The sequence below is a fragment of the Aedes albopictus genome, chromosome 3 (assembly GCF_035046485.1).
Source record: "Aedes albopictus strain Foshan chromosome 3, AalbF5, whole genome shotgun sequence".
Classification (NCBI taxonomy): domain Eukaryota; kingdom Metazoa; phylum Arthropoda; class Insecta; order Diptera; family Culicidae; genus Aedes; species Aedes albopictus.
In genome coordinates, this window is record NC_085138.1 from 168,805,902 (window position 1) to 168,950,080 (window position 144,179).

The 144,179-nt window shown below is 39.0% G+C and overlaps 2 protein-coding genes across 2 annotated transcripts; both read left to right on the top strand.

The window, feature by feature from the left end:
• Nucleotides 1-5,607: 5,607 nt before the first annotated feature.
• On the top strand, nt 5,608-118,944 carry LOC109402816 (uncharacterized). The gene is made up of 8 exons (XM_062860634.1): nt 5,608-5,626; nt 73,291-73,363; nt 78,676-79,990; nt 87,367-87,540; nt 87,664-87,844; nt 97,327-98,035; nt 114,372-114,576; nt 114,765-118,944. The coding sequence occupies exons 3-8, from the start codon at nt 78,692-78,694 to the stop codon at nt 114,801-114,803; spliced, it is 2,607 nt and encodes an 868-aa protein (XP_062716618.1). The 5' UTR covers nt 5,608-5,626; nt 73,291-73,363; nt 78,676-78,691; the 3' UTR covers nt 114,804-118,944.
• Nucleotides 118,945-139,471: 20,527 nt separating this feature from the next.
• On the top strand, nt 139,472-141,812 carry LOC109422595 (rabankyrin-5). Its single transcript, XM_062860638.1, has 3 exons — nt 139,472-139,652; nt 140,762-141,079; nt 141,146-141,812. The coding sequence occupies exons 1-3, from the start codon at nt 139,649-139,651 to the stop codon at nt 141,682-141,684; spliced, it is 861 nt and encodes a 286-aa protein (XP_062716622.1). The 5' UTR covers nt 139,472-139,648; the 3' UTR covers nt 141,685-141,812.
• The last annotated feature ends 2,367 nt before the right edge of the window (nt 141,813-144,179 follow it).

Here is a 144,179-nt window from a genome sequence, read left to right on the forward strand (position 1 = left end):
GAACCCTCTAAGCAGAATACCCTCTTCGAATGAGTGTAATCAGTTTTGTACCTTTTAAGTCCGCCCTATGTTGCTTATCCTTTGACAGATACGCGTATTTCGACTACCACTTGTAATCTTCCTCAGTGTCAGTTATCCACATGGATAACTGGATAACTGACACTGAGGAAGATTACAAGTGGTAGTCGAAATACGCGTATCTGTCAAAGGATAAGCAACAAAGGGCGGAATTAAAAGGTACGAAACTGATTACACTCATTCGAAAAATCCTAGAGTTTATTCAAAAAGAAATGTTTGGAAGAATTTGAGATGAATTTCCTGGAGGAATTCCTGGTGCAATTTTCAGAGCAATTTCGGGATGAATACATGGGAGAATTCTGAAAGAGTCTTCCCTGAGTGATTCCCTGGAGAAATGTATGAAAGCATTTTTAGCATGTAAGTACTTAGAGGTTTAAAGTAAGTCACTGTGACTTCTGCATAACCCAAAACCTGCCCTGCCATGACTCTTTTGTGGCATGTGTGTTGCTTGGAAGATTCCCTGGAGGACTAATAGTATCGCTTATTAAATGAATTATTAATGGAATCACTGAGTAAACTTGATTGATTTATCTTTTTTGAGAGACTTTCAGCTCTTGGCTGAGGCCTGAGTAAACTTCTGAAGAAACTGCTGGAGGGATTACTGAAAGAATCCTCGGATAATTTTCTGGTTCTTGTATGAATCTTTATTAAATTATCTTCCAACACTATTCGCTGGATAAATTCCTCCAGAAATTGTTGAAATAATAAAAAAAAAAAAACGATCAGGTAATCCTAGAGAAATTCCAGAGTACATCCCTGGAGAAGATGACTGATGGATTTCTGAAATTTCTGAAGGAACTTCTATATGTAAATACATTTAGAAAAGAACATGAGAGGAATTTCTGAAGATATCACTTGTAGAATTCCTAGAGCAATCCCTGGAAGAATTCCAGGAAAATCGCGTAAGAATTTCCGAAGTAATCCCTGGAATATTATTTTAAAGTATACCAAAAAGAATTATTGGATAAACTCTGGGAGGAGTCCCTCGAGAAACTTGTGAAGAAATCTCTTGAGGAATTCCTAGAAGAAATCCTAGATAAATTTCTGGAGGGTACCTTGGAGTATTTCGGCATCAACATTTCAAAAGGGCGTAACTGCTTTTACAACCAATTACTTCTCACAGAGCTGTGCATCGTATATCATTCATCTTACGCAATTCACATCCATTAAACAAAAGAGGAGGATTTTACCTTTCTATTTGTGCTAGTGGATTGCTCGGTAGGGATGAGATACGGTCCACAGCTTTATGAGAAGGCATTGGTTGCAAAAGCAGTTACGCCCTTTTGAAATGTTGGTGCCGAATTTCTTAAAAAAATCCTGGAGGAATTCTGGGAGGGATCCCTACAAAAGTTTTTGAAGAAATCTCTTGAGGAATTCCTAGACAAAGTCATGGAGAAATTACTGAAGGAACCTCAGAAGAAATTCTTGGAGTAATCCGTGAAGGAGTTCCTGGAGGAATCCCTGAAACAATTTCTGAAAATCTCTAGAGAGAATCCTGAAGGAATGCCTGGGGCAACTTTTAAATGAATTCCTGGCTCAACCCCTGGAGGAATTCTTGGATGAGACCCAGTAGCAATTCCTGGATAAACCTGGTGCAACTCTTGGAGCAACTCCTGGTGAAATCTCCAGAGGAATTCTGGAAGGAATTTCTGGAGAAATTTCTAGAAAAATCCCTTGAGGAATTTCCTGGAAGAATCCTTGGAGGAATTTCTGGAGGATTTCCTGGATGGATCTTAGAAGGATTTTCTGGAGAAATTTTCGAAGAATTTCCAGGAAGAATCTCTGAAATTTGTCAGAAATCCCAGGAGGAATTCCTGAAGCAACTTCTAGAGGAATCTATAGAGGAATTCTTGAAAGTATCCCTGGAAAAAATCCAGGACGGATTTCTGAAGAAATCCCTAGAAGATTCTTAGAGGAATTTCTGGAGGATTTCCTGGATGAATCTTTGAAGTATTTCCTGGAGGAATCTTTGAAGGATTTCTACAGAAACGCCCTGGAGAAATTCCAGGAGGAATCATTGAAATAATCTGTGGAGTTATTCATGAAGAAATGCCTGAAGGAATTTCTAAAAAAAATCCTGAAGGTATTCCTGGAGAATTTTCTGGAGAAATTGCTGAATTTTTGAAGAATGCCCAGGAGCAATTTTTATATCAACTCCTGAAGAAATTCCTGGAGATTTTCCTGCAGGAGTTCCTAGAGAAATTCCTGGACTAAATCCTAGAGGAATTCCTGGAGATATTTCTGTGAGAATTTCTGGAGGACTTCTCGTGCGGTTCCTTTGAAAATTTAAGTATCTACGGATTTCCTCAAAAATTCCCCTAGGAATTTGTTCACGGATAGATTCAAAAAAATCTCAAATGATTCATTTGAAAATTTTCTTCAAGGATTTTTTGAAAAATTTCTCAAAAATAACCCTATATATTCATTCAAATCTTATATTCCCTTAGACATTCTGGAAGATTACCAATTATTGGATGAATTTTTGGAGGAATCTCTAGAGGAACTCTGGAAATCACCGTAGAATTTCCTGGATGAATTCTCTTTACAGAATTCCTGAGGGAATCGCTGCAGCAATTGCTGGAGGAAAATCTGGAAGAATTCCTGAAGGAATCCCTGGAAAAATTCCAAAGGGTATTCCTAGGGATAATCTTGGAAGAATTTTTGAAGGAATCCCTGAAGGATTTCTTGGAGAAATTCTTGTATGACAGAATTAATAGAGGAATTTCTAGGTCAAATCCTGGTTAATTTTCTGGAGGAATCAATAAAGAAATTTCTTAGGTAATTTCTAGGAGACCCTACAGAAATTCCTGGATGAAATCCTATCCTTGAGGCATGCCTGCATGAATTCCTGGAGGAATATCTGAAGGGATTCCTGAAGTAATCGGTGAAAAGAATCCTGGAAAAATTTCTTCATGAATCCAAGTTGGAATCCCTGGAATATCCCTGAATAAATTCCTTGAAGAATGCCGAGGAGAATTCGTAGTGGAATTCTTGGAGGAACCCATGAATAAATTCCTAGAGAAATCTTTGGAGGAATTCCTGTGGAAGTATCTGGAAAAACCCTTGGAGGAATCCCTTGTAGAATTCCTGAAAAAAACCTGTAGGAATTCCTAGGGAAAATCCTGGTGGAATTCATGGAGGAATCCCTATAGCAGTTCCTGAAAAAATTCCTAGAGGAATTTCTGAAATATCCCAAGGAATTCCCAAGGGAATCCCTAAACAGTTCCATCACACCAGGTCCTAGGCATAACTTAGGAAATCTCAGGAAAGTTTTCTCAACAATTCAAGAAACAATTTCTGTAGGAATGCCTAGAAAAAAATATGAAGGAATCCTTGTTCCCAGGGCTCTGCAAATTTATTCCTATGTACACGTGATTGCTTTGAAACAATATAACACAAGGATTGTTACGATGAATGTAAAGTTCAAACCGAACATACAAAATTTCTGTATTATACTTAATTTTGTGAAGATTTTGTAGTTTTGATGGTTCACACTTGTCACAAATGCTTTGAAAAAGTTTTCCTATGTGCAATTGATTGTTTTCAAGCAATAAACACAAGGGTTGTCGCGATGGACGTGAAGTTCAAACTGAAAATACAAATTTTCTGTATTATACGTGATTTTGTGAAAATGTTGTAGTTCCTGAGATACACACTTTTCACAATCGTTCGGAGAAAGTTTTTTCATGTACACATGATTGTTTTCAAGCAATAAAACACAGGGGTTGTCGCGATGAACGTAAAGTTCAAACCGAATATACATTTTTTTTTGTATTATACGTAGTTCTGTGAAGAATTTGTAATTTTTATGATTCACACTTGTCCCCATTTATCTGTAACTGTATTCTTATGTACACGTGGATGTTTTCAAGCAATATAACATGGGGATTGTCGCGATGAACGTAAAGTTCAAACTGAAAATACTAATTTCCTGTATTATACGTGATTTTATGAAAAAAAAAGTTTCTAAGATTCACACTTTTCACAATCGTTTGGGAAAAGCTTCCTCATGGGCACGGGATTATTTTCAAGCAATAAAACACAGGGGTTGTCGCGATGAATACAAAGTTCAAACCGAATATACAAATTTTCTGTATTATACGTAATTTTGTGAAGATTTTATAGTCTTTAATATTGAGTATCTCTATATATTTCTTTGCAATAATTTTGCTTTATTATTATGGGCAATTCAACATTAAAATATGCGTGGAAACTACTTTACATTCGGAATGGCTCCAGAAAAACAGCATTTTTTAAGATACTTGCTCCGAGTTTTTGAGTACTCAAAAATAGAACCTTGGTCAAATCCATAGTTTGAAAATTTTATATTCATCTAGAAGGCTGGGAAAATTCATAGCTTCAAAAGTTTTGCAAATCGGATGAAAAACGGCTGAGATATTAGCAGTTGAAAAATACCGTTCCCACTGTTTTGAGGCATGGCAGTTGGTGTAAGTGATTTATAGCATGGCAGTGGGAGTGTTAACGAGATTTTTAGCTCTAGGCTAGTTCATCTCGGGACCCACGCTTTACTTCCCTTCCGAAGGAAGAACTCACATTTTGTGAGTTTGTTGGGAGTGGGATTCGATCCCAGGTCCTCGGCGTGATAGTCAAATGTTCTAACCATCACACCAACCTTTCGAAAATAGATGATAGAAGTCGTTATTGCCTTTCCAACATTAAAGCAAGTTTGCCTTGTTAGTAATTCGATGGATGTTCTATTTTGCAGACATTTTTCGGCAATTCAAATCTTCGCCATGTTTCGATTCTTGTTGGATCATTCTGCCGGGCATCTTTTTCTTCAAAGAAGTGCATAAGTCAAAATATACTAGGGTATTCGTTCGCTTTTTAAGCATGTGGCTCCCATTTTCATCCTACGAAAAACAAAGGATTGAAGTGCTGTTTGTTTTGTCTCTTATTTTTGTATTTTTTGTTAGAAGTGAGCACCCATGAAAACAAAAAGAACGGAATCGGTGCCGTAATCGCTTGTTTTCGAATAGGATGAATATGGGAGCATGAGATTACTGATGGTACACATATTCTATGTATTACATATTTTTATTCAACTTTATTGAATTGATCATTAAAATCACAAATGCTTACTTCATACAGGAAACATGATACAAACATCCGTGATTTGATGATTTAAATCGATCATGTAATAAGACCCTGGTACCATTAGTAATCCTATGATTCAAAATTCATCATATTCGAATTACGTTGTTTTTGTTATCATACGTGCTAACTTCTGACAAAAAAAAAAGACAAAAATAGGAAACACAACAAACAGTGCTTCAATTCTGTTCCCAGTGAAACTGGGACCATCCCCTGCTCAACATTTGGAACAGTCTGCCTAGTATGCTTTGAAATTTTCCGCTTCAAACTATGTAGGTCAAGTTTTGTTTTTAAATGATTCCGAAGGCTCTTCATTTTTCGGAATTCTTGAATCTGCAATGATTTTAACTAACATTTTACTTTTATTTTCACTTTCAGGTAAGAAAATTTCTCGAAACACCATCAATTGTGGAACTAGTAAAGTCGTTGAAAAATGGTAAGACAGGTTTGTACATATAAGTGTTAAATTACTTTTCTCGAAAATGAAAAGCATCACTGCATAATAGATACAATCCTGTATTCAGCTCATAAACATATAGTTTTGGTGATGTTATTCAACCTTTAGCTGATTTAATCAGTAATAAATAAATATCAATTGAGTAAAAATAAAATTCAAACACTTTCGTGAGCCTATTTTTACCATTAGCTGCGTCTATTTCCAGAAGAGATGTTTTTGAATGTATAAATTAATCTGTGGGAAAACTGGGTATTGAACTCCTCCTGATTTATAGTCCCCCACTTTAGTACCTACACCACAGACAATTGTATACATATCATCGTGAACAAGAGCATTACTTGTTGTGTCTGAATAGTATAGTTAGTGCTCAACTTCCGAGCCGATCAGACGCGCTTTGCGTATCGTGCACATCGTCTGTGGAAGTCAGCCGTCGATTTCTATCGATTATTCGTTCGGTTTTCTGAAAAAGCGCCGTGAGTGAATCGATCGCCGAGTTTTGCCACGATTTTCGTTGGCATCGTGTTCCGATGGCCGCGAAAACCCGTCGCGAAAACACATTCCGTATCGATTACGGAAATGTGCCGAAAAAACCGTCCTCCGAAGAGGTCCACCAATTTGTCGGTGGCACGCTTGGCCTGAGGCGAGACGAAGTGTTGCGAATCCAATATAGTCGCAACCTCGGTACCGCCTTCGTCAAAACCGCTTGCCTCGAAGCAGCACAAAAGGTTGTCGAAGGAAACGACAACAAACACGAGCTCACAGTGGATGGGAAGCAATACAAACTACGCATAGTGATGGAGGACGGAGCGGTGGAAGTCAAACTCTTCAACCTCTCTGAGGACGTGTCGAACAGCAAAATCGCAAGATTCCTCATGTCGTATGGAGAGTTGCTCTCAATTCGAGAGGAAGTCTGGGACGAAAAGCACCTCTTCGCTGGTCTCCCGACGGGCGTCCGAGTCGTACGGATGATAGTTCGCAAAAACATTCCATCCTACGTGACAATAGACTCTGAAACCACGCTAGTGTCCTACTATGGGCAGCAGCAAAGTTGCCGTCATTGCGGGGAGTCCATCCACAACGGTGTCTCGTGTATACAGAATAAAAAGTTGATGGTACAAAAACTGGCAACAGGCAGCGCCTCGTACGCTGAGGCCGCCAAAAACCCACAACCCTCACGAGCAGCAGTCGAGACGAAACAACAGCGCACGAAGCTGGCTATCCCGAAGCCGGTACCTGCGAAAACGTCACCGTCAACGAACACGGCTTCATCGATCAGCACAACCATGCCCCCTCCAGCAAGAGTGATCCAAATTGATCTCGATCCTACCGAAAACACGACACAACAGCCCGACCAACAAGATACCGATACCGAACCGTGGACCAGAGTAACGCGCCGATCGGCAAAGACGTGTGATGGTAACGAAACCGACACCTCTACTTCCAGCCGATCCTCTCAAAAGCGCCCGCTCGGCAAAAAAATGCGTCATGACAACAACGAAACCTCTCACGTCTCAGACACCATCCCCTAGTCAACCTCTTCACCAGCTACAATTTTGCTACCATCAACATAAACACGATCACGAACAACAACAAAGTCAACGCGCTCAGATCATTCGTCCAAGCAATGCAGCTGGACATCGTTTTCATGCAAGAAGTAGAAAACGAGCAACTCACTCTCCCTGGCTTCAACGTCATCGCCAACGTTGACCATTCCAGAAGAGGCACGGCAATAGCACTGAAGGATCACATCCAATTTTCACATGTTGAGCGAAGCTTGGATGGCCGTCTAATTACAGCTCGGGTCAATAATACGACTCTTTGCTGTATCTACGCTCCGTCCGGAACCGCATTCCGCGCCCAGCGAGAACGTTTCTTCAACGATACAATTGCTTACTATCTCCGACACCGTACAGAGCATATTGTACTAGCAGGGGACTTTAACTGCGTTCTGCGACCATGTGACGCCACCGGCTACAATGCTAGTCCCGCTCTACAAGCAACTGTACAGCAGTTGCAGCTGCACGATGTGTGGCTAAAACTACGCTCTAGGGAAGCAGGGCACACATACGTAACGGCGACTTCTTCCTCTCGATTAGACCGTATCTATATCAGCGGCGGTTTGCGCGAGCAGCTGCGCACGGTAGAAACACACGTCTGCTCATTTAGCGATCATATGGCAGTTACCCTTCGAATGTGTCTACCTGATCTCGGTCGGCCTCAGGGCCGGGGGTTTTGGTCCCTTCGTCCTCACCTGCTCACCGAAGATAATATTGCAGAGCTCCAGCTACGCTGGCAATTTTGGACGCGGCAGCGACGACATTTCCGCAGCTGGATGGATTGGTGGTTGGAGTTTGCTAAAACAAAAATCACCAGCTTTTTCCGCTGGAAATCCAAACAAGCATATGATGAATACCGTTTTGCACATCAACATCTCTACAACCAGCTGAAGCGCGCATACGATGGGTACTATCAAAATCCGGGGATGCTGGCGACGATAAACCGGCTCAAGGGTGAGTTACTGGCACTGCAACGTCGTTTCACTCATACCTTCACTCGGATAAATGAGCCAATACTGGCGGGAGAGCCTCTCTCGATTTTTCAACTAGGCGACAGAAGAAGGAAGCGGACAACTATAGCACAAATCGACGATGACCAGGGTGGGGTAATTAACGACTCGCAAGCCATTCAACGTCAAATGTTCGGATATTTTTCCGAGCTGTACAGAGAGCAAAACGTAGAAGCCGAACTCCTCAACGAATTCCAGTGCAACCAGATCATCCCAGAAAACGACCCAACCAACGAAGCTTGTATGGAAGAAATCACCACTGCTGATATTTGGAGCGCAATTAAATCCAGTGCATCGAAGAAATCACCCGGCCCGGATGGCTTACCCAAAGAATTTTATCTTCGGGCATTTGACGTCATCCATCGTGAAATCAACCTCATTTTGAATGAAGCACTACAGTCAAATTTTCCTGCCAAGTTTGTCGAAGGTGTCATCGTGCTCGTTAAAAAGAAGGGAACTGGCGACACTGTTGCTTCATACAGACCCATTTCCCTTCTAAACTTCGACTATAAACTACTCTCCCGCATACTGAAAACACGCTTGGATAGTCTGATGAAATCGCACCACATACTAAGTGATGCCCAGAAGTGTTCAAATGGGCATAACAATATCTTTCAAGCCAGCCTGGCTCTGAAGGATAGAATCGCACAGTTGTCGGCGACGAAACAAGTGGGGAAACTCGTGAGCTACGACCTGGACCATGCGTTCGATCGGGTGAGACACTCATTCCTGTTCGGAAACATGCGGTCCCTCGGCATCCATCCCCAACTCGTGGACCTACTCTCAAGAATCTCGGCTCTCTCATCATCCCGCCTGCTGATAAACGGCTACCTAACAACAGCGTTCCCCATCCAACGATCCGTGAGGCAGGGGGACCCTATCTCCATGCACCTGTTTGTACTATATTTACATCCTCTCGTGGCCTCTCTTGAACGGGTATGTGGTACCGATCTGATCGTCGCGTATGCCGATGATATAAGTGTGATCACCACATCAGCGCAGAAAATCCATGCAATGCGGGACATATTCCATCGCTTCGGAAGAGTTTCGGGGGCTGTACTCAACCTTCGGAAGACAACATCCATTGATGTCGGCTTTATAAACAACGCTCCACTCAATATAGACTGGTTGCAAACCAACAACCAAATCAAGATTTTGGGAGTTGTGTTTGTAAATTCAATACGGCGAATGATTACCATTAATTGGGATGGAATAGTGGGAAAAATTGCACAACAAATTTGGCAAAATTCGCTGCGCACAATTACCTTGCATCAGAAGATTCTACTTGTCAACACCTTCGTTTCTTTCCGTGCACGCAGCCAAGACCACAGCAACCGTTGGAACATTCTTGTGGAGAGGACATCCTGCACGTGTGCCAATAATCCAGCTAGCAAGACCTAGGGATGAAGGGGGGCTGAAGCTCCAGTTAATAGCCTTGAAAGGGAAATCCTTGCTTATCAACCGTCATCTTCGAGAGATCGGTTCCATTCCATTTTATCATTCCGTAATCTCCCAAGTTCATCCCAATGTCCCCCCTGATGTTCCTTGCCTAAGAAATATCCTGCAGGCACGACAAAACCTGCCGCCTCAAATCTTACAAAATCCTTCCTCCGATCAAATCCATCGGTTTTATATCGAGCAAACCGACCAGCCACGGATCGTGCTGCGATACCCTGCGGTGAACTGGAAGCGAGTTTGGCTGAACATCGGAAGCAGAAAACTTACTTCGGAGCAGCGCAGTCAGTGGTACCTGCTAGTCAACGAGAAAGTGGAGCACAGACAGCTATGGTGTACAATTCGTCGAGTGAACAACGACCAGTGTGTTCACTGCAATACAGCGGTTGAAACCCTGAGACATAAGTTTCACGAGTGTCCTCGAGTGGCTGCGGCATGGGACCATTTGAGAAGCAAGCTGATGCGTATTGTGAATGGACGAAGACTCTCTTTTGAACAATTGATACACCCAGAGTTGTACAACACAAACAGAACACAAAGAACACTAATCATGAAACACTTTATCAATTACGTCACTTTTGTCAACAAGTGTGATAACAGAATAGACGTAGATGAACTAGAGTTTTACTTAAACGTTGAATTATAATTGATTGCATTGTAATTAATTTTTAAGAAAATCAGCTGAATAAACTATATTTTATAAAAAAAAAAAAAAAAAAAATAGTCAAGAACATAAATTGAACTAAGTCTGTATTTAAACTGAAGAAGCGATTTGGACTTCACGAAAACCATGCTTGGGCCAGCTGTCAAAATATATTTGAATAAAGGTTGAACAATAGGTAATTAATTCTGCATGTTGGTGTATGTTCTAAAACTGGTTACCCAGATGAATAATATTCTACTCAACTTGATATTCAGCCATCTATGCATTGCTGATTAAAGAGGTTAAACCATAGGTTGAACGAGCCATACTTCAGACCAATATTCAGCTGTCATTGTGTTCAGCCAATGACACCATTAACCAGCTATTGTTCAGCTAATACTCTCACTGTTCAGCATTCATTGTTACTTGGGTGGTTCGCGTTTTGGAACCGAACCAATAATTATTCTACATTTTGACCCTCCAGAGGTATAGAAATCATACACTTTTTTGGTACATAATTTGTTTTTTTTTTACAAAAGTTCTCATGTAGGGGAATTGGGGGTAATATGAACACCCTAAGCGTTTGTGGTCGTTTCCAGTAGAAATATGACAAAATCTTTATTTTTCGCCCCTTAATATCGTAGATGGCAGTATATTCAAAGAGCTCTTTAAGTTTAATAAAAAAATACAGTTTTCTTACATTATTTTCGATTACAAGACATGCAAGAAGACAGAGTTATGAAAAATAGTGTGGGTAAAATGAACATTCAATGGGGGTTAAATGAACATGTCTTCAAAAACAAGTTTAAATGTATAATTTTGATATATTCAAGTGTCGACCAACAAATTTAATACAAACTTTATATGCTACACTTTTAGAACTTTTGATATATAATTTGGAATGTGCTGGAATAATTATTTGTAAAAAATGTAGTAAAACAAGCAATTTTTCGAATAAAAATCTTATTTTATGAGCGCAAAATACTTTTTTTCTTAACTTTATGCACTAGTTGTGTCAAAATATGTGCTATAGATTCCAATATACCGAGTTTGCACAAAATTAAAAAAAATGGGTAAAGTTGGAACCAGCTGTTCATTTTACCCCCAAGTCATTCTGATTTTAAAGTTGTTCTAAAAATTGTATTGAAAGCGTAACCTAATTTATTTTTTCAACTGAATATTATCTTTTGGAAGTACATTATTGGAATATGGGATCACACATGTCATAATTTGCGAAAAATATACGAATTGACCTTAATTCAGATAAGCTCAATTTTACATCAGAGCATATTTTTTGTGCGGTTTTTGATATTTTCGTCATAATCAAGTGGTTTATTCAATTTTTAAGTTCAAGATCAGCAGACAATGGTTCGACAATGGTTTTTCATCAGGGCCATTGTCGATTTCTTCATTGATCCTCTCTTTGTATTAATACAGAATGTGTGTTAAGTTTTCCAAAGATTTTTTGTAACAATACTATGGACGACTGTATCTTGCTACAGAAACAATAAGAAATGTGATTTGTTTTGATCCAAGTTTTTGGCGAATGAGAGAGTCGACGGAGAAAAATCGATCAAGTCAGTTAAGCCCTAATGAAAAATCATTGTAGAATTGTCAATTAAAATAAAGATCTCAAATGATACATTTAGATTTTTAATGACTTCTTCTAATCCTTTGCAAAACCTAAACTAACAATAATTGACAATTCTCAGGTCATTTGTTGTCTTTATTTTTCATGTGTGTGATGTGATATGTCAAAATGACCTGTTGATTGTGAAGCACTTTGAGGTTAGGTTTCATGGTGTAACGAAAAAAAAAATATGATATTCAGGCAGTACTGTTACTTTTATGCAAAGGTTTACCGAAAAACCTTCTGAAATGGCCAAAATTTAGTGTAAGTGGTTCATGAACAGCCCCTAGGTGATTTAAAAAAAAACATTACAAATTTATTAAAGGTATCCAAAATAAAGTACTACAAATCTGAAAAATATTATTGAGGCTCCGAAAAAGAAGAAAAAGATGATTTTCTGTATAAAGTTTAAAAATTATTGAATTTTTCAAAATCATATACGCAATATGTAACCAAAAATCTCTGAAAATTTCACTATAATAATAAAAAAATCCAATATTTTTTTTGTGAATACTTATAGATTGGATTTCAAAGGAAATCACAGAAAGTTTTTGATGAATCCATAGAACCTTCATGAAGGAGCAGTGAAGAGAATTGTCAGACAAAAGAGGCTCGAAACAAGCAACAAAGAAGGTGCGACGATTAGTCCTTATCCATACTGGTGACAGATAATGACATGATCTCGAAATTTTTTGTTGCAGACAAAACGGATGCTGAATTTGTTGCGTACTTTTCAACTCGTGAATAATCAATTATTACTAACCCAAAGTCGAAACTGTTTGATAGTAGCGCTTCACCAGAGTTGCAGTGTTTACCGACTCGAAGTTACCGTTCGAAAATCGCAATGCAAGGCTTAAAAGTCTCTAAATTCGTGGTGTACGATGTTAATCCCATTATTTTCAAGTTGGGACAAACTTATGTCGCATGGGTTGTTTTGTCGCAACAAATACAGGTTGCGACATTGTCATTATTGTTGCGCGATGGTTGAATTTTGATTCACCGTGAAGGAGTGCCGTCAGAAGTGCTTGTTGAATTCAATTTTAATTTTTCAATTGGGTCAAAATTGATTAACAAATTATCTCTGAAGCCTAGAGTATTTATTTTAGAATTTTAGAAAATGCTTCAGGAGCAGCTTGCTCCACTTTATTACTTCTCTGTGACTCGACGTTCCCACTGCAACTTGACTTATCTTTTATCTTCAACTCTTGATGCGATGTTCTTTGAATACTTCCACAGTAATTTGCTTTCTTTGCCTAACATTCCATCAACTTGTATATCTATTTTGAGGCAAGGACAATGATACACTATGCCCCGGGAAGTCGAGAAAATTTCCCGACCAGAACTGAAATCGATCTCGTTTTCTCCGGATTGTCGATCAGAGAAGTCGTATCCACAAGACTAACTTGTGATCCCGCGTTTAAAACTACTCGATCAAAAGGAAGAAGTACACGTGTTTTTTTTTTAACTTTTTTCCAGAAATCTGACAAAATTTCACTTATTAATTTATAAACAAATATCAAGGCATACCACCAAAAGTTTATCTCAAAAGTTCGTTTTCAATTTGTTTAACAGTTTCTAGTAGAATTCTGTTGCAAAAAAAAAATACAGTTTTTTTAAATAGGGTACGTGCACTGGCCTAAAGGAAATTATTAAAAAAAAAACATCCATTCTATGGAAACTAACAATGTGTTGAATGAAAATTTACAATCTCTATTTTGTAGGACAAATTCAGAACTTAGCAAAATTATAGATTATGCATTAAAATGTGCACTGGTCAAAATAAAAGCACTGCGTCAATTTTGGCCATATTGCTTACTTTGATTTCTTTTTGGCAAATCACGTGTATTTTTATGGAAGTGGCCAAATTGAAAGCACCCTGGCCGCAATAGACATATTAGAGCCGTTTTTTTTTCAAAAGAAAGTTTTTTCTTCCTAAAGTTTTCTCACAAAATTATGGTTTTCTCAGCTGCAATCATCATATTAGGGTCCACTAATCAAAAAAATACATATATGCTCATGTATATCACCACATATCACCACAGACTGAATAATGCGCTATAGCCAAAACTGATGCTTTCTTTCGCCCTATAGATTTAAATCTCTACAAATTGTTCATCAGACAGAAAATCCGGTGGCAAAAATCATTCCAGATCTATGTATTCCACCACTATGGCAACCCTTTTGTAACACTTTTAATTTTTTTTTTATTTTGAAATTTTTTTTTTTTTATATTTTTTTTTCAAATAAGGCAGAGTTTATAAATAACGTAGCTATTTTTCCGATTTTTGACACTTTTTTGTACTTTTTGATCTCATTTTTCGTCATCTAAAATCGATTCAAACATGTTTTGGAAGTTGATCCTTTGTAACGCGCGATTTTGTAAATGTTGGTTTTTGATTTTTCTAATGTTTTCGCCAAAACATACTCTGATCGCACAAAAACAATTCGGTTAGAAAAGAAGTTGACTCAATATCTTCGCATTGAATTGAATCAATTGTTTCACTGCACCTTATTTAAATTTCAAGTGCTGCATTTTGCTGGTGCATAAAATACTGGATCAGGCTATTCTCTCTCCTGCCCTGAATAGCCACACTGACTGTTAGTTGCTGTTACCTTTTTCAAGGGATCTACACTGCAAGGCTGATTGTTTTTGCAATACCCCCGGGTGAGGTCGCACTATCGCAATCCGGATCAAGGCGTAGATCCCCACCGACCGACAACACGACGCGACGACCACAAGAATTGAATAATTCATATGGGTATGTACGCCGGTCACCCGATAGGGGACATTCTGCCAGAGGCCAGCACAGTTGACCAACCGCGGCGTAACATACGACGATGCAAGCCACTCATCCTAGTAATAGCTGTTCCTCCAGTTGAGAGGATTGTCACGGTCAGTCAGCCTGTAGGAGTGCAGTCGCATATCACCGTCGCCCATCTGGAGGATATTGTTCGTTTTCATCCATGTAAAAGGGGTGGGTTTGAAATCATTTCAGTTGGAGTAAGCGGAATATGCAATCAACATTAACGCGATGAAAAGCAGAGTTTTCCGCGCGGAAGTGTGTTTTGTTAGCACTTTTGTGACATCAGCGAAGGATGTCCTATGATAAACCGCGGAAAAGCTGTGGAACAATACTAGTTTCAAGCATTACAATAAGGAGACGGTTTACTTAGAGTATCAGTTTTGACCTAAAAACTTCTACCTACATGAAATCTTTACTGACATTCACATACTTACTGTGGAAATATGAGAGCTTTAACGTAGGCTGGTTATCTATTAAATTATGTAGGGGCCACTCACAAGCGCTTGATGCATTGTACAACCTCGACGATCAACTTCACAACTTTATGATTTTATTAATTCTTTTGGAACGGTCATGCGCGTAATTGTATCAAAAGTTGTTGAATAAACCATTTCATAACAACTTCATCATCGCCAGCATCAAGAATGTGTTATCGGACATGTCCAGCCCAATTTCCGGCCATCAGCCTCACTGACTGCATTCATATTTGAAAGTCAATTTTCATCAACTCACGTGGCATGGCTAACATCGCCTACTGATATGTACTCCTCCTAGCCGTGCCGTATCTTAAACTGATCAGTTATTTATAGGACTATATAGCTGAACAGGACAAGTTAATGGTAATGCAATATGCAACAGCCGTAATTGCCATCAGTCAGTAGGTAGTGGATTCCCCGTGTTGCCTCGCGGATCCGGCTAAACGAGGCGAATCTTCAACCAAAGGCGAAGTGGTGTGAATCATGGTTGTTATTACGTTGGAATGAAGTTATGATTTTCCCACCACATTGCAGTGCTTCACGGTTCGTCCTAGGTTCCACCAGCAAATAAAACATAAATTCTATACAAGTAGGTAAGCATCATTCCGTGTCGGCCAGCTGGGCCAAAATATTCATTTTCAGACACTGTAACTACACGTTTTAGCCAAAATTGGTCATCACGCTATTTCACACTGTTGCTTACTCACAGTTGCTGGTTCAACGGGAACCGTAAACCGAGAGCAAATTGATCAGCGAGGGAATGTTTATCAGCTTGATATTTCTTATGAGATAGTCATACACTTTTCAACTTTTCAGTAACGTTTTCATGACCTCTTAGTTATGCAGAGGTTTTGAGAACCGTCATAAAATCTAAAACATTTTATTATGAATTTAAGAAGCTCTTCTTCTTTATTGGATTAGAAAAACTCTTCTAGTTTATTAGACTCAAATGTCACTTGGACGGTGCAGGAAATGCCCTTCTTGACTTCCTTGGGCATAGAGTATCTTTGTTTCTGATATACGATATACACATGCAGAATCATCATTGGAAGAGAAAGTTCACAGTTAATATCTATGAAAGTGCTCTTAAGTAGATGTTTTGAAATTTTCTATGTTCTAAATTTTAAGTTTTACTACTTAAAAAACTGTGGCCGTTATAAATTTCATTCTATTTTTACGTAAAACTTTAAATGTATTGCGATGTATAATTGTTTTTTTTTTACGCTCAAGTGTGATTTATTTGTGTTATTTTTCATCACTCAAAGTACTGCAATATAGTTACAAAACTAAATATAGTTTGTTATTTTAAATTTGTCGCATTTTATGATTTTTGTGGAGCGGACCTGGTGTGGTGGTTAGAACACTTGACTATCATGCGGAGGACCTGGGATCGAATCTCACTTTCGACATACTCACAAAATGTGGGGTCTTCCTTCGGAAGGGAAGTACAACGTGGGTCCCGAGATGAACTAGCCTAGGGTTGAAAATCTCGTTAATACAGACAAAAAAAATATTATGATTTTAAAATATGTAATTGAGGAAGAGACTCGTAGAACTTTGTTGTTTGTTTTTAAAACGAAGAACTAAAATATACTGCAATGAACATTGTTGATATTATCTATCTATATCCTCCAGGAGTTCCCTCAGCAAGTCCTTCAGAAATTACTCCAGAAATCCCTGCAGGAAGCCCTCCAGAAATTGCTCTAGGATTACTCTTAAAACTCCCCCAAGAACTGCTTCAGGTTTTCCAGGATTCATTTTTCATGAATTCCTTCAGGAATTTCTCCATGAAACCTAGCATGAAATCCTCCAAAAATAACTCCTCGGATTACTCCAGGCATTCCTCCGTAAATTCCTTCAGGAATTATTCTAGGAATTCCTCCAGGGATTCGTCCGGAACTTCCTCCACAGATTCCATCCAGAATTCCTCTTAGGATTTCTCCAGGAATTCCTCCATAAAGTGTTCCAGAGATTCCTCCAGGAATTCCTTCAGGGATTCATCAAGCAGTTTCTCCAGGAGTTCCTCTTGAGATTCTTACAGGACTTCCTCCAGCTATTTCTTCAAGAATCCTAGAGGAATCTCTGAAGTTATTGACGCAAAAAATCCGTTCCGATATACGTACACTCCCAGTCACGGCAACGGGAACAAACGGGAACTATGCATAGCAACGATAACAACAATAAGAAATGTACACCGTGAACTAGATGTCACGGTATCGAGAACGCCCATATTGACAGCTGGAACTAGTTCCAGTTCACGGTGTATATTTGCTTGTTCTCATATTCGCGATTGTTTGTTCACGTTTATCAGAACGGGTTTCTGAGCGTGTTCTTTAAGAAATTTCTGTACCTGAGATAATTCCGGCAGTAATTTCGGGAGTTATCCTGAAGGAATTTCTGGAGTAAATCCATAGAGGTAATATTGTGGGCATTCCTGGAGGAATTCCTGTACAGTTTCTGGGAGGACTTCTTGAAGGCTTTTCTGGAGTAATTCCTGGAGGAATATATGCAGGAATCTCTGGAGCAGATCCTGGAGGAATACCTGGAGTAGATTATGGAGGAATATTTGCAGGAATCCCCGGAGCAGATCCTGGAGGAATACCTGGAGTAAATCGTGGAGAAATCCCTTGAGTATTTCGTGGAAGAATTCCTCGAGGAATTTCGTGAGAAATTCATGGTGGAATTTCTGGAGGAATTCCTTTAGAAATTTCTGGAGGACATCCTGGAGTAGTTGCTGGAGGAGTTCTTGGAGTTGTCCCTGGAGGAATTCTTGGAGTAACTCCTTCAAAAATACTTCCAGAAAGTCTTCCAGGAAATATCTCAAGGAAATACTCCAGGAATGTGTCCAGGAATAATTCCAAGAATTCCTCCAGCAACTTCTCCGGAATGTCCTCCAGAAATTTCTCGAGGAGTTTTTTTTCCAGATAAGTATCACGGAAAGCCTTGAAGAATTCTTCCCAGAAACTATCCAGGAGTTTCTCTAGGAATTCTCACAGGAGTTCCTACAGGAATTTCCACAACATTTCCTCCTGGGATTATTCCAGAAATTCCTCCAGGAATTCTTAAGGATTTCCTCCCAGAATTTCCTTTAGGAATATCCCAAGGAAATCCTCCAAGAACTTCTCCAGGAGTTCTTCAAATCATTTAGGAATTCCTTTACGAATTGCTTCAGGACTTCTACCAGGAATTACTTCAGGAATATCTCTAGGAATTTCCACTAAAAATTCTGCAGGATTTTTTTCCTGAGTATACTGGAGTAATTTCTGGAGGACTTCCTAGGGGAATTTCTAAAGAAGTTTATTTATGAATTTTTGGATGAATTCCTGAAAAAAAAATCCTTAAGGATTTCCTGGAGGAACTTCTGTGGTAATTCTTTGAGAAATCCATGAATAAATTTCATGAAAAGTCTCTATAAGACTTCCTGGACGAATTCTTCAAATTCCTGTAAAAATTTGGAAGAACTCTAGGAGGATTCCTGGAAGGATTCATGGAGGAGTTCTCGACAGAAGTCTTGGAGTGATTCCTGGAAAAATACTTGTGAAATTCCTGTAGGAATTCTTAAAGAAATTTCTCAAAAAAAATCCTGATGAAATTTTTCGTGGAATGAAGGTATTATTAAAGGAATTTCTTGAATAATTTCTTAAGGAATTTCTGGAGGAATTTATCAATGAATTACTGGATTTATTTCTGGAGGGTTTTTTGACGATATTCCTGAACAAATTTTCGGAGGAATTCCTGGAGGAGTTCCGGGAGAAATCCCTGTAGCAGTTCTCGGAGGAATCCCTGGGATAATTACAGGAGATTTTTTAAAGAATTTCTGGAGATTTTTTCAAAGAAGGATCCTGGAGGTATTTATGAAAGAATTTCGTGAGGAATTCTTAAAAAATCTTTGAAAATTCCCGCAGAAATTCCTGAAATAATTCCTCAAGGAATTCCTGAAGAAGTTATTTTTGTAGGAATTCCTTAAGAAATTTTTGGAGGAATTTGTAGAGAAATGCCTGGACAAATCCTTGGAGTAATGTCAGGAGTAATTTTTTGAGGAGTCTCTGAAAGATTTCTTGTAGGTTTCTGGAGGAATTGTTCGTTTGTCCTGAAGGAATCTCTTGCAAAATCTCTTAAGGATTTCCTGGAAGAATCCTTTGAAAAAATTCTGCAAAAATTCCTGGAGGGACTGCCGGAAGAATTATTGGCGAAAGTCTTAAAAGAATTCCTGGAGCGATTCTTGGAGAAACTTTTGGATGATTTTTTTGGACGAAAATCTCTAAGATTTCTTTTAAGAATTCTATTCGAAATTAATGGAGGGATGCTTGGAAGAATTCTTGAAAAATGTCATGAAGGGGTTCCTGGAGAAATTCTTGGGAAAATTTTGAAAATTCTGAAAATTTTGACGAAACTCCTGAAGTATTTTTTGTCAAAAGTCTTTAAGAAATTGCTGGACAAATTTTTGGAAAAAATCCTAGAGAAGTTTTTTATAGTATCCTTGGAGAAATTTCTGGAGGAATTCTTGGTGGAATTCTTGGAAATTTCCTCAAGAATCCCTCTAGAATTTTCACCAGGAATTAGATTTTTTTACAATTTCCTTTAGAATTTGTGCATGATTTTTTCCAAAAACTCTACCATAGATCCCTCCAGGAATTTCTTCATATGTTCCACCGATTTCTTGGTTCCTGGATTCATACGAACTCCATCAGGTATTGCAGGAAAAAAATTGGAGGAATTTCTTATAACATTCCTGGAGGACTTCCTGTAGAAATTACTGGAGAAATTCATGGAGGAAGCTGAGTAGTAATTTTCGGAAAAATTTTCGGAGGAATTCCTGGAAAAAATCAAGGAAAAAATACCGCAAAATTTCTGGAGAAATTCCTGGAGAAATTGCTGGAGAAATCCTTGGAGGAATTCCTGAAGAAATTTTTGAAGAAATTCCTTGAGTGTTGAGAAATTCTTGGAGGATTTTTTTGAGGAGAACCTGGAGGAAATTCTGGAAGATTATCTCGAGAAGTTCCTGTAGAAATTGTTGGAAAAATCCTGGAGAACTCCTGAAGGAATTCTTGGAAGAACTCTTGAAGGAGTTGTTGGAGGAATTCGTGAAGGAATTCTTGGAAGAATTCATTGAGGGAAACATGGAGGAATTTCTGTAGGATTTCCTGGAGGAATTCCAAGAGAAATTTTCGTAGAAATCCATGGAGAAATTCATAGTGGAATACCTAGAAAAAACTGAAGGAATTTCTGAAGGAGATTCTGTAGAGATCCCTGGAGGATTTTTCGGAGAAATTCCTAGATGAATTCTTAGAGTAACTCCTGGAGGAATTGTTTGAGAAATTCTTGGAGGAATGTCTTCAGGGATTCTTGGAAAAAAATTATGGAGGATTTCCTGGAGGAAATCCTAGAGCAATTTCTGAAAAACAAAATCTGGAGAAATTTCTAGAGGAATCCCTTGAGTAATTCCTGGAGTATTTGTTTAGGAGTTCCTGTAGTTATTCTTGAATCTGGAAGAATTTCTGGAAAATTTCCTGGAAAAAATCCTAATTAATTCCTGAACGACTATCTGGAAGAATTGCTGTAGTCCCTAGTGGAGACTACAGGAGGAATTAGTTAAGTTATCCCTGGAGGCAGCCAAAGGAATCTTGGGTGAAATTCTGGAGGAATTCTCGGAAAAATTTCTAGAGGATTTCCTCGAAGAATCCCTGGAGGAATACATGAAGCAAAATCGGAAGGATTTTCTTAACCCTTTATAAGGCCGAGAAAACTAGAAGAGTTGTCAACGCATACTATCATGGAAATAGTTATATACATGATTACATGTAACAATTTTTGTTTGAAAGAAACTCTCAAAAATCTAGGTGTCAATATACAGGGGATAGACAAAATGATCGGGACAGGCAAAATTTTCACTTTTCAAAAAGTGTTCAACAAGCTGTAACTTATCGAAAAATGCATCAAATATTCTCAAATGTTTACTGTAAGTTCATCAACTAGATGTGTATCAGTGGTCCAAAATTAGAAAATATAGGGCTATTCTCCACGATGTTATAAAGATTCTTGAAAAAGATAAAATTATACGATAGCCAACTTTAAGCTGTTATATCTCCGGATTCAATGAACCGATTCAAATGAAATTTTGACCATTTATGACTTATATAATGAGCTATGAAAAACCATTGACTTAACTTAATATTTTTAACACGGAAGAAAATTATAATGATTAGATTATGTTTCTTAATTTTTTTCAAATTTTCTAAAATATCAACATTGTTTCAAAATTCAAGATGCAAATTATAGTTCATTCAATTTCCCTCTAATTGACTATATATGAATGTGTTTTGAAGGAAAGTAACAACATAGCCACCAATAAATTGGGTTTTTAAATTTTGAAAAATATATTGATTTTTTGATTTTATACGAAAGAGCACCTTTTTCTGAGCCACTATGATTTTTTTCAGATTTTTAGAACCTTATTTTGATATCTAAAATCTATTCCAAAGAAATTTTTTGAAATCACCTTTTGACAGCTGGGCAACTGTTTGACAGCTCCGCCCAGTACAAATTGCGACGAGGGGTGATTCGACAAATCGCTCCCATACAAACTTCAAATTGATTTTTGAATAGGTTCCCGGGCTCCAAAATTCATGAAAATTTGGATTTCGGCTCAGTTTGACATGCAGATTCAGAATATCGAATTATCTCAACACCGTTAAAGAAGCCAATTGAAAAAGTTTAAGAATGCATATTAAAAATGGACCAATTTACTAAAAAATCGTGAAAAAATTAAAATCGCTATAATTTTGTCTCTTGTTAAAAATTTCAAGTTAAGTGAAATGTTTTCCAGAGTACATTATATAAGTCATAAATGGTCAAAATTTTATTTCAATCGATTTATTGAATCCGGAGATATAACAGCTCAAAGTTGGCTATGGTATAATTTTACCTTTTTTAAGAATCTTTATAACTTCGTGGAGAATGGGCCGATCTTTTTCAAATTTGAACCACTGATGCACAACTAGTTGATGCACTCACAGTAAAAAATTGAGAATATTTGATGCACTTTTCGAAAAGTTACAGCTAGTTGAACATTTTTTTGAAAAGTGAAAATTTTGCTTGTCCCGATCATTTTGTCTATCCCCTGTAGTTGCCACTGCCCGTTAACCTCAAAAACGAGCTTTTGAGGTGGAAATATTCTTGCCACTACCCGTTAAGGGTACTTTTCTTCTTTTGACTTCGACAAAAAGCCGGAAAAGAGATTTTAGAGTGGATTAGGGCTTAACCCATAATATAAACTGTGTTGTTCAGCTCATGTCAACCCATAATTTGATTATTTCTTAAAATATTTATCAAATCTAAAAATGTTCAATAAGTTTGAGCTTATTTTCTACACTCGGTCAAATTTAGCCATTTTTTGAGAATACAAATGGCTCCCAAATTGTTGTTAAAGCTTTGTTTAGCACCAAAAAAGTACCAGGCGTTGTTGGTAATCCCAATTTTGCGTAAACCAAAAAAAAGTTCGAAATAAATTGTTACAACACATTTAAAAATACAAACAGTAGGTGGTAATATAGTTGCCACTGCCTTATAAAGGGTTAAGGAATCGCTGGAGGAATTCCTAGAAAATCATTGGGTAATTCATCGGGGAAGCCTTGGAATTTGTGGAGGAATCTCTGAAGAAATTCCTGAGTAAATAGATGATATATTCTTTTAAAAATAAAACCTGGATAGAAAAATACCTTGTAGAATTGCAGAAGACACTTTGAAACAATTGGAGGGATTTTTTTTAAGAAAATAGAGGGAGAATTCCTAACAAAATTGCCGATGAAACTTCTGATGAATTTCTCTTAAGAATTGCTGAAGAACTGCTGAAAGAGTCCTGTTCCGTCGTGGAACGGGGATTTTCGGGGTGAACGTATTCGGGATCGGTAGCTCGCTTGGAAGGTGGACTGTAACACCTTGTGGTGACTTTCACTGATGGAGAAAAACGCGGATTGTTCACTTAACTAAACTAAACTAGGATTGTATTTCGAATATTCGGATTGTTTGTACAGGTCGGGGTCGAATCAACTGTTTTCGTTCGTGGTTGACAATGGACTCTTGTGAGGTGGCGGTGTGGAGCGCACTCAACATACTGAATGAGATAAAAGGAGATGGATGCATAACGGTGACGGCTTTGGTGATGGAGGAAAATTCCTTGCATATAGGGTAAAAGGGTATAATACGCCCCACCGGGGCAAAACGCCCCCCTTCATTTTCTAGCGATTTAAGCGCCTTTCGCATGCGTGATCGATAAGAAATCCTAAACATTGAAGAATAATTTCCATCAAGCTAGTCCGTTAGTTGGTTGGAACAGAAAAGCAATAAAAATATCAAAAAGTCTGAAATCAAGGCTTTTGGCGTAATATTTTACCTCTTGTGAGCTGACTTCATTGTAAACCAAGCTAGTTCTGTTCGTTTCTTGGATGACTGATTTTGGTGGGACTTCTAATGGTTTCGGCTTGCAGTCACAGAAATAAGCGTTGGTTCTCCCTTTCTTCGACGGTGAAACATCCGTTTAAAGTGCAATTCCGGACAGTGTAGAAAAACCCCAGTAATTAATTTTCCCATTAATTTAGCAAGGGTACAAAATTGTTAATGAGGCCATTCCACCAAAATCCCGACATACCTCCGTGCAAACACGGCATTTCACAAGTTGGTTAACTTCGAGCCCTGAAGAAGATCCAAACCCGAGGATCGAAACGTCGGCGATGAAATAACAGAACCAACGCTTATTTCTGTGACTGCAAGCCGAAACCATTAGAAGTGTAGTTCTGTTCGGTTGTGTTATTTTGCAACTTTTATGCAGTTAACCACTTGTTAAAAGACTCTCCTAGGATAAGCAGGTGGTGGAATTATCCCCTGGGGCATTTTTATCACGGGGCTCGACGTTTTTCTTTTGATGGGGCGTATTGCCCCGTTTGTTTTGAAAAGACAAATTTTGGAACGTTTTCGAAAAACGTTTCAAAGCTTCCATAGCCGCCCTTCCAAAGGCAAAATTGGCATGCAACACTTCACTGACTTTAGGAACAACGATTTGCAGTGGACAATAGATGGAATAAGGTGACAGTTTTAGATATATTGCCATTTCTGCTTAAGGCGAAACTGGAAGCATTTCCTCACTTTTTGGTTTTTGATTTTTTATTAAATAACGAAGTATTATTTTCAAAATCGGTTTTCGTGCACATGTTGAGTATGAATCAAGGTATCTTCTGAATTTTTTTTGTAGTGGAAAATGTTTTTCGTTTTTGCAGAAACCATTTTTGAACAAAATTTCACTAAAAAATGGTTTCTGCAAAAATGGAAAAACTTTTCCACCTCAAAAAAAATCAGAAGATACATTGATCCATACTCCACATGTGCACGAAAACCGATTTTGAAAATATTGCTCCGTTATTTAATAAAAAATCAAAACCCGAAAAAATGAGAAAATCCTTCCAGTTTCGCCTTAAGGGGGGCATATTATACCTGTTTACCCTAAGATGCTGATTAGTTCGGGCGTTGATGATGATGGTTGCTGCTGACACATAGATCACGAGGACGGTTGATGGTTTCGGGCAGGATCAATCATGTTCGGCGGGAAGAGATGGTTGAATGGACAGTCGGACGACGTGGCAGGTTGTAAAGAAAATTGGGGCTAACACATTCGCGGTTACTACTTCGCGTTGGCGCGAACAAGTCCCTAGAAGAATTAATGAATGAATTCCAAGAGACATTGCCATAAAAATTGCTTAACATGCGGAAAATTCATGTTCAATTAGCTGAATTTCCAGAAGTTTTAAAATAATTGGAAAAATTATCAGAATTGTTTGAAACTTTCATCAGTAAAAACGCAAAGCTAAAAAGTGTACTTGGCGCACTACTAAAGCAATTATTACAAACCCTCAGCACAATTTATAATGACACAAACGGAAATGCGCAATTATTGCAGTTTCTGGTGAATGTCTTCCAAACTTATCTTTCAAAACCTCATCTCTCACAGAGCGTTCATGATTAACAAAAATTTTAATCATGATTAATCATTGGTGATTAAAATTCCAATTTTGGTGATTAGGTATTGATTATGATTAATGATTAATTTGATTTTTAGGATGATTAAAGATTATGATTAATGATTAAAATTGGTTTTATCTGTGATTAATGATTATGATTAATGATTAAAAACGGCTCATTGATTAAAAATCATGATTAATCATGATTAATCAATCACAAAAAACTGGAAATGATTAAAATATATTTATTGTTTAAAATGTTTTTGAAGTTTCAAAAGTAAAGGGTAACTCTGTCCGGGAGATTTTTGTAAAAAGAATTATAAATTATATTATTTGAAACAGCATTTGAACCAATTTAAATTGGATTATATATTTTATATGATGAATCATTTTTGGTGATGAATGATTAATGATTGATTAATATTTTTTCTTATGATTATGATTACTGATTAATGATTAGATTGCAAAAACAGTGTGATTAAGATTAATGATTAATGATTAAATGAGATTTTTTTGTGATTATGATTAATGATTTTGATTAATCTCAATCATTAATCATTAATCATGATTAAATTTATGATTAATCATTAACGCTCTGATCTCTCATTATATTGACCGTCCAGTTCCAAACTGTTCCCGACCGTTCGAAACAGTCGCCGTTTCAAACCGTCGGTGAGTCGGTGACGGATTTGATAGCAGAAATGAGCGAGAAAGATTTCGCGCGCAAACGCGTTTTCAAAAACATTCAATTGGTGGAACAAGGACAGCTAACCGGCACTGCTAACGACACTGCCCTGTTGCCGTAGTGCGAACGCTTCCATACATTTTGTATGGAAGAAATTCGAAACATAGCCCGGACGGGCCCCGGCGGAGGCCCGGACCCGGTCCCAGCCCGTTGGTGTGAATAGCCCTTAAGTTGTCACGACCTTGGTCAGGCTTAAATTTTTCATGCAGACAAAAAAAATTCAGATTTTCTTTAAAACGTTTCTCACTCACGCTATTCTGGAGGAAAAGTGAGCATCCCTGAAAACATGAATTTTGTATAAAATAAAAGTAGAATAGTTGAGTAAAAGATCCCTGAAAGAAAATTGAAAATCGGGGAAACTGGCGGCTGAGAACGAGCTGCTTAAACTTTTAGTTTCCACTTTTTTCCTATCACGGTATTCTGAGTGTGAAGTGTGAATTTCTACATAAGTTATCTACATAACTTGTTTCAAAGTGATCAATTTGACTCCGGATTACGGTAGCAAATTAATGTAAGTAAAAATGATTATTTAGATCTTACCACTTGTATGGAGTCCCTTGATTTGGAGGAACTCAGCGGGATTTTTATTTTGTTTCTTGTGGCGCTTGTCCTTTTTGTTTTTGGTACTCGATGTATCTTCCAGCGCAGAGCTGCAATTGTCATTAGCTGAGGTGGTTTGGTCAATCCAATTTTGTATGTTCGCTTCCAGTGTTGGGTTGGAAGCGGCCGCGAAGAAATCTATCGAATCTTGCGCTACCAGGATCTCTTCCTGAAAATCCACAATCGAAGATAGCCGGTGGAACTATTTCTTCTTGAACAAGAAAAAGTTTCAGTTATTAAATTGGCAATGATTTTGTCCTTGGATTCGATAGTCGTTTGCAGCTTTTGAACCGTGGCGATCTGAACCTGCTTAATTAGTTCCATGCCATGCCATGTTCCCGGACCATGGCAAGGCACTGCCATTTCAACATCCTTCATTTTGACGTTTTGCTGGAGCATCTGACAAATGATTGCCTTGAGACTCTCTATCTCTGCGTCATTACTGATAGCGACTACTCCTGAGAAAGCCGCGGTGCTGATGCTAGAGTTCTAGCGTACTCACGACGGGCTTGAGGGTAGGAGATGACACAGTGTATCTACCTCATTAAAATAGACAGGCCACTATCGGTTACATACGGGATGACCGTCGGTTTCTTGCAGAAAAACAATTCTGAACAAGGAAGTCTGTTCGTCCCCTGACTATTACTAGGGGAACCTCCACATTTACTTTCGTTTTCCGTTGCAGCAGGTGCTTGATCCTCAGGATGAAGAATCCTACAACAACGAACACTGTTACGTTGTGGTTCGCTGCACCACCGTTTGCCAATATGCTGGAAGCTCCGGAAGCACAGCATCGATGATGGGTAGTACTAGTGCCTCGTTTTGAACCTTGTCTACCCAAGTCCACGTGCTCTGGAACAACAGCGCCACTGATTGTAAGAATGATCGTCGGTGTGTTAATGAACGATCCATCAGGTAAACGGCGCCTGATTCGGGTTTCAAATAACCGTCGTGGAGACCAACCATGTCTTGGTTAGATACGACGCACTGCCTTTTATTAAGCTGAAAATCTCAAGTTCTCCTCATCGCCGTCAGATTTCTAACTTCTTACCGACTCATAGTAACAATCTGTGAAAGAAATGTACACGTTATTAGAAAAATGGGTGTGGGAGGAATCAATTATGTTTCGATGGCGCTGATCGCCATTTTTCCAAATCACATTCAGCCAGACCGAACCAAGTCCACAGTATTTTAGAATTAATTTATTCTCAACAATACGAAAACCAACTGGTTTTTAATACCAGCGTTATATCGATACACCTCATACAGGTAATTGAACACAGGAGCCGTCATTGAACAACAAGCCTAATTAGATTAATAAAGCTTGGAAAAAATCAAACACTTGGTTCGCTTTGGCTGATCGAAAAATGGCGTTTTCACGAAAACCATCCTTGAGAAGAATGTTTAGAACTTGATTCAGACTTAACGACTGACCTTCAGCAAGGTAATATGACCTAGAGGTAACGCGCTTGGTTATCACTCAGATGATCCAAGTTCAAATCTATTTCATATTTTTGAAAACTTTTTTGTACTTAGTGCACTTTGGCATGGTTTTCTTCGACCAGCATAAATTTGAAGTACACAAATTGCTCCACATTCACATCTCAGGACCTCAGGGTATGCAAGGACATCGTTTGACATAATCACTCTTGCTCTGTGCCTCGACATGCACCGCTTATGAAGAATAAGCATGGGTGGGAAAAGCTGAGCTGGGAGGGCTTCCGTCGTTCATATTTCAAACTATTTTGAGACCTTCGTGCTACCATACTATACGCGTCCTTTTTGATTCATGTAAAGGATTGTGAGTGATATCGATTTCAACTTGATAGGCGATGAAAAATCGAGATTTTTTTCTCTGTCCAACTGGTTTTACCTGAAACAAAAAATCACATTCAGCCAAACTGAACTATAAACCATTTTCTAATGTTTTTGATCAGCCAGAGTGAACTGAGTGCAAAGTACCAAGAAATAAAATGTAATTATATCAATGATTCCAAATAATTTACATGTATTCTTAATTTCTGATGGTTAATGAAGGCTTGTAAGTTACATGTGTGCGGAAAAGTTTCAAATAATCTCCGCTGTTGTTTATTTGTGAGTGGTTGAACTTTAAGCTTAATTATCTCGGAATTATCTTTTTGGCGCTTAGTTCGGTTTAGCAGAACCCCGGCCAAGTGGTAGTCGAAATGCGCGTATCTGTCAAAGGATAAGCAACATAGGCCGGAATTAAAAAGTACGAAACTGATTACACTCATTTGAAGAGGGTATTCTGCTTAGAGGGTTCGAAAAGTACAAGACGGTACAAGTCATTGGATCGACACGCGATGAAGGCAACCTTGCAGGTAGCAATAAAAAACTGGACAGATATCCACCAAATGTGTGCATAACAGTATCACCGGTAATGCAGAGCCTCTCTAGTGAGGCCCTTTTCGACTTGAACATTACTATAAGGTGAAGATATGACGCAGCCACAGCCAGAATTTTCAAGAGCACAAATCTGACGAACCACAGAACGGTTTGCTCTGAAAAATTGATTAATTCGTCACCACCAGCGGGTAACCAATCGATCAACTTTTCAGCGCAAGCCAGCATTTGGTTCTTCAGATTTGTGCTCTTGAAAATTCTGGCTGTGGCTTCATCATATATTCACGTGTATAGTTTTGCAGCATATAACTATACAGTACTATGATGGTTACATGGGTCAATTTCCTTGTTCATCTCATCTAGCGTTAGTAAGCATACAAGAGCTTGCCCATCATGGCACTATAGTATAGTATAGTATACTATATATATAGTATACCTATAGGTATACCTTTCTATGCATTCAGCTAAATCTCTAAATGGTCTATATACCCGGCAGCTGCCATAGATTTATCAGTCGGCAAGTAATCTTCACGGTCATTGAACATGACGGGAGATGGCGCACGCCATTGATAGCTTCTTAAAAAGTCTGCATATCATTATGTTCCATACTGTTTCGCTCCTCAGTAATGGTATTCTCCCTTGATTTTTCTTTCACCAGTGTATTCTTTTCACGTCTACTGTTGCTTCCTTGTGCCGATATCAGTTATCAACATTCAGTTTCTGGTAACGATATTTTCATTCGTCACCTTGCCTGCGCGCACCACTTCGTTGGCTGAATTCCTTAGATTATTGAGGTTGCCATCTTTGTTGATACCTGTTGATCAAGCTTCTGGTGGTGCTCATATGTAACACCTTCTGCTGAAAAAATCTGGATTTGGTGTCGCAATGATCAAGAACTCTTGAGTTTGCCTTGGTTGTGACCCGTGTACAAATTTTACTGACAATGAGATAGTAATGATCAGAATCGATGTTTAGCACTCTACATGTCCCCACGTCGATGATATACTTAGGATTTGTTTGATTTGCCGGTTTGAAATTGACAATTTTAAAACGCCACTATTTCACGGTAACCATGTTGAATGGTTTACAGTTGAGGTTGACCAACAACAACGGCAAGTCTCGTCGCGTCTACAGCAAGCCCAATTATAGGAAACGGCTCTGCCCCTCGTGAGGGAAAACTGAAAACACGAACCCCTACCTAACATGGATGCACTCGCCGAACCACCAAATGCGCTCGAACTCGAAGATGACTGACTGGCAAGCGTGGAAAATTCGTGCCCAGTCAGCAGGTTTCCTTTTTTCGCACCTTTCGGGAAATTGCCATTTATAAGTGGCAGTGGAATTTATTACACACTACTGACTAGTTGGTTGGTACCTCTGCTGGTGCCTGGTTGGTGGGCATGGCCTCTCGCCACGATTGTGGTGGCATCAATATTCATTTCGAGTGTTTCGAGTTGCTCTTTTGCCGTTGTTGGTCGCTGACAGGCAGCAGTCGCCTATCTATTACAGTTCAACGAGTGACGGTGCCTTCAGGCCTTTTACTGACGGTGCTTATCAATATTTATTTATTCAGATTGTCTTGCCTTTATATAACTGGAGATCGTGGCATCATTATTAGCCTCGATGGATGGATGCGATGACTTATATGAGGAAAGGCAGAATGGCAGAATATGCGCATAAACATGCTTTTCTAATGGAAATCAAAAGATGGATTCTCGATTCGTTTTCTTGTTAAGCTTGAACCGCTCAGAAAGGTTTTCAATTAAATTTAATGGATGGGAATATTCAATTAGATAAGTACAAATAACGGCAGCACTTTTTTTGTACCAGTAAAACTACAAAAACGATCCTTAAACAAATACGAAACGATCCATAACATATATTTGCATGTTCCACAGAATTGAACTGAAAATCCCTAAAAAAGCAGTAATGATCCATACAAAAGTGCAATACGATCCATAGTTTATGCGAAAAGAGCAATAAAATTGCTTACAAGACCCCATGAAATGATATTTTTTATGGATCGTTGCGCATTTGTTTATGGATCATTTGGTTTGTTTTAAATGCAAAAGGATGTTTTCCCACAAATAACATAAATGCGACTTGCAAAATCGAATTTCAATTGAAAGCGTTGAGTGCCAAGTCTCATACAGCAATCAACTTTGGAGTGAATGTATCATGGAATGTGTACAGATTGGGTCATCGTAATTTTCTCAGAGCCAAGCTTTTTCAGCTCCATTTTGGCTCTTTTACCCACGATTGGTTGCGTATATGCTTTGCCCATTGTAATAGGGCACCATCGGTGAAGTACTAGAATTGTAGTAATGAGCTGAATTTTTGTATGGTGAGAAGGTCAGTTCTCCGTTTCTGCGCAGAAGTGGTGCAAAAAGCGTGGGTATTATGATTCTTTGTCTAATTTGATGCTGTTTGAGCAAAACATTGGAAAACTGTGTTGTTGAAGAGGCAAGAAATTGAGAAAACAACAACACAGTTTTCCAATGTTTTGCTCAAACAGTATCAAATTAGACAAGGAATCATAATACCCACGCTTTTTGCACCACTTCTGCGCAGAAACGGAGAACTGACCTTCTCACCATACAAAAATTCAGCTCATTACTACAATTCTAGTACTTCACCGATGGTGCCCTATTGAAATTTGTGTTGGATTCTATATGGGTAAACCTACTTTATTTCTCGTAGGTGGCTAAAATTTGTCTGAAGCTATGTAACCAATGATGTAAAATTAAGTTAAAAATAATGTATCGCAAAATGTATTCAGTGAATAGATCTGTTCCCATAGCATTAAACAAAAACAAAACATTGAATAAAAATGAACCTTAAGAACCTTAACTTATCGGAGTGGTCTGAGTTCACTTTGTTGTCAGAAATCTGATAAAACCTGTTATCCACATGGAACAAACTTGTTTCCCCTAAAAGAGCAAGTTTCCCATAAACTTAACGTGCTCAGTTATCCGATTGCAATGCTTCTGGCCGAGGCTCCAAATTGCAACGCTGCACTGGTTGTCCTCTGAGAGTGCTTACCGACCCGGCTCCGTATAAGATTGCCAGAATCGAATAAACTCCTCGGTGAAACAATTTTCGCTGTGTTCCCTTGCTCGTTGAATACATTTTACACCGGGAAACATCGACGACCGGTCCTGCCAAAACAGGACCGAAAGCAGATTTAGTATCGAGTCGTGCACACACACGCTCTGCACACTGTCGCAATCTAAGTTTTGATAATCCATGGTTTGCACCGGTGCATAAGGTACAAAGATCCTGAAATAGTAGCCACCAGACGGTACAGTGCACACCCTACTGTGATATCTTTCCAGATATCAACTGCTCGAGTCTACTGTTGAATAAAAACTGTCTTTATTTCATTCTTACAAGTTTACAAATCACTTAATTCTACATACATGGATTTGTTCTCTACACAATGCTTATCCTAGTGGGAGGTGCTTGGAGTTACTTTTCATTTAGGCAAACCAATCAGGGATCAATAAGAGGTTTGCAACAAGGATGGAATAATGAAGAAGGAAGAGAGAGAGAGAGTAACAGCGAATAAGGCATCAACGCTTGGTGCGTGATGCACTTGGCAGCAGTCTAAGTCATTTATATGTATGCAAGTATTATTGCCTGGGAACGGAGTGCTATGCTGAAGGAGTCGAGTTACGGTTCATGTGGGTTTTGCATTTGAAGTGATTTCTGAAGTGCCAATGACATGGGTCATTGCTATGTGACATTTGAGAATACATGAGAACATGTGGTGAAGAAGTCAGGTGATTTATGATATGATGTAACTAAATACTCTACACTACCCTGTGTAACAGAAGCGACGGAGTTTTATCGTCACGCTTCACAGCTGGTTGAACTCTTGCGACGATAGAGAAAGTTGTAATCCAGACATGAATTTGTGGGAATTTGCGATAAATGGCCACCGGCGATAGCATGTCCAAAAATAGGGACAAATCAATAAAGTTAAGCGTCACAAATTTAAGGCTTGCTTAAGGTGTCTGAACCAGGACACAAGCCATGAGACTGCAAAGGCACTGGCAGCAGCAAGCTGTGTGGGTGATGTGGCGGTGAAGGCCACAAGGACAAGGCTTCACGATCACGAGCCCACCCAAGTGTTTGATTTATTCCGGAACGTGACCAGCAAGCACCCAATAACGGGAGGTACATTCATTAATTTATTTATTTGGCATTACATTACTGTTAGGACGATTTGCCGCGGAACTAAAACCACCCATCGACAGCAACTTCTATTTTGAGCAGCTTCAATACTGAAAATTTATTAAACTATTATTACATGAATTCATATTACTTATTTTATCTTACAATGTAGTATTTGCTCTCGCGACAGACGTAGCTCCTAACCGAAGTGCAGGTCCTACTTCGTTCACGGACTAAACGACACTGCCGAGTCGTAAAATCATAGGCAACGTCGGCCTTCGCGCCATCGCATATGCATTTTACTCTTGCTTCTTTGTCACCAGTTCAACTCAGCAACAAGCGTACTGAAACTGTACGCAACAATTACAATCATAATAAAACTGAATCAACACTCCGTTCGTGGCTACAGTCCTCCATCCTTGGATGCGTCCCTGCTGTACTGACGTAGTCATTTCTCCAGCGGCCTTGATTATCCATGTTTGTGCTCTCTGCACCATTCAGGTGTTCGTCGTAGTGCCTGTTCCACCTTTCGCTCACCTCACGTCTGCCAGTCAAGATGCTCCCGTTCGTATATCTGCACATTTCGGCTCGCGGCACAAATCCATTGCGATATTCGGTGAGCTTCCGTTAGAACTTTCGTGTTTCTTGTGAACGGCATAGCAGTTCCATTTGTTCACATTCCGCTTCTTTCGGCGGCACTTATTCTCCCGGAAGAGACGGGTTCTGCCGGGTCCACTGAATCAAAAGTTTAAGATCGTGACGTCGTGTTTTGGGCAGATATCGTACTCACATTGAAACAGCTCGTAGAATATGTCCTTGTCATCATCAGTGCTTGCGAAGAGCGGGCTGTGTATGTTTATTATGAATTTCCGCAGCTCTGGTAGATGGTATGGTTACCTATAAACGTACGCATCGTTGATCCTGTCCAACACACCTCCTGCAACGCTACAATGCCGAACCCGGCCCAAGTAACAATGGTAGCTGAACAGTGAGAATCATAGCTGAACAATGTTTGGTTAATGGTGTCAATAGCTGAATGAGCTGGAAGCTGAATATCAAGTTGAATAGTAGTTTGTTGAGTGTATAACGTATCTCTTGTACAGCCTATCATCGTATGCTGAATATGATACTCAATAAAAGATTATCCATCCACTCTACATTTCGTTATTCAGCTTATCTTCAATATTGAAGGTTTAGCATTAAATAAAGTAAATATAAAAAACAACAGAAATGGCACTTAGTACCATACTAGAGGAATGTGGAAGTGTTATTTTCGAAAAACATAGAAAAAGGATTTTGTCCTCTCCGATCATCGATCGCTGGATTTCATAACTGCAGCAGAAGCCACCATATCGAGAAGCAAGCTGCACGGAATATGCAAATGATACAGAATCGCTTATTTAAATATTTTTATTTGAATAATTGTAAGGCATCAGTGATACCCCTAGTGTTAAACAGTTACTAGGGGAAAGAGAATCTGCAGGTTCCAGTTCCGTGGGCAGTGAAGGTGGTGGTTCGTGATGCGCAACTTGATGGGCCAGCGGAAGAGGAAATCGATTGTTTGTCAGAAGTACTCGGCCCTTAATCAAAATTCTACAATGAACCAACAAGAGAAGCATAGAAATTGCCAATTGAACATAATATTGGGCATCAAGCTTTAAAAGATCTCTTACGGATTAAAAAACACCAATACCGAGATGACGATAGAGATGTGGGTTTTTCATGTCGAAACTGCCAGCGATTCTTAAAAATAGAAAAAAAACATGTATTATCCACGCCTTAGTAGTATTTTAAGGATATTTTCCGGTATTTTTTATTTATTTTGCGTGACTTTACCAGAGAATCACGATTATCAAAATCGAGAAGCACTGAATTGTAAACAAAACAATGATGTTCTGACAGCTAATGAATGCTTTCATATTTAGAACTTGCTCTATCTCGACGCACGGTTGGTCTTCTATTCCGGTTCTTCTATGAAATCTTCACAATATAGTTAAGTTTAGAACAGCTTGAAGAAATTTGGCAAATGTTTAATATTATTGAAAATATGGGTCTATGAGTATACCACACAAAATAACAATCTGTACAAACAATTTTTATTTTATTTTTTTTAACGTTTCAAACATTTGTAACGAAAAAAAATTTGTACGGAGAAAAATTTGGAAAATAATGATTATAACTAGCAGTTATGTACACATAACATATCACTCAAAACCGACTTTTAAAATTCTTATTTTGGATAGAAAAACCTCCAACATTAAGAATATGGTCTATCCCAAAAAACACCTACTTTTTGGTCGAACTTTGACGCTCTGTTTTAAATATCTTTAGAGGTTATAAAATTCCGTTCTCTGAAAAAACTACCTCTTCAATAGATTTAAATGCATACTCAATCGAAAAAAATGCAAATTTTCAACTTTATGTTTTTTTTATTTGCGTAATCGTTCTTTGAAGACGCATAAAAAAAGAGTTGCTCGAAAAATGGCATTTTTTCATTATTAAGAATTGCCCTAAACTGCGGAGGGGATTTTTCTTGATAAAAATAATTTTCCTATATCATGAGCATTCTGGAAAAGAATATATTTGCGCAAAAATAAGAGAAAAAAATTGAATATTTTCCCACAGTTTTCGCAATTTCAATTTTTTGGGAAGTGCCCAAAATTTTAAAAACATTTGTGCAATCTTTGAGATCAAAGTCCAAGTTAAATGATTATTTTTTGAAAATCAGAACTGCCATTCTTTATTTAAGGGCGGACGGGACGGTCGAGGAAATATCCGCCATTGCTCTGTTTCTTCTAAGATGGTAATCTCAGATTCTACTTCATATAATGGAACAAAAATCTCTCATTGTGTATGCTCACTTGCAGTGCATATGCTGATTGTTTTTCAGCCTCATCTGTGCGATAGAAATCGAGATTACCATCTTCAAAATCGCGAGTTGAGGCGAACCAACCAAGGGTTGAAAACCTCATTAATAAAGACAATAATAATAATAATAATAATAATAATAATAAAATCGCGAGGCAAATTGTTAGAAAGAGAGGGAAGATAGGAAAAATAACACAGCGTCCCGATTGACCTTAAGAGATTTCCATAGTATCTCCAAAAATAAAATTATGTTTATTTCGAACAGATAATTTTTCAGTTTGAATGTTTATAGTTAATTTCCGATACAGTCCTTATATAAAACTTGTTCTCCCACGAATCACTAAGCCCGTACCATTCCAGGTGGAGCAGATGCTAAGGTTAGTGACTATGAATCAATGCACCCAAGTTCGATTCTCAATTATAATAAATATTTATATATTTCTCTTTCAGCCACTATGAACTATATCCTACATCTACGCCTACAAGAATCTAATGGTAATTCTGGCTAGAACTCTGTGGGACAAGTTTTTTTTTGTTAGTGGTAAATTTCACAGTCAACGTAAACAAAAGTTTATTTTCACACATACAAGTATAAGTAATGACTGAATTATTGAAACAATCTGAAACAATACATCATATAAAACAAAGTCTAAGCAGATGGAAAAAATATGCAAAACTGTTTCCGCTCAACAGCACAATTGTGTTGGTTCATCACGAAAGGGATAAGTGATGATTAATTCCTGAATAGGAGATGATCAAGCGACTCCAATGCTTCAACTGATCCTTAGCTGTTCTATAAATAGAATAATAAATTATTCCTATTCTGGATATAAGCGCTTCTTCAGCCTTAATTCAGCCACCCGAAGAATTTAAATCAACTTATGGCTGAATAAAATCACCCAAATTGGATGTTTAAGAGCTGAACAAACGATTACAGTTCTTTTATACAGCTTTTGTTCAAATGAAGGCTGATTTTCACAAGCTACAGAAGCGCTTAATCAACATCAAATTGTTACCTGGGCGGTTCTTCAGTACATGGGCAAGCATTTATGCGGGAGCTCCAGAACAAATTGAAGTATCTACAGTTCCATGTACCTTGCTTACAATCACAATTTCTTTTAGTTCGCTGGGATCGTTGCCGTTCGTCCCGGTTCGTATTGTCTTGTTGATTTTTGGTGCTTGGTTTTTTTTTACGGTCGGCTCGCAGGGTCTGGCAACCAGCAAGGGCTTGACAGTTGTTTGGAGGGATCCAGTAAGTTTGCCGAAGCAAAACTCCTCGTCCCTGTTAGCATACGACCAAAGTTTCCACCGGGGTTCCCGGTCGGTGCCACTCGGAGGTAGGGATCGGAGTTGCATGTCAAGCGGCTGAATGAACCAAAGTTTATCTGAGATCTGAATCGCATTGTTAGCCTTTACCGTGCCACCCAACGGGAGGTCCAAGGTGCCAGGGCTTCAGAAGAGCTGACAAACCACAGTGACAAAGACGCGGCCCAGAAACTGCTTTATCAGGCAGTTTCTGAATGGGGGGACGAATATCGGCATCATATCGGACCCCTTCCGAGTACCCGCTGTCAACGACAATTAGGTTGCGGATGGGTCCAGAAAAACGGCGGGGATATGGACACCGGGTAAATATCCCGTCCAGGAGTTGGTGTCTACTACCTATTAGCCTGGTACACGGTTTATATGGGAAAATACAAAAAATGGAAAAACTCAAGTTCCTGTATACTTTTTGAGTTCCATTTTGGTCGCATATCAGCTGTGCAAAATTTCAGATCGATCGAAAAAACTATATTTTAGCGCCCGCCATTCTTAGTTTTTCATACGATTTACTATGGGGAAATTTTACTCCCGCAAAGAAAAATCGCTAGGAGTCACCCCTAGATCCCTAAAAATAAGTCGACGAATGATTTCTGTAGAATACTTTACTAGGAATCAGACCTCCGAAGACAGCAAATCGATGCGACGTTCGTGGAAAAAGTTATAGGGCCTCACCCTGATAAAATAACGAGATTTTATTATTTATTGTTATTCCTTACATGTTAAACAGCGTTTGCATGCCATTCGGTTTTCAGTCAATAACTTTTTCCACATGCCTCAGATCGCTTTGCGGTCTTCACAGAAATCATTCATCGATTTATTTTTAGGGGTTAAGGGGCAACCTGTGGCGATTTTTTTTTTGAATAAGTGATTTTCCCCATACTAAATCGTATGAAAACTTAAAATGGCTGGCGCTAAAATATAGTTTCTCCGATCGATCTGAAATTTTGTACAGTTGATATAGGACCAAAATGGAACTCAAAAAGTGTACAGGAGTAAAATGTCTTTTTGTGTCCCACGCTACTACCTATGAGGGCTTCGTCACAGTAAACGGGATCTTCTTCTGTAGCTGTTATGCGTCTTCGCGGTGATCGATCGAGCAGTTTCCGCAAATGCTGGACTGCATGACGATCGTGCTGACAGGGTGAAGACCGGTGGCGATAGTGGGTGACTTCAACGTCTGGGCCGTGAAATGGGGAAGCCATTTTACGAATCAGCGGGGTCAGATCATGTTAGAGACACTTGCCATACTTGCTATGTCGATCTGGCCAATATCGATATCAAAAGTACCTTTAGTCGAAACGGAGAGGAGTCGATTATCGACGTTACTTTTTGTAGCCATGACCTAACCAGTGGTTCTTCAAACTTGAGGGTAGACGATGGTTACACTCACAGCGATAACCAGGTGGTCCGATACAGTATCGACTACAACAACAGGTGGCAGCGGGCAGAGATAGAGGCGACTAGGCTAAGGCCAAGCCCTCGTAGGTGGAAGACACTATACGAGGTAATTAGGGAGAGCGTACGTGACATGCGCCCATGCCTAGACAAGTCCGCCCTATAAATGAAAGACCATCTGTTCACTGATGGACTCAACTTTCGGACCTGCGCCGCGCCTGCATACGGGCTAGGTGGCGGATGCAGAGAGCACGGAATGATAAAGAGCAAAATGAACGGCGGGTACTGTTCGCCGCTGCCAAAATCGCGCTGAAGACTGAGATAAGGGTAAGCACAAATGTCACAAATGGTGGATAACGTGCCTCTGGAGACGGCCTTCTGATACCCGGAGATAAGGACAAGCCTGCTTTGAGGGTCTCTGTCAGAGTGCCCGTGCGAATCCGTGGGGTGATGCCTCTGACAAGAGGTGATGGCTCCTGCAGAACAGTCTCCAGAGATGTTGTAGGGGATCATCGAGAGATCTTACTCCTTTTCCTCCATTCGTAAGACAGCTGGGAATTGTGGCTGGCGATAAGGAGAAAGTCACCGATGAGGAACTTGTGGTGATAGCAAAGTTCCTTAGTGTTGGTAAGGCCCCAGACCCGGACGGAGTTTCGAACTTGGCTTTGAAAGTATCTATTGCAGAGTCTCCCGGCAAATGAGTAACACGAAAAGCTGCCAGATTTACCTTCATGGTCAAATAGCAGCGCGTGGGACAGTTCCACCAAAGAAAGATGGACCCACGACGCCACAGGGAAGTAACATTCAGCCTGACCCAGGTCCTTTCAGGCCATGGACACAACTCCTGACAATCGTCTGGGTCCGAGGCCCAATGTCGACACATCCTTCTGGGCGCTGGCTGATAGGGCCTTACTTGTGGGAAGGTCAAATCGCTGTGTACGCGATATCGCTGTACTTGCTGTGCAGTTGGCAGCAGGTGTGGTGTCGACTCTGCTTGCCTTCCCGGGGCAAAGGGAGTGATACTGATAAGGACGGGAAACCGACTAAGCGCCAGCATGCTATCTTGGTGGACTCTAGAAAGTGTGTCATCGATATTCGTTGCAACAAGTTGCGCAGCTAGCCTTGAGGGTGCGACGTGCACTAGGCCCTCTCTGAAGCAATGCCTTCTTGGGGGGTTCGTAGGGTTTGGCGGCAATGGGAATGTTGATTAGTAGAACAGAGAAATAATATTCCTGGCTTTTACTTTGGTTGTAGAACACGGTCCCTACCCCACACTACCTGGACCTCTTTTCAGGTGTCTGTTGAGTGGTAAAAAAAGCATCACAAATTTCATTTTGCAAGATTTAACTAAGATTAGGGTTGCCAATCTTGTAGCTAAATATTGTTAAATTCCTTTACAAGGTGGAAGGTACCAAAACATTGAATGATAGGATTAATAAGTTTTGATTTTAGCATTCATAAATTAAGAAAAAAAACATTTTTCAATCATCTTACGAATTAACCAGAACCAGCAAACAATGTATAGCAAGTAAAGTATTGGAACAATCTGCTAAACTATTTTTGGTTTATTAGCATTTTTCTTACACAGTTCATAATCGAACTCATCGCTATCTAATGCTCACTTTAAACCATTGATGTGATTCCAACCCCACACCGGTAATACCGATACTTCCTTCGATCTCTAATTATTCACATCGGTGGTGTGGTGCCCGGTCGATTGCAGCTGAACGTAAACATACTGTTATCAGGAATAGCACCGGTTGTGTTTAGAAGCTGCGTATGCAAATAGCCTCCAAACATGTGTCCACTCTGTGGTTAAGTCGAACAAATCAAGCTTGTAACTACCTATACCGCAACGCTGCTGTTTCTCCTCCTGGGGCTAGGCGCCCCAACTCGACGACAGACAGACGACGGCAGAACCATGCGTAGACGTCGTCGACGGGGCGCTCTCCACTTGGCGTTCGACGCCCATATTGATTTAAATGCTTACCGATGCAAAATTATCATAATCGACCGCAACAAATTGGTTAAATACGTGCAATTAATTTCCATTTTACAAATATTTTCCGTTACACTTTGGTTTCTGCTGAAGAGCCTTCCGCTGCGCTGCTGCTCGACTGCGCTGCTACAATGCCAATGGCAGATTATGACAGGGCTGGTATGGGGTCATATGTAGTCGCTTTGACAAAGCGAGAACTTATTGTATACCTAATTATGACCAGATCTTAATGTACAAATTAATTATGAGAAACGATCTGTACTTTGAAAACTTAAAAAAAACACTTTATTTTATGTGATTTACCACAGCCCTGTTATTGATGCACTCTTCAATTACAGACAAACTTACGTAGCACTGGCCTAATTTCCATCGACCACGCATTTAACGATCATTTTGAATTACATCTGTTTGTCTGAGCCACAAAATCGTTATTGTCGTCGGAAGGATGCTAGGACGGCTACAGAGTATAACGGAAATTCTCATGCAGTATACCTTACAATTATAAACACATGTTTTTGGCAGGTGATAGGGCAGAACTTGCCAAACACAAGAACATCAGTGAGAATGCAAATATGTAGCTGTAATATTTGCTGAGTGTGGTGCATGCCCCCATCGACTACAAAGTTCTACCGGAACCTCAGCCAAACCATGCGTAACACTGAGCATTCATTTTACCCACAGTGCCTAACCGACCGATCCATCGATTAATGCTGATGTATGGTCCATCAAGCGCACTGAATCCCAGCCCCATCATCTGTCCATTCAAAGCGTTACCGTTATCGCCGCAACTACTGATGGCGACCATCCTCGCCAACGAATACTTTCTACCCTATATCCTGGCAACCGATTTCCACGAAGTTCGTTCGCAATCCTTTGATCATAATATGCCTACGTACCTACCTACATTCCGGGCTTCGATAACCGTGGTAATTGAGCGTACACCGACGACATGAATGTAAGTTTGATTTTCCATGTGAAAGCGACCGACGACGACGGGGTTGCACTCTGCGAGACGACGACTGGACATCATTTCTAGCTTGAAGAGCGATAGCAGGGATGTTGTTTTAGTTCCCCAGTGGTTTCCAACCTTATTTTTCTATCTGTGACAAGGTCGGGTCAGTGGCAGAACAAGATCGGGCTACTGCATCTGCTTACAAAGCAGCTATTTACTTACTTACTTACTTACTTACTTACTTACTTACTTACTTACTTACTTACTTACTTACTTACTTACTTACTTACTTACTTACTTACTTACTTACTTACTTACTTACTTACTTACTTACTTACTTACTTACTTACTTACTTACTTACTTACTTACTTACTTACTTACTTACTTACTTACTTACTTACTTACTTACTTACTTACTTACTTACTTACTTACTTACTTACTTACTTACTTACTTACTTACTTACTTACTTACTTACTTACTTACTTACTTACTTACTTACTTACTTACTTACTTACTTACTTACTTACTTACTTACTTACTTACTTACTTACTTACTTACTTACTTACTTACTTACTTACTTACTTACTTACTTACTTACTTACTTACTTACTTACTTACTTACTTACTTACTTACTTACTTACTTACTTACTTACTTACTTACTTACTTACTTACTTACTTACTTACTTACTTACTTACTTACTTACTTACTTACTTACTTACTTACTTACTTACTTACTTACTTACTTACTTACTTACTTACTTACTTACTTACTTACTTACTTACTTACTTACTTACTTACTTACTTACTTACTTACTTACTTACTTACTTACTTACTTACTTACTTACTTACTTACTTACTTACTTACTTACTTACTTACTTACTTACTTACTTACTTACTTACTTACTTACTTACTTACTTACTTACTTACTTACTTACTTACTTACTTACTTACTTACTTACTTACTTACTTACTTACTTACTTACTTACTTACTTACTTACTTACTTACTTACTTACTTACTTACTTACTTACTTACTTACTTACTTACTTACTTACTTACTTACTTACTTACTTACTTACTTACTTACTTACTTACTTACTTACTTACTTACTTACTTACTTACTTACTTACTTACTTACTTACTTACTTACTTACTTACTTACTTACTTACTTACTTACTTACTTACTTACTTACTTACTTACTTACTTACTTACTTACTTACTTACTTACTTACTTACTTACTTACTTACTTACTTACTTACTTACTTACTTACTTACTTACTTACTTACTTACTTACTTACTTACTTACTTACTTACTTACTTACTTACTTACTTACTTACTTACTTACTTACTTACTTACTTACTTACTTACTTACTTACTTACTTACTTACTTACTTACTTACTTACTTACTTACTTACTTACTTACTTACTTACTTACTTACTTACTTACTTACTTACTTACTTACTTACTTACTTACTTACTTACTTACTTACTTACTTACTTACTTACTTACTTACTTACTTACTTACTTACTTACTTACTTACTTACTTACTTACTTACTTACTTACTTACTTACTTACTTACTTACTTACTTACTTACTTACTTACTTACTTACTTACTTACTTACTTACTTACTTACTTACTTACTTACTTACTTACTTACTTACTTACTTACTTACTTACTTACTTACTTACACACTGATGCGAGAATTTAAGTTGGTAGAAATTCTACCTGCAGAGTTACGGATACGATTAGCGTACCCATTCATCTGTCGGGTACGTGATTCTACAACTTTTTCACCCCCTCCCCCAAAAAGTCTACGTAGTTTATGAACGGCCTCTGGCTATTTGAAAGGAAGCCTTGACTCCTCTAATGGGGCTCAAGACATACTGCCTAACAAAACCGGAAACTCAGAGATGTTTACCACGATTGGCGGCACCCGTTGCTTTTTAGCATGAATTGAAGTACTTGGGCGTTTCATAGGTATTACATTGGAACCTTTTTTGCCTTTCTCGTACACTAAGTGTACTGGAAAGGCTATATGTTCACTCCGAAAATGACTTTTTGATAGAAGGTCCGGAGGGACGAGTCACATATACCAATCAACTCAGCTCGGCGAATTGAGGTGATGTCTGTGTGTGTATGTGTGTATGTGTGTGTGTGTGTGTGTGTGTGTGTGTGTGTGTGTGTGTGTGTGTGTGTGCGTGTGTGTGTATGTGTGTGTACAAAAAATTCACATCACTTTTTGGTAGTAAACCTCAACCGATTTTAATGACCGATGGTTCATTCGACGCGGCATATAGTCCCATTGTTTCCTATTGAAAATGGTTCGGATCGGTCCAGCCGTTCCGGAGTTATGGCCATTTAGGTGTTCCGGACCGGTACCCTTGGGAGGGGCCAGACATGAAAATGCAACAAACCCATGCATGCGGCACATCAAACAGCAGCATTTCCGATAACCTGATGAACGGTTAGCAGGAAAACAGTATCAGACCATATCTGAACCGGTAGTGTTCCGGAACCGGTTCCGGGGGGTCCCGACGGAAGTGGCCAAATATAAAAGAGAACCAAACCCATGCATGCGACACATCAAACAGCGGCGTTTCCGATAACATGACGAACGGTTAGCAGGAAAACAGTATCAGACCATATCTGAACCGGTAATGTTCCGGAACCGGTTCCGGGGGTCCCGACGGAAGTGGTCAAATATAAAAGGAACCAAACCAATGCATGCGACACATCAAACAGTGGCATTTCCGATAACCTAATGAAAGGATAGCAGGAAAACAGTATCAGACCATATCTGAACCGGTAGTGTTCCGGAACCGGTTCCGGGGGTCCCGCCGGAAGTGGCCAGATATAAAAGTGAACCAAACCTATGCATGCGACACATCAAATCACGGCTTTTCCAATACCCTGATGGCCGGTTATTAAGGAAGTAGGCTCAGACCACATTGGAGACTGCCAGTTCTATTGCGGAACCAGTTCTGGGTGACTCGTTGGAAATCGCCTTTATATAACCCATACATACGACACATCAGAGCGCGGCTTTTTTGATAACCCAATGAAAGGTTAGCAAGAAACTAGTCTCCGACCATATCTGAACCGGTAGTGATCCGGAACCGGTTCCGGATGTCCCACTGGAAGTGTCCAAATATAATAGTGAACCAAACCCATGCATGCGACACATCAAACAGCGGCTTTTTCGATAACCTGATGAACGGTTAGCAAAAAAAATATTCGCAGACCAAATTTGGGACAACAGGTCCTGTCCGGGAACCGATTTTGGGTGTCTCATCATAAGTGGTAAAATATAAAAGTGAACCGAACCTATGCATGCGACACACCAATTCGCGGCTTTTTCAATAACCTAATTGACAGTTTGTCAGCAAAAAGTCTCAGACGCACATTTGGAAGAACCGGTAGTGTTGATGAACAGGTTACGAGGTTAAAATATGGAAGTAAACCAAAATCATGCATAAAACCATCCATTAAGTACGTCACGATCCTAGGGGGAGAGGAGGTTGTAAAAGTGTGACAAGCTATTTTAACCCTCGAGCAGTCGCGTCTTCAGCCACCCTTAGCGACACTACGCACACGCTTTGTACTACAAGTGAGCTTTTTTCATGGTGCGTGTACTCAGTACACGACGCGACCGCTCCCGGGTTAAGTATAGGAAAACCCCGTACGAAGAGGGGAGGGGGAGCTTCGAAAATTCCCAATTTCGGCGTGACGTACTTAATGGATGCTCCCATGGAACACATCAATTCGCGGCTTTTTAGGCAGCCTGATAACCAGTTGACAAAAAAATAGCCATATACAATATTTGGGACAACCAGTAGTGCCATGGAATCGATTCCAGGTGTCCGCCGGAAATGGTCAAAGGTAAAATTGAACCAAACCCAAGCATGCGGCACTTAAAATAGTGGAATTATGAAAGTGAACAAAACCAATGTTAGCAATAAATGAAATCGTGACTTTTTGATAGCCTGGTAAACGTTGGGTAAGATTAAAAGTGAAGAAATAGTCAAAGTTTTCATATATGTACAAGAGAATAAAATCGTAACAAAAGTAATCTCATCAAACCACTCCATTTCAAATTACTGTGGTGTTAATATAAAGTAGGATGGGCAAATCATAATTTGATCGCATCAACACTGAATAAAGTTTTTCCAAACTTCTTTTGCGTCTAAAATTACTGTATACAATTTGATTCATAAGGAGGTCAAATTTTACATGAATCGTATTAAGCGTATAAGTGTTCTCAGGATCGGCTTACGTCGACGTAAAGATCATGACTACATATTCGACGAGAAAGGCACTATCACCACTAGGTGGATTAATCTGGGTTTTTATGTACATGGCTTTAATGGGGGAATCCAGTTCGCGTGAACAGGTCTTGCACCTGGGCATTAAATATGGGGTCAACGGGATTTACAGAACGTTCCTAGAGAGCTCAAAAAAGGGAGGTCCAAGAGGCTTCAGAGGTGTTTCAAGGGGTTGTTTCAGAGATTTTCAGCAGCCTTTTAAAGGCGTTCTGTCAGGTTTTGTTCGCATTTTAACGGGATTACGGGGAATTCAGGGGTATTTCAATAGTATTAATGGAGTATTTAGGGATGTTTCAAGAGGCTTTAAGAAAAATCAGAGGATCTCAGGAGCCTTTTAAGGGCGTTACAAGGGGTTTGGGGGCGTTTCAAGACATTTCAGAGAGTTTCAAGAGGTTTCAGGAATATTCGAAGGGACTTCCTAAAGGGTTTTAATGCGTTGCCTGGGTATCCAGGCGTTCATAAGGGTATCAGAGGCATTTCAAATTGATTATGATGATTTCAATGGGATTTCGCTGGTTTCATGGGCGTTTCGAGGCATTTCAGTTTAGGACCGTATGAGAGGGTTTCAAAAACACGCTTAAATCAAAGGGCATTTCAGGGGTGTTTCAAAAAATATTCCTGAAACGCCTCCTAAATCCCCTTAAAACCCACATGAACCTCATGTAACGTACCTGAGACACTCCGAAACCACCGAAATTGCCTCCGTTACACCTCTGAAACCTGCTGAAAACGCTCTGAAGCTTCCAGAAAGGACTCCGAAATCCTCCTCTCCCCTCTCCATCCAATGTAACGCATCCGAGACCCTGTGATACCTCAAAAACGCCTGCGAGACCCACCAAAAACCCTCTGAAGCTATCTTAAATGCCTCTAAAATCCCCCTAAGACCCCCTCGGACCGCAGGTAACGTACCTGATTGTATCAGGCTGATACCCTCCGAAACCCACAACAACGCCTCCGCATTACCTCTGAATCCCACCGAAAATGCTCTAAAACTTCCTAAAATGCCTAAAAGATCCCTTGGGCTCGGACCTCATGTAACACACCTGAGACGCTTCGAAGCCCTCGAGAACTACACCGTAACGCATCTGAATCCCGCCGAAAATGCTTTGAAACTTCCTGAAATGCCTCCAAAATCTGACGATGACCCCAAACTTTTGGTCGATGACATCAAGAGTTAATTTACTCAATAACTTTTTTTCTAGATTGTTTGGCCAAGTTCGGCAAAAAGCAGTTGAAAGCTAATAGAAAATAGGTTATATTACCGCTCTCATCATAAAATTTGGTCGACCCAATTTCCAGCGACACTGCCGCAAGTTTATATTCATTTTTTTAGAAAATTTGGCAAGTTTGAGTTAAGTTTGCATACAAATATTTTTGTAAAAGTTTCACATATATCATGTTCATAGTTACTTTGACTTATTATCTTTTGAATGAAACCTAGGATTTTGAAATCGGACGCAAATTGCAAATACAATAGATTCGAGCAAAATTACCTATAAATAGTTTACTGATGTACCTACAATTAGGTACATATAGTCGGGTAAATGAAACAGAAGATTTATACCTGAGCGACGTATAAAATGCACAGCTCTCTGGATGATCATCATCATACGTATTCTTGAAAGTGAACCTTTAAATTGTCCTAGTGAAGCCATAACAGTAATTCTACAATGTTTGTGTAATAAGTGAATAAAAACTGTTGCAGTTATTTTCGAAATCGTCCCGCTGATCGAATACAGCAAAGGGTATGTGGATTGTGTAAAAAGTGATGTTGACTGATTTGGAACAGATCATATACGTACCTACATCGGGTACAAACAGTCGGGAAGATATGATGGTAGCAGGCCTACCTAAGTGGTGTATAAAATGCAAAGGAGCCGACTGATTATCCATCAGATGTGTTTTTAAAGTGAAGCTTGAAGTTGATCTTCTGAAGTCATAGTAAGACTTTTGTAATAAGTGATTTCTCCTTGATTCCAAACCCGCGTTGATCATTGTGGTGAATCATCTTAATAAGTGAATCGTAGTCTCACTGGTTGAGCAAAGGTTGTGCCACAAAAAAATAGGAAAATGTTCAGTTTGCATTTAAATCAAGAGTTCTAGAACGGACTGCAGGTACAAATGTTTCAGATGAACACAAAAACACATGTTGCCTGATTTGCAACAGTTCATAAACGTACCTACAAACTTAGGTACTGTTGTGGTAGCAGGCCTACCTAAGTGGTGTATAAAATGCAAAGTATCCGACTGATTATTATCATATGTGTTACTAGAAGTGAAGCGTTAAGTTGTTATAGTGAAGTGTTTATCGTGTATCTAGAAACTGATGCAGCTACATTGCAAATTCAATGGAAAAAGGTGCAGATATCCTTGCTCAAGGATCAGTGGAGTTTCAATGCAAAGTGTCTCAGGAGTGAAGGTAAGAATCTAGTTTCCGCGCAAAAGTCACAGTTGTAGTTTCTGTAAATTACAAGTCATGGTTCTAAATGTCATATTTTTTGTTCTACTCGTTACAGGTTTAATAAAAAGCATAGGCTGGATACCAAAAATGCAGAGGGAAAGCTGATACCACTTTCTGACCGGCGGACAAACGACAACTTTCCGATGGGCAGGTGAGATTTTTCCTAAATCCTTCAGCCACATGTTTCGTTTGCTGACTCGTCCTAAAAAGTGCAAAGGCGTATGGGACTGCGGTCGACCATAGTTTTGTGAGACCAAACCTTACCTCACAAGTACGAAGATCTAGGTAAGGCTAGTCTCAGGGCATCTCATTTATCTATTCACAGCATAAGACTATTTCCACCGTAAGTTAATTTAAAATTCCCTTTCTGTTATTATTGCGAAGGCATCAAACCGTTGTTCAAAAAAATACCAGCAGTTTTTTAATTTCACATAATTACTATAAGCATTACAAATTTGAGTTTTAAATTATGTCTTAATAATGAAACTATGTTTTAAAAATGTCTTTTTATTGCAAAGCTATTTTGTCTTATAACAAAACACTCTTGTCGAACCGTGATATTATCACTACGGAATATTATTTTTCCAGGTTTCTTTTTCAAATTCTATTTTAACTTTCTTTACAATGCAAATTGATAAACCAAATTTCTCTAATCAGGAAGGATAACCAACGACACTGTAATTTCACAATATTACAATATGCATTACAAATTTATGGAGTGTTTCTTTATGGATTATCCAAGATGCAGCAACCACTGAAATTTCACAATATTACAATATGCATTACAAATTTCTGAAGTGATTCTTTATGGATTATCCAAGATACGACAACCAACCACTGAAATTTCACAATATTACAATATGCATTACAAATGCATGAAGTGATTCTTTATGGATTATCCAAGATACAACAACCAACCACTGAAATTTCACAATATTACAATATGCATTACAAATTTATGAAGTGATCCTTTATGGTTTATCCAAGATACAACAACCAACCACTGAAATTTCACAATATTACAATATGCATTACAAATGCATGCAGTGATTCTTTATGGATTATCCAAGATACAACAACCAACCACTGAAATTTCACAATATTACAATATGCATTACAAATTTATGAAGTGATCCTTTATGGTTTATCCAAGATACAACAACCAACCACTGAAATTTCACAATATTACAATATGCATTACAAATGCATGAAGTGATTCTTTATGGATTATCCAAGATACAACAACCAACCACTGAAATTTCACAATATTACAATATGCATTACAAATTTATGGAGTGTTTCTTTATGGATTATCCAAGATACAACAACCAACCACTGAAATTTCACAATATTACAATATGCATTACAAATTTATGAAGTGATTCTCTATGGATAATCCAAGATACAACAACCAACCATTGAAATTTCACAATATTACAATATGCATTACAAATTTATGAAGTGATTCTTTATGGATTATCCAAGATACAACAATCAACCACTGAAATTTCACAATATTACAATATACATTACAAATTTATGAAGTGATTCTCTATGGATAATCCAAGATACAACAACCAACCATTGAAATTTCACAATATTACAATATGCATTACAAATTTATGAAGTGATTCTTTATGGATTATCCAAGATACAACAACCAACCACTGAAATTTCACAATATTACAATATGCATTACTAATTTATGGAGTGTTTCTCTATGGTTTATCCAAGTTACAACAACCAACCACTGAAATTTCACAATATTACAATATGCATTACTAATTTATGGGGTGATTCTTTATGGTTTATCTAAGATACAACAATCAACCACTGAAATTTCACAATATTACAATATGCATTACAAATGTATGAAGTGATTCTTTATGGATTATCCAAGCTACAATAACCAACCACTGAAATTTCACAATATTACAATATGCATTACAAATTTATGAAGTGATTCTTTATGGTTTATCCAAGATCCAACCACTGAAATTTCACAATATTACAATATGCATTACAAATTTATGAAGTGATTCTTTATGGATTATCCAAGCTACAATAACCAACCACTGAAATTTCACAATATTACAATATGCATTACACATTTATGGGGTGATTCATTATGGATTATCCAAGATACAACAACCAACCACTGAAATTTCACAATATTACAATATGCATTACAAATGCATGAAGTGATTCTTTATGGATTATCCAAGATACAACAACCAGCCACTGAAATTTCACAATATTACAATATGCATTACTAATTTATGAAGTGATCCTTAATGGTTTATCCAAGATACAACAACCAACCACTGAAATTTCACAATATTACAATATGCATCACAAATGTATGAAGTGATTCTTTATGGATTATCCAAGCTACAATAACCAACTACTGAAATTTCACAATATTACAATATACATTACAAATTTATGAAGTGATTCTTTATGGATAATCCAAGATACAACAACCAACCACTGAAATTTCACAATATTACAATATGCATTACAAATTTATGAAGTGATTTTTAATGGATTATCAAATATACAACAACCAACCACTGAAATTTCACAATATTACAATATGCATTACAAATTTATGAAGTGATTCTTTATGGATTATCCAAGTTGCAACAACCACTGAAATTTCACAATATTACAATATGCATTACAAATTTATGGAGTGTTTCTTCATGGATTATCCAAGATTTAGCAACGAACCACTGAAATTTCACAATATTACAATGTGCATTACAAATTTCTTAAGTGATTCTTTATGGATTATCCAAGTTGCAACAACCACTGAAATTTCACAATATTACAATATGCATTACAAATGTATGAATTGATTCTTTATAGATTATCCAAGATACAACAACCAACAACTGAAATTTCACAATTTTACAATATGCATTACTAATTTATGGAGTGTTTCTTTATGGATTATCCAAGGTAGAACAACCAACCACTGAAATTTCACAATATTACAATATGCATTACTAATTTATGGAGTGTTTCTTTATGGATTATCCAAGATACAATAACCAACCACTGAAATTTCACAATATTACAATATGCATTACTAATTTATGGAGTGTTTCTTTATGGATTATCCAAGATGCAACAACCACTGAAATTTCACAATATTACAATATGTATTACAAATTTATGGGATGATTCTTCATGGATTATCCAAGATACAACAACCAACCACTGAAATTTCACAATATTACAATATGCATTACAAATTTATGGAGTGTTCTTTATGGTTTATTCATGATAAAACAACCAACCACTGAAATTTCACAATATTACAATATGCATTACTTATGTATGAAGTGATTCTTTATAGATTATCCAAGATACAATAACCAACCACTGAAATTTCACAATATTACAATATGCATTACTAATTTATGGAGTGTTTCTTTATGGATTATCCAAGATGCTACAACCACTGAAATTTCACAATATTACAATATGCATTACAAATGTATGAAGTGATTCTTTATAGATTATTCAAGATACAATAACCAACCACTGAAGCTTTACGTTCATTTGTTTTATCACTACACTAGTACGCTTATACGCTAATATTAAATGCTAATGTTCCTCTGTATAGGCTTGTCTCTCAAAGTTTTTATTGCATCTTCGTCAATTGTTTTTCGATTTCTCCAATTTGGAAACTTTCTATCAGCACTATATGAAGGCCCAGGATGGTTTTCTGAGACATGCAGAACTCTCCCCTTCCTTATAGTAATTGATTGATTCATCTTGCTATCCAAAGTCTTCTTCTTTGATCCAGAAATGACCAATACTGCAATCTTTACAGCTGGTCTTTTTATCATTTCTCTGGAAGTTTTGATCTCCACTGATCGAACTTTCCTATCTGAAGAAGTATGAGCCTTTTCAACGCGACCTTTCAACCAAGTATTCGGTGCCGAATTGTCTTCTTTACAATATGCATTACAAGTTTATGAAGTGATTCCTTATGGGCTATCCAAGATACAACAACCAACCACTGAAATTTCACAATATTACAATATGCATTACTATTTTAAGGAGTGTTTCTGTGTGGGTTATCCAAGATGCAACAATCACTGAAATTTCACAATATTACAATATGCATTACAATTTTATGAAGTGATTCTTTATGGATTATCCAAGATACAACAACCAACCACTGAAATTTCACAATATTACAATATGCATTACAAATGTATGAAGTGATTCTTTATAGATTATCCAAGATAGAACAACCAACCACTGAAATTTCACAATATTACAATATGCATTACTATTTTAAGGAGTGTTTCTGTATGGGTTATCCAAGATGCAACAATCACTGAAATTTCACAATATTACAATATGCAATACAATTTTATGAAGTGATTCTTTATGGATTATCCAAGACACAACAACCACTGTTATTTCACAATATTACAATATGCATAACAAATGTATGAAGGGTGTGATATTCTGGCCGAGAGTAACGACACGATGCCGTCTATCTTAACTCTATTTACAATATCTTACAGCTATTTATGCGAAACATAAATAAATATCCGTGAACATTTATCTATCGATGAGATTAATTTTACCCTCAAAATAATGTTCAGGTACTATTACTTCACAGCGCAGCCTTATTTGAGAATTAATGCATTTGGTGACACGCACCAAAGCATCTTCGCATTCCGACCCTATCATGAACATACATTTTCTTAACCTTACGCTAAACTTTAGCTCAGTCGTCAACAACAACGAAGTTTAATTTTTGTGATAATATTTCTTGCGATTACCACTCTTTGAGTCACTACCCGGAAAACACTTATGTTCCTCTCTGGAGCCACCATAAACATTTTTGCCTTTTCTGCAAAATTATACCTATCAATGTTTTCCCGATTACCCTCAAGAATTTCTTTTCAACAAAATGAACTCAACCAAATTTTGATGATCGCTCTTTATTTCTTATCTCTTACTAACAATTAATAGATTTGAGTGTTCAAATGTCTTAGATACCTCACTGTAATTTCTTTCAAATTCTATTTCAATTTTCTTACTGCGAGAACTTATACTCCAAGCTTTAAGTTCATTTGTTTTATAACTACACTAGTACGCTTATACGCTAACATTAAATGCTAATGTAGCTCTGTATAGGCTTGTCTCTCAAAGTTTTTATTGTATCTTCGTCAATAGTTTTTCGTTTTCTGCAATTTGGAAACTTTCTATCTGCACTATATGAAGGTCCGGGATGGTATTCTGAGACATGCAGAACTCTCTCGTTTTTTATTGTAATTGATTAATTCATCTTGCTATTCAAAGTCTTCTTCTTTGATCCAGAAACGTCCAATACTGCTATCTTTACAGCTGGTCTTTTTATCATTCCTCTGGAAGTTTTGATCTCCGCTGATCGAACTTGCCTATCTGAAGAAGTGTGAGCCTTTTCAACGCGACCTTTCAACCAAGTATTCGGTGCCGAATTGTCTTCTTTACAATATGCATTACAAGTTTATGAAATGATTCTTTATGGGCTATCCAAGATACAACAACCAACCACTGAAATTTCACAATATTACAATATGCATTACTATTTTAAGGAGTGTTTCTGTATGGGTTATCCAAGATGCAGCAATCACTGAAATTTCACAATATTACAATATGCATTACAAATTCGAGTTTCATTTGAAGTTTTGGCGAAGATACGATGATGAAAAATATGTCTTTTGTTCGAAACCATACCAGCGATTCTTCTTTAATTTCACAACATTACAATATGCATCACAAGAGTTTCATTTAAGTCTTGTTGAATAAACGATGGAAAAGATAAATATTTCCTTGAAATCTGAAGATATTTCGTCTTGCAAATAAAAGAGTCTTATTCAACTGTTGATTATTGTTCGGACTTCATCTGCAAACAATCCTTGTTTCTTGATCCTAAGTTGCTGCGTCTAGTCGGGCGTTACCGGTCTGACGAATCCTTTGTTGTTTCCCGCTTTGGGTTATTACGTCTGTGGAGACGGTATACTGTCCGCCGAAAGTAGTAAAAATACACTAATGTTCTAAGCAACTCTAAAAATTCTTTCAAATTCGTTTAAAATTGTCTTATTCTATTTTAACCCTTGTTATTTAAAGCAAAAAAAAACGATTGTATATAGATTGTAAGCTAGGTTTAAGAAATAAAAAAAGACAAACCAAGTAAAACTATTTCCTGTTTTATTGAAGAAAAAAATATCACAAAATCCCTTGATAGACTTATAAATCAACGTGTCATAGGTTGTCCACTTTGTGTCTAGAGGCTGACTTATTCCAAAATTGCCAATGGATGAATTTCCGGAGCGCTGTCTCTCCCACATCGTAGACTTTCGTTCAAACATTTTTTTTTTTCAAAATTGTATATAGCGTAGACTTTGGCCAAACCATGCCCCAAGAATTTTTCAAGGATTTCTACCTAACGGAATTTCTGGAGGAATTCCTGGAGAAAGTTCTGGGGTAATTCCTGGAACGGTTATTGGTGGAATCCCTGGAGGAATGCATGGAAGAAGTCCTGAAGGAAGTCCTACAGGAATGCCTAGAAGAATTCCTGGAGAAATACCCGAACTAATTACAAGGGTAATTCGCGGAGAAATTCTAGGAGGAATCCCTGGGGAACTCCTGGAGGACTATGTTAGCGCAATTCCCGGAGGAATTTCTTGAAAAATCACTGGAGTACTTCCTGAAGGAATCTCTGGAGGGGTTCCTGAAGGATGCTTTGTGGAATCTCTAGAGGAGTTCCTGGAGGAATCCATGCAAGAATTCACGGAGGAACCCCCGGAAGAATTCCTGGAGGAATCTTTGCTGGAATTTCTAGAGGAATCCCTGAAGGAATTTTTGAAAGGATCCCGGAAGAATTTTTGGAAGAATCCTTGGAGGAGTTCCTGGAGGAATCCTTGGAAGAATTCCTGTAAAAATCCATTGAAGAATCCCAATGTGAATCTATGGAGGCATTTTCTGGATCCTTTGATACCGGCGGGTAACATTTGCCGTAAAATATTAGTTTAATGAGTGCGGGAATTTAGGGAAACTAATGTAAAGGTGGCGCAAACTCCAACGGTCGTTTTGTTTTCCGCGCCTGGGCGGTGATGCGCACGCGTATGGGGATATCCCGCCTGAGTACGGTGGGTGGCTGTCTCCACTGAACCGCAACTGGGTGGTGGCGGAAAAGGAGGACCCGAGAGAGTGAGCGCACCTTCGGAGGCGGAGATAGACTTGGCGAGGAAAATAGTCGTCAGTTGTTAGACAGCAGTAAAAGAAAGCGGTAAAAGATATCGGACACTATAACCCTCAAGTAATCCTGCCGCGTTTTGGTGAGGAAAAAGTGTGAGTTGGCCAAGCGAAGCAAAAAGTAGGCCAGTTGCAAGGCTGTGAAGAGTGGAATTTGCCTCGCGGGACCTCCGTGGACACCCTTAGATCACGATCGGGCGTGAGCCCGACACTCCATCGTATTACGGCCCAGTGCGAAACCTCGTGGCCTGGGATCACGGCCCGCCAGTCGTCAATCGTATAGTTGTGCTCATCGAAGGCCGTGCCCCTCCTTTCCATTTTCGGCGCTCGTATCACCCTCGCGGCCAGCCATCTTCCGGCCGGTTCGGATCACCTTCGCAGCCAGCCGATCGAGGCTCGGTCGGCGCAAGTCGTCCAACTCGGACTGAAGCTCTATTCCACGTGCCCGAAGCAATCGCCATCCCGGCCATTCGTTCAGTGCCCGGCCGTCGAAAGCCGGCCCTTTTGGTCCCAAGCCCCGGCAGTTCCACGTGTCCGAAGCCCCACCACCGGCCTGGTCACCTGCTATCGGTCACGCCAAAAACATTTCCTCCGGTCGCCGCCATCACCCAACGTTTCACGCCCGGCCGTCGACAGCCGGCCAATTCACGCGCCCGATGGTCTGCCTCCCCGATCCCGGCAACCCCAGTTGGATCACCTCGGGCCGAAGCCATCACCGGACCAAGCGCTCGATACTGGAAACCCAGACTGCTCCCCACCGTTGCCACCACCACTGCTCCAAGCTGCCACCGTCGTCGCCCCGCCGCCCGCCACCGAAGTCATCCGCATTGTCAGAGAAGCGTGTCTGCCCAGGATCGGCGTTTATACAGATCTACAATAAACCGTTTAACTGTGAGTATTGCTATTATTTAGGATCTTGCACTCCGAAAACTCCCCCTTCGTCCGTTCGCCCTGAGACCCGGTTCCAGAAGAGGCCGTGAGAGCACACCCCAGAGGCTGCCGCCGGCTCAGACCAGCAGCCTGGGGTTTTGGGCCGGTTTCCCTCTGAAACCGAGCCGAGAGGTTCCGGGGCCAAAAATAAGGGTCTTATACCTTGAAGAGTTCCCAGGAATAATCCCTGAAGAATTCCCAGAAAGAATTCCTGAAGAAATCCCAAGAAAAAGTAATGAAGAAATCACAGAAAGAATTCTTGAAAAAATCCTTAAGGAATCTGATGCGTCTTCGATATAAGGTCACTGGATTTTACCAACCAGTGCACTATGCTGTGATAATGCACTACGGAACATATAGTTATTTGGGGTCTTCTTTGAACCGATAAACGTTGCACAGCGATTAAGCGAAACACGACTGCTAATGAGCACACTTATTCGATACTGAAGTGGTTTATATTGAACACGATCCATGAGACATCGTATCTATCCCGCTTACGGAGTATTTTTGCTTTCGCTACCTCGGATACTGAGAGAGTGAGTTCTAGGTACATCTTCATTGAGGATGGAGAATGTCGTAGGGTGGGCGTGGTAACGTAATTGATTATAATAAATTGAACTATTTTACAGAATCCTTAGAAAACTTCGTGGAGAAACTCCTAGATGAACCTCTGTAGCAGTTCCTGAAGGAATCCCTGTAGAATTCATGTAGAATTCCCAGGAGGAATCTCAGTAGCAATCTGAAGGTGAATTCCTGAAAAGAATTCCTGGAACCGTCCCAAGAAGAGTTCCTGCCGGAATCCTTGGAAGAGTTTTTAAGTTTATCCCTGGAGTTGTTCCTGAAATAATCCCAGAAGGAATTCCGAAGTGAATCCCCTGAGCAATTCCTGAGAGAACCCTTCAATGGAGTTCGTGAAGGAATTCATGAGACGGGCTTGGTGGTCTAGTGGCTATCGCTTCTGATTCGTATGCAGAAGGTCATGGGTTCAATCCCTGGCTCGTCCCTTTGATCCTACTTTGTATCTTTCTAGCCACTTTCGCTCTCTCTCTCTCTTCTCTACATATACAACTCATGTATATTCATATGTTCATAGCCATCGCTAGAGCCAGAAACCAATTGCAAAAATTCGTTTCCCCTTTCTTTAAACTTCCACAGCACAGTGTATATAACGACTACGAGTTATGCAATCAAAGCGAACTGTGCCGCTTGTCCTTCATAGTAATCACCACACAATCTATGTATCACCTTACGAAAATCCCCAATCCATGGATCACATCACCGACCGTGACGGTGGCTCCCAGATCTCCCATCCTCTTCTTCTAACAAATACCACAGTCCGTGATGGTTGTGGGGATGCAGAGGTGCTCTCGGTCTTTAGTAGCAACAACAAGCACACTCTAACATTCCTTTCAGTTCCCAACTGACTGCAAGGACGTGGCCGGCGCCGTTATTGATCAAAAATGTATGAGCTGCTTAAATTGCACTTTGAGAATAAGTGGAGTGTCCCAGCCCTTATTCATTTGGATCTCAGTGCAATTGGTACCAGCTCAGATCAATCACGGAGGAGCAACCATTGACATGTATAGTCAGATTTGATTGTTTTTTGATCGTTGATCTTTTGCTAGCTGTACCCGGCAAACTTTGTCTTGCCTACTGCGTTTTTTGACGTTTCAAGTTTCTATCCAAGTTCAAGTCCCCGGTCACAAAATGTATGGAAGATCGATTTTCAAAAACTCTCAATTTTTCCTTGTTTTTTACCACATGTCCATATAGATATGTTTTGAAAGAAAGTAGCAACTTGGGCGGCAATTCATTGAAAAAGTAATTGGATGCATATTAAAAATAGACCAATTTACTAAAAAATCGTAAAGTTAATGAAACCGCTATAACTTTTTCTCTCGTTAATAATTTCAAGTTAAGTCAAACGTTTTGCAGAGCTCGTTATATAAGTCATAAATGGACAAAGTTTCATTGCATTCGGTTCATTGAATCCGGAGATATAACAGCTCAAATTTGGCTATCAAATAGTTCCACCTTTTTCTAAAATGCTTATAACTTCGTGCAGAATAGCCTGATCTTTTTCAAATGTTGTCCACTGATACACAAATAGTTAATCAACTTATAGTGAAAATTTGAGAATATTTGATGCGCTTTCCGAAAAGTTACAGCTAATTGGACATTTTGTGAAAAGTGAAAATGTTGCCTGTTCCGATCATTTTGTCTATCCCCTATAAGTAGTGAATTCCTTCGTTGATTGGGAATTCCTGCAGGGTTTCGTCCCGGGACTCCTTCCGGGATTTCTTTTAGGAATTCTACCGTGACTCCTTCAGAGATAATTGCCGACATTACATCAGGAGTTTCTTTCGGGAATGTTTCCTAAATACATCCCTCGAAATTTCACTAAATACATCCAGCAGAAATTTCTCCAGGTTCCCTTCTGGGTTTTCTCCCGTGATTCCTTTTTGGATTTCATCAGAGTTTTTTCCCTAATTTTATTTTGAGATTCCTTCAACAATTTCTTTGGAGGATTTTTTTTCGATGACTCCTTGAAGGATTTCTGCTGCGATTCCATCAGGGATTCCTCCAGGATTCTCCCAGTACAGACGATTTTTTTTTAATTCTTTCTCGGATTTCTCCAGGATCTTTCGCCAAGGATACTAATAAGACGGGCTTGGTGGTCTTCTGGCTACCGCTTCTGATTCCTATGCAGAAGGTTGTATCTTTCTGTATACTTTCTTCTTCCTCTCTACATATACAACTCATGTATATTCACACACACAGCACAGTGTTAATCTATCGAATATATATAATGCCTACGAGTTAAGCAATCAAGCGAACTGTGCCGCATTATCTTCCGAGTAATAAACACACTAATCTATCACCTTGCGTGTGGCATCCACACACACCAATATGTGAACCCATTGCAAACCATGAATTTGTGCAGACACAGAGGTATATTCGGTCTACTGTGGTTCATTCGCCTTCTCCAAGTCTCGTCTTCCATCTGCACTCCGCTTTAGATGATAAAGCCTGTATCCGCAATAATCGGGACACAGAAATACAGCTATAACTCTGTAATATCTACATTAAAATTGCACAAATTTGGCCGAATAATATCTTAAGATGTGTTCATTTCTCCTACAAAATTTCATGTGAATCGGAGTAGTACTTTTGGTTGTAACAATGAAAGAGTAGAATGTGCGCCAATGAATTTTGTACAGCCCCTAGTTTTGCTTGTTCGCGCTGTAACTTTTGAATTTTGCAATGGAAATGGCTGAAATTTTGAACACAAACGTCTCAATCCACATTTGTTGCATAGGCAAAATTTCAAAAAAAATGATGCACTATCAACAATTTTATAGTCGAAACATGTATTGGGACTGAACGTGATTTTAGCCCCTCCGAAAGCAATTAGTCAGCACCCTTCATTGTTTTGATTGTACTATTGAAAGTACTATACCAATAATTTTACAATTTCGCAGGCAAAATATACACATAATCAGCTACCTTCTGTCAAAATTTCATAAAAATTAGCAGAGAAATTCAAAAGTTATGAATAGGCAAACATCGCACATGAAAAACACGAAAAATTTTCCCTAACACTCACACCTATCAAAAGCAGTAGCTTTTATACCAATTGATCAAAGTTGATGAAATTTTGTAAGAAAGTGTATCTATAAGTATCATAACTGCTAACGAAATTTCATAATTATCATCATAGAACTTTAAACTTTAGCTTAAAAGAACCATCTATTATGCGAATTAAAATTGGTCATGTTTGTACAAAATGCTTAAAACCACGTCTGTTTGTTTTTCATCTACAGTTGAAAGTAATGCATCAATTTTGATGAAATTTGGCACAAATAATAAACATACACTAAAGAGTTCTCAGTCAATTATTTGGCCAATTTCACTGATTCATTGCAGAGCTACAGCCATACTTTTGTGTCCCGATTATTGCGGATACAGGCTTTACGCAACACCTTCCGTTCGAAAACTCCAAGGTCGCGTTGGTCCTCTGCACGTAGGGTCCATGTTTTGTGCCCATAGAGGACTACCGTCTAATCAGCATTTTGTAGATAGTTAACTTCGTGTTACGGCGAACTTTATTCGATCGTAGAGTTTTGCGGAGTCTAAAGTAAGTACGATTTCCTGCCACAATGCGCCTCTGAATTTCTCTGCTGGTGTCGTTGTCGGCGGTCACCAGTGAGCCGTACACGAATTCTTCAACCGCCTCGATTTCATCACCGTCGATATAAATTCGGGGTGGCGGGCGCGGTGATTCCTCCCTGGAGCCCTTTGCCATCATGTACTTTGTCTTCGACACATTAATGACTAATCCGATTTGCCTGGCTTCACTCTTTAGTCGGACGTACGTTTCCGCCATCGTCTCAAATTTACAAACTATAATATCAATATCATCAGCGAAACCAAGCAGCTGAACGGACTTCGTGAAAATCGTACCACTCGTGTTAATCCCCGCTCTCCTTATTGCACCCTCTAACGCAATGTTGAACAGCAAACACGAAAGACCATCACCTTGCCGTAACCCTCTGCGAGATTCAAAGGGACTCGAGAGAGTCCTTGATACTCGAACTACGCACATCACTCGATCCATCGTCGCCTTGATCAATCGTATCAGTTTATCCGGTAATCCGTATTCGTGCATAATCTGCCATAACTGTTCTCGATCGATTGTAGCATACGCAGATTTGAAATCGATGAACAAGTGATGTGTGGGCACGTTGTATTCGCGGAATTTCTGCAACACCTGGCGGATGGCATCTGAGCCGTTGTAGACCTTTCACCCATGAATCCAGCCTGATATTGGCCCACGAACTCTCTTGCAATCGGTGATAGACGGCGGCATAAAATTTGAGAGAGTGCCTTGTAGACGGCGCTCAGTAGTGTGATCGCGCTATAGTTCCCGCCATCCAACTTATCGCCCTTTTTGTAGAAGGGACACACGATATCTTCCATCCATTCCTCCGGTAAAACTTCCTTCTCCCAAATCTTGGAAATGACCCAGTGTAGTGCTCTCACCAGTGCTTCTCCACCGTGTTTTAGTAACTCGCTTGGTAGTTGATCTGCTCCAGCGGCTTTGTTGTTTTTCAACCGGCATACCTCCTCCACAATCTCTTGGAGGTTAGGAGCTGGAAATCTTTCGTCCTGTGCACGTACTCCTAGATTTGTTACCGCGCCACCTTCGGTGCTTGCAACGTCGCCATTGAGGTGCTCATCATAATGCTGCCGCCACCTCTCGACCACCTCACGCTCGATCGTGAAAATATTCCCGTGATTATCTCGGCACATGTCAGCTTGTGGCACAAAGCCTCTGCGCGAGTGGTTAAGCTTCTCGTAGAACCTTCGTGTGTCCTTAGCCCGGTACAGCTCTTCCATCGCTTAGCGCGATCTCGTTCTTCCTGCTGGCGCTTCTTCATTCGGAAGACTGAGTTCTGCCTGTTCCGCGCCTGTCTGTAACGTGCCTCATTCGCTCTCGTACGGTGTTGCAGCATTCTCGCCCATGCTGCATTCTTCTCGTTTTCCAACTGTTCACATTTGCCGTCGTACCAGTCGTTTCTGTGATTCGGAGTCGCGAAGCCTAGTGCTGTTGCCGAGGTACTACCTATGGCGAATCGGATGTCCCTCCAGCCATCTTCAAGTGTAGCTAAGCCAAGCTGCTCTTCCGTTGGTAAGGCCACTGCTAACTGCTGCGCGTACTCGGGACGTACCTCCTCAATCTATTTAGCTGAAGTCAGAAGGACAACAGTGCCCAGACTGCACTACCAGCTAAGCACACAACACTTAGCTGGCGGTCTTTGTCATCGCTTGACCCGAGGAAGCATTAGGTAGGAAATTGTTAGGACCAGAGCTTTGTTGGACGCTCGCCTTATCGACTCACCGTTTTGCAGCCCATGCTTAGTCTCCGGCAGATATCTTATTGGTTCCTTGTGTGAATGTAGCTGGTCTGGCAATACTAGAGTAGCATCAACGGGCAGTCAATCAAGTTCAAGCTCTGCTCAAGATATTTCTCCAAGGATGCTAAAGATTCCTGTTCAAGAATTTTAACGGGGATTACTTCAGGGATGCCTTAAGAAATCTTTCTGTGTTTTCTCCCGTCAATTCTTCAAGGATTTTTACCGTGCTTCCTTCACGAACTACTTCCGGGGCTCCGTCAGGAATTCCGCCCAGGATTTTTATTTATTGATGTTTCCCTGGTATTCTTTCAATTATTCTTCCCAGGTTTCTTTAAGGGATTTCTCCTGAAAATATTTCAGTTATGCTTTCAAAACTTCCCCCGGGGTTTCATTGGGGGTCTCTCCCAGAATTCTTATAGGGATTTTTTTCCCAAGATCCTTCAGGATTTCGTTCCTAAATATCTCCTGAAATTCCTTCAGATATTTCTTCCGAGATTTTTTCAGGGTTTCCTCCTGGAGATCCCAGGGGTTTCTCTTGAGATTCTTCTCATTCTTCTATATGGCTCTACGTTCCCATTGGAACTTGGTCTGCCTCTTTTCAACTTAGTGTTTCTTAAGCACTTCCACAGTTATTAATTGAAGGGCTTTCTTTGCCTGTCATTGCATGAATTTGTACCTTGTGTGGCAAGGATAATGATACAATATGTCCAGATTTTTTTCCGACCGCAACGGGGATCGAACCAGCCGTCTCCGGAATAGCGATCAATAGCCTTATCCACTAGGCTAACTGGAAACCCGAGGGATTCTTTCCCCGATTACTCCAGGATTCTTTCATGGATTTTTCCCAGAATTCCTTCAAGGGTTTCTGGGCAGTCTTATCAAAGAGTTAAGTGAACTACAATGTTCTCGCTCCGACGTTTCGGTCCATGTTTGGGACATTCTTCAGGGATATAGGATTGTTCGTTCTTATCCTAATACTTTTAGCCTGCCGTGTAGTCCTTTTCGTTCAAACATTTGTGAAATCTGTTGTAGGTGGTACTGAACGGTTAATGGTATCGCTTACACCCGACAGTGAAACAGTAAAAACAGTACAGAGAAAACGCCAAATACTCCCGCTACTAGAACAATATACGATTCCGTTAACCGTTTAGTACCACCTACAACAGATTCCACAAATGTTTGAACGAAAAGGACAACACGACAGGCTAAAAGTATTAGGACAAGAGCGAACAATTCTTTATCCCTGAAGAAGGTCCCAAACCTGGACCGAAAAGTCGGAGCGAGAACATTGTAGTTCGCTTAATTCTTTGATAAAACAGCCGATCCATTACAATTAAAGATCCTTCAAGGATTTCTTTCGGGATTCTGCTTGGATTCCTTCAGGGGTTCGTCCATAGATTTCTACCGATTGTTTTTCCTAAGACCAGATTACTCCAGATAAATTTCCTCGGATTCCAGTTACAATTTCTCAATTTTGATCAAGACATTCTCTGCTGGAAATATTGTAATTAACCATCCTTAGAATTGAATGTATTATCCCGATTGAAAACCACTGTGCCTGGCTAGTTGAACTACCCCACATATAGGTCACCTTATACGGGGAATGACTGATTGCTAATAGGATTAGACCAATCGTCGAGTCGCACAGCGCAGTGGATCCGTGAGCATCCTGAAATACTCACACGGACACGAGTGCATGTCCGTCCATCCGTCGTCCATGCTAAGAATACGGGAACAAGTTCCGTAATGGAGAAAAGCTGAGCGATTTTCCGTTCAATGAGCCGGACTGCAGAACTTTCCATCAGTGTAATTAGTTGGAAGCTAAACGGTGGTGGTGTTGATCCCCTCGATTGGGGTTACAGTACACGCAACGAGCGTCCGCATTGGGTTAATTTTAAACATTTTTCCAAATGAATTATTCGCTACCCCAAGCGTAAGGGTCAAATCTTACAGCGACTGGACTGGTCCCTGCAATGTAACGGGATGCTGGTAATCCATCGTTGAAATTATAAAACAGAGGAGAAAGTGAAGAATGTGCACAATTTACTTCTAGTTCGTCACTGGGAATGGTAATGACAATGAAGGGATAAGTGAGCTCATTAAAAATCGCTTACATTACGAACGCTGGGTGAATCGCATGAAAATGTTATAGAAGAGAATCAAAGCGTGACAAAATTAATTAAGCAAAATAATGAAACGCTTGGAGCATGGACTGCGGTAACATAATAGTTATAAAAAGCAATGCTGTTGAACTTTTTGTATGGAAAACTGTCCCGGTTGGCGAGAAATATTTATCTCATTTCATTTGAGCTGTATGATTGAATGTGTTGAAAGTTTCAGGATGATTTGTATAGAAGAAATCAATTCATTCCAAGAAGATTTCAAAGAATTCATTGACCGGGACCACTTCATCGATTCAAGTTTTATGGGTAGTACATTCTGAATAACAGTAAAACAACGCTGCACGTATCTCTCGCCAAAATTGATAGCTTATAACCGTTTTGCAAATTTATGTTACTACCAGCTTTTCACATCATTCATGCAAGCAGCCACCGTCAGTGATCCGGAAAATCGGAGCTTGTAATCCAGTAAAGTGTGTCTGACACTGATGTTTCATTCGTGTCGTGACCTGTGGCGTGCCGTGGCGGTGGTGGGTGGAGTGTGTCGTCGAGTCACAGTGTTGTGTTCGGAACGTGTTTCGCATGCATTATGGCTTTGTTTGGTAAGTGATCCTTGATGTTCAGCAAAGGTTTATTCATGTGTTTTCTACGTATGATATATTTGCTATGGCACTGGGCATGATGTTCGTACACTGAATTTTGATGAATTTTGTGAACATTCTGTCAATTCGTCACAAATTTTCAAAACTTGAATCTTTGAGAAAATTCAATCAAACACATCCATCCAAATATGCGTTAATTCATGACTTGCTGGAGTTCGTGGGAAACTGCCGGAAGGATTGCAACAAGAAATATGATATGATCAAAGCCTGATATGATTACGATTCAGTTTACGGTAGGAGGAGTTCTGCTGAAAATGCCACGTAAATCATGTGAAAAATCTTCTGGAATTCCAAGAAACATACTGAGAACTTCTTGCAGCAACTCCTTTGGGGTCGTTCATAAACCACGTTGACTTTTTGGAGGGAGAGGGGGGTCTAGCCAAAGTCTACGCTCCACACAAATTTTAAAAATTTTGTATGGACAAAAGTCTACGAGGGGGGAGGGGGGTCTGAGATTGCCAAATTTTGGTCTACGTGGTTTATGAACAGCCCTTTTCAGGGTTCTACAAGGAATTCCATCCAATAATGGTTCTCCAAAAGATCCATCTATGATTTCTCCAGGAATTATTTCCAATATACGACAGGTGTTTTTTTAGGATTCCTGAAGAAATTCAGAAATTCCTTCCGAGATTACTCTAAAAACTTCTTCCGGGACTCCTTTAGGAATTTCTTGTGGGATCCCTTCAGAAATTCATTACGGGTTTCCTTTAGGGTCCCTCCAGGAACTACTTCCCGGGATTTCTCTCTAGGGTTTCTCCATGAACTACTTCCGGAATTCCTTCAGGTTTTACTGCCGACAATTATTTACGAACTCGTTCTGGGAGAAATTGCAGGATAAAATCCTGGATGAATGCCTGGAGGAATTCCTACGCAATTATCGTGGGAATTTCTGCAGGAATCCATGATAGAATTCGTGAAGGAATCTCTACAGAAATTATTGAAAGAATTACTCGATGAATTTCTGGAAGAATTCTGGAAGATTTCTATTTCTATGCAATGGTTTTTCAATTTCTGAAAAAAATCCCTTGAGAAAATCCTGGAGGAATCTCTATCGGAATTTCTGAAGGAATCCCCGGGGGAATCCCTGGGTGAAATCGCTGGAGGAATTGCTGAAACAATTTATGAAGGAATCCCAGGAGAAATTCCTTGAGAAATGCCTGGATCAATAACTGAAAAATACCTGGGGGTATTCCTGGAGAATTTCCTGGAAGAATTTCTAAAAAAAAACCCACAAGATTTTCTGGAAAAATTCCTGGAGAAATTGCTGACATAATTCCTAAAGGTTGTCCAGGAGCAATTCCTGGATCAATTCTTAGAGAAATTGCTGGAGGAATTCCTGACGAAATTCTTGGGGTAGTAGCTGGAGAAATTCATGAATAAAATCCTGGCGGAATGCTTGGAGGAATTCCTGGAGGTTTTCTTTTGGGAATTGCTGGAGGAATCTTTGAAGAAGTTCTATGAGGAACCTCTGAAGAAATTCTTGCAACAATTACTCCCTGAGAAATTCCTGGAGGGATTCTAGAGAAATTTCTGAAGGAGAAATCCTCGAAGGAATTTCTGAAGGAATCCCTGGGAAGTTCCGGGAGGAATTTTTAGCGAGATTCCTGGAGGAATCCCTGCAGTAATTCCTGGAGGAAAATCCGCAAGAACTTCTGAAGGAATCCCTGAAGAATTTCCTGAAGAAATTTCAGGATGAAGTGCTAACATAATTAATGATGGAATTCCTTGATAAATTCCTGGAAAAATTCCTGGAGAAATCTCTGCAAGAATCCAAGAAGAATTCCTGGAAAATTTCCTGGAAGAATGCCTAGGAGAATTTCTGGTGGAATTCTTGGAGGATTCCCTGAAGTAGCTCCTGGAGAAATCTTTGGAGGAATTCCTGCAGGTGTCTCTGAAAAAAATCCTTGGAGGAATCCCTTGTAGAATTCCTGGGTAAATTTCTGTAGGAATTCCTGGTGGGATTCTTGGAAGAAACCCGGAAGCAATTACTGGAGGCATCTCTGGAGGAATGCCTGGATGAAGTCCTGAAGGAGTGCATTGAGGAAACCCTGGAGGATTTCTTGAAGGAATCTTCGAAAAAAAGTGCTTGTAGGAATTCTTAGAAGGATTCCTGGAGGGTATCTTAGAGAAATGCCTGTAGGAATTTCTGGAGGAATCTGCAGGGGAACTCCTGGAAAATTCTCTAGAGGAATTTCTAGCGGAACTTCTTAATCTCTAGATGAATTCCTGGAGGAATTTTCAGAGAAACCCTGCAGGAATTCCCAAAGGAATCCCTAACAAAAAAATTCCTAGGAGAATTTCTGAGAAAAATCGTGGATGAATCTCTTAAGGAATTCGGAGAGGAATAATTCTTGAAGACATCGCAGATGAAATTCTTCGACAAACTCTCGAGAAATCCGTAGAAGAATTCCTGAAGAAACTACAGAAGGAATCCCGGAATTTCTAAGGGAATCCATAAACAGATTTTGGAGGAAGTTCTGAATTAAGTCCTGGAGGATTTCCTTGAAGAATACAAAAATTTTTGCAAAAAATTATTGGAGGAATCCCTGGAAGATATCCTAGACGAATGAATGCCGGTAGGGATTAACGGAGGAATCTCCAGAAATGCTCCTGAAGAAATCTCTAGAAGAATTCTCTGAAAAAATCCTGAAGGAATCTCTTGATAAATTCCTGGTGGAATCACTTGAGAAATTCTTGGAGGAATCCCTTGAAAAATTCCTGGAGGAAACCCAGCAAGAATTCCTGAAGAAATTGCAGATGGAATTCTTGGAGAAATCCTGAAGGAAATCTTGTAGAAGTTCCTGAAGAAAACCCAGGAAGCAATTCCTAGAGGCATTCCTAAGGGAATTCCTAAACAGTCCCTGGAGGGAATACTGGATTAATTCCTGGAGGAGTTCCTGAAAAAAAATCCAAGAGGAACTCCTGAAGAAATTGTTCTTGGAGGAATCCTTGGAGGATTTTTTAAAATAAACCCTGGAGTTGTTCCTACTTCAAATTATTCCAGATTAAATTATTAGAGCAATCTCTTGAGTCTTGTGGAATTCTTGAAGGAATATATGGAGATATCCCTGAAAAAATCTCTAAAGGTACACATGCAGAAACACCTAAAAGAATTTCTGTTTACATTTCTTTGGGAATCCTTGGAGAAAATGCTGGAGAAATTCTCGATAAAAGCACTGGAACAATCACTGAAGGAATCTCTAAAGATTCATTCATTCATTTATTTAGTATTACATCAAATTCAAGATAAAACTAAATCAACAATATTTCTCCATAATACACGGTTCGTGGCTGCCGCTCTCCATCCTCGGTCGCGCCCGATGCTCGCCAAGTCACGCTCCACCTGGTCCGCCCATCGTGCTCTCTGCGCTCCACGCCTTCTTGTGCCAACCGGATCAGTTGCAAACACCAGCTTTGCAGGGTTGTTGTCCGGCATTCTTGCAACATGCCCTGCCCACCGTATCCTTCCGGCTTTGGCCACCTTCTGGATGCTAATCTATAAAGATATAATAGGATAATATCCCGGAGGAATGTCTGGTGAATCTGTGGGGCAACCCATGAGTGAATCACTGAAGGAAACTATGGAAAAAAATCCTGGAGGAATTCGTCGATGCATCCTTGCAGAAGTATCTGTAAAAATGTCTGAAGGAATCGTGGGAGGAATTTTTGAAGCAATTGTTGGAACAAACCTTGAAACAAAAATTATCTGAACACTGCAAGATGCCCATGGAACAATTCACGAAGGAGAAACTCATGGTGAAGCCCCTTGAGGAATTTCTGAAAGATTCCCTGGAGAAGTTCCTGAATAAATGCCTAAAAGAATTTCTAAAGGTGTCCTTGAAAGAATTCGTGAAGAAAATTTTGCTCTTTTACTTTTTGCTTTTTTTTTTGTTTGAATTGTATACTAGTGAAAATTCGTGTAGCAGTAGCACATAACTGCACTCTTCAGAAGCATATTGTCTACAGTCCTTCTTTTTCTCTACCGGAACCAGTTCCAGCATATCTGGAAAATATGTTTTTGTATTCCATGAAGAAAATTCACAAAATTTGGCCATTCAGCCAAGCTCCCCTGCCTCCCACTGACTACGCCCATGGCAGATCTTCTTAAACCGCGTGCAGTCAGCATATTCGCGGTCGCCCATGAAATCGCCGACTTCTACCTGATTCCCTGCTAAATATTGTTTTCGCTATTCTTTCTTCCGACATTCGCACTTCGTGTCCAGCGCACTGAAGTCTGACATATTTTATACGTGACCGTACAGGACAACCGAAAGAATCAGCGTCTAATGTAACACGAATTTAGTTTGCGTTTGCAAGTTACGGGACCTAAGTTGGTTACGCAATCCGTAAAAGTCCCTATTCGCAGCTGCAATACACCTTTTCACTTCACGGGAAACGTCATTGTCACATGTAACTATCAATCACTACTGCAGCACTAACACCATTAGGTCTGTCTCTTTTTCTTCCTGTTGTCATGTACTTCGTCTTGGTAGAGTTAATCGTCAAGCCTATCATCGATGTCTCTCATAAGCTCATAAGCTTCCTCCACTGCCGATCGATGCCGATGAGATTAATATCATCCGCAACACCGAGGAGCATATGTGCCATGCCTCTGCACACCAGAAGAAATCAGTTTATTGCCAAAATGAATTTCAAGGTTGCAAAGGAGTTTATGGAGGGAGAGTGATTTCAGGTGAAGTCATGGATTTCTGAGGGTTCCAGGGAGATTTCAAAAGAGTTTAAATGCGTTTAAAAAGGGCTTCAGAGAGTTTCTAGGGGGTTTGTGTGGCTTTCAGAAGAGCTTGATAGGAGTTTCAGTGGGGTTTCAAAGCGATTTCAAGGTGTTTCAAACCCGAACTTAACTCAAAGACGTTTCCGTTGGTTTTAAAGGGTTCATAAGCTTTCAGGAGTCTCCAGTTAGCCTAGTGGTTAAGGCTATGGATCGCCAATCCGGAGACGGCGGGTTCGATTCCGGTTCCGATCGGGAAAATTTTCTCGGCTTCCTGGGCATAGTGTATCATTGTACTTGCCACACAATCTACAAATTCATGCAATGGCAGGCAAAGAATGCCCTTCAATTAATAACTGTGGAAGTGCTCTAAGAACACTAAGTTGAAGAGAGGCAGGCCAAGTGCCAATGTGAACGACGAGCCATGAAAAAGAAGAAGAAGCTTTCAGGAGAGATTCAGAGAAGTTTAACAACGGTTTCAAATTGCTACAAAACGTGCAAAGGGATTCCAGCAAGCTTCTGGGGGTTTCAGAGAGATTCCCGCGGGATTTAGGGGGCTTCACAGACTTTCATGTGAGTTCAGGAGGGTTTAAGAAACGTTTCAGAGGGCATCTCAGGCTTTCAGGTGATCTCCATGGGGTTTCAGGAGGTTTCAGAGGCATTCCATGGGGTTTAAGATCTTGTTAAGGATGGTTTCCCAGGAGTTTCAGGGGCCTAACAGTGTGTCATCTGAGCTTCTGGGGATTTCAAAGCGATCAATGGGAGTATAAGGGGGCTTCACAGGCTTTCAGGTCTCAGGTGAGCTTCAAGGTCGTTTATGAGAATTTCAGAAGGACGTCTAAAGGTTTCAGGGCGTTTCCGTAAATTTCCAGAAGTTTCAGAGCTTTATTTAGGGGATTTAGAGCTGTTCCAAGGCATTTCAGGACGATTCAGACTGGTAGTGCTTGTAGATTCGATGACCTCTACTCAAAGGAGTTCTTGGATGCCATTTAAGATTACTCTCTCTCTCTCTCTCTCTCTTCTTGGCGTAACGTCCTCATTGGGACAAAGCCTGCTTCTCAGCTTAGTGTTCTATGAGCACTTCCACAGTTATTAACTGAGAGCTTCCTCTGCCAATGACCATTTTGCATGTGTATATCGTGTGGCAGGCACGAAGATACTCTATGCCCAAGGAAGTCAAGGAAATTTCCTTTACGAAAAGATCCTGGACCGACCGGGAATCGAACCCGTCACCCCCAGCATGGTCATGCTGAATTTAAGATTACATTAAATGTAAATTAAGTAGTGTAGATTGGCAAGCTTTTCTTAGGAATGAAGGAAATGTCGAATCTGCCGTAGAAGAGTTCTACAAAATTTTAAATGAAATTGTTGGGCAAGAAACTCCAATAAAAACGGAACGTCGTCATATAGATTCAAAATATCCAATCTTTTATAATCAACAAATCAAAAATCTGAAAGAGTCATTGAATTCACAACTTAGTAGATCGTAGCCACCTGAGGCTATGTGAGTATGAACCTCATTCATAAATCTCTTGGAATAGTTAGTTACGTTTGGAGATCTGATTATCTATACTCAATTAAGTTCTCGGATATTCTTAGGCAGCCACTGAACTCACAGATTTATAAAAAAGACACATACACCGTTTTCAGCAACCGACCGAGAGAGAAACCGCCACCTACAGCATAGCTATGTGACAGCTGTGGCTATAGGGGCCCTTTCAAGTTGAACCTGCAAACTATATATAGTTGACAGTAGGTAATTTGAAATTCATAAGTTAACGTTTCTAGGATGCTCTAAAAGAATTGCAAAAGACATTTTTCTACATTTTTCATGAACTTTTATGCCCTACTAATGAAGTCTCTGCTCAGGGCAAAAAAATATGTTGATGAACAGTAAAATAAAGCAAAACGAAGACTTCGGAAAACCTCTTTTATCTGCAGATTAGCAGTTTATTACTTTCGTCGGTAAGCGCCCAGTGGGACATCGCATTTGCTCATCGAGGTCAAATTGTTGCCATAACTTGGTCAACAAGTCAATTTATACGACAGGTAGAAGCGGAAAAAAAACGAACTCACGTCGTAAATTCCAAAAGTTTATTTCTCGATGCGCAATAAAATTTTGCTTCATATGGCACATGGTATGGCATATGGTAAGTTTCATCCATTGAAACGATAATGCTATACGACGAGGGCAGCCTTTATCCTTTTCCAAAAATGCGCAACCTACTTCGCAACAAGTGCAATAGCAGTATGCCATCTTGGCCATATGTTGCAAAACCTCAAGAGGATTACAGTAACTGTTAAAGCCAAAATCGCCAATCTTCCGCTCGTTCATGCACTAAAAAGGCAACGACGTCCGTAATCTCCTTAATGAAACAAGTCAATTGTTGTCAATAAAAATTAGCTCTCCTTGCCGGCGCACAGTGCGGCAGCAGCAGATGCAATCATGAAGTGGAATAATTTCCATCTGGGCTGCTTTCTTCATCTTGAACAACCATTATTGTTCGATACATTGCTATACAATGAAGGACGAATCAGCAGCAGCGACTATAGACCTCCCCCAAAGGTCCAATCACACGTCCGAATGAATTTGATTCTAATTTGGGGGAAAGTGGGTAAAAATGCTATATGGATATGGAACTTAATATGTCCATCGCACACAATTTGAATATCTGACAAAATATGATAACTGCGTGAGTTGAAATCCAACTCGTACTCTACATTTTTCCAGTGTTCTAAATCACCTTGGGGAAATATGGCGACATCACTTTCATAACCTTTTATGAACCGTCAGCGAAATAAATTATATTGTAGATGTTATGTTTTGCAAAAACTATTCCCCAACGAAATCTGGCCAATTTGTCTGTTTTGCGGATGACATGGATATTATTGCTAGAGCATTTGGAAAGATAACAGAATTGTGCACCCGCCTGAAACGTGAAGCAGCAAAGGTCGAACTACATAGTTATAAACGCGGCTAAAACAAAGTACATGCTGGTAGGTGGGACTGAGCAAGACAGACCAAGCCTTGGCAGCAATGTTGGGATATACGGGAATACTTTCGAGGTAGTAGAAGAATTTGTCTATAGATCATACTCACCTTCAGCTATATAAAACAAACTGTATTATTTACTCACTTCATTCTACCCCACATTCCCTCACTCATTCGCTCACTTTGCTCTTGTCCCTCATTTCAGCATCATCTTGGCATGGGAGCAGCGGCGGGAGCTGTCGTAATCAATGCGCTACACGGATTGCCGACCTTGCCAGGTAAGAAAAGACATCATCAAGCTGGTTAAGATTGCTGCTCTTTCTGGGCCCGGACCGGACCTGTCATTCCCCAGCCAACCACAAAGAGCAAATCCTACATCAATTGATTAATTAGTTTGCCCTGTCAGCCTACGCGCTCTTTGGTTCTGGGCTTAGTAATCATTCGTACATTGTGCTCTACAACGTGTGTTGGAACAAGGTTGAGGGGAAAAGGTCATGTTTACTGAACTGCCGTTCTAGTCAGGGGGTATCCAATCTTCGTAGGCCAGTTGTACTTAGAACTGAAGAGGATAGGTATGAATATGTATCACCAAGCCGATTCATTGATTTACTGGTCCAAGAATAAGACCGATGTATCCTTAGCTCACGAGAGTTGAAACAAGCACCTGCTCGACTTTCAAGAAAGGAACCATCAGTGTATCATTGTATCATACGATGCCGCCTAAAATACTTTAAACCAGATGTCCACTCTTCCCGGAAAAAGAATTTAGTGAAAACTGTCCCATAAGGAAAATTGCAAGCAAAGGTAAAGATACTTTGAGCAAGGACAAATTTGTCTAAACTCCCCAAAAGTAGAAACAAAGTGGTGTGTGTTGATCTACGGTTCACAGGAGTTTTTTCTAGTAGATTAAGTACCCATAGGCGACAAGTGCAAGAAAGCACTTCTTGTTTGATATGAATGTGAAGTACTTAGGCCAACGTCAAGGAGAACTTCAAGCGCTAAATTGGGTAAGATAACGCTCCAGACATCGTCATTAAGTACATCCTTTTGAGATGGCCTAACTTTGATTGAATTGTTCTCACTTCGCCCTTTTGCCACCACACAAGACATCCATAGGTCGTTTTGTTGTGTACATTTATTTCATATACTTAATTGTTAAACCTCACGTTTTACAAAAGGTTCGCCAGCTTTACCCGAAGGCCATACACGCTTTCTTAATTCTGAATAAATAAAGTTCCAATAGAGCTTGGAATCAAGAAAGACTCCAACGTACTTTACCTGATCAGTCACATCGATTTCAGAATAAAGAAGACGCAAAGGTCGCACGCCATTACGGTTTCGCCTTTTTGTGAAAATAACAATTTACAGAAAGGCCATATTGGCGACACCAACCTTCAACTATCTGGAAAGTGCTTTGCATCAGATCGAAAAGGGTTCTGATGCACGTAACAACTAACAATGTTGGAAAGTCGTCAGCAAACCATTAATAGGAAACGCGAGATTCCACAAAAGTGGTGACAAGACTCCCTCTTGAGGGCAAACACTCAACTTCCTAATCGATGCTTGATGAAATATCAAGAGAAGTCTGTTATTAGATCCTTAGATTTCGCAAGGGTCTTGTTCAACTGACTGACTTCACTAAAACTGGAGACAGTTGTACAAAGGTTTTTCCAGCCAGATCGTTCAGCAGACCGAAGAGCTTTCTGGTAGGCCTTGAGAGCTGATCTGAAAGCCTCCGATCCAGCAGAACGTCGTCTGTTCCAACTCTTTCTACATTTTTTCCTGAGCTTCGCCAGATCAGAGTTCCACTAAGGGGTTCCTCTTGTGGTCTTCACAGACCGCAGAGGGCAAGCTTCTTCAAAAGCTTCCATGATGAAGGCCGTTGAAGTACCAACGGCATCATCTTAATCACTTGGAGTGTCAATAGATGGTGAGTATCCATAAAAGTTGACCGCAACCAAATCAGTAAAGAGATCCCAGTTGATTGACCGAGGATTCCTGAAACGCAATGTTTGCGAAGTAACATTCACATGTTCAAAAAAAATGTAGCAATAGTCAGATAAAGATTCTTCATCTGACACATGCCAATTGCTCAGCTCGTGACTAATCTACTAAGGACCGTATCGTTGATTATGAGTACACCTTTGAGGCTGTGTATTAAAAAGACTATGCCTTATTTTGACAACTGCTATGTGTCTATTTGTTGCTAACATTAAACAAACGATAACCTTCATTAAAAGTTAAAGTTTTTCCTCAAGTGGAGTAGCAACCATTGACATGTATAGTCAGATTTGATCGTTGATCGTTTTTTGATCGAAGTGGAACAATGCGAGGGTTTACGGGGAAGAAGCGAAAATCGATTGTGACCTGGCACTGCAATGAAAAATGATCATCGCTAAGAAAATTAGCAAAAATTGAATGTGTTTGGGTTTTTTTTATCCCAAATGCTATCAAACGATTCGGTATGCATAACACACTGAAAGACTTACCCGGACGGCAAAAAACAGGTGCAGGATAGTCAAATTTGGACAGCAAAATTTGCAAAATCGTTGAAGGAAAATAGGAGGTGTCCGTTAGAGATTACGCAAAAAAGTGTGCAACGGCTGTTGGTATGGTTCAACGTGCCAAGGAGCGTAATTCCCTGAAGACCTACCCAAAACAGAAATGTCCAAAACGCATTAAAATTCTGGCGGATTATGTGAAAACTCGAGTATGAAAACTGTACGACGATGTTTTGAGCAAAAATTGCATGTGCATATTCATGGATGATGAAACGTATGTCAAATTGGACTACAAGGCACTTCCAGGGGCGCAGTTTTTCACTGTGAAGCATGGCACGAATGTTACGAATTAGGAGAAATCGATTTTTTGTGAAATAATTGGGAAAATGTGTTGGTTTGGCAAGCAATTTGTCAAAGTGGTATGAAATCGTTACCTTTCTTCACCGTCCCAAGTATGGACGTCGAAATATACCGGAAGAAATGTTTCCAGAAACTTATTCTGCCACTCATCTGAAAGCACAAAGGTCCTACATTACTTTGGCCGGATTTGGCATCTTGCCACTACGCGCGTGACAACTTTGACAGGTATGAAGAAAATAATGTTCAATTTGTGGAAAAGGCAATGAAATCTAAATTGCCGCAAATAAGGCCCGTTGAGGAATAGTTAACTTTGATGAAAGAGAAACTACGGAAAAAGGATAGAGGAGCAGGGGACGTCACAAAATTCAAGAAAAACTGGGTCAACGTAAGCAAAACCATCATCGGAACGGTTGTCCAAAACCTTCTGAAGAACGCCAAGAAGAAAGTGCGAGAGGTGGCAAGATCCACGAAAAATTAAATATACAATCATGTCATGGGCTTTTCTGATGGTCAATAAACAATGTAATTGAATTTAATTTACAAAATAAATAAAACATTTTTAAATACAGCAATTTTCAGGTGTACTCATAATTAACGATACAGTCCTAAGAGCAGAGCGTTATGTCTAACACTTCCTCTCTAGCAGATACCATGAAGATTAAGCGGTTGCCTATAATAAGTAATCCAAGATCTGTACTACTTAAGTACACAGCGCAACATTGTTTGTCTCAAGAGCAAACTTATGTGCCTCTGACAGATTTTGGGCCGCTGAATCCGAATCCGGGCTCAGATTTGCTCCAGCATGTCACAATTTTGTGCTATACCTCACTTTATAGGCCAAAATATGCGATTTTGGGCTTTTTTGACTGCAGGACATTAAGCATGGAATTTTTTTCTTAAGCTATCAAAAGGTAAATTGGTCAATTAACATCTAAGTTAACGACTCATGCAAAATATTTCGTTTTACCAAATCAAATTTGATAGATTTAAGCATTTCATGTTAGTATGTAAACTTTTATGCAAGTTTTGGAGGGTGACTTGTATGAGAAATATCTGATTTGATTTTGTAAAACGTAATATTTTGCATGAGTCGTTAATTTAAATGTTAACTGACGAGTTTACCGTTTGATTGCTTGAAGAAATATTTTCATGCTTAATGGCTTCCAATCAAAAAAGCCCAAAATCGCATATTTTGCCCTATAAATTGAGGTATAGCTCAAAATTGTGACGTATTGGAGCAAATCTGAATCCGGATTCGGATTCAGTGGCACAAAATCTGTCGGAGACACATAAGTTTGCTCTTGAGACAGACCAATAGTTAATTTTTGTTTCGCTGTGTAATTGGCCATGCATCGGAAACCTAGGCATCACCCTTGTTTACCGCTAAATTCTCCACAGTAAGAAGTTTAAAACCCGGGTTTTAACATTAGCAGCAATAACGGTATTGAGCATGTGTTCAGTAATAAGATTTCTAGTATGTTCCTTGCGTACTAGCACTTTCCAGTCTTCGAGGAGTTAGTACATACATGGATCCCTAACCCAGTTTGATTCCCTTTGCATTAAGTTTAGCCTCAGATGGAGGAATTTTTAACCATATGCAAAGTAAAGTAAAAATCAAATAAGTAACGTTCGCTCGATATGAATTTCTGAACAAGTGTCACCGATCGATAGAACCGAAAGCAAAGCCGAACAACATTTAACAGATCACAATCACGATCTTTTTGTCTGTGTAGGGCTAGTAGTCATCATCGAACTACCAGTACCTAGCCGTTCATACCCAGGGCGTTAACCAAAAGAGTCGTCGTTGTGATTGTGTAGTTTAATTAGGTCGGAACAAATCTCATTTACTTCTTTTGTCACTTTACTTGTCAAGAATGGGGGGATGATAAATAATAAATGTATTTGATGAAAAATTACACAAACAATTAGGCAAAATCATCAAACTCATCGGATTTGTTAAGAATTTTTCTCGGCAACTCTAATTTCACTTCAAATTTTTAAATTTTTTGAATAATTTATTTGTGCCCCCCTTAAATAGTCGAATTCCGACCAAAATTTTCCAAGGGGCAGGGGGGGGGGGTTGACATAATTGAAAATCGAAATTTGTGTCAGCCTTATGGATCTCTGTTAATTTTCAACTTCTATTCAATTTCTCTCGTCGCACACTTGCGATTCTATCCACCGTTTCTTTCATTACTTTCGCTACTTCTTCCTTCTTTGAGTAGTATTAAGGTGAAACATCATCAAATCCCATTGCAATTTTGCATACAACTTTAGAGACACAAATCTGACAAACGAGGCCTTGAATCAAGCCGCACTTGTTAATCCTGACTTTGCTTACTTGCAAAAAGAGGCAGCTTTTCCACATCGAGCGCATTTGTTTATGAATTTTCAAGATTGGTGCTCTTGAAAACGTGAGTAGGAGTCGAACGAAGTCAGCCATTGTGGCAGCCATGTCGGTATTCTCTGATGTTTCTCCTCAAGCTCGCCGTGAAAAGCCTATAAAATTCAATTATCAATTCTTACGTTGATTGACGAAAGATAATGTCGGATTTCTGTTTTAATTCCATTATGATTCTTAGAGGTAATCGCGCTAAAAATCCTTCAGAATTGTTCACTAAAGTATGAATATATACTATAGTAATATTATAGTAATACATATTTGAAACCCTTTTTCAACGATACTCGTTTTCATGTTTTCTTATTTCTGATGTTTGTTTCCTTTACAGGCACCAGCCTCTGGAAATGGAAGGAGCACTAGCGCACAGCATGATACCAACCGTAGACAGCGCCACCGCAGAGGCCGACCGGAAGTGCGGCAGTTTGGACGTGGATCTGGATCGAAAGTTCCTAAACAATAATAATACTACTAGCATGAAGTGTTTGCAATTCACCAGACCACCTGACCCACCACCACCACCTGCGTTACTCTTCGATTACGTAGTTGAGCAGAGCATCCAAAGTCAACAGCACAATCTCCTAGATAGCGAAATCAAAAGTTTCGAAAACATAAGCTTTAATAGCAATAGTGACGAGCAGTCAGCGAATAGTCAAGTAGAAGAAGTAGCAACCAATTCACCTAGCGTTAGTAGCCAGCCAGTAGAAAATTCTGCGGTCGTTGAACCAAAAGAAGTAAAAATGCCCAAAACAGGTACCGATACAGCGAAATCATGCGTCAATTCGAATGTTACCATTGCCTCAACTAACCAAACCAGCAAAACTAATACAACGAAGTCATCACCTGTTGTTGTGACCCCAACGATAATAACGACCACATCAGAAGACCCATTGAAAACCATCTTCTGTACTAACAACCACCATGAAAGCTCAACTAACCACCCCAACCATAAACATCATCCCACCTTCGTTCCACCTGCTCAACCATCCGAAGGAGTCTGCACGTCCGTACCCTCCGTCACCATGTGTCACCCAATTGTTAAGCCACCTTTGCCTTCAATAACGACTGAAACCCCGACTAACAATGGCCATCCTTACGGGGCTTCCACTGAAGTCTCCACCGTTGCTGCAGTTGCCACAACCGCCGCCATGACCGTCACTGCTTCTGCAGCCGCCGCATGCCCAAGCAAACCACCCACCCATTACCACTACCACCAGTACCATCCCCAACACCACCACCTTAACCATCCCCATAACCCACCGCCACCCGGCCACTCAAACCCAACCTTATCCCACAGTGTCCGCTTCATGACGCAACACATTAAAATCTTACCGAAAACTCAATCCCTAGATCTGGTGGACAACGATGACCACCTGTTGGAGGCCAGCAATAGGACCGAATCCCAGCTGGAGATCAACACGGCCGGAGTGACGTTCAAAGGCCGGGTGCTTCCGAAACTCCAGCCGCTGGATCAGACGCGACCCATCTATCCCAACGTGCCGTACAGTCCGTACAACAGCCCCTACGGCAGCCCGCGAAGTGGCCGCCGGCGGACGCCTTTGCGCGAGTCCAGACGGGTCTCCATCGAACAGTCCGGCAGCTTTCTGCAACTGAACCAATACAAACTGCTAGATCAGATTGGCCAGGTGAGCTGGTTTTCATTTAATTAAATTTCTGCTTTCCTTTCTACGGATTATTTCATTACAATGGTGAGGCTCGTACGGCGGCAAAATCTGGACACGAAAACTTATCTCATCTATTGGGCTAAATATGACAGACCAAATGCATTATTTTTCTCTCCCAAATTACACTCGAAAATACATCACGATTTTACAAAATGAATCTTTGAGAACATCAAAAATATGTTTCACTGAAGTATCGGCCAAAAGTTATGTAAAAAGAAAAAAAAACTTATCAGATTTGTCTTGGAATTCCTACAAATCTGATAGCAATCCGAACCGCCAAATTTGTTTCGGTAACTTCTGTGAAAAATATAGAATTTTCCAAACATAACCCATTTTGGAAATTCTTAATGTAAAAACAAATAAAATCATGATAAACAACAAACGAATATTCTGCAACATAGAACCAAAAAAACAGTAAATCCCAAAAAATTACGACACTTAAAGTTTATAACATGACTTTTCAAACTATTTTTCACACGCTTGAAAATAGTTTTTCATATTTTGCTTTCGTGGGGAACTTTGTGGTACTCAGTTGCTGAGGAAATGTGCTTAAGATTCCACGAAGAAACAATGTTTTTCTTTTGTTTTTTTTTCAAAATTGGTGGTTTCAGAAAAAACGATCCAGTGTTTTTTTCCCGTTCAAAAGGTTGTTGACAATCTGAAACACTTCTATCAGGAAATCAAATTAGTCCCAAATTAAAAGATTTTGTAGCCATTTAAATCGTAAATGGTTTCACTGACAATATGTCAAAAACTATTGTCAAATTACTTCATCCACATTTTATGATAATGATGACCTTGGGCTGGTATACTCGTATTTGAGTCGAGTTATGTAACACTTTGGGATGGCAATTATTAAAAACTAAGAAATAAGATACAAGTGGGTACTTCTCCAAGCAACTCGCATAGCATATATGTAAGAGTTACGACAGCTTAGTTGTATTAGTTGTATAGAAGTAAATTTGACAACATAATGCTATAATAACGTCAAAGTAGCTTTTAGCTCTACTTTTAATTAGTAGTTCTGCTGGTTCTGAATAGTGTACAATGCTGTGACATTAATCTAATTTCCCTTACAATTTCTGACATTCGCTTGGAAAGACTGATCCATAAGTATGGCTCTTTAGCCGTGGAGCTTGCACGTTACCACCTCCCCTACATGTCGCGGCGCTTGGTTTCAGCAAGCTTGTCATCCTCTTTGGAGCCACCATCCTCTGTTGCATTTGGTTTCGTAAGCACCTCATCCTCTGTGGAGCCACCATCCTCTGGTATTATATCCAATTTGGCGCCACGGCTTCCGAGGACACCATCTCATCCATGAATTCCTGATCTTCTTATCTACTATGACCACCGGCTCACCGTCACTGATCGGACAAACACTTTGAACCCATTCGGTTTTCCTGGTAATCATCGGAAGATATTTGGTGATCCAACGCTGCCAAATATATCAAATGATGATCATTTGTTTATCAATCTACCAAACACTCACCATTTCAATTACTTACATTCTAGCGTAGATTTCCATAACTGGGAAAGGGTATAATCTCCAACAGTCAGACTCACTTTTCTAATTGAAGCCCTTTCTTCTGGTTCCTACAGTGTTCTAGATTCTCAACGAACACTAAGTAGAATTCACCATCAAGTATGGAAGCCCACTCCTATTGCGCTTATGGACTGGCTTAGCCTTCTTACTCGATAGCTTCCTTTCCCTACCGTGATGGAACCCTTGGTCCGGTTGGCTCCTGGTTTTCCTGGTATTCTTGGCCTCCTCTCTCCTCTTCTTGGCGTAACGTCCTCACTGGGACAAAGCCTGCTTCTCAGCTTAGTGTTCTATGAGCACTTCCACAGTTATTAACTGAGAGCTTCCTCTGCCAATGACCATTTTGCATGTGTATATCGTGTGGCAGGCACGAAGATACTCTATGCCCAAGGAAGTCAAGGAAATTTCCTTTACGAAAAGATCCTGGACCGATCGGGAATCGAACCCGTCACCCTCAGCATGGTCCTGCTGAATACCCGTGCGTTTACCGCCTCGGCTTGGCCTCTTGTAGCTTGATTTCTTTGCTCTTTGCGCGCTTTTTAACCGGCTCAAAAGCTTGGTTACTAGCGCTGACCGGCCGCTTCTTCCTCGACTTTCCGCCAGGTTTAGGCCATGCAGCTCGTATCATTGGAGAGTTTGCCCCCTCCCTCACGACTCGGGTGAGCCGCTTGGTTTCGTTCGCCATCGTTGAGCTGCCAGCAAAGAAAAAGCTGCCAGTTTAAGTGGACTTCTGCTCTTTGTGCACATCAACCGCTCCTCGCGGTTCGCTCCTCGATCAGAGCCATCAACTTGCGGAGATTCAGTAGACCTTGTTTAAGATTGCTGATGTACCAGATCAGCTCATCGAGATGCTCAGCGACTACCAACATTGTCTGGACTCCACAACCTGGTATGATGGCAATATTCGATTCCACTCAGTTCCATCGCTCAGTTCACACTACCATCCTCTGGTGGAAATGTTTCACGACACACTGAGTTGTGGAATATCGTCAAGAGAAGGCGCTAGTGTGAAACGTCAAACGCAAAGAATAACGATGCGCGCGCCTCTGATTGTGAAAGCCACAACTATGAAGAATCAAAATGATCGTTAAAGCGTGATCGATGGAAATTTCGCAAGTGTTACGTGTGTTTTTGTCTGTGCCAAAAATGTTGGTAAAGTTGGCTGAGAGGGCTGAACCACGTTTTACACAAATGGAAAATGGAAAATGGAAGTAAGGTCTGAATTAATCTAAAGCAATGCCTGGAGTATGAAGAATTAGCCTAAGCTAAAATTCACGAATAAAAAGAAATTAAAAAAAGAAATGCCTGGAGAAATACCTGAACTACTAGAGAAACCTCTGGGAGAACTCCCAGAAAAATCTGTCCAGAATTTCTAGAGGAATTTCCAAATAAATGCTCGAGAAAACAACTGAATAAATTCTAGCATTGCCTCTAGAGAAATTCATGCTATAATTTTTGAAAGGTTTCTGGAAAACTTTTTGGAATTCTGATGTAAAACCTTAGAGAAATTTCTGAAAGAATATCCGAATCTGTGTGAAAAAATTCTCCTGGAATTGCATCCTGGAGATACCCCTGAAGAATTTTTAGAGCAATTCTATCGAAATTCCTGAAAAACGACCTTATTTCTGGAGGAATTTATTCAGAAATGCTTGAAGAAATATATGATGGAACACAAGCAATCTTGTATGTAGCAAGTATTGAGGAATATACTAGAGAATCCCTTAAGAAATACTAGGAAAAATTTCAAAAGGAATTTCTGAGGAAGCTCGTGAACCAGTTTTAAGATGAATGTTTTAAGAAATTCCTTGAGAAACTCCTGAAGAAATCCCAGGGTAAATTCCTGGGAGAATTCCTGAAAGAAACTGTAGGGGAAACTTAAAAGATTAAAAAAAAAACTTCAAGAAGTATTCTTGCTAAACTAATAAAAGGATTTCCAGCAGAAACATCCTTTCCTCCTTGACTAAACAGCTCTAATTTTACCATGACTTGGTATAGTGCCAAATAATTTACGAGAAAACAACGGTTTTATTTTATGATTAATTTGGGATATTTATCCAAAAATTGCTAGACAGATATTCCTACGTTTTTTTTTATTTATTAAATTTCATTATTTTATTAGATCCAAAAAATTTATTAGAAGTTCAGAATAATCCAGTGAATTTCGCTATATTTGTTCAGTGTATGCGACTGCAATTCATCTATTTTTTTTTTATTCAGCAAAATATGTGTACCTAGTAGAAATTTATTTCCATATCCAGATTTTGTCACGAACGAGCTCTAATGGGGAAAAGGGTTGTTGAAAAAACGCTTTTGTTCATGAGCAGGGATACATTTCCGATCTAGGAAAAAAAAGAGTCACAGAGCTAGTACAGCATCCTTATGAAGAAGCCGGAAAGGGAAAAGCACAAAGCTATTCCGCTGCTTTTTATTACATTCTCGACTCGACTTCTCATTTTACAACACTCTCGCCCTCACCTTCACCTATCGCCAACTGGAAATTGACTGCTGGTGACTGCTGGTGGTGTGGATGGCGTACATATCTCTGAACCTGTGAAGAGTGAACTCACTTGATGAGTGCTGGCTGCCTGGAGGGGAAAAAGCTCCAATGGACGACATTCAATCCTTTTTCACAACTTTGCTGATATCGCTGAATAAGTACCTTCTAGAAGAGTACAACACACATACCTATCATCTTGCAATTGGATATTTCCCGCTCACTGGAAAATTGCTTTGATTTTCCGTGTTTGCTTTGGCACACGAGTCAATCGAGATAACGTTTTTTTTTTACTTTTTCTTATTGCGATATGAGTTCGTTCCGATTATATTGGATGACAAATAGGTCACACTAAAAGGGGGTTTCGTAATTTCCACGCTTTCTTTCGAGTTTATTATACACGGTGCTTTATTTACCGTTATAATAAAATAAAAATGACCATCAAAACCTTAAACGCCATTCTTTTTCTTTATCATTCCTACACCTCTGGACAAATTTTTAAAAAAATCGTTAGACGAAATTTTGAGTTACGCCCTTTTAAAGGGCCTAACCCCTAAAAAATCAGGGTTTCTATAGAAAAACATCATATTTCATAACGGAAGCATGCTTCTGCCAACAAAATTTGAAACGCCATTCTCTTTCTTTATCATTCCTACACCTCTGGATAAATTTTTGAAATAATCGTTAGACGAAATTTTGAGTTATGCCCTTTTAAAGGGCCTAACCCCTACAAAATCAGGGTTTCTATAGAAAAATATCATATTTCATAACGGAAGCATGCTTCTGCCAACAAAATTTGAAACGCCATTCCCTTCCTTTATCATTCCTACACCTCTGGAAAATTTTTTGAAATAATCGTTAGGCGAAATTTTGAGTTATGCCCTTTTAAAGGGCCTAACCCCTACAAAATCAGGGTTTCTATAGAAAAATATCATATTTCATAACGGAAGCATGCTTCTGCCAACAAAATTTGAAACGCCATTCCCTTCCTTTATCATTCCTACACCTCTGGAAATTTTTTTGAAATAATCGTTAGGCGAAATTTTGAGTTATGCCCTTTTAAAGGGCCCTACCCCTAAAAAATCAGGGTTTCTATAGAAAAACATCATATTTCATAACGGAAGCATGCTTCTGCCAACAAAATTTGAAACGCCATTCTCTTTCTTTATCATTCCTACACCTCTGGATAAATTTTTAAAATAAGCATTAGACGAAATTCTGAGTTACGCCCTTTTAAAGGGCCTAACCCCTTTAGAATCAGGGTTTCTATAAAAAATCATCATATTTCATAACAAAAGCATGCCTTGAAGTCCCAAGTAATAAAACGTATCATAAATAATGCTACAATTTTATACTATGCGCTTGTATTGGCTATTTGTATTGATGTTTGTATAAACAATGGCCATTACGCTAATATAAGGGTAGTATTTTCAAACATGTAGGAAGCAATCATTTTTGTATCAATTGCCATTCATAGCGTGGTACGTAAGATTTTTGTATTGCTTTTTTATAGACAAAACAAGCAATGACATGCGCCTTTGTCATTCGTTAGTTTTATTGGTGAATGCCGTTTTCAATTAATAAACATACAAAAATAAGGATTGAGATGATCAATTGTAATGATAGTTCTATATGTAACTGCTAAACTACGTTACCGAAGAATAAACATGATTAAATGAAACTAAGTTTTATAATAAGTACTTATGACCTTCAAATGGGCGTAACTGGAGAATTTGATCGACATTTTTTTTGAAATTCAGTTTATGGGTGTGCAATAACTATATAAGTGAAAAAGTAAATGAACTGTCGTTTATGTTTTTCATTGTATATTGTTCTGGCTATAATAGTAAATGTAGCCAACAACGTCCGTATCCTACAGGTTAAAGAATACTTCCCTTATACTGGCGTTATGGCTAATTTTTATACAAAATGAAGTCAATATTAGTGCATAGTATCAAATTGTAGCATTGATTATAATACTTTTTTATTATTTGGGACTTTGAAGCATGCTTCTGTTATGTAATATGATGGTATTGTATAGAAACCCCTATTTTTTAAGGGGTAAGGCCCTTTAAAAGGGCGTAACTCAAAATTTCGTCTAACGATTATTTAAAAAAAAAATCCAGAGGTGTAGGAATGATAAAGGAAGGGAATGGCGTTTCAAATTTTGTTGGCAGAAGCATGCTTCCGTTATGAAATATGATATTTTTCTATAGAAACCCTGATTTTGTAGGGGTTAGGCCCTTTAAAAGGGCATAACTCAAAATTTCGTCTAACGATTAATTTAAAAATTTATCCAGAGGTGTAGGAATGATAAAGAAAGAGAATGGCGTTTCAAATTTTGTTGGCAGAAGCATGCTTCCGTTATGAAATATGATGTTTTTCTATAGAAACCCTGATTTTTTAGGGGTTAGGCTCTTTAAAAGGGCGTAACTCAAAATTTCGTCTAACGATTTTTTTAAAAATTTGTCCAGAGGTGTAGGAATGATAAAGAAAAAGAATGGCGTTTAAGGTTTTGATGGTCATTTTTATTTTATTATAACGGTAAATGAAGCACCGTGTTATAAGGTTTGAATTTCGTTTGAGTGGTAGAAGTCATAGTTATTTGGAAAACTCTAAAGTTTTGAATAATTATTACAAAATCCATAACTATTATTATGCATGTCCAATTAGGGTAAAAGGGTATAATGAGCCCCACCGGGGCAAAACGCCCCTCTTCATTTTCTAGCGATTCAAGCGCTTTTCGCATGCGTGATCGATTAGAAATCTCAAATATTGAAGAATTATTGCCACCAAGCTGGTCCGTTAGTGGATTGGTACAGAAAAACAATAAAAATATCAAAAAGTCTGAAATCGAGGCTTTTGGCGTAATGTTTTACCTCTTGTGAACTGACTTCATTGTAAACGAAGCTAGTTCTGTTCGCTTGTGTTACTTTGCAACTTTTATGCAGTTAAACACTTGTTGAAAGACCCTCCTAGTATAAGCATGTGGTGGAATTCTCCCCTGGGACAGTCTTATCACGGGGCTGCACGTTTTTCTTTTGATGGGGCGTATTGCCCCGTTTGTTTTGAAAAGGCAAATTTTGGAACGTTTTCGAAAAACGTTTCAAAGCTTCCATAGCCACCTCTGCAAAGGCAAAGTTCGCATGCAATACTTCACTAACATTAGTAACAACGATTTGCAGTGAACAATAGATGGAATAAGGCGCCAGTTTCAGATATATTGCCATTTCTGCTTAGGGGGGGCATATTATACCTGTTTACCCTACTAATAAAATATTCAAAACCTTTTATTCTATCCAGGGCTCCTACGGGCTAGTGAAGCTTGCCTACTCCGAGGAAGACTCGACGCATTATGCCATGAAAATCCTGTCCAAACGAAAGCTGCTTCGCAAGGCCGGCCTGATGCGCCGGGGACCAAAGCGAGGAACATCCCCACTGGACCGGGTGTACCGTGAAATTGCCGTGCTAAAGAAGGTAACTCTCGCACAACCAACAACAACAAAGCTCCAATCCAATTCAAATATGGAATAATTCTTGATCAATGATGAAAAATTGCTTTTCTCTTCCACCCCCCCCCCCCCCCCCCCCCCTACCCAGCTGGACCACCCGAACGTGGTGAAACTGGTCGAGGTGCTGGACGATCCACTGGAGGATTCGCTGTATCTAGTTTTCGAACTGGTGCAACACGGAGAGATTCTCAGTATACCGACCGATTGTCCGCTTAGCGAGGAACGTGCCTGGAATGTGTTTCGGGACGTTATCCTCGGTGTCGAGTATCGTAAGTATAGAGAGCATAAGTTTTCTCATTTTTTTTCTGTCTACTTGTTTCTAGGACGAAGTTGGTTGCCTTCTCTCATCGAGTGGATAAGGAGAACGATTGATTCGTTCTATAATAATATCAATTCCTTATGTCTTTTACTATCAAGAGGTTTCCAAGTGTTGTTAAAGGGCATTTTTTATTATCGTACAAATTTTCATTGAAATTTTGAGATTTTCATGAAAGTTTTTCCACAAGCGGGGCTCTTGAATATATGAACAAAAAAAATTGAGAAAAACTCAGGGTCGCCTATTTTCCCGGAAAACTCAGATGGATTTTTTTTGTTTTCCCCTGATACTACTTACTTTGAAAAATCATAACTCAAGAACGAAGCATCGTAGAAACAAAGGTTTTTTAGGAAATGAAAGCAAATTTTCTCAGAAATCCAAAAAAATATGAACTGGAAAAAGTTTTCAACATAAATTTTCACAGTTGAAAAAACAATGCCCGAACTCGTGGAAAATTTTCAAAAAAATAATTTTAGTAGGTTATTTCATAAGCTTTAATCGCTGAAATTTTTGGAATGCACTTTTTTCCGTTTTTGAGTTATGGCCAATTTTGTTGAAAAATGTCCAAATGTATCATATAAGCCTTTTCTTTAGAAAATCATAACTCAAGAACGAAGCATCGTCGAAACAAAGTTTTTTTTTAAATGGAAGTAAATTTTCTCAGGAATCAAAAAAAAATATGAAGTGGAAAAAGTTTTCCACAAAATTTTCCACCGGTGAGAAAATTTAAAAAGAATAGCCGGAAAAACTATTCCCGAACTCGCGGGAAATTATGAAAAAATATTTTTGTAAAGGTAATTTCATAAGTTTTGATCGTTGAAATTTTTGGAATGAATTTTTTTTTTCTTTATTGAGTTATGGTCATCTTTGTGAAAAATAACCATGTACGCATATATTATATGGTCATTTTTTTCTCATAATTTGCCATAACTCAAGAACGCAAAACAAGTGCATTCCAAAAATTTCAGGCATCAAAGCTTATGAAACTACCTTCTTAAAAATATATTTATTTTTGAATTTCTCGCGAGTTCAGGCATAGTTTTTCCGGCTTTTCTTTATGAATTTTCTCAACGGTGGAAAATTTTGTGGAAAACTTTTTTCTTTTAATATTTTTTATTCCTGAGAAAATTTGCTTTCATTTAAAAAAAAAACTTTGTTTCTACGTGTTATGATTTTTCTAAGTAAGTAGTGTCAGGGGAAAACTAAGAATTTCCACCTGAGTTTTCCGGGAAAATAGGCGACTCTGACTTTTCTCATTTTTTTGTGTTCATACATTCATGAGCCCCGCCTGTGGAAAAATTTCATGAAAATCTGGGACCCTTCCAATCCCGTACTGTAATCCCGTACTGTAATAAAAACAATGCCCTCAATTTTTTGTGTTGGATTCTACCTATATTTTATTTTATTTTCTCAAATTCTGTTTACGGAGGCATGGAACTACTCAGAATTAAGTACTTTCCAACTGCAGAATGACGTGCGTCAAGTCAATTTTAAACTGTCGTTCTTGTTTTTTTTTCATGTAGAAAAACACTTAATGGTAAATTTTTGCATCTAACTAATAATTAGATTAGGTTGTATTCACTGTTGTTACTGTGTCAGAAACTGAATTTAGGATTTACGCACTCAAACTGCAAAATCTGCAACAATAAACAAAAATAAAAAAAACTAAATTGAAATTCCAGGAGAAATACCTGAAGAAATACCTGATGAAACACCTGGAAACCTCTGGTGGAATACCTAAGAAAACCTCTTGAGATATTTTTGAAACAAAAATCCAGTTTAAATTTCCTAACTACAAGAATTTTTGCAAAAATGTCTTCCAGCCTCAAGGGCGTAGCCAGCTTTTTGGTTAAGGGGGGGGGGGAGGGGTTGGCAAGCACTCTTAGCAAATTTGTACCTACTAGCTTTTATAACTATACACAACACGATGAAATCTTCTGTATATATATAAAATCAGTGGCATACGTGGGACCGCGCATAACTCGCGAACGGAACGTTTGATTCGGGTCGTATTTGTGTTGTTTTCAAACAATCAAATAATGCAATTTTTGAAAAAAAAAATCCTGGAATTTATTCAAAAAAAATGTTTGGAAGAGTTTAGGAAGGAATTTCTAGGGGAATTCCTGATGCATTTCCCCGATAAATTCCGGGAAAAATCCATGAGAGAATGCAATTTTTGAAAAAAAAAAATTGGAATTCATGAAGAAATTTCTAAAGGGATTCTTGAAACAATTACTGGAGCAATCCCTAGTGGAACTCTGGGAGAAATTTAAAAAAGCCTTCAAAAAATCCTTGGATATTTTTTTTTTTTAAGGAATCTCTGGAGGAATTCATAGAGAAATCCACGAAGGAATTTCTGAAGGAATCCCTAGGGAAATTCTGGGAGAAATTCGTGGAGAAATCCCTGGCAAAATTCCTGAAGAAGTTTCTAGAGAAATTCTTAGTGGAATTCTTGGAGGAATCGCTGCAGCAAATCCTGGAGAAAAACCTGGAAGAATTCCTGGAGGAATCCGTGGAAAAATTCCAGAAAGTATTCTGAGAGGAAAATCTGGAAAAATTTCTGAAGGAATCCCTGAAGAATTTCCTGGAGAATTTCCCGGATTAATTGCTGACAGAATTTATTGAGGAATTCCCAGATCAATTACTGGTGAAATTTTGGAGGAAACTCTGAAGAAATTTCTGGGGTAATTTCTGGAGGAATTCCTCGAGGAGATCCTAGAGAAATTCCTGGATGAAATCTTTGATGAATGCCTGCATGAACTCCTGGAGGAACCCCAGGAAGAATTCCTGAAGCAATCCCAACCTGGAATAACTCCTGGGACAATGCCTGGAGGAGTCTTTGGAGCAATTCCTGAAGGAATATTTGGAGGAATTCCTAGAGATACCGCTGAAAGAATTTCTGGAGAAATCTCTGCAAGAATCCAAGAAGGAATCCCTGGAAGAATGCCTGGATAAATTCCTGGAAGAATGCCTAGGAGAATGCCTGGTGGAATTCTTGGAGGAATCCTCGAATTAATTCCTGTAGAAATCTTTGAAGGAATTCCTGTAGGTGTATCTGGGAAAACCTTTGGACGAATCCCTTGAAGAGTTACTGGATAAATTCCTGTAGAAATTCCTGAAGCAATTCCTAGAGGAACCTCTGGAGAAATGCCTGTAAGAAGTCCTGGAGGAATTCTTGGAGGAAGCCCTGAAAGAATTCCTGTAGGAATTCTTGGAGGGATCCCTGGAGGATATCCTAATGGTATGCCCGTAGGAATTCCTGAAGCAATCTCCAGAGGAACTCCTGGAAAAATCTCTAGAGGAATCCCTAGAGGAGTTTGTAGGGGAAGCTCTAGATAAATTCCTGGAGCATTTTTTAGAGAAATCCCAACAGGAATTCCATGAGGAATCTCTGGAAGGATTCGTAGAGGAATACCAGGAATCACCTGTTGGACATTGTCCTGTAGATGGGCAACATCTAGCCCGAAACCGGTCGACGAAAAAGTAAATGTTTAATTTCTTTTTTGTTTTGTAAGAACGATAAGTGTTTTGTCCGTGTCGCGTCGCGTCTTCTGTATGTTCTTACGTTAGCACGAAACCAAAATAATGAGTTCCCTGGAGGTGTTCCAGAAATAATTCCAGAAGAAATACCCGGGTGGATCTCTGGAGGGATTCTTAGATAAATCCCAAGATGAATTCCTTGAGGAATCCAGGTAGTAATCCAATGAGGGATTCCTTAGGAAATGCCAGGATAGCTTTCTTAACAAATTCTATCGGAATACCTAGAAAAAAATTGAAGAAATCCATGTCTGCTACAATTTCTGGATGGTCTTCCCAAAAAAATATTTTAAGTAATGCCTGGATTAAATTTTAGATAATCTCTGGTAAAATTTTCTGAAAGAATCTCTGGAAGATATACTTATGAAGAAAAACCTTAATTATTAGAAAAGTTTATTATTTGAGATAATTTTTCTGGAACTCTGAATTATTGATAATCTTTGAATTGGCTCAAATTTAAAAAAAAAATCTGGCGGCTAGGGAGGACGTCCCCCTTCCCCTGTCCCCCTCTGTCTACGCCCTTCCAGGCTTTCCGAAAGAATCCTTATAAAAACATCTGAACGAATCTGTACAAAAATATCTGAAGGAATCCTTGGAGGATTTTGTATCTTAAGAAATCCCTGAAGCAATTTCTGAAAGAGAAATGTCCTGAAGGAATATCTGAAGGAACGTAAATAAATCTTGAAAATTTTTTGAACACTCTCTTGGGGAGTGTAAATTACGTAGCATTTTAGAGGGAAGGGGGAGCATGTGAAAGTATGACGAGCCATGTATTACCCAAGAAACAATTTTTGCTTTAAGAAATGTTTCTCAAAGCAACGTTATTAAACTGGAAGTCGTATTATATTTGAATAGTTTTGAAATAAAACTGTTCTTCAACTCTTGTTCGCCCAAAAATGAGAATCTATTCAACGTCAACCGTTCTATAAGCACGATGAAATGAATGTTTATCCAATGATCGTACATCGATTGTGAAACTCTTGTTCAACGTTAGAACCATCAGCAATTTACACAAACATCATAAACTTTACTTCAACGTTTATTAAACAATGTTGTATGACGCTATTTGTTTAATCATTTAACCCTTCAGCGCGCGCGCTGTTGTAAAAAGTACAACACCACCAAAAAACCTCGCTCTTTGTATACAGTGCGAGCGCGGTGCAGTTTCGGTTGCTTGATGGCGCGCGTCCTGGAAGGTTAAGAATGGTTTTAGAAACCGTTATTGTGCACTAGCAGCATAGCACATAATAACAAGCTTTCTTCGATATTAATTCCACCATAATACAATCAAAACATGCTGGAGCCGTGATACAACTTACGGAATTTATTTCTATTTATAGATATGCTTTTATAATTTGCTACAAAAACGATTCTTAAACGTTTCTTCAACATCATGTTACATCATGTAACAATAAAATGAGAAAATGATTCAACTTTCAACGTTTCTGCATTTGTGTCTGGAATAGCTCTCTCTGATTATGTACCCCCAACATCTTTATTTTATTACATTTTATGGGACAAATCACATCAATGGAAAGACTCGAACTCTGGACCTTTGGATTCACACTCGTCTGCATCCGCTCTGCTCCAATCCGAATTACATGAATCGGCAGATTGAAAGCAGTATATAAATATTCAATTCCTGAGTCGAATACATTACCGTACATATGCTGCTTAAACATTGCTTACATATTTTATTCAACTAATTGTCTTCATAAACATTGAAATTGATCAATGTTTGAATAATTGTAACCGCAACGTTTAATGATAAGGCATGCATGCTAATTATTTTGCTAGTCTGTCAGTAATTCACGGTGTCGTGTTGTAAGATTGGTATCGCTTCCAACTTTTTTTTTATTTGAACGTCCAAATAAGTGAACTTTATTTATTTCCACTGCTCCTGTTTTGTGTCGGGAGGAGAATGTGTAAAACTTGTGTATACCTCCAGGCAGCTATAAGATATGGACATAAGGAAGATAAACCCGGTTTGACCGGTGGCAACAAAGTGGATAGAGTAGATTGTCAATACCAAACAGAGGAGCCGCCCAGGATCCACTTCTGCTGCTTTTTCTTGTGTTTTTGTTACTGCCGTTTCAGCGGGTAATGTAAAAGGTAAGTCAGAATGTTTTTAAAAGTGTGAAGAGTGTGATATTTAGAGCTGCTGCAAGAAGTTTGTTTGGTCTTCAAGCTTGTAGCCGCGGTTGCTCTTTTTAAGCTCCTAATCAACAATCGTGTTTACAAAAAGGGGCAGGGCGAACAACGATAATTAAGTGACACAGTACCACTGCTAATCAACATTGCTTGAATAAAAGTGTAACATTTTTATTGAAGAAACATGGTAATATCTTGTTGTTAAGCTATATCAGTGTAGTTGAATAAAATGATCAAGCAAAAGTTGTTAAACTTTATATAGGCTACTTGTTCCATTGAAGATCTTATGTGGAATAACGGCATCTAATGCGTTGGAAGCAGCTCGTATTCTATCATTATTAGAGCACTATTGAACAGATGATGTGAATACTTAAGCATCTGTTTTTAAACTTTTATACCATTGTTTATTCAATGAGCACAAATATGTTTAACTAACGTGCAGTTTCCACTGCATGAAACATTTATTCGCCATTTTGTTCAACATAAACTCTTGTACAACTGTCGGCGCCTTTGTAGCACATTTAATCAACTGACATGCTTATTAATGATTTTGAATTGTTACTTGGGTATGTATGGAAAAATATGCAACAAAGTTGTCAAAAATTGGCCAAAAATACTACGTCATTTATTGACGGTCCCTAGTAGAATTTCTAAAGCAATCCTAAGAGAAAATTCTTTAGAAATCTTCTGAGAAAATTTTGAAAAACTTCTGAAGTTCTATTTCTGAATTTCTGAACGAATTGTTGAAAGAATACCTGGTGGTATTCATGGATATTCCTTGTTATTTTTTTTTTTTTTGGAAAAATGGTGGAATTTCAGAATTAATTCATGCAAGATACTTTGAATGGATTTTTTGTGGAATTTGTAGCATAGGAGGAATATCTGAACAAATCCGTGAAGAAAATTTCCAAATGAATCCATGGAAGATTTTTTGAAATAATCCATGAGGGAATTTTTGGTCGAATACTCGAAGAAATTTCCGAAAAAAAATTTGAGAGATTTTGTAAAAGAATTTCTGTAGAATTTTTTTATAGATTTCCTAAAGGAATCTCCAAAATATTCTCCAAACGTATGCATAGAGAAATTTCTGATTAAATATCCAGAGGAATTCCTGTAGTAATCCCTGGACGAATTTCTCAAACAATCTGTAAAAGTAGTTGGTGAAAATATGGAGTAATTGGTGAATGAATTGCCAGATTTCGTAAAATAATTCTTTGTGACTCTTCTGTAGGAACACATGCAAGATTTTCTGTAATATTCTGTAATATTTGGGAAGTTTTCTTCGGAAACCGTAATAAAGTCGTAATAAAGTAGAAAATTCAGGGTTCACTTACTTTTATTTGACAGCGCAGATTTGCAACAAAAGTGGACCGAGCAGATAACGGTGCAAACCTACACTACTCGTACAGAAAGATCATTTGACAAATACAGCATAACCAGTAACCACGCTCTATCAAGTGCTTGCCACGGAATTCCAGGGTAAATATTAGTAGACTTTATCAAAGGAATCCCTGAATGAGTTTCTGAACTTTTTGTTTTTTTTTTGGGTCACTATCACAATAACAAGATTCTGAGACCATTCCCGAAAGGGATCTCTAAAAAAATCTCTGAAAGAATCCTGCAGAACTCCCAACAGAAATCCCTAAAAGCATCCCAGCAGCAATCCATAAGAGAATCCCAAGAGGAGTTTCTGAGATAATTCTTGAGGGGTTCCTGAATGAATCCATTGACATATTGTTGAAGCAATCCCAGGAGCAAGTCCTGAGAGGATTCCATAAAAAGGAATCCTGTGAGAAATTCACGAAGGAGATCCGAGAAAAGTTAAGGTAGCAAGCAATCGTGTGAGAAATCTATGAAATCTTGAAACAATCCAAAAGAAAACCCCTAAGGAACCTTCGAAATTTCTTCAAAAATTTCTACTACGGTATTCTTAATGAATCTATGGGTTTTTGCAGAATTTGTGTCATAAATTATCTCCCGATGTTAGGCACAAATCCCCCAAATTGAAGGGGAACGTGCCACCTGAGTCAATGTTCTGATACTTCCCGATTTAGAAAGTAAACTTTTCAACAAGCTTTTTGGGCCAAAAATATTGAAAAAAAAAATTGCAAAACTTATTTAGAAAAAAAAAGTTTACGCAACAGTTCCTCTATGAAATGTTTCTATAATTCTGGGATTCAATTTGAACACATCCTACGTTAAATATGCTAAGCCAAATTAAAGCCTAGAATTCCAACAAATCTTCTAAATTCAGCTAGAAATTCCTCCAAATCTTCTACAAACTGCGTGAAAAATTTGTCCATAATATTTCAGGAATTTCGGGAAAAAAACAGACAAGACTCTTCATCAGGTTTGGACTGTACATTGTACAGAATTTGGGATTCCATTGTGATTTATTTCCTCCAGGAAGTCCGACAAAATTGCACAGAACTCACAAGTTGAATTAAAAAAATAGGAACAAGATTTGGTGGTTCAAAAGTTCAAGAAGTCAAGTTATGTTTCATGCACTATTTTTGTCTTGTTTCACAATATTAAGTGAAATTCTGTGAGGGCCTCAAAAAAGTGGTGGCCCGGGGCAATGCCTTCCTCCTTCCTCTGAATCCAGCCCAGTACTCGATCAGCTTTTGATGTTGCGAAGTGCGCAAGAGAAGAGGAAAGGTTTACTCTCAATGTAAAACTCTTAGATAATAAATGAAGATATGATGCGCGGAGAAATCCCCGAAAGAATTTCAGAGGAAATCACTGAAGGAATTACTCATTGAATCTCTGAAGGAATGCCAATAGAAATCCCTGAAGGGATTTAAATAACAGTTCCTTTCAATATCCTGGACGAATCCATGAATGAATCCCGGGTGAAATTTCTGAAAGAATCATGAAGAAATCCCTGAAGCAATCATTGAAATCTTCAGTGGTAGGAATTCCAGGAGGAATCCCGGAATCTCTGAAAGAATTCCAGGAGAATTTCTGGCAGTAATCTTGGAAGAAGTCTCTGAAGAAATCCCCAAAGAATGCCTGAATGAGTCATTGAAAGAATCTTGGAAGGAATACCAGGGGGGAGAAATATCGGGAGGAATCATTGAAAGAGCCTTGGAAGAAATTCCAGAAGGTATTCCTGAACCCAAGTAACACTCTAGTCACAAAAAAAGCCCAGCGCAGGTTTTGGCTGTCCAGAAGTCATTGTGACTTACTTCTTGCAAGTAAGTGTTCATTTATTAGAATTGAGTCACCGTGTCTCTTCTGTGACAAGTTTGTTTCTTGGGAAAGATGCCCGGGAGAACTCTCTAAAGAAATCTAGGGAGAAATTCCATAAAGCCCGATTCCACGAAAGAATCCCGGCAGAAATCCGGGGAAGAATCGATGATAGATTCCCGAGAGGAATTCGTAACGCAACCCCAGAATAAAAATCTTCTAAAAAGAAGTTTATCTTCCAAGTTATATATATATATATATAGTTATATATATATATATATATATAGTTATATATATATATATGGAAAAGTTTATGATGAAATTTGTCGACAAATTCCTGGAAGAATTGCAGTACAAAATACTTTTGTGACGATGATTTTAATCGCACTTTGTTCCATGTGATACGTCTGTTTGTCTGTGATTGAGAGCAGAAAATCAAATCAAATTCGTGCTGTTTCTTGTCAATGGTTTGAGTACCCTTGAAGAACTCGACTGTACCACTAGCAATAAAAATATCTTAATTTTTTGCATTTCTTTCCTTTTTCCTCCTTCTTCCAGTTCACTACCAGCGGATTATCCACGGAGACCTGAAGCCAGCCAATCTGCTGATGTCGGACTCAGGCAGCGTGAAGGTAGCTGATCTGGGTGTTTGTAACGAGTTCCTTGGCGAGGATGCCGCAATGAACAATGGCTCAACAGCGGGCACGCCGGCGTTCAGGGCGCCTGAAACGCTGCTCCCCGGGCAGCACGTCTACAATGGGAAAGCGGCCGACATTTGGGCGCTGGGTGCTACTCTCTATTCGCTAGTCCATGGAAATGTTCCTTTTATAGCTACTTCGGTTCCTGGGGTGTACGAGAAGATCAAAGGCGATCCGCTGCAGTTTCCTCCCACTAGTCCGATCAGTCCAGAGCTGCGGGACCTTATCGAAACCATGCTGGATAAGGACCCCCAGCTGCGGATCACTCTGCCCCAGATCAAGGAGCACTGCTGGGTGACCAAATTTGGTCGCTATCCGTTGCCCAGCGAGGAGGAAAATTGCCGGCTCGTGCAGATCAACGACGAAGACATGACAACCGTTGTGAAGAGCATTCCAAAGCTAGATACGCTAATACTGATAAAGACTATGCTCAAGAAGCACTCGTTCCTAAACCCGTTCATGAGGGGTATTTCCGGCCGGGCGCCGCAGCTGGGCGGTTCGCGAATCGAGCGGTTTAGCCGATCCGGGCGGTCCAATTCCGCCCCGGGGGATTATCATACTTCGGAGAGGTAACTCGTTGGTTATAATAGTGTTAATTATAATTTAAGTAAATCATGAAGATTTGAAATAAGGTACACCGGGGTAAGTGGAAACGGGTGGGATAAGATCCCGGGTAGAGCGAAATGGCTGATGAAGGGTAATATTTTACCATTAAAATAGAATGTTTGAATGGCAAAAATTGCCATTAGTTTGTTTGAAATAAGAGTTAAAATAACAAAAATATTACCTAAATTTCTATGGCATAACAACTGAAGAATAACTGATGTTGCTATTGTAATAACAAAATATTTTCCGGCTGTTCGGGTCCGTATGAAGTTGATCATCAATATTAACTTCTTTTCTCGATCATCCTAGATAGATGTGTAGTGTCGGTAGCGGTTATCACATTGGCTAAGAATAATACTACGGACTGCCTGTTCCGGTGGTACGAGTCCATTAAACTGGTGACCCCTAATTCATGGTGTGATGCGGCTATATGCTCACAGTGCCTAGGAATGAATGGTTAGGGGGGTCTAATAAAATACTAATTGCTTAACGGAGCCTGTGGAGTACTAGGTCGCCCTCCACAGTATTGCGCCCTTACTGCACTAACCGGAGCAATGTGGTTTTCCTACTTAGCATTTTGTCCATCACAAACCTCAACAGGCTGCTTTATTTGTATATCTTAGCTGAGAATCCGACTGTGTAGAACTTGGAATCATTTGATATGTAACTACCCAGTTTTTACGCAACTGCGTTTCCGAGTACTCGGTAGACACTTGATTACGGTTGAAGGATTCGTCATTGACATAATCGTCATCATTGAAAATCCAAAAGCAGTTTTCTCGTTCAAAACTGAAATGTTCGCAGTGAAAATGTATTCACTGTATTGTGGATTTAGCACATTTGGTGCTGGTGTCGGAAGTAACTTCATTGACTTCCGCTGCCTTTCCTATGCGTTAAACACAACGTCGGAAGTAGTGCGCTGTATAGTAAAACTGATGCTCTTTACAGCGCACTACTTCCGACGTTATGTTTAACGCATAGGAAAGGCATCGGAAGTCAATGAAGTTACTTCCGACACCAATTTAGTGCTAAATCCACAATATTGCGGGTGGAGAATGTAGTACAGTGAATACATTTTCACTGTGAACATTTATGTTTTGAACGAGAAAACTGTTTTCTGATTTTCAATTATGACGATTACGTCAATGAACCTTAAGTGAAACTGACCTAAGAAACATGAATCTTCAGGATGTTCTGTTGTTCTGAACCCGTTGTGGCAAGTAGCTATAGGCTTACTTTACGTTTAATGCATTTTTTACAGTGCCCTTTTCAGGGCGCTGTTTGAACCCGTTGTGGTACGCTTATACGATTATGTCGACCCTATTCCCTTACCTCCCCTTTCTCTCACCCATCCCTTATTCCTCCCTTCCCTCTCCCTCAGGTAAATGATGAATAGGCTCGTATTCATGGCGATGGCACAAATTTCCCAAATGGAGTAGAACGTGCCTGTGGAGCCGACCTACTGATACCTGAATAACAAAATAATAGCAAAAAGAATGTCAAAATAATAACATATTTTAATATGATGGTAAATTATGATAATGTTTTGATATTGTGGCAGGACCGTATGATAGCAACATTTGTTATTATCATGTTATGATACTATTTAATAATAACTCGCCAATTACAAGTTTTGAAACGATAGCATATTTTGTTATTTATATGTTATCCTGAGCCATTCACAAAAAACTAAAGAATTGCAAATTTAGATATGATAACAAAATATGTTATTCTTTAGTTATTGCCCAAGTAACACACTTGTCACAGAAAAGTCACGGCGGCGCAGGTTTTTGTTGCGCAGGAGTCACTGTGACTTACTTCTAACAAATAAACACGAACTTGGTAGAAGTAAGTCACAGTGACTTCTGCGCAACAAAAACCTGCGCCGCCGTGACTTTTCTGTGACAAGTGTGTTACTTGGGTGGTTTGTTATTCACCTCTACCCGCGATAATGTTATATAAAGGCTCCCCCAAACCAAGGCGACTTTTCTGGCGACACGATTTTTTATCGCCGCGATTTTTCTCAACGACTACAGCGATAAATGCGTCGCATCAACCATCTACACCAACGCGAAAACTAGTCACAAACAAAACTTAGTCGCCCCGCGACAGCGACGAAAACTGTGCATGCAGCGACCAGCGCCGCGACACACCGGCGACAAGTACAAAAATTGCTGCACTGTCGCTTGTCGCCTGCGACGACGTCGTCGCAGTGTGGAAGGTCCCCTTCAAATCAGTGCGCAGCGATTTCGCGACAAAAACATAGCGACAAAAAGTCGTGTCGCTGGAAAAGAGTCGCGTCGGTTTGGGGGAGCCTTAATTATGATAAACAATTTGAATGACATAACACATAGTTTGTGATGTACACAACCATTTTGTAAAGGAAATTTTTCCAAAGTGTTTTGAAATCTTTTTCAAAGTTTCGCGTTTCATCTTGTCTTGGTGTACCTTATAAATATTATCCCAATTAGATATGGCCCATTTTCCTGACCCAACATCCTCAACATGAAGAAGTCTAATAATAATAGAATAAATGATGAATCATTGAGTCTCGTTTAAGAATAATAGACAATAGTACATGTTTAGATATTCTGGATCATCCGAACTGGAACCTCTTTATTATTGACTGGGGGTGCATGAATTAAAACGGGCATAACAAGAGGGAATTTTGTGCTTAAATTAAGTCGGAGCTTTAATGAGAAAATCTAGTCCGCGAGAACAGGGCTTGCTCCAGGGCATTTGAGGCGGGGCCAAGGTGGTTTCCAGGAAGTTCCCAGAGAGCCCAAATAAGCAGTTCCAAGAGGATTCAGGGGTGTTCCAGGAGCCTTAAGGGTGTCCCGTCAGGTTTCGTTGGCGTTTAAATGGGTTTTAGGGGATTTTAGGGACATTTCAATAGCTTTAAGGGGGTTTCATGGAAGTTTTAAGGAGCTTTAAGGACAAGGTATTTGGAGTACACATCTTCAATTTTCTCGAGCATAAATCTAGAGAACCGTCAAACGTGTCTGGCTGAAAATGTAACTTGATGCTTGCTTCCACACAGTAAACATTGAGTTACATTTTAAGCCAGATCCGTTTGACGATTCTCTAGATTTGTGCTCGAGAAAGTTTGAGCTCTATACTACAAATGCCTTGTCCTTATTTCAGGAGGATCTCAGGATCCTTTAAAGAGCGTTTCAGATATGGGTCATTCCACGCCAAGTGACCGACCGCTTGCAATCGACCATCACGAACTTGAACCAAATTTGGCTGAAACATTTGTTTAGATGGAAAAATAAAAAAAACTAAATTTTGGTGCCGATCGGATCACCCCTCGGTCCATGGCAGCACCCCTCGTTTTGGCCGATATGAAAATTATCCTCTCTTTCTTTTATTTTTATCATTGAAACGATTGCACCTACACATTTTTGACCTTCGGCTTTTTTAAAGGAAATCGTTCAGGGAATCCAGAAAAAATATATTTTTTTTGGTACAGTGTTGCCAGATATCATATTTTTCAATTTTAAAACTAAAAATCGATTTTTCTCAAAATACGTATATTTTGATTTAAAAAAATTTGATTCCATCGTGTTTATCGGACGTTTTTCTATCGAAAAAGCTTAACTCCTCAAAGTAATTTGCGTCGTTCCTGAGATATAGCGTTTTTTAGAAAAAATAATATTTTTTTTTCATATAAAGTATCATTTTAAAATCAGGTGCAGTTTATAAATTTCGTAAAAAAAAACATTGTTCGATGCCATATAATCACGTTTTGTGCTGATTTGAACAATATCGAGTATAAAAAGGATTAAAAAATTGTGACAGTGTTGCCAGTTTACCTTTTTTTATTACAGTAAAACCTCCATGAGTCGATATTGAAGGGACCATCGACTCAAGGAAATATCGAGTAGTGGAACAAAAATCCTTTGGGAAGCATTTTGAGGGGACCATCATAGTAACTCAGACATTATTTTTCAGTATGGAAAAATTTACCTCCATGAGTCGATATCGAGTCAAGGAACATCGACTCATGGAGGTTCGACTGTATACCATGAAACCTAACCTTCAAGTGTTTGACAATGTACAGGTTATTCTGAACATGCGCACCATGTGTGTTGCAAGATGTGTGAGCAAGATAAAAACAATACACATCTTCTCTAACGACCCTGTTGTTGACCTTTTCTTCACAGACAAACAGACGTAACACCTAGAAAAATTGTCGCGAAAATCCATCGCCTAGTTCACACTAGGTGAAACGTCTAACGCTTAGAAAAATGATGGCGCACCTCTGGTTGTGAAAGCTACAACTATAAAGGTTTAAAAAGATCGTTAAAACCGTGGTCGTTGGATTTTTTTTCCAATGTTACGTCTGTTTGTCTGTGTTTTCTTGTTTATGGTCCTATCTGACAAAATGACCCGATAATTGACAGTTATTGTTAGTTTGATAATTAGCAATAAAAAAAATGATTTATTGGAAAAGATGAGGATAAATTGTTAAAATATAAAATGTATCTATTGAGAAAATCATTTCAATTGTCATTTTATTCATTTCAACAGTGTTGTAGATGGAAGTGTTGCCACACATGTCATTTTTTTGTAAACATCTAATTCACACAAAAGCTTTCGTAAATAGATGACACCAAATAAAAACAAATTATTTCTGTTTTTATACATAACGAGCACATTTGTCAACACTGCATGAGTATGAGCATATATGGCAACACAATTCATAATTGCTACTCCATGGTTAATCGCAGCGATTGTCGCTTTAGTTTGTGTGTTTGCTTATCAGCGACGACAGCAGCCACTTCGATCACTCACCAGCATTCTTCACCATTCGCCATTCAGTCATTCGCTTGCGATCAAAACTGCGACGAACGGCAACGATTATCCATGTCAAGCAACTTGCGCATGGCTTTCCACTGGTGATGGGGTTGCGTGCTTGATCACGACAATCCGTTTGCTGCATCTTTCTCGATTCGATTCAGCAAAAAGGAGTGAATATGAATGGAGTGAGGCGAATATACCGATCCTTAATATGATACTATACATTGTCGATCTGTGAGTCATCTATAATTGATCGAACAATCGATTTGATTTATCGGAATTAACATTCGCGTACAACCGATCTCTTTTCCATGCAAAAAAGCCTAAGAAAAGTAGGCTCTTGGGAGCAAACGCCACTACAGTATGCGGCAGGAAAAAAATGCGAAAATGTTTTTCAACTTCAAACCTCATTTTCGTCCATTTGACGTTAAGCAATCTATGTTTCAACGTTCCATGATCTCTAATAGGCTAGTTTTCTGGAAAATAAATTAGAAAAAATCCATTTTGGTCACTAATCTTTACAGGGCGGCGCCTGAAGCTGAAGACAATCAAAATTTTTAAACCGCAGAAAAGTACACAGGTCGCTAAATTTCGTATCTGGTAAAACAAAATTTTTAATTTGCTCTACAATATCATCAAATACATGTACTTATTTCATCTAGTATGTGAAACTACATGGCTTTGGATCAGTTTGGTCTGGTTGTTCATCGAATTTAAGCAAATTTTATTACAGTTATAGTCATTTTGTTTAATGACCATTGGGCGCGCAGTTTTTTGATACCCGCTTATTAGGCTTACATTATGAAATGTTAAACATCAAATATGTTTATTTTTATTTTGCAGACATTGACTGATACCCTGTCATGGAAAAATAGTCATATATATCACATATTTAGCGTGTAATAGTGCCTTGAACTTTTCGCATTTTTTCCTGCCGCACCCTGTAATCCATTTCACTCAGAAATTTTTGTTCATTCTTCGCCACGAAGAACAAACAAAAACTCATACCATATGCAATCACATCAATAGACAACACAATACTCAACACTGTTCTTCACTTCTCTCAGATTTCTACAATAAATATTACATATTTGGCAGCCCTTCTGTTCAGATAATGTTAAAATATATGAAATTTGTTTAGAATTGATGATCCCAATCTCAGATACATTTTTTAGTTCAACAGGTTATGCTAGTCCATTACGATAGACTCATAATTGATGAATTGGCAACACTGTAACATTTTTTAATCCTTTTTATTCTTGATATTTTTCAAATCAACACAAAACGTCTTTGTATGGCATCGAACAATTTTTTTTTTGTGAAATTCATAAACTGCACCTGATTTTATATGAAAAAAATGAATATTTTTTCTTAAAAACGGTATATCTCAGGAACGACGCAAATTACTTTGAGGAGTTAAGCTTTTTTGATAGAAAAACGTCTGCTAAACACGATGGAATCAAAATTTTTAAAATCAAAATATACGTATTTTGAGAAAAATCGATTTTTAGTTTTAAAATTGAAAAATATGATATCTGGCAACACTGTACCAAAAAATTATATTTTTTCTGGATTGAACGATTTCCTTTAAAAAAGCCGAAGGTCGAAAATGTGTAAGTGCAATCGTTTCAATGATAAAAATAAAAGAAAGAGAGGATAATTTTCATATCGGCCAAAACAAGGGGTGCTGCCACGGACCGAGGGGTGATCCGATCGGCACCAAAATTTGGATTTTTTCTTTTTCCATCTAAACAAATGTTTCAACCAAATTTGGCTCAAATCCGTGATGGTTGGTTGCAAGTTTTCACATTTTCTCGGTCACTTCATATGGAATGACCCATATTTCAAAGAGTTTCAGGAACGTTATAAGGGCGTTCCGAAAAGTTCTAGGAGCGTTTGAAAGCATTTCAGGGGCGTTTCTAGGGAGTTTCAAGTACGTTTCAGAAGGTTTCTGTAGCCTTTTGAATGTGTTTCAGTTGGTTTCCGGGCATTTCAAATTAATTATGAAAATTTCAACGGCATTTGAATTGGATTATGGAGGTTTCAGGGGCGTTACATTTACCTATGTCCAGAAGAAAAACACTACAAAAAATGTGAACCAATGCAATCGGATGCAATCGGATAACTAAAGAACCGGAAGTGTGTAGTTACGGCCCACGTCTAATAAATAAAGAATACAATTGCCCAAGCAATTGCCATTTGGCTTTTTTCGGACCTGGTTCGGTGAGTTGATGTCGGAATCCGATATCCTCGCCATTTTTTATTCCAAGATGGCGACCTCCGGTTTATGCAGTTAAATGATAACTTTCGTAATTTAGCGATTTCCAGAAAGAAGGTTTGCTTGGGGTTTTCGGTGATGCTACTGGAGGTTTTAGAGATTAATACATCTGGGCCCTTCTGTTACCCTCGGAAAACCCTCTGAAGTCCCATAAATCGCTTCTAAAATCCGCTGACAATCCTCTGAAACTTCTTGAGATGCCTCTGAAATACCCCACGGAGCGCACCGGATACCCTACGAAACTACCGAAAATGCATTAGTAACGCCTCTGAAACCCGTCGCCAATCCACTGGAGCTTCTTGAAATGCCTTCGAAATCTCTCTTAAACCTCCTCGGACCTTGTGTAACGCACCCGAGAACCTCCGAAACTATACCAAAATCACAGCTGTAACGCCTCCAAAACTTGTCAAAAATCCTCTGAACTCTCTGCAATGGCTAATCCGACACCAGCCCCGCAAATCAATGTCCCTACATTTTCTCACTTACGGTTCTCCGGTTACCCACATGACTCTTTCGGTTTACATTGCGAAACTTTCATTTCATAATGCTACATTCAAGGCAAACCAAATTCTTGTTTCAAATGTAGCATGAATGTAGTGGGTGATGGTACTATGTATGCAATATTGGCCATGACGGTAAAAGTGGTACGATGATAGTTAAAAAAGTACTGTACATACTTAAACAGGAATACCGTTTTCGGTAAATTTTTGACGAAAAAAGAACAGCTGTATACTGCCCCTATTCGCATAACAGTCCCATATTTGCTGGGTTTCCTATTCACATGGGACTGTTGTGCGAATGGGGGCAGTATACAGCTATACTGAATTGTTTACCTTTTGCACCAGGTTTTGGTTTTGACAGTTGGTGTACTGAGCCTCAGTAAAATCGTTTACCGAAGGTACCGAAAAAGTTCTGCTGTTCTATTTTCGTCAAAAAAGTGCTGAACAGGCGATTCAGGATTGAGTGTGTACTGCCTGAAACCCCCTGGGAGCCTCTGAAATGGACCTGAGGCCGCCAGAAACGTCCCTGAGATCCTTTGGAGCCTCCTAGAACCCCCTGAGACCTCCTGAGATGTACCCCTCCCAGTACCCCCTTGAAACGCTCCAGAAATCTCCAGAAACCCCATAAATAACCCTGAAATCCCTTGAAATGCCCCTGAGACCCGCAGGAACTCCCCTGTAATTGAAGCGCCCCTGAAGCCTCCTGGAATCACTGAAAGGGGCCTCTTTAAACGCCTTCGAGACCTCCTGGTTCCCCTGAAACCTCCTAGGGCCACCTTTCTGAGTACCAGGCTGAAATCTCAGTAGCAGGCTCAAAATCTTAGGGACTCCATGAAACGCTATTGCAACCTCCCTTTACTCTCCTCTACAAACGCCCCTGGCCACTGTAACCGTTTTCTTTTGCTATGAACTGTAAAGTTACATGAACAACTATAATCTTTGGACTCCTTAGAATATTACCATTTATTCCATGATATCTTCTAAACTATCCGAGTCCATAGTAGACCTGTGGGCCGCCGCGCCACGCCGCCGCCGCCGACAGTTTTTGCCCCACGCCGACGCCGACGCCGATATCGGCGGCGCGCCATACGCCGATGTTTGTCACGCCGCCGATTTTCATTTTTCACGCCGGTGATCAGGGCGCGAACAAAATTTTGTTTACATTAAGTTGAGATAAAATACTAAAACTCTTTCGAAGATTTCTCTAAAATTCCAATCAAAGAATTTTTCAGAAGTTCCTTAAGAGATTCCTTCAGGAGTTTCTTCAAAGATGTCTCCAGTAGTTCCTTCAGAGATTCAGGGATGCCTCTAGGAGTTTCAACACGCATTTTTTTTTAGAAGATCTCTCAGGAAGGTCTCGACAGGAGTACGATCAGATTTTTTTCAGGTGGTTTCAGGGATTCCTCCTAGAAATTCATCCGAGATTCATCCAGAAGATTCATCAGGGGATCCAATAGGAGGCCCTTCAGAGATTAGTCAGAGAGTTTCTCCACCCAAGCAACACATTTGGACATTAATAAGTTCCCGTAATTTGTATGCAACTTTATTGAAGGTTATGCCATTTAAACCAATTGTCTTATTAACGACTAAATTGCAACCAAAAAAGCGCAAGAGGTGGAGCCAATATAAAACATCCATTCGTGATACAAACGGTTTTAATACGCAATCGAATTATAACCAAGATACAACTTATAGTCGACTTGAAAAATGGTAACCGATTCGACAACTAGTCAGCTAGTCACCACATTCGTCACTGCCAGTTATTATGCATCAACAGTTTCGTTTATGTGATTAATAAATTGTGTGCATAAATATGCCGCAAATAAGGCTGACCGAGAACGTCAATTTGTGTGCCGTTCCAGTTTTATCGGTAAGTTACACATTTTAGCTCCGTATTCCCAACGCGCCTCAGTCTACCTATCATTTTGCGAGTGAAAATTTAGGCATTTGTGGTAGAAATTAACTAGCCATATTGCTTTGACGGAGTGCATTTCAGCAGCTTATTTAATGCACCCGTAAAATGCTGAAAATTAATTTTAGAATTTAGAAAGCTACTATTTGCTAAATCATGTCTATGGGAATCCGTATTGACAAAGTACAACAATGCTGCACGCGGTACACAGAAGCGTCAAACGATCTTTTGACGCAATCCCATAGTTCGGCCCAATAAGTCAACATTTGAGTGAATCTATTAAACACACGCAAGGAAAATTGCCTTTAACTCCAGCTTAAAATATACTCAAGTAAGTGTAGGTAAATTCAACCCAAGACTCCCTTCATTCAACCCAAATTTGGGTAATTCTACATTAACCCAAAATTGGCTTATTGGCCTCAACGACCAACGCGGTGCACCGTTGGATAACTGCATCTCTGTTTACTTACGACAACATCTGTGGGGGAGAGAGGACAAACAACCTAATTTTGGGTTACTAATCAATTTGATATACTCATTTTAGGGTAAAATCAACCCAAAATAAGGTAGTTGGAATTTTCCGTGTAGGACATAAGTAACCAAAAAAGCAGACACTTGGACGTGTACTTCTCATTGACGTCGACAAGAGGCTGTCCATTTATTACGTAACGAAAATTTTACGTTTGTTGTAAAAAAATGTAAACCTATTGTAAAATTTTTCGTGGGAAACTCCTAATATTTTTGTACGTTAAGTTAGATTTCACAAAACCCCATATATTCAAATCTTCCCAGTGGTAGGTACCAGTCGTTCAGTATTGCGAAAATGAGGCAGATTTATTTTCATTAGGTCAATATTATACTTCCAATCAGATTTTTTTTTCTATTTTACCACTTATAAAATTAAAATTTGGAATATGTTGTCAAATTTATGTAGAAAATGGTAAATTTTATTTGTACATGATTTCGTTATTTTTGAAAAATTTTGGTTTTTCATAGTCATTTTATATTTTTCATGAGCGCAAAAACATTTTGTCGCACATTTTGGAACTTCAACCTCTCCTATCAAAATTGTTCGTTATGTTCTAAATAAGTTCCAGATGCAACATGTTTATAACAATCAGAATCAATGTTTTGGTTGATTTGGTTTGTAAACGGTTGTAACTAAGATTCGTTGAAACAATCAGATTATACTTCAGTTACAAATTGGTTTCACAAGTTTCGACTGATGATGACGTTCGTTTTCATTTTGCTAGTTGTTACAAAACTGTTACACCTCAGTTTGGCATTAACAACAGGATTTTAATAGGTTTTATTTTTGTCTGTTTCATGAAAACTCAGTTGCAACATGTTTGCAACGGTGATAATTTCCATTTTAGTTGCAGGTGCTACTTGGGCAGAGATTTCGTCGGAAATTCCTTCAGGAATTCATACAGGAGTTTCTTCAGGAATTAGTCCAGAAGTTTCTTCAGAGATTCCTCTAAGAGATCTCTCAGGAATTCCTCTAGAATTCCAACAACGGGTTTCTCCTGGCGTTCTGTATTCTTCAGAAATCACTCCAGGAGTTCCATCAAGGGTTCCTTCAGGAAATCCTTCCTGGAATTTTTTCAACAATCCCTCCTGAAATTCCTATCGGTATGCCTCAGGGAAATTTTTCAGAAATCCTTTCAGGAGTTCTTTTAGGGATTTATCTAGGAGTTCCTTCAGATATTCCTACAGAAGTTTCTGCAAAGATTAATTCATGAACATTTTCAAGGATTCATGTATAGTAGTTCTTTCAAGAAATGCTCCACAAGTTCCTTCGGTGACCTCTTCAGGAGTTCCTTCAGGGATCTCCTCAACAATTCCAGGAGGATTCAGGAATGCCTCCAGGTGTTCATTATTAATTCCTTCAGAAGTTCTTTAAGCTATTTCAACAGAAATTCGCTCGTGTATTCTTTCAGAAGTCCCTTCAGAGATTTTTTCAGGAGGATTCATAGATGCCTCCTGGAGATCCATCAAGAGTTCCGTTAGAAGTTCTTTCAGGAAGAAGGTCCTAAAAATTAGTCTAGGAGTTCCTGCGGGGATTCCTTTTGAAGTTCCTTTAAAAATTTCACTTTGTAATGGCTTTTCCAGTTTTGATACATCTAAAATACAGTAATTATTATATCTTGTCCGACGTTTCGGTTACATTTGGTACCTTCCTCAGGACTCAATTATTGCCGATTTTTCGTCCAGTGTTGTTCTGCCGAACAGCAGTTAACGATTTTTGGATTCGATTGCGATAGAATTTAGCTTTGAAATGGCTTATCTAGTCTTGACGTTCGAAATCTAGACTTGACAAAATTCGAATACAGCTATTATATTAAGTTCTTTTAGACATTCATACAGGAGTTCTTACAGAAATAAGTCCAAGAGTTCCTTCATAGATTCCACCAGGAGTTTCCGGCATTCATGAAAATGTTTCTTCAGAGGTATCTCCTGATTTTCTTCAGGGATTTCTTTAGAAGTTTATTCAGATTTCTTTAGGATAACCTTAGGGGATTCCTCGAGAAATTCATTTAGGAATTCATCCATGAGTTCTTCAAGGGATCGCTCTTGGGGTTCTTCCTGAGATTTTTCCAGGTGGACTGACGGATACACCAGGAGTTATATCAGAGATTTCTTACAGGAGTTCTTTCAGGGAATCTTGTTAAAGTTCTTCCGGGAATAACCTTAGGAATATAATCAGGCATATCTCCAGGATATTATTGTGGGATCTCTCATGGAGAATTCCTCAAGCATTTCGTTCTGGAATTCCTCCAGGAATTCTTTCGGGGAGTCCTCCTGACAATCTTTCGGGGATTCCTCCTACAAATCCTGCAGGGATCCCACTACCCAGAAAGATTCCCTCGGTAGATTCCGCTGAAAATCCTATCGAGAATTCCACCTGGAAATCCATCGGAGATTGCTACCGGAATTCTTTCGAGGATTCCCCCTGGCATTCCTGCAGCAATTTCCCCTGCAATTTCTTCGGGGATTCCTCATGGACTTCCTCCGAGCATTCCTCCTGAAATTCCTACGGAAATTCCTCCTGGAATTTGTTTGGAGATTCTTCAAAGAAATCATAAGGGCTGAAAGTCTCTCTAATAAAGACAAATCAATCAATCAATCAAAGAAATCATTCGGAAACTCCTCCTGGAATTATTTCGAAGATTCCTCTTGGAATTCCTACGGGGATTCTTCCTAGATTTCCTTCAGGGTTTTTCCTAGAATTTCTTCTGAAATTCTTTCAATGATTCCTCCTAATATTCCGTCGTGGATTCCTCCTGAACTGCCTTTGGGGATTCCTCCTGGAATTCCTTCGAAGATACAACTTTAACATCCTTCTTGGAATTCTTCCTGGGGTTTCTCGTACAATTTCTTCGGGGGTCTCTCCTAGAGTTCCTTCAGGAAATCTTCCTAAAATTCTTTTGGAGATTTCTTCTGGAATTCCTTCGAGGATTCGTCCTAGACTTACATCATGAATTCCACCAGAAATTCTTTCAGAGTTTTTATTTGATACTCCGTCGTGGAGTTCCCCTGGAATTTCTCCAGGGTTTCCTCCTGGATTTTTTTTAATAATTTCTCTTAGAACTCCTCCTGGATTCCTCCTGGATTTCCTCATGGAATTAAAGTTCCTCCGGGACTCCTTCGGGAATTCCTTCAGAAATTACTCCTGGTGTTCCTATGGGGATTCCTCTTGGAAATCAAACGAGGATTTCGGTTTGAAACCCTTCGGGGATTCCTCCTAGAGTTCCTTCGGAAATTCCTCCTGAACTTCTTTCAGGGATTCCTCCTTAAATTCCTCCGGGGATTTCTCCTGGAGTTCCTTCGGAGATTCTTCCTAGAATTATTCCTTGAATTTCTTCGGATATTTCATTAAGAATTCCTTCAGAGATTCCTCCTAGAGTTGCTTCTGAGATTCCTCCTGTAATTTCTTCAGAGTTTCCTCTTGGAATTCCTCTGGAGCTTTCACTTCCAAATTCTTCGGAGCAGAGATGCCAGATATACAGACTTTTTGACCTTCTTTACAGACAAGATACAGAGTAAAGGAAAATACAGATTTTTAAAATATGATACAGATTTCTCCAGAAAGCACAGAATTTGAAGTTATTTTCCATAAATTTAATGAAAACTTTATAAATGGCTGCTTAAACATTAAAGAATTTATGAAAATTTGTACATTTTCACACAAGTTTTAGAAAAAAATATCAGTAAAAATACCCGTCAAAAAGTAGTACTTTTTTGTTAGTTTCTTTTGAAATCAAATACGGCGATACAGAAAAATCTGTATTGATACAGATTTTTGTTAAAAATAATCTGGCATCTCTGCTTCGGAGATTCCTCATGGAATTCCTCCTAGAATTTCTTCGGGGTTACCTTCGGTGAGTCCTCCTAGAATTCCTTCGGGGATTCCTCCCTTCTGAGTTCTCCTGGATTTTTATCGGGAATTCATCTTGGAATTCCTTCGGTCCTCTTAGATTTTTTTTAGGAATTTCTCCCGCAATTTATTTATTATTATCCACTTATTACGTAAGGCAATTTTCTCGAATCCTTGACACCAGCACACCTCCCCCCCTTGTAAGATTTTTGGTATGAAACTCCAAATATTTTTGTATGGAGCCAAACCCAAACTCTTGGGTATATTTCGTTGGCTCGTCCTCACATTTTTTCGGGGATTATTTCTTGAATCCTCCTTGAAATTCCCACTGAAATTATTTTAAGGATTTTTGCTGGAATTTCTTTGATGTACTGCTTGAATTCCTTTGAGATACGCGTAGGTATTCTTTCTGAATTTTCTTTTGGAGTTCCTGCGGGAATTCCTCACAGAGTTCTTTCGGGGATTTCTTCAGGGTTATGAAGAATTAGCCTAAGTTAAAAATCACGAATAAAAAGATATAAAAAAAGATTTCTTCAGGGATTCCTCCTGTACTTCCTTCGGGGTTTCCTCTTGAAACTCCTTCGAGGATTCTGCTTGGAGTTCCTTCGGAGATTTCTCCCGGAATTCCTTAAGGGGGTTCCCCCTGGGATTCTTGCAGGAATTTCTTCTGGAATTCTGTCGGGTATACCTCTTGGACTTCGTTTGGGGATTTCTCCTGGCATTCATTTTGGAATTCCTTCGAGGATTTCTCCTGAATTTCCTTCGAGGATTCCTCCTAAAATTTCTCCGGGGATTCCTCCTGCACTTTTTTCAGGATTCCACCAGAATTTGCCCCTGGACTTTAACGAGGATTCCTCCTGTTTTTTTCCAGAGATTTCTCCTGGAATTCCTTTGAGGTTTGCTCTTAGAATTCCTTTTGGGGTTTCACTTCAAATTTCTTCGCAGATTTCTCCTAGAAGTTCTTCGAGGTTTCCTCTTGGAATTCTTTCGGCAATTCCTCTTAGAAATCCCTCAGGGATTTCTCCTGGAATTCCTTCAGAGATTTCTCTTAGATATTTTCGTTGATTACTTTTGAAATTCTTAAGGGATTCTTTTTCGAATTCACTTTGAAATACCCACTGGAATACTTCGAGGATTCTTTCTGGAAATCCTTTGGGGATTACTGCTGGAATTCTTTCGGGATTTCCTTGTGCAAATTCTGCGGGAATTTCTTCTGGAATTCTTTCAGGGCTCCCTCATGGAATTCCTACGAGCATCACTCCTGGAACTCCTTCTAGGATTACTCCTAAAATTCCATTGGGGATTCCTTCTGAAATTCCTCCGGGGATTCCTGCTTTAATTCTTTTGGGGAATCCTCTAGGAATTCCTTCGGGAATTCTTCATAAGTTTTTTTTCCAGTGATGTCTCTAAGAGAGATTCTTGAACTACATATCAGTGATTTCAGCGGAAGTTTCTTAAGGGTTTCATACGGCAGCTCTTGCAGAGATTATTCCAGTAGTTTCTTCATGGATTCATCCAGGAAATTCTTTAAGGCTCCTCCTGGAATTCTTTTGGAAATCATTCGAGGATTCCTTGAAAATAGTGCGACCTTATTATCAAATGTGATAGCTTCTGAAGGTTCTAAGAAAATAAAATAAAAACGGTAGCAAAATCTATACTTTTGCCCTTAATTTGCAATGGAGTAATGCAACATGCACTAATACGGATACTGGTAATTTCACAATAGGTCTAATTACTGGGCACAGTGATGGACCCGAACAGGAATAAAAAAGGTGTTCATTCAAACGTAAGGTTTGGAGATGAACCAGCCTCGGGCTGAAAATCTCCCTAATAAAGCTAATAATAATAATAACGTTAGGTTATAATACACAGGGTCAAATATTTGACAAATGAACTCAAGAAAAAACATCTGTTTGACACTAATGAAACAAACAAGATGTTTGAGCATTGGTTTCTTTTTGGTCAAATACTTCATCCTCTGTACTGACATAATAATAATTCATGTCATAAATGGTCATGAAAAAGCAAAAACTGAACTACAAATTCTACAGCATAGAGACAACTTCTTTGTTTCGCCAAATTTGACATTACGGTCAAATTTTGGTCACGCCGATTCGCGCCGCCGCCGCCGCCGCCGAAAGCTGCCACCGGCGTGACGCCGATGACGCCGCCGCCGCCGGCCAAAAATGGCCCTCACGCCGCCGCCGAGCAAAATAAAGTCAGCGCACAGGTCTAGTCCATAGTATCAGGTCTACACTTGTGGCAATAGCTATTCCCGCTATGTTGAGTACCATTTATCAACCATGTTTACTAAACCTCTTTGGGGCTATTCATAAACCACGTAGACACACATTGAAGAGAATCTCCATTTTAATCTTCGCTCGTAACTCTACAGAAATCGTATTTACTCAAGCCGTAATTGTTCTAGGCAACCCTCGAACGAATCACTGCTGCCCTCGGTGACGGAAGGCGTTTCCAGCCCTGGAGGCAGCCCTGAACAGCTGTCACCGTGCAAGGTTCCCAGCATCGTATCGACTCCGTCCCAGGATTCTTCCAACACCGCCACGGCCACGGAGACTGGCGACCTCCTCGCCGAGGTCGAGGAGCCCAAACCGGAGAGCACAGACCCCATGGTAAAAAGTGATGACGTTGTAACCTAGAGGTGCATAGTGCGTGCGTAACACAGTTGTACGCTAGTTTGGCTTTATCTTTGTAGAATCCTTGACTAGTGAATGATGGCAAACCAAACTTCCCCCTTTTCTCTCTTTCTCTTTTTCTCTCTCTCTCTCCCTTTCTATTTTTCTTCTTTTTCTTATTCTAGACCTTGCCAAACCGGGCATACTTAGAAGTTCTGCTCTAATTCGATGCTAGTGATTTCCAATAATTTGTTTAGTGTCCAAAGATTTTTAGAACCCCTTAACCGAAAGCAATTGGTGAGACAAGCTATTTAACGTTTTAGCCGCTCATTTATCACTGTTGTTTTCCGGATAGATATCATTAAACTTAACATCATTCCGTCTCGCAACTACAGCAAATAGAAGCGTAAGAAGTGTCGTTCAGCGTTGTTCATTTTTATATTCATTAGATTTTACTTGTACTTATTGTGCATACGGAATTTTGACGGTTTTTGCATTTAATAGTTGGCAGAAAGATTAAATCACAAACGTTAAACTAATAGCTTTGAACAACTTTGAATGTTATCGGTAGCGAGCGGACGGTGGAATTTAGTAACAGTGTAAATATTTACGATAATTGATCTTTTTATCACGTAGTCCAAGTAACGGAGATGTTTTTTAAAAAAGTCAACTAACATTTGAATACATGCATAATTATTGACCAAAAATTGAATGTTTAACTACATACTTAAGAGTTTGATATTACTTAAGGCTCGGCAGTGATGGGCTCAGAGTCAGAAATTCAGAAATTTTACGCTTTAAAAATAACTAATAAATATAAAACATAACATATGTGACAGTAAAGAATCCATATTGTAAATATCAGAACTTGCCACTAAAAATTTGAAAGAATTTGGCCAAAAAGCATCTCGGAACGAGAACTAACACTGATGGCAAGTTGTGATATAGTTTTTTTCGCAGATCTTTCTCTTTGAATCTTCTTATGAACCTTTAAACTTAACCTAGCAACTATAATCAATGTAGGCAACAGGCAATTCTCCGATCATGAACAATTCGTCAAATTTGCAACAGCGTAAAACTACTTAGCACCGAAAAAAAGCAAGCGTGAGGAAGAAAAAAGAACGTTAGAGGATACAAGCCCATAGTGATAGATTTCCAATCACTTAAGCTTTAATATGAAACCTACATATATGAATACTACCTACATAACTGCATCGTATAGAACTGACAACCAAGAGAACCGTTGAGTTTCGTCACCATAGACCGTGTGGCATACGTACATCGGGACCATTCAGTTGTTTAGTACGTTGTTCCTGTAAGGTTGAACGCTAAATGCCTTCTGTTTTGAACTCTCAACTTAATCTATATACTTAGGTATTCCCATCTCTGTCACATGTACATTTCCTAACAAGAACATTTCAAAACTTTGGATCATTTTGTCGTTAAGATAGTAAGCAGTTCTTTCATCCGAAATCACGTATTAGCCTAATTAGTTTCGTCGGAAAACCATTTTCTGGCATAATCTGCCAAAGCTACTTGAAAACCAATGGACAGAAGTTTCGTCTGCAAATAGTACTCCCGGAATTTGTCTAGGATCATCCGCAGGTTAAACGTCTGATCCGTCGTTAATCGACTCTCACGAACACCAGCCTGGTTTTTACGATTAAAGATTTCTCACCGAGACCTGTCATCAACTATGTTTATGCTATTCTTCCGAACACTTCATTTTTTGCCATTTAACAACTGTTCGAATTGTTTGTTCCACCTTGCAGCCACTAGCATTGTTTTCACCGTCAGCAAATTTCCTTCTCGGTCACTTGACGAGCACTAGCACAGTCTTGTGCCGCGAACCATTGCTGTTCCATAAACCATCGCATATCGTTCCGATTCATAGTTTCCTGAGTTTTAACAATCACACTTTCTTTCAACGACTGCATCTTGCTGCGTTAGATTCGTTGCTCTTCTGCTTTTATCATCCTGTATCGCTCTCTGGCTAGATATAAGTAGAATGATTGGAAGGAAGAGTTGCGTCTTGTTTTAATTTTGACAGGTCTCCTGCTCGTTTGGAACGGAAATTTGTATGGATTTGAATGATGATCGTTGTTTCAATTTAGACATAGACGCGGTTCTCCCTTGCAGTCACTCTAGATAAGTGGTTTTCAGATCGTGCACCGCGATGCACTTGGTGAATTTTTGAATTTTTTGTGATTTAGTTGTAACAAAGTGTGCTGCTTGGGTTCATGAATAAACCCCCATAGGCTTAACCTTGCTATTGTGAATATTGCGTAACTCACCGGAACAATCCGTTCCCAGCCATCTTAGCAAACTTCAGTACAATCACTTGGCCTGATACGGGACCTCGCGATGCAGGCGACTTGCTCCGCCAAAGCTCCACTCCTCAATGAGGCAGCATCACACTTCCCACCTCGTCATGATGCATGCTGTCATCGACGCTTGCTAGGGGGAAGACACCCAAGGGGAATGACACTAATCTTTGTACACACCCCACAGCTATTGAATTGATACTTTCATACTTCAAAAACTAGCAGCAAGGAAATCTCTAAACATTCACAGAAACCAATATTAACTGCAATGTGTCTTTCCGACGAAATGATCCAAAAACTTCAACCCTCTAATGGGCCGAACCCTACACGTTCATTATATCTCCAAAAACACACCTTTTTCAACCTGCATAGACTCAATATACAACGAGGAAAAAAGTAGAAACATTTAGACCTCTAAGCAAAAAAAAAAACATTCGTAATTAATAAATCAATTTTGGAACAAATATGGTAGCATATATTTTTCGGTAAAATCGTACCCCATTTCGTAGTTTCGTTATACAGTTTTATACACCATTTGTAAAACAACCTAGAAGCTTTAAGTAGCCGATCGAAAAACGTTGATAGTGATCCCCCAACCACGAAAATAAATCCAAAAGACAGGAAGCGCGGAATGAGTTCTCGAGAAGTGATTAGGAACATCCCTTAAAAAAATCAAGCATATCAACTAAAATGTTACATTTGAATACCTTGACCTTGAATTGAATATATCGGAAAACAACTATAGTACTTGCTATCGATGCTTTTGGTAAGAAAAAAAAACTGATTCAAAGAATGTTGATGCAAAAATGAGAAAACATTAATCGCTTGAGTCCACGAGTACCAGATTTGAATATTATAAAACTATAACTTCATATATATAGAACTATCGAATTATTTTCATCTTAGAAACTCGTCTCTATTTACAAATCTCTATCTGTCATAATACTTACTGAAATATGCACAAAATTCACTTAAAAATTCTAATTCAATGTAGTCTTATTCATATTTTCAAGTTGGATCCAGCATCAAAAGTGAGGTGACAAGGATTGTTTACACATTCACACCAGTTCAGTTAGTCGGAAGCTGGCATATCAAGAGAACTGGCAGCCCTTTTTTCACCCAAGGAAAAAATCTTGTTTTGAACTTAAGCTATTAATAAGCAAAGAATAAAATGAAATTCATTAAAAAAATGTTCCACCCGTATTCAAGCTTAAGCTCTTAGCAGCACTTATTTCTTGAAATAATTAACAAAATTGTTTTTTTTTTTCTATTACAAAATGCGTTTCTGATATTCAATATGGAGCATGTTGTTTTCTTGATATGTCATTTTTGAAAACAGAGCATAAAAAACAGAACCAAAAAACAAATATAACTTGAAATAGGTACGTTCAAACTGTTACAATACCTATTCCACAGCAGGTATATATGGGTATGTTTCTTTTTTTACAGACAATCATTAGCTGGTTACGCAATAAATTCACAGAGCTAAGACACAAATCTCTCATCATTTTTTGTTACTAAGTGTGTAACTAAATGTACACAACAACAATAGCTTTTTTGGACGTAATAATTTATACAAACCTTTGTCATGCACTTACTCACCATTATTGTTGACAAAACTTGATTTAGTCCATTCCAATCCACCCAAACAATAAGTACCTAATTTTACCGTTTTTTCCCAATGCCCTGCAAATACAAATTCATTCACATCACTCTATAGTTAAGCCCACTATACCGTAAATTGATCTTGTTCATTGAATGCTTACAAAAACTTTTAAAATCCTTCCCACTGTAGTTCAAAACATTAAAAGAACAAGCACAACAAACCATTGAAAAGCTATCACTATTTTGTAGCTATAACCTGTCTAGAAACAAAACATCTCATCATTGAAGCATATTGGTTGTATTGATGTTGGTAGTAAACCATTCTTTATCGCATTGTTTTCAGTTTTACACACTCAATTAGCACAACATGTTTTCTCAAGCAATTTCGACACAAATTAAAGCTAAAATAAAGTTTTACCAATTTTATTCAATCGGACTTCAGGGGGAGCTCGTTGATTGCATCGTAAAACGTATCCGAAAGCCATGTGCCATATGTGCCAGCACATTGCATTTTCACCGAAACTGATAGGGAAATTTCCACTCCAATTAGAAAACCTGAGGAAAATCTGAAAATATTGAAAATGTCCACACATTTTAGGTATCCGAGGATTGTTTTAGAGAGTTCTTGCGGAAAGGGATGAAGCTAGTGTATGTAGTAAGGGTGGCTTGTAGAGGTTAGTAGGGAGGATAAGAGGTAGGACTAGGGGTAGTTGGAGACTGTCACGAAGTGTTCAAGAGGATAAAAGGCTTTGTTCTGGTGCGACATAAGGCTCAGAGGTAATCCAGGAAAGTTTCAGCAGATCTACGTACGTAATCAATGGTTTTTTTTGTCATTCTGCTGATGCGCAACATTCTATAGATCTATGAAAATTGGTTCAGTAGAGTAGTTATAGGTCCAAAAATATTTAGGGTCCTCCATGAACTCCGTGAATATAGGTCTCAAGATCTACCAACATAATCAATTGGTTGTTGGTAAATTACTACTACGGTACAACATCCTACAGGTCCATGGAACGTTGTTCTGTAAAGAACTAATTTCCAAAGATGTTCTAGATCATCCAAGAACTTTCGTACGTTAAGGCCTTAAGATCTACATACGTAATCAATTAGTTATTGTAATATTACTGATACGGCACAACATCCTATAGGTCCATAAAGCAATGTTATGTAGAGAACTAGTTTCCAAAGATGGTCAAGGTCACCCAGGAACTTCCACGAGAGATGGCCTTAGGATCTACAAGCATGATCTATGGATTGTTGTTACATTACTGATGCGGGGCAACACCCATAAAGCATTTTTCTGTAAAGAACAACTTTCCAAAAATGTTTTTGGCTTCACAAGAACTTCCGCGAGTGATGGCCTTATTGATGATAAACCTCGGTGTGTTAGTGGAATACCTGTAAGTAAAAAAAATCGGGTGAAGTACTGTTCCTGTTAATTCCAGTCATAATTTGCATCCGAGGCTTTCCACGGACCAGCACGAATCCATTTTAATCGATGTTTTTAATTTACTTGATATTTTTGTATACTATTCCTTTTTATGTGAGAAACCATTTTTTCATATCAAAAGTTCATATTTTGTCTCGACTAACTTTCAAATAGGGCCTATGAAAAAATGGAACACAAGCAAATAAAAAATTATAACACGGAAACGGCTTGTTCGATCGGAAAGGTGTCTTCAGCAAAGTTGTAGAATAATATATGGCGGCTCTCAGAAAAATACACATTGAAAAATTTATTTGGTTTTTCTTCTGAAAAAACTGAATTTTGTTGTAAAAATTTAATATCTCAAAAAGTTATTTTTTTACCTTCGTGTTTTTTTGTGAGAATAAAGTTCATTCTGTTAGCTATCATCTGTAAAATTTTTATAGTGGTAAAAAAATGTACAAAAAAGTTACGGCACTTTGAACATTTTTGGTTGCGTGTTTTTTTAGAGTGCATGACGAATTTCCCGCAAACTAGATTTTGGGGTTGGCAGCATCCTCTCAGATTTCAATGGAATTGTGTAGGTATGAAGACTATGTACTTTAAAGCAACGTTGCATACTTTGTTGTTTTTTTTTTAATTTATCTACACTAATATTTGAAAAGGGCTTAAGTTTTTGACTATTTTATTTATACCAAAATAACTTAAAAATAACATGACCTGCAAAAAAGTGTGGTATGTGTGACTTTAAGGAATTTGTGTAAACTTTCAAGTAAAAATTGAAATATTGAAAAAACGATCACGCTAAAAAAAGTTAAAAAATAAATTGAAGTCAATTTGGAATACATGCCCATTTGCGAAATTAAATTAATCCTATTTCGGAGAATCAAACCCCACACCAACCAATAAGAATAGAATTCAAAATGGATCAAAGTAATTAAATTGCTATTATCTAAATCTAACCCAACACAAAATGTTTTTTTTTGAGTCAAACCAATTTTTGGGTATTTTTATACGTGGATTTTCACATATTGATATTGAACATAGCTTTACATGTTTCAATTATAAATCTATCCAATATAAAGAATATAATTTAGGATTCTCTTTTGAACCAGAACACCAGAACCAGAAGTCGAATTTCAACTTAAAAGTTTTCTTATTCATAAGAGAATAAAATAAATACTTTGCATTAGATAGACTTGTGATTTAAACATATGGAGCTATGTTTAATTTAATATCTGTAAAAAACGCCCTGGATAAAATCTTTTGTTTTCTACCGAAGAGAAACACGCAAAATGATGACATGAAGTATTTGTTGTTAGGAACCGTCCATTAAAGACGTAGCATTTTAGAGGAAGTTTATGATATTGCTAGGAGCCTTCTATTAGGTATAGGAGAATATACTTTAAGAGGGGAGGAGCTGTCAAAAATGTTCTACTAATGCTACCGTGATTTCGAATGCAGCGATATGGTCAAACTCAAACATTACAGAATCCTTGAAAAAGGTCCAATAAGGACCGAAACGTCGGGTTAAGAACACATATAGTTGTTTTTGATTGACCAAAATAGACTGAATTGCCAATTAAAGATATCATCCAACGTACAGTCGATCACCCAAAGAAAGTCAAACTCAAAGCAATAAACAAGTACGACCACGATTCTCATCAGTCAACGAGATTGAAACTTTTACTACAAATCATTTTATTGCAATAGGTAAATATCATTTAAAATAAAAAATCAATAATTTTGCTTTCGGGATGAAATTGATCAGTAAATTAAATACCTTTGCATGTGCCAAAAATTATGTTTTCCACCTGAATTAACAACTCCAGAATGAGAAATGCTGCGCAAAAGTTTAACGAGTTTTCTCAATTTTTAATTATTCAAGTTTTATGAAAACGCCTTAAAGTATGCACTTTTCATACTGAAAAAGTGATTACTTCCGAAAAGTGCAATTTTATGTATAAATTTGAATATTTATAAAATTTTTGATTATGAAATCGTGTTTAGCAAATATTTGGCAGCTGAAAGCATCCATTCGAATATTCATTACATGTGCGATACAGCCACGGTAACAAAAGTTTGAAAGGGTAGTTGAGGTTCACCAAACACGCATCAATTTCACCCCACTGATCAGTTTCACCCGAAATCACGGTACATCAGAAATGCTTTTCTTCAAAAGTGCGCATCTTGCGATATATGGCAAAATTTTCAATAATTACAAAAATGTCATGTTTTGTCAATTGAAATAATTTTTCTTATTTGCATTTTTCTTACTTTTAAAGCGTATTTACATTTTTCAATGTTATGAAAGTTCACATGATTATCTAAAAGTCACCCATACATGACTTTTTTGTAGGTAATGTCATTTTTAAGTTATATTGAGTAAAAAACGGTCAAATACTTTAGACCTCCCAAGCAACCAAAAGTTCGGATTCCACTTGAAGAACGAACTCAGAAGTTCAAGTTCGGTTCAATTCCAGGTTTCGTTGAACTTAATTCTCCAAAAAGTTACTCTTGTATTGTTTATGAACTTGGAAGTACATGTACAAGCTTTTGACTTCTCTTCAAAACGACATTAAAGTCAAAAAAAGGTTCAAAAAGAACTTATGTTGAACTTTAAAACAGAGTTCAATCAAATATTAACCGAACTCATGTTGAACTTTTGCGTGCCTTTAAAATTCAAATATAGTTCATTTGAACATATTCCAACAACTTGAAATCATCCGTTCCGAACTTGTTTTGAACTTGTTTTGAACTTACTACTGAAAGTTCGGATAAATATTAACCGTACCAAAAGTGAACTTCACTTGAACTTCGGCGACAGCGGGGCCGGGGAGAAGTTCTTATTCAATTAAATCACTCGGAAATCGAGCCCAGCAGCCACAGCTTGTGTTAACTCCACAAGTACACTTTGTTCCACTATAATATTTGAACGTACTTACTTGTAATCAACGCAAAGGATCCGTATTGTATGGATCAAAGGCTGCTCCCGCAGCGGAAAACTGTTCCCCCCAGGATGCCGCCGGGGGTTTTTCGGCTGCGCACAAAAATTTTCCAGCTTTGCTGGATGTTTTCACACCCGTCTCACTTGTCACTGCAGCGCACCGGTAATCGACGCAATCGTATTCACTGAAAACCAAGCTGAAAACTTATATTTTTTTCTTGAAGTCGATACACTGGCCTTAATTTATTGCTTTGCACTGCGAACCACAACAAACTGAAAATGTCAAACTGCGTAAGTTCACAAGAAGTTCCACGTGAACTTCTTTCGAACTTTCGACTTCAAAAACTATTCCAAGTTCAGGGAAAGTTCACACGCGAACCTGATTGAGCTCTACTATATGATATCAGCACATTGAGTAAAATCCCACAGTGCACAACAACACATACATGGAGTAGTGGTTAGGCACCGACTTTCAACGAGGAGATCCCGAGTTCAAATCTCAGTAAGTAAAACACATCAAAAATTATTTCAAGGTATTAGTCAAATTGGATTCCACTTGAACTAATGGTTCTTAATAATAAATTACTTTTGAGGACTAAACATTTTTTTTTCATTTTTTCGAAGTTTATTTTTAAGCTGAATAGCGTTCCTTTCAGCGACACAAGTGTACTTTTTGTGAACTGAAGTTCGGTTAATTACTTAAAAAGTGAGCTGAATAGAATGCTATTCATATACCTTCGAATAGCTGATTAAGCCCAAACATGCTATTTTATCCGAACTTTTGGTTGCTTGGGGCTTTTGCCTTTCTCGTACACTAAGTGTACTGGAAAGGCTATATGTTCACTCCAAAAATGACTTTTTGATAGAAGGCCCGGAGGGTCGAGTCACATATACCAATCAACACAGCTCGACGAATTGAGGTGATGTCTGTGTGTGTGTATGTATGTGTGTGTGTGTGTGTGTATGTATGTGTGTGTGTATGTGTGTGTACAAAAAAAACTCACATCACTTTTTGGCAGTAAACCGCAACCGATTTTAATGACCAACGGTTCATTCGACGTGGAATCTGGTCCCATTGTTTCCTATTGAAAATGGTTCGGATCGGTCCAGCCGTTCCGGAGTTATGGCCATTTAGGTGTTCCGGATCGGTACCCCAGGAAGGGGCCAGATATGAAAACGCTACAAACCCATTCATGCGACACATCAAACCACGGCACTTTCGAAAACATGATGAACGGTAAACAGGAAAATAGTCTCGGGCCATATCTGAACCGGTAGTGTTCCGGAACCGGTTCCGGGTGACTCGCCGGAAGTGGCCAAATATGAAAGTGAACCAAACCCTTCATGCGACACATCAAACAGCGGATTTTTCGATAACCTGATAAACAGTAGGCAGGAAAACATTCTCAGACCATATCTGAACCGGTAGTATTCCGGAACCGGTTCTGGGTGTTCCGCCGGAAGTGGCTAAATATGAAAGTGAACCATATCCATGCATGCGATACATCAAACAGCGGCTTTTTCGATAGCCTGATGAACAGTAGGCAGGAAAATATTCTTGGATCATATCTGAACCGGTAGTGTTCCGGAACCGGTTCCGGGTGATCCGCCGGATGTGGCCAAATATAAATGTGAACCAAACCCATCATGCGACACATCAAACAGCGGATTTTTCGATAACCTGATAAACAGTAGGCAGGGAAACATTCTCAGACCATATCTGAACCGGTAGTATTCCGGAACCGGTTCTGGGTGTTCCGCCGGAACTGGCTAAATATGAAAGTGAACCAAACCCATGCATGCGATACATCAAACAGCGGCTTTTTCAAAAGCCTGATGAACGGTAGGCAGGAAAATATTCTCGGATCATATCTGAACCGGTCGTGTTCCGGAACTGGTTCCGGGTGATCCGACGGATGTGGCCAAAGATGAATGTGAACCAAAGCCATACATGCGACACATCAAACAGCGGATTTTTCGATAACCTGATAAACAGTAGGCAGGAAAACATTCTCAGATCATATCTGAACCGGTAGTATTCCGGAACCGGTTCTGGATGTTCCGCCGGAAGTGGCTAAATATGAAAGTGAACCTAACCCATGCATGCGATACAACAAACAGCGGCTTTTTCGATAGCCTGATGAACAGTGGGCAGGGAAACATTCTCAGACCATATCGGAACCGGTAGTGTTACTGAACCGGTTTCAGATGTCACGACGGAAGTAGCCAAGTATAAAAGTTAACCAACCCCTTACATGCGACGCATCAAATCGCAAGCTCTTCAGGCAACCTGATAAACGGTTAATAAAAGAGAATAGTTTCAGATCATATTTGGATCAACCGATGGAGTTCCGGAACCGGTTCCGTTGTCCCGCTGGAAGTGGTCAAATGTAGTAGATATCAAAACCCATGCCTGCGGCACATTAAACAGCGGCTTTTTAAATAACGTGATGAACGATTAGTCAGAAAATAGGCTCAGACCACAACGAAGATCTTTATAAAGGCTACCGATAGTGTTCCAGGACCGACTAGGGTGTCCAGCCGGAAGTGGCCAAACGCCAAAAAGAACCAAACCTCTGCATGCGACACATCGAACCGCGGTCTTTTTTTTTAAACCATGAGGAACGGTTAGCAAGAAAATGGGCGCAAACCACAATAGAGGCTACCGATAGTGATGCAAAACCAGCATTGGGTGCTTCCTAGGGTGCTTCGCAGGAACTTCAAAAATGAACAAAGTCAATGCAAGCGATAAATATGTGTAAGAAAACAAAATCTTGACTGAACTAAGGCCACATACATACAGACGTCTTACTCTACTCACTCTCCATCGTCCTTGTTTTCAACGGTTGAAACAAATATGTATTAATCGTTGTTGCTTGTTTGACGTCTACTCACTACCAACATCAAGCCGCAGTGAAACGCAACCTGATTAGCATTTGGCGATTATTTTTTCGTAACGATGAATATAATAGCAATATGTTATTGCTTTTTTCACTGAAAATTTTCCTTGCTTCGCTGAACAACATGACGTTTTCTTCCAGCGAAGGCTTACGCGATACAGAAAATCGCTGAATTTCACACTAACACTGCAGAAAACCTGTCAACAATAACTCAATACACATGCATTTTCAGCGAAAAGATCTATTTGCGTGACAACAATCCACTCCCATGACTACCGGGCGGCAGCCGTCAAATATCAGGATTGCCAACTGTTCGGCCACTGCTGTCAGTTTTCTTTGTCGCCGAATCTGGCGCTGGGTCTTCGGCGCGGAAACCCAAAGGTGGGAATAAAATTTTGGGGTTTGCGCGCAATACGAATAATATGTTTGTTTGTCTGTACTAAAGCAATCTCATCAAATCACCGAGGTGTAAAAATATACAGTAGGATAGGTCAACGTTATATGAGAAAATTATCGCATTAACCCCGGAGAAAGTTTTTTCAATCCTCTTTTCCGTCTAAAACTACTGGGAATTTTTTTATGGGATTTAGTATGGGCAATTTCACTTGCTTGCGTTTTTTGTCAAATTTTACATGAATTTTGTAACCTATGATAATAAAATATAGCCTAAAGTGTGAAGAAAAAACTATGTCGAAGACCGTAAAGCAGGGCTGTCCAACATACGGCCCGCGGAATCGATGAATGAAACTTGGCCCAAGGATTGAAATATTTGAAGATATTTCATATTTAAATAAAATTTAATATTAAAAACAAACTCGAAATAGGTAGAGTGTTTTGTTAAAAATTTTCAAAGATTAAAAAAATTTAAATACATAAATTTAAAAATTTTAAACTTGAAAGGTACAGCCAAATTCGAAGCAGAATTTCAGCAAAATTTACTGAATTTCAGGAAAACGTTGCTGCTGAACAGCAGAGTTTACTGAACGAATCAGGAAAGTTTGCTGAATTTCAGCAAATTGTTTGCTGCAACCTGCAGTTCGGCAAAATTCAGAAAAAAAAGTATTTAGGGTGATTTTTGCAAAACAATCAAGAATTCTTGCTCACATTTTATGACCCAAATGATGTCAGTGTTGTGATTTGCCGTGAGAACGGGTAACCGGATGTACAAAATTTCACTGTTGCATTCGTGCTTTCGAAATTTGATGTCGAAATTTAATGTCTGGCCCGTCGACTGGTATGGAGTATCACTTGTGGCCCGCGGCCACGAAATGTTGGGCAGGCCTGCCGTTAAGTCATCTGTGATTGTGAAAGACGTTATATCCTAGCTTGCAATTATCGTCTTGATGTTGATTGGTCTTCAGTGATAGTGAAGGTGCTCAAGCAGTCAACTGAAAATTCTGATATTTTTCAGCCCAGTCTATACGTTTAACGTAACGTCGGAATATGTTCAATTAATAAATTTCCCAATTTTATTAAAATTATTGCTTTTCCAAATAAGGTATTCTCAGGATTCAGGAACAGTTCGCATTACGTCGACGGAAAGATCATGCTTCGGAATGATGGCCCTAGCACAGAAACTAGCTTAACAAACAATAGTAGAAGATTCCAAAAACAGGACCGAATTCTAAACCGCCCCATAGGTAGGAGATTGTCCACATCACGACGGTTTCAAACCGAACGGACTCAATAAATACCAAAACCTTCGTATGACATTTTTAAGTTAGGCTAGGCCATCTTGACTAGGAAACCTTGACCGATTGAACCCTTGAAAAGGCGTCATACAGATCGAAACGTCGGAAAAAATCATAAACTAGTGTTTTCGATTCCCCCAAAAGGCTGAAGCCAACATTCTGAAGCAAAATCATCCCAGTCGTATCCCAACCAAGGAAAGATCATGAGTACATGTTCGACGAGAAAGGCACTATCACCACTAGGTGGATTAATCTGGGGTTTTTAAATATTAGTCTAGGTAAATAAAAAAAACAACGTATGCAATCTTGCTTTAAAATACGTCTTTAAAGCTAAGAAATTCCATCGGATTCTGAGACAGTTTTGCCAAACCCCTACGGCGAGTTTGCGTGAATTCGTCATACACTCTAAAAAACACACAACCGAAAATGTTCAAAGTGCCATAACTTTTTTGTACATTTTTTTACCATGATGAAATTTTTACAGATGGTAGCTAACAGAATGAACTTTATTCTCACAAAATATCACGAAGGTAAAAAAAATAACTTTTTGAGATATTTAATTTTTAGTAACAAAATTCAGTTTTTTTAGAAGAAAAACTAAATAAATTTTTCAATGTGTATTTTTCTGAGAGCCACCATTTATTAATCTACAACTTTGTCGAAGACAGTTTTCCGATCAAACAAGCAGTTTCAGAGAGATGATTTTTCATTTGCATGTGTTCCATTTTTTCATAGGCCCTATGGGGCTGTCCATTAATTACGTAAGGGATTTTGGGGGGAGAGGGGGTTTAAGAAATCTTACGCGCCATACAAAAATTTTTGGGATCTCGTACGAAAAATCTTACAAGGGGGGAAGGGGGTGTCAGAAAATCGCTAAAATTCCCTTACGTAATTAATGGACAGCCCCTATTTGAAAGTTATTCGAGACTCAATAAAAAGTTTTAATATGAAAAAAAATGTTATTTATATTGATTAGAACAGCTGTGCAAAATTTTACGCAAATCAAAAATGCAAAATTTAAAAAAATGGATTTTTTTCGTGCTGCTTCGTGGAAAGCCTCATCCGTTGACTCGAGTCGAGTCAAGTACGAGACACTGAAGACGACCTTACGGTTGAGATCGAAATGCGTCTGTACTGTCGAAGGATGCAAATTCTTAGTGGAATTAAAAGGACCAGTACTTCGCCCGTCTTTCTTTCTACTCAATAGCTTGTTGTGACAGTACTGATACGGTGCACCATCTCACGGGTCCATGGAGCATTGTTCTGCAAAGAACTAGTTTACAAAGATGTTCCAGGTCATCCAAGAACTTCCGCGAGAGATGACCTTAGGATCTACAAGCGTGATCAATGGATTGTTATTACATTACTGATGCTAATTCCGGACCAACAATTGAAAAGGCCTTTTTTTTTTTTTTTTTCCTCCCTTGTTGGGGAAATTAAGCCACTGCGTCCAATAGGCTGAACTTTTGTGGCATGTCCCGTTTTGATATTCGCATCTAGCCAGCTAATTACCATGTGTCAAGTAATCAGCTACTGCCACGACGCGTCGTCTCCCAGTCAGGTGCAATGGAATTAATAAACTCCAAGACCTTCCCAGGTTTTGCAGACCAGATCTCACTGGGTTGCAAGCAACCACTATTTAGAAATCTTTGCCTGCGCGTGTATAAAGCACCACAACTGCAAAGCAGATGTTCCGAGGTTTCACGTTCCGTATTACAGAAACGACAGATATCACTCTGAATATGGCCAATATTTTTCAAGTGATACCTGCTCGGGCAGTGTCCAGTTACTAGGCCAGTGTATGTACATAGAGCTCTCTTGTTGAGCTCTAAGAGCTTTTTGGTTTTAGAAGTATTTGGTGTTATAAATCGTTTTGACTGATTGCAATTTTTGACGTCCATCCAATTGGATATCACCCTCTGCTCAGCCCAGCGTTTCAGGTCAATTTTAATTGTACAGTTTGATATACCACAGAATGGTTCTGGACCAGCAAACTGTAAATTGGAACCACTTTTAGCAAGCTCGTCTGCCATTTCATTTCCTTCAATGCCACAGTGACCTGGAACCCAGTATAAGTTTACTGAATTCCCTTGGCACAGCCTGCGCAGTGAAAGAATGCATTCCCAGACAAGCTTTGAAGTACATTTGTAAGCGCACAATGCTTTTAGTGCAGCTTGACTATCTGAGAAAATACAAATATTTGCGTATCTGTATTTTCTCTCAAGGCAGATATTTGCGCATTTCAAAATAGCAAGAATCTCTGCTTGAAACACCGTAGGATAGTGTCCCATCGCCACTGAAATTTGTATTCCAGGGCCGTAGATTCCCGCTCCCGTTTTTATTCCAACTTTTGAGCCATCTGTGAAGAATTTGATTGACCCTTGACGAACAGTGGGACCTCCGACTTCCCAATCTGCACGAGTTGTTTCGTGCAACTTGTAAGGAACATCATGGTTCTCCACAGGTTTCATCCAGTCTTTAATCATTTTCATTACTGGCCTATTTTGAAAGTATTGTGAAATGCTCAGGTGACCTACAAGATCACCTGGCATAAACATTTCAACTCGTTCAAGTCTCAGCAATTCCTTTTCTGCTTCTAATTGCACGTACTCGTGCAAAGGTAGCAGATTGAGAATCGCATCTAAAGCTTTTGATGGAGTGCTTCGCATCGCTCCTGTAACAGCAATGGACGCAAGACGTTGAATTTTCGCAAGCTTTGTTTGTGTGGTAGCCTCTTTCGTTTTTGGCCACCAGACAAACGAAGCATACGTCACTTTTGGGCGGATTATGGCAGTATAAATCCACATTATCATTTTTGGTTTCAAGCCCCACTTCCTGCCAATAGTTTTGGAGCATAACCAGAACGCACTTGTTGCCTTACCGATCACGGACTCAATTTGAGCATTCCAGTTCAGTTTAGCATCCAGTATCAAACCTAAGTATTTGACTCGATCACTAGGATGAATTTGTATCCCTCCAAGCCGAAAAGCTTTTAGGTTGATCTTCCTTCTCCTAGTGAAAGGGACAATTACGGCTTTTGACGGGTTGATGCTAAGGCCCTCCTTAATACACCATGAATGTGTATAGTTTAGGGCCCTTTGCATTCTCTCCGAAACAGTTTCGTCATACTTTCCTCTCACTATTATGACTATATCGTCTGCAAAGCCCACAACTTCGAAACCTTTTTCCTTCAAGCTTCTTAGAAGATCGTTTACAACTAAGGACCACAATAGTGGTGAGAGGACTCCTCCTTGAGGGCAACCTTTCGTTGCCCTTACTGTTATAGAAGAACTTCCCAGCTCAGAGGTGATTTCTCTTTTTGCAAGCACAGTATAAATCCAATGTATGATACATTGGTCGAAGTTTTTGTTCTCCATGGCACGCTTCATAGATGAATAGGAGGCATTATCAAATGCTCCTTCTATGTCTAAAAAGGCGCATAGAGCTATTTCTTTTGCTGAAAACGTTTTTTCCACTTTTGTTACTAGCGAATGAAGTGCTGTAACCGTTGACTTACCAGATTGATAAGCAAACTGGAAGTCAGATAGGGGATGGTCTTTTATGTAAGAAGAATTGATAAAATCCTTCAAAACCTTTTCCATAGTCTTCAACAAAACTGAAGAAAGACTAATTGGCCTGTATGCTTTGGGATGCGTCTTGTCTCGCTTCCCCTTTTTTGGTATAAAGATAACTTTTACAAGTCTCCATTTTGATGGAACGTAATTCAATCTTAAACTAGCCTTGAACATCTCAATTAGTGATGGTACCAACACCGCTTCTCCATTTTGAATCAGTGCTGGAAATATTCCATCAACTCCTGCAGATTTAAAAGGCTGAAAAGATCTAATTGCATTTTCCACTCTGGCCTTCGTGAAGATTTCATCAGCTAAATCTGAGGTGGTGTTTATTGTCCTAGTTGACTCCGAAGAGTTTATACTAGGACATCCTTCACCTTCCAGAGATATAGTATCATTGGAATCCACACTTAGAACCGAACCCGGAAAATGGGTTTCCATCATCAAATCCAAAGTTTCACGAGGAGTTTTGGTAAAAGCTCCATCGTCGCGCTTCAGGTTTCCCAATTCATTTGAATGATCTTTTGCGAGCGTTTTCTGTAGTCTTGCAACTACAGGAGAGCTGTTTATGTTTTCACATGTCAGCATCCAAGACTTTCTTTTAGATTTTCGTATTTCGTTGTTGTACTCAGTCAGGGCTTTCCTGTACTGAGTCCAATCTCCCGTTTGTTTCGCTCTATTGAACATTTTACGAGGCCACATCAACATTGCGTAAACAAACACGTTTCTGTCGACTTGAGGCCTTCTGAGATCCACCCACGCATCTCACCACCACTATCAGAAAGCTTGTTGTTTGCGCTTTCTGTTAGTGGTGGTGAGGTGTGTGGGTGGAGTTCAAAAGGCCTCAAGTCGATAGAAACATGTTTGTTTACAAAATGTTGTTGCGGCCTTTTCAATTGTTGGTCTTGAATTACTAATTTCCGAAGATGTTCTACAGGGGGTGGCCAAGATTTTTGGGATAGGCAACTTTTTTTTCTCTCTCAAAAATATTCAACATGCTGTAGCTTTACATAGAATGCATCAAAAATTCTCAATTTTTGACTGTTTGTCAACCTATTATATGTGCATCAATTGTACAAATTTGAGCCCGATTGGTTAATCTTTCGCGAAGCCAGAACCGTTCTCGTAAATCACTATTTTTTAGACAACCTATTTCTGAACTGTCATATCTCCGAAACCAGTGAACCGAATCGAATGAAATTTTGAACGTTTATCAACAATATTGATACTTCATGCGACATTGTAAAATGTAATATTTTCTCACGACGAATAAAGTTATACCGGTTTCACATTTTCACCCATATGGGTAGTACGCATATCGCAAGAAATTTTTTGGCCTATCTCGATGCGTGGAAAATTCAGGCAAGGAATCGCTCAAGAAATAAGTAAACGTCGCTTTTTTCCGGATCCTAGTACGGAGCTGAAACGAAACGTCAAATCAAATGGGGCTTGCTGTGTTGAATTTCTTGACCATTCCGGTCACGGAAAAATGATGCACTGAACGAAAATTACTTGAGCGATTCCGTTTGAAGTGCATACCTCGCAATATGAAGAAAAGTAAGTCAAATTTACAATAAGGAGTGTATCGGAAATTAACTATATATGTTCAAAACATCCTAAAAAATAATTTATTCGAGTTATAAATAATTTTATTTTTGGAGGTACTATATAAATCCTCAGAAAAAGGAATGGCACTTTTGCTCTTGTAAAAATAATTATTTTACATGGACATCAATCTCAAAGTTTAAACGCATGATCTTGAAATTTTGGACACCTCTTAAAAATTTAAAATTGCGGAAAAAATGGATTTTTTTTTGATTTTTTAAAATATTTTAGCGCAAATATATTCTTTCCCAGATTGCTCATAATATAGGAAAAAAATATGTTCAAGAAAAAATTCGACTCCATTTTAGCGCAATTCTTAAAAATGAAAAAAGGTCATTTTTCAGGGACCCCATTTTTTGATGCTCATTCAAATCACGATTACGCAAATAAAAAATACATCAAATTGATAATTCATTTTTTTTTTAATTGGAAATGTTTTTAAACTTAACGACGAGGTATCTTTAGTAGAGAACGGAATTGTATAACCTTTGAAGATATTTAAAACAGACTGTCAAAGTTCGACAAAAAATTAGTGTTTTTTTAGGATAAGCCATTTTTTAAATGTTGAGGGTTTTTCGATCATAAATATTTTTTTTTAAGTTGGTGTTCGGTGATATGTTATGTGTACATAACTGCTAACAATAATTTTTTTTTTGGATTTTTCGCCGTACAAGTTTTATTCGCTACAGCTCATTGAAACGCTGAAAAATCTTTAAAAAACAACAATTTGTCCAAAACTTTTATTTGTGAGATGTATTCATTCTACAATATTTTCAATAATGCTAAACATTTTTCAAATTTTTTCAGGCTGTTCTAAACTTGACTGTATTGTGAAGATTTGATAGAAGAACCGAAATGATAAGACCAAACATGCTTCGAGATAGAGCATCCTGAATGTTTATAGTTAATTTCCGATACACTCCTTACCACACAAAAATTACTAAATGTGTTCTTCCTACATTCCAAATAGGCTCTGAAATATTTTATTAGAGATATCTTGAGAACAGAAGTAAAATTTCTTTAGATATCAAAACAAAAATTTAATGACATTGATGTAAAAGAAATACATTTTTTCGAGAAAAATCCAAAAAGTGTCTATCCATGATAACTTTTTTGAATGTTTCAAAAATACCAAGATTTCTAAGATATGACAGTTCTAAAATAAGCTGTCTGAAAAACAGTGTTTTACGAAAACGGTTCTTGCTTCGCGAAAGATTAACCAATCGGGCTAAAATTTGTACCAGTGATGCACATATAGTAGGTTGACAAACAGTCAAAATTTGAGAATTTTTGATGCACTCTATAAAAAGTTACAGGATGTTGAACTTTTTTTGTGAGAGAAAAAAAAACTTGACTGTACCAAACATTTTGGCCACCCCCTGTACATCCTCCAAGAACTTCCGTGATGTTATATTGATAATTTTAAAATTATACCAATTATTGAAAAAATATTTAACTATTGAACAATAGTTGCTTGTAAACCTAGTTGTAAACATTTTTTCTATTGAAAATGGAGTCATGTGCCGGCATGTTTTTTTTGCCCCTTCAATATTTCGTGGTTTTTGAAGGGGGGGAGGTGGTTACATAAAACAAATTATATATTTGCATCAGCCTAATAGCATTGCATAAGCTACTGGGACTTGTGAAGCTCTTGAAATCTACTATGTCAAGGGGAATAGAATAGTTGTGCTAAGTAGTGCATGGTACCTCCCCCTTTTGCTGGTTGCCGAAAATACGTGGCTTTTTTTGTATTTTTTTTTATAAATTCTACATGTTCTTGCTCAAATTTCATCGTTTTGCTAATCATTATTAGTTTTTACTGATCCTTGACATGCTATGTATTACTACCTACCATAGTATGTTGAAGTTTTGATCCCAGAGCTATTCTAAGGCCTCCAATGTACTCTGAAGTTTGTATCACAAACCCAACATCCTACACCAAAATTTATACACGATGAATCATCACAGAACATAGTCTTCGGTGCCCAGAAAGTCTCAAAGCATTCCTAGAAAAATCATGGTACATGAATTGGGTGATCTAGGTCATCCAAACTACTCTGAAATTCATTTTCTTAAGATCTACAACATCTACCCTAATTTGTGTTCACTCTGTTCATGGAATTTAGTCACGTTGATGTCCACTAGACCTCGCAATGCTACGAGCAACTCGATATTGTGGTAGTTGGTCATTCCTTGAAATACAAATGGCATCCAAAACACTTTGAAGTTTGGGTTACGATATTTACATAAGTACAGTACTGTATTATGATTAAATTGTAAAAAAAATATTCGATGAATGTAGTCTTTACTGCTGATGGAGCCTCAGTGCACAACTATAATGTTTTTGGTACATTCATGGGATATTCTAGGCTTTCCAAACTATTTTGAAATTAGGACCTTCAAGGTCTACAGGCTCTACTCTTGTTTTTGTAGACTCTATCGGCATAATTCTTTTACGATTGTGTCTGTTGCACTGGCATACAAATGAACCCACTGTATTTTTAAGTATGGTTTGCAGTATTTGTAAATCTTAAGGAAATTTTATTGTAGCGAATGCTCGCGGAATAAAATCTACCCTACTCTTAGAACCTCGAAATTCAATTGGGTTCTTTAGGGGCATCCGAATTATTCCATAATCGGATTTTCCGCCCAAAAATTAGTCAAAATCCACAATTTCATAATTTTTGTAGTCTGGGAACTATTTTTAAAATGAATTTAAAATTTGTATGGGGAATTTTTTTGTTCGGGTCGAACTGTCATTTTATCGATTGAACTGTAATTCTATCCACGGAAATTCAAACTCTTTAGTTAATTTAACCATCAAAACAAAGGTATTGGAATCTAATTAAATCACGTTATTCTCAGTAAAATGAGCTCTTTCGATTAGGCTATAGAGAATAGGAATATTTTTTTCACTAAACAACCCAATTCTTATAACTAAGCAACAATCACTTCATGATCTCGATCCAAACTATTCTGGAATTGTGACCTTCAAGCTCCACAAGCTCTACTCTTGAATTTTTTTACTTTATCGGTGTAGTTCCTCCTGAAAATCGTTCAGGAATTCTTCCAAGACTTTCACCAAGAATTTCTCAAAGAATCTTTCTGAGGTATAGTCCAAGAATTTCTGCCAATAATTCCAGGAAAAAAATCTCCAGGAAATTTTCAAAAAATTCCTCGAAAATTCTTCCAGGAATTTCTCCAAGAATTTCGCAAACAATCTCTCTAGATATTCCTCCAAGAATTTCTCCAGAAATTCCTCATAGACTCCTTCCAAGAAATTCTCCAAGCATTCCTACAGGATTTTTTCCAAGAGTTTCTCCAGGAATTCTTCAAAGAATTTCTCCAGAAACCCGCAGGAAATCGTCCAAAAATACTTCCAAAAATTACTCCTGAATTTCACCCGAGGTTCCTCCAGGAATTTGTGAAGAAATTTTTCAAGGAATTCCAACAGAAATTACTTCAGGAACTTCTTCAGGAATTCCTCCAATAATTAATTCAGAAATTCCTTCAGGAATTTTTTAGGTTTTTTCTCCACCAGAAATTTCTTCATGAATACCTCCAGGATCCTTCAGGAAACCTTTAGTAATTTCTCAAGAAAAAACTCCTGGGATTACTCTAAGAATTCGTCCGAGAATTCCTTTAGGGGTTTCCCCAGAAATTCCTCCGAAAATTTATAAGGAATTGCGCCAAAAATTCCTTCCGAAATTCCTCCAGGAACTCTTCAGGAATTCCTTAATAAATTCTTCTTGGAATATCACCAGGAAGACCTTCAAGAATGCATCAAGAAATTTCTCCAAGAATTCATCCAGGAATTCCTCCACGACATCTGTCTAGAATTCTTCCAAGAACCCCTCCTGGAATCTTGCCTGGAATTCCTCCAAAAAAAACTTACAGGACTTTCCCCAAGAATTTCACCGGAGGCCTCTCAATGACTTCTGCCAAAAATTCCTTCAGGAATTTCTCTACAAATACCTCCAAGGATTTTTTCATGAAATTCTTTCAAGAATTCATCCACAAAATATTCCAGAAATTCCTTCATGAAAACCTTCAAGGTTCTTCGGGAAACCTCCAGAAATTCCTCAAGAAAATACTTCTGAAACAACTCCAGGGATGCCTCCGAGAATTCCTCCAGGAACTGCTCCGAGACTTCATTCCAAAATTCCCCCAAGAATATTGTTAAGAATTCCTCCAAGAATCCTATCAGGAAGTTCTTCAAAAAATTCCTCCATTTTTCCGAAATTTTCTCCAGTTATTCTTCTAAAACTACTGCCAAGAATTTCTCCAAGAATCCGTACAGGAATTCCTCCAGAAATTATTTCAAGAATTCCGACAGAAACTCAGATAAGGGAACGTTCAAAAATTACCTCCAATATTTGGGGGAGGAAGGTGTCTAGAAAAGTGTGACAGTACGTGTATTGGGTATAGGATGTTGGCAGTCCACCGATATAGCGAAATTGCACAATCGCACAAAAGAAACACGGAATAGTGCTACAGACTACGGAACGTTTATACGATGTTTCATCAGAAACGGATGGCTTAATACTAAAGTAGGTGCAAATAAATAAAAACATAACAGCAAAACACTCGATGTACTTTGATTGGCTTATGGCAGTGCTGCCAATTAATCTGCTTTTCATCGGGGCGATCACTGCTAGCTCAACATAGGAAAAGTGCGTGACAGAGGGGGGAGGGGGGGTCTAGAAATCCCGAAAAACGATGGACGTAATATTTGAATCTTCCCTAAAAGGGCTGAAAGTCTCTCAAATAAAGCTAAATCAATCAATCTTCCCTAAAAATTTCTTCAAGACATGCTCCAATGCTTCTGTTAAAAATTCCTCCAAGAATCCCTTCAAGAATTTGGCCAGAGATTCATTTATTCTTGGAGTATCTCTAAGGATTTATCAATAAACAATTTCAGGAATTATTCCAGGAAATCCTTCAGAAGTTCCTCCAAAAATGCCTACAAGAATCTTTGCAGGAATTCCTTCACAAATTCCTCCAACAATCCAGAATCAATTTTAAAATTTAAATCTATATATATAAAAATGCAGTGGCATACGTGGGACCGCGCATAGGGTAATTCAGTAACAAATTTTGAAAACGACGTATAATCAATGGTGTAGCATTGATTATACGTCGTTTTCAAAATTTGCTGCTGAATTCATGTATTTTGGACAGGCTGAGGACAACGTTGGAAAAATCGTCCCCTAGCTTCCTTAGAAAGTAATAAATTATTTTGCAAAGTTACTAATTCGCTTATTATATGATTGTTCTTTGCGTTCCTGATGACAAAAAACTTAACGAAAGCATTTTAAGCTAAGAAAATCACAATTTCCAATCGCCTGTTAGAATTGCTTTTTGGACACCGAATATATGTTTTGGACACCCTCAGGTATATATAATTTGGACAGGTCAAATATCTCAATGTTTAGCCATGAATACTGCTAAATCATGAAAGTAGCATAAATGAACACATATTTTCTTGCAAATAATCAAATTTCTCGGCTTAACAGGCATCTATTTTGATAACTATTACAGTTTTTGTTGGAATCGAGGAAATATCGCCAGACCCACAGAATACGCCTCCAAGTATGCAATCGTATACCATCCCCATGTAGTTCGTCAGATGACCAAAATATATTTACAGTAGAGAGCTTGTAATGTATTTTGGACACCACCTATTTTAAGTGTTCTAGATGAATGTTAAGAGATTAGCTGCCGAATGCTGTTTTATTGATCATTTTTCATTGCAATAAGGCTTTCATTTTTTTTACAATTATTAATTCAATGATTTTGAGGTGAATATTATATTTGACTGTGAAGTGTATGTCGTCTTGCATACCTGTGCATTTGAGGGGTTTCAGTGAAACAATTTACATTTTCGATAATTTTGAAGTAAATTCTTAATTGTTAAGCGTATTTTCAACGTAAATCATCAGAATAGGGTCTGTTTGATATAATAATCGATATTGAGAAGTATCCTCTTTTAGTAGCTCTCCGGAACAAGGCATACAACGCCTTGCATGTCCAAATTACATACATGTCCAAATTATATTTTTTACCCTAACTTGCAAACGGAAGGTTCGAATTTGATCATCTTTGTTTTGTTCTGTTAGTTTTCACCCAAGGAAGGTTTATGAGGCAAAAAAACATGGAAAAATTGAGAATTTTAGAAAAACGATCTTCCGTACGTTTGACCGGGGACTTGGTGTTGACTAGAAACTTAAAACGTCAAAAAACGCAGTAGGCAAGACAAAGTTTGCCGGGTACAGCTAGTTTATTTAATTTTCTCATACAAACGTTGATCCACCCTAGTGTAGAAGAAAATAATTTGAACAGAGCGATTAAAAATGTTTAGGAGTGCAATGTCGACTTTGGCTCGGTTGGCGTCTCCACTATAATAGGGCTCTGCACGAAAGTCTCTCCCTCTCTTTTACTTTTATTGAGATTTTGTTAACAACAAGGCCACGAAATGTCAAAACTCCTTGCAAAATCAAAACAATGCAGTGCCCTATGTCACGCATTGGCATTACATGTGAAAATGTGAGAAGAGCCAATGTGCGCGTTTTGAAAACAAATCTATTTCGATCGCTCAATCAATCCACTCACATCCAACACTATCCAGAAAATCTCACCTTACCTATACGCTATCTGGCAGTAGTGTTTATGGTATGGATGTGCGTAGGTGGAACGAGATAGACCCGGCAGAGTCCGAAACAGGTTTATTTCCAAAACGATTCTTGGCTATTTTCACATGGTATGCTAGACTTTTGACAGTTTCGCAAAATTTCTCCATCATCATGTCGATATGTCGACTGTCAGTCATCACCAGTCAGTGTTTGATCAACGCAACGAGAACAACAAAAAGTGCAAAAAGTGTCCGCCTCGTAAATAAAAGTTATGTTTTTCTCGTGATTACTGCTGTTTTTTGGTGATAAAAGTGCGCGATTACGCTACAGAACGAGCTCGCCTGTCGAAAGTTGACCGATAGTGATGGGTACGTTTGTTGCGGGATGTGGCTGAGACATGAAATCTTCCGGGGGACGGCGCAACAGACGTCGGAATTCCAGTGATTATTAGCTTCTGGCTACGGGTTTGGATTGTGATTTTCCGATACAGTAAAGGGGGTTTCAGTAGCATACGGATAGTGATCCTCTAATTAGCTGGGTAGCTCGAATTTCTGGAAGTTCCACGCATATGATGATCATTAAGGAATTCCAAATTCCCCACCCATCCGCGTACGCACTTTCGCAGTGGAAAAGCGAACAACCACAGCGAGAGGCGTTTATGCTGATGTGTTCATGCGTTTGAGTAGTGTATCTACTTCATTCTCTCTTTTTTGTTGCTCTCTTTTGATACGTTATCTTATCACTCGTTCGGCAAAACATGTAAACATTGGCTGCCGCCGGTTTGAGTAAAAAAAGCACCCAAATCGTACCTATACATAGCGGCGAAGTTTTGTGGAGTTACAGCTGTCTAGACAATCAGGGCCAGAATGTGTCAGTTTAAAGACTGAAGTTGCACATAGGGAATTAACCCAAGAAGCACGCTCTGTTTCAGTCGGACTGTAATGCCACCAAGAAAAGCTTAAAGAAATACGCAAAGACTTTCGTTTGATAGGTGTTATCAAGGATCCACCGAGGTTCTTCTAGATTGTCATAGTCCCGCTTGCCTAGAAGGCCTAGAACGTTCGCTGTACACTTCCGACGCTGCTCATCCCATGCGTCCTAAAAGTAATAAATAACAGCCATCGCATCCTTTCTTCTTTACCAGACTTTGGGTCGATAGTTTCAAGATCAAGATCTTTTGAACAAACAACTATGGAGATTCAGCATGGACTAGGGATGTCACCAATTCGGGAATTTCGGGAAAACTTTGTGGTTTCTAGGGAATTTTTAGTTTAATGAGCTGAAGTTCTAATTCTCATAAATCCCTGAACATTTTCCTTGTTAGAATGACAAATCCCTGGAACGGCTGATTTCTGAAAACTAATAATAGTGACATTGAGAAATTTGAAATGTTCCAGAAACTTGTTGAACAAATTGTGTGTCACAGAAACAAACAAATCCATTATTACTTATATGAAGTTATTTTAAAACCTTCCAGCCTCAACCAACGATTCAACCAAACTTGAGAAGCACCTTAAGCTGCTCAAAGAGGAGTACACCAAACTGCAGAAGAACTATGCAGAGCTGGAACGGAAGTACAGCAAAGCGGCCGCCTCCAGCGATGACCGCGATCTGGGCGAATTCAGCAGCTTCGTGTCACGCCTGGTGATGACCGTTGCCACGCTGTACGGGCGCAAAACCTATTCGGACATAACGGTGAAGCTGAAGGACAAAACCATGCCGGCTCACAAGTTTGTCCTGAACGCCCGCAGCGAGGAGTGGCGCGAAGAAGTCATTGCGGACCAAACGGAACTCGGTACGTGGCAAATTGTTTTCTTACTTGTAAAACTTACGTCACAAACCTTACTATTTCTTTTTTTAGATTGGTCCGACATGGACGCCGACGTAGGTTTCGCGCTCCTCCGCTGGATCTACACCGACGTGGTGGATCTGCAGCACGACTCGCTGGCACTGGATTTGCTGAAAACTTCCCATCGGTTCAAGCTGCCCGGACTGATGGGCCTGTGCGAGCGTGCCCTGGTGTCCTCTGTTTCGGTGCGGTCGTGCGTTCGGTTTTACTGCGTAGCTGAAGATGTGGGCGCTTCAAATCTGCTGGAGTACTGTTCCGGGTTGATTTCGACCCATTGGGACGACCTGACGCCGCAGGATTTCGAGCACATGTCTGGTCCGCTGCTGTACAAAATGCTGACCAGTAAAACGAAACATCCGCTGCACGCTGCCGTACGCTTGCTGCGAGAAGACGTGGTGTTTCTTTGTCTGGTGGAAAACGACGATTCGGTGAGTGATTTTTTTAAATTATTAACAATCATTTGGTGGTTTTGCGAAGGATTAGATAGATATATCGGAAGTCCGGCTCCAGAGGCACGTTATCCCCTATATGGGACATTTGTGTCATCATAATGGAATAAGCAGGGCGCAAAATTTTCGAGCAGACGAGCTGAAGTTCACCGTGCGGAAATTTTCATTCACTTGCCTGCATATTCATATTCAGCTGCTCGATACTCGTTTGTCAACTGAATGAAAGTCAATGAATATTTCGGCACCTACATTTCAAAAGGGCGTAACTGCTTTATCAACCAATGCCTTCTCACAGAGCTGTGGGTCGTATTTCATTCATCTCACGCAATTCACATCCATTAATCGAAAGAGGAGGCTTTTATCTTTCTATTTGTGCTAGTGGATTGCTCGAGAGGGATGGGATACGCTCCACAGCTTTGTGAGAAGGCATTGGTTGTAAATGCAGTTACGCCCTTTTGAAATGTTGGTGCCGATTTGTAAACATCTTACAAAGTGTTAAATTGCTGATAAAATATTAACTTTTCGATTACATTTAACGGTGCTTTACACAGCTCTTTTCCCATTTGATTGTTGTGGAGTGTTTTTGAAAGGAATCGTAGCCATAAACGTAGGTAATTTTGAAGATGTTTCCCGATCGGCTTTATATTCAATGACTACGAATTGACTGACTGTGTGAAGAGGGAGAGCGAAAATGAATTTGCTTGTTTTGAATATTCAGTGCATAATCATTCAAATTCGTGTTGTTTTCAGTCAATGAATATGAACATTTTGCACCCTGGGAATAAGAGACTACTTTATCACCTGTGGGGGAAGGACAACAATCGGAAATCAGTCAGTAGAATTAGTAATGTAATAGATGAGTCGGCAGTAGCCAGTCAATGATTTGACCAGTATGCTGCAATTATGCTTAGACAGATTAGTTAAAAATTTTGTCACCACAGGAGATAACTCAGTACAATACAATTTTGTTTGGCTAACACATGACTCAAAACTATTGCAGTACATATTGTAGTAGCCCAGGACTGGACCCGATGCTTTAGTCAACATTTACTGGAATAGCTCGCTCAGGTCCAATCAAGTCATATGTGCAATGCTGCGAGCTAACTCAGCCAATTTATTTTCAGCGAAGAAAGAATGGCCAAGCAGGTACCTATACCAGATGAGAAGCATTTGCTGAATTCAGCACCTCAATTTAATTCGACAAGCGATAATTAGGTATCAGGTATCAGTAGGTCGGCTCCAGAGGCACGCTCTCCTCCATTTGGGAAATTTGTGCCTTCGCCATGAAAACGAGCCTATTCATCATTTACCTGAGAAAGAAGGGAAGGAAAAAAGATGGAAAAGGGAAAAGGACAGGTAAAGGAATAAGATCGTCATACACCCATAAGCGTACCACAACGGATTCACACAGCGACCTAAAAAGGACACTGTGATAACGCATAAAGCGTAAAGAGAGCCTATAGCTCTTTACCACAGCGAGTCAAGAACAACAGAACATCCTGAAGATTCAGGTTTCTGAAGTAAGTTTCACTTAAGGACGCGTAGTGCGTCATCAGCATCATTGAAATCTCGCTCGAAATTTCAAAGTGATAAAACTCTAGTCACCAAAGCGCATATTTGTATGAAAATGTATCATCCCATTTGCTCACTCGTGGTGAGTGTGATGATACTTTTTCTGCTGCGTGGCTACAGAATTGTCCGTTTTTTATCACTTAAAAAACGCGAGACAAACAATCATTGAAAATTGAAAAGTCAATGATTCCTATGAAAATTCTGTGATGCACCAAGTCACCTTAATAAAACTGGACAACTAGGTACATTTAAAATGATACGAAGTTCCACAATCGGATTCACAGCTATCACGTACAAATGAATCAGCTTGCTGAAAGTTCGTCATGTGATACCTAGCTGATTCGGCAGTGGCCAGTCAATGCTTTGACCAGCATGCTGCAATTCTACTTGGACAGATTTGTTAGATACTTTGCCATCCCTAGAGATGGCTCAGTACAATACAATTTTGTTTGTCGACATGGCTCCAAACTACCAATATTGTTTGTGCTGAGTGGCAGCCCAGGTGTCAATCAGGGCCGGATTTACGGGGGAGGCCAGGGGGGCATGGCCCCGGGCCCCCACGTTTTATGGGCCCCCACAAAATCTTACTTGCCGAAAATGTAAAACATTAAAATTTTGGAAGAATGTTGTCATATACCGTAATCCGGGGTAACATTGATCGGCTTGTCCGACCTCATGAAATGTTCAAACAAGCATTTTACATTGAATCAGTTTCTGCTATCGAATAGTATATCGTAATCTGCTGTAATTTAGCTATTAAATGACATGTAATTCTTCAAAATTGAATTTCATAAACATTGAAATAAATCGATTTTTCCATAAGGCGCTGTCCATAAACTACGTAGACTTTTTTTGAGCCATCTCAGACCCCCCCCTCGTAGACTTTTGTTCATACAAAATTTTCGAAATTTGTATGGAGCGTAGACTTTGGCCAGACCCCCCGTCCCCCCTAAGAGTCTACGTAGTTTATGGACAGGCCCTAACTGTGTTTCGTAACGCAATGAGATACATTGTCAAACATTCAT

Bases quoted from the DNA above. Each gene is read 5' to 3' on its own strand.
- LOC109402816 (XM_062860634.1), top strand. From the start codon at position 78,692: ATGGAAGGAGCACTAGCGCACAGCATGATACCAACCGTAGACAGCGCC. The intron at 87,845-97,326 runs GTAAGTATAGAG...TCCTTCTTCCAG, and splicing joins TATCCTCGGTGTCGAGTATC to TTCACTACCAGCGGATTATC. The intron at 114,577-114,764 runs GTAAAAAGTGAT...TTCTTATTCTAG, and splicing joins CGGAGAGCACAGACCCCATG to ACCTTGCCAAACCGGGCATA.
- LOC109422595 (XM_062860638.1), top strand. The intron at 141,080-141,145 runs GTACGTGGCAAA...TTCTTTTTTTAG, and splicing joins TGCGGACCAAACGGAACTCG to ATTGGTCCGACATGGACGCC.